The 144,179-nt window shown below is 37.5% G+C and overlaps 1 protein-coding gene across 6 annotated transcripts; it reads right to left on the bottom strand.

Moving 5' to 3' along the window:
• Window positions 1–14,530: 14,530 nt before the first annotated feature.
• Window positions 14,531–93,606, bottom strand: POT1 (protection of telomeres 1). 6 transcript variants are annotated; one of them, XM_082310859.1, is made up of 22 exons: window positions 93,537–93,594; window positions 92,859–93,103; window positions 87,146–87,314; window positions 83,833–83,966; window positions 79,469–79,541; window positions 77,900–77,991; window positions 71,809–71,919; window positions 71,544–71,591; window positions 70,171–70,285; window positions 57,064–57,194; window positions 45,668–45,958; window positions 41,953–42,108; window positions 35,549–35,709; window positions 33,225–33,313; window positions 32,060–32,104; window positions 31,459–31,615; window positions 28,311–28,516; window positions 25,388–25,523; window positions 22,720–22,814; window positions 21,024–21,115; window positions 17,398–17,503; window positions 14,531–16,368 (listed from the first exon to the last, which is right to left on the bottom strand). In XM_082310859.1, the coding sequence occupies exons 4-22, from the start codon at window positions 83,953–83,955 to the stop codon at window positions 16,256–16,258; spliced, it is 2,340 nt and encodes a 779-aa protein (XP_082166985.1). In that variant the 5' UTR covers window positions 83,956–83,966; window positions 87,146–87,314; window positions 92,859–93,103; window positions 93,537–93,594; the 3' UTR covers window positions 14,531–16,255. The 6 variants fall into 6 exon arrangements, with proteins under 6 accessions (XP_082166985.1, XP_082166987.1, XP_082166986.1 ...); XM_082310861.1 differs by having other exon boundaries at window positions 92,859–92,927; window positions 93,537–93,583; XM_082310860.1 differs by lacking the exon at window positions 92,859–93,103 and having other exon boundaries at window positions 93,537–93,606.
• Window positions 93,607–144,179: the final 50,573 nt, after the last annotated feature.

Consider the following 144,179-nt stretch of genomic DNA (forward strand, 5'->3'; position numbering starts at 1 on the left):
ATTGTTTGGAGAGCTGCCATGCTCAAATCCAGAGGAGATGATAAACTTTTGGAGAGGGGATGTAGGAGAACGCAGCTGGGTACAAATATGAATCTGGAAGCGGATTTGCTGCCAAAAAAATAGCAGCTTGTATGGAGAGAAAGCTGCTTCCTCCTAACTAGTATTTCACTGTAATTTAAAAATTGAAAATTCTCAGTTAAGCTCTCTTTTTATCAGGTTTTGATGGGGATATTCTCAAAATTCAGAAAGGATTTGCAGAACAGGACAGTAAGGAAGAGCTGCCGGGCTCTTAATGGCCTCTGGAAGCAAGAAATAATCCAGCAGATTCTGCTGATGAATGAACCCATGACTCATTAAAGATGAAACCTCTTTATCTGCCTATTGTCAGGACAACCCTACCTAAATAAGAGTAGGTAAGGAAAAAAAAGTCACATTTTCTCTTCAAAAATGAAGGAAAGTGCACAGATCTTCTAAATGCTATTTTGTCCTTCACTGTGCAGCAAAGGAGGGAAGAGGAAGAGGTAGGAAGAAAGAAGATTCAATATGAAGAAGCTAGAAGTCAGAGGGTAAGGACTAGGCTCAGTAAAGAACTTCAGCCCCTCAGGATGAGCCCTGTATAAACACTTGCATTCCCACAATCTCAACTCAAAATGACTCGTGGGGGGTGCAGCGCTTGCAGCCAGCTGATGAGAGCCAGATTATATGTGACCTCCTGCTCTCCTAGTGCAGGACCAAGAGGGTCCTAATCTCTGCTCTCTGGACTGTTCTTGGCTTTTATGTAATAGTTGTTCAATATAGATGCATGCATAGTACTAAACTCCTTATTGAACTTAGCTGTAAAATATTTGTTTTCCTGTCTGCAGGTTGACATCTAAATACAAATGTTTTCTCTGACATTCAGTATCAGGATGTTGGGGGAGTCTCTAGCACAGCTTTGCTTTTGGCCTACAAGAGGACTCCCTTTTTGTATTGACCAAATTTTCTCATTATATTGGTGATGATTTTCAGAAGGCTGTTCTTAAGGTATATTATATATATCTTAAGACATTGTAGAAATTAATTCAGCAATTTCAGTGCTGAATCTCTTGTGAACATCTGTCATCATCAGGAGAAACACCTTAGCTGGTTATGATGTCATGAATGAGCAGCTGGGATGGTAGCAAAAGGTTTGCTGTAGGTTAAAACATTCTTTGATTTTGAAAAGCGGCCGTAAAACTGGAATCTTGAAGCTGTCTGTGTACTGGGAGAGGACTTTAGGAGCACAGATGGCTTTGCAGGTAGCTGCTAAAGCCACTCCAGGACATGGAGTTACTGTGCGATAGCAAGGACTATGCAAGCAGAGTATTTTCCTGCCTGTTATCCTCCAACATTTACATTCTTCTCCCTACCCCCAAAATTAGATAGATAGATAGATAGATAGATAGATAACAAAGAAAAGAAAATATCTAAACTCTTGTCGTCGGGAAGCAAAAGCAAGATGAATACAAAGCAGCACAGGAATTGCTCCCTCAGTCTGCAGGGAGACAACCTGAAATAACAGTCCTGAGACACGTGAGCTGCACTCATCTTCACTATGACAAGATAATGAGAGCAATTTGTGGTCATCCTCTTAATGACTTTACTGTTGATCAAATCACAGTAAAAGAAGAAATGTTGCAAAGATTTGCACAGTCCACTGTGAATGGCAAATCTTTCCGGCAGCAAGAGGCGGCAAATCTGAGCTTTTTCAAGGAGCTCTGGAGAGCCAACCATTAGTACTGTTTCTCGTATAATGGCCCCTGGCTTGACACAGTTTCATAGGTGACTTAATTGCTTAAGAACTAAGACAGTAATGCTGCCAAAATGGTGGTTGCTCCCTGCAGCTACATAGATAGTTTCTACATCTTTTCCTTCCTTTTCTCTCTCCCTGCAAAGATTAGTTTTGAGCTACATCAGGGAGCTGATGAGCCAGATCATGCAATTCTAATACTACCAGCACGAAGGAGGGCTTTGGGAACTTATGATCAGAGACAAATGCAGGACTCATCTTTTTGGTGGCATCATGGACTTGCTGGGGTTTAAGTGATTTATGAAGTTGCATCTTCAGAAAGAATTGTATCTATGCGAAGCCTGCTGACGCACAGGGCCTCCCATGGAGATATTAGAGAGGGCAGCAATTGTTTTCAGGATCCAGTGGTGATATTTCAGGATATCAGTGGTGGTGTCTGAGAGCAAAGCAGCAAGCAGGATTCACAGAAACCAGATGAAATTCAGAGGACCTACCATCTAGCATTAAGTATCAACTAAGCGCTATCAGTGTATGATCCGTGAAGCTGCTCTGTCCTTCCCAGACTGGGAAGTGACTGCTACACTTCCACAAAATGAGCTCTTAGAGTACGGCAGCATTTTAGAAGGCAGGCAGGTAAGCCGGACACAGAGGCAGCTCCACAGAGCTTCGTATCAAGCCAGGGCTGTCAGCTCCTCTTGCATTCAGGTGCACCAATCCATCCATGTTCTTTGTTACAGATGAAGCAATTTTAAGTGAATTCCTGGAGGAGCACTAAACCTACTAAATGTATACACACAAGCTCCTTTTTCTCAAAAAGGTAGAATGTAATGGATAGCTTATTTGTTAAAGGGATAAATCTGTTTGTAAGAGGAATTCTTTTCCGTGTACCAAACACGCACATAATAAACTGGAGGGTTTGAGATACAATAATTGCTTCCTCTATTGGAAAGAATTGAGCTCTAGCCTTTTGCCAATGAAATATGTTTCAAAGTTCTTTTGCCTGTACTGGTATAATAACTATACTTACTTTGCCATGATGGTTTTTGTAACTGCGCCGTTCTAACAAGATTAACAATCGTAATCATGAAAGCTTTTCTGTGTGTTCACATAAAGTTTTGTTTTTAAGGCCAAATGTCTAATTAGCAATCAGCTGGAGCAGTCTGAAGCCAACAGTAAATCTTTGCTATGAAGTGCAATGTGTTTAGGTCTTCATTCCGTTATCTAGAAAGAGCCATACACTGGGGAATCTGATTCACATAGTTCAACCTATCTGTAGTATAACTGCTTTGAAATTGCCATAATTACACAAGGGATGAATATGGCTCATTGAGTTTAAGAATGCAACAAGAGGACTCATCTCCATATTTCCAAAGATAAAATGTTAAAGATAGTGATCACTCATCAGCATTCAAAGAAGGGCTATGTCAATCTCAACGCAGACTCTAAGAGTGCTGGCATAAAAAGGTGTTTAACTTGCTTGAAAATGAAAACCAGCACTAGATACACTGGGCAAATTTTCAAAAATTGGTTCCTGCCTCACTTGGATGTGCAAAAAGAATGATCATGAAGTTGTAAAGATTCAGTTCTTAGCTACCTTTCATATCCACACAGCGTTATGCACAATATCAAGACTGGTGTATAATCTCAGAAGGTAGGAGCTTTTTCTCTTTCTTTTAGAAGTATTAAGTGATGAACTTCAATCAGACTTGGTTTTCTCCATATCCAATAGTTTTCCTACTATGGTTTTAACATGGAGGAAAGATCTATTTCATACTTTGTGCATGAGTTGCTTTGAGTCTGTTTCCTTAGGAAAAGGAATAATTCACTAGCGTTTCAGAGCTCTGAATGAAAGTCTAACAAAGTCATTGGGCAAAACCCTTGCCAGCTTTTCAAGATAAGCTGAACAGGTCTCAAAAAAGTGCTTTTGAAAACCTAGTTACTTTCTCAAGTGGGAGATGTGCAGTATTTGAAACCTTGACCTGTAGCAAAGCTAAGAAAGGAAACTACATCTGTTGTACTTGGTGGACTTTAAATGGAATGACACCCCTCTGGGAAAATGGCCATGATGCGCTGCCCTGTAGCTGCTATGCAAGTTTGTAATGATACTGTTATCCTGACATCCTTTCTTTTTACATCCTCCCCATTCATCTGTTTCATTTATGTGTTGCATCTGATCATAAATATGATCTACAATCATAAATATGATCTACAATCTACAACAAGGACTGTCTCTATATGCCGGTCTGTGAGGGGCATAACACACATGATTCCCAACTCTGGCTGTGGTCCCTGGCTTGACTGGCTTAAAAATGGTGTGTATTAGTCAGATGTTTTCTGTCCATGGAGATCAAATAGCAAATACTTCAGATGCATTTCTAACAAGATAACATGATTGCTCAGGCTAAGGTCTTACTCTTTTAAATAAATTACAGTGAAATATGGTTGCTATTGTGATCGCCTAAAGGCAATTTTTCTGACTAATCCTTGTTCCCTTTCAGCTTGTTGTGTCAGAATTTATTTTTTCATTCCTGTTCTGTGTTTGAATCTCACTTGATGGTCTCAGCTAAGTTTGAAGTATGACCACAGTGAATTAAAGCGCTCCTCTATCACTATGCTGATGCTGGTAAAAAAAAAAGGCAAGTAAAAATCTTACTTCCCAAACAGTATTATATCTAACACATTTTTCATTCAGAGCTGTCATTGTTTCTTCAGATACTAGCAATTACTTCAGATACTGGGGAATAGTTTCATCTGGCTGCTTGTTTCATTCATCTGTCCTGAATGAATATCTGAATTTACTGGTACACCTTGAAGCTTCTTCAGTTTCACAATGCTCTTTGTATCTCAAGTGGCTGCAAAAGATAATAGCTGAATAAATGGACTGAACTGTCCAGATGATAGCCACTGCCTCAAGAAATACTGCATAGGTTTTTACTTTGGATTTTGCCTAAGTGGACACATGGCTAGCCAAATGAATGAGCCTATGGCAAAACTTATAAAAAAAAATTGATGTCATAGTCTTGTTGGACAGTACTGCAGGACTCACAAAAGGCTTACTGGGATTGCATCTATGCTTGTCTCTTCTCTACAGCCAGCTTTCAGTCGTCATCCTCAATTTGTGTATCTTTAAAGTGGGTTTCCCTTTGAAAGCATCTTTATGCAACCAGAACAATAAGGGTAAACAAGAAAAGCTTAAACATTCTCCGGATATATGCCAAAGAGATTCCCATTACAGAATAAAAGGAAGAACAAAAGGCTCACGCTAGAGGGTTTGTCATGAAGATCTTATTTACATGAAAAGCATTTATTATACAATATCTGCAAATAAAAATAAAATCCAGATTAAGAGAAATCTGTGGAGACTTTCCCCAATTCCTTCTTTTACATGTTTATAAATGAAACATTTTCTTTCAGTGAGTATGTACACCTTTGGGGCTGCAGTAGTTCCAGTACCATTAAAAGAAGAGATGTGATAATCATTTGCTCAATTATCTGAAGCCCTTTCCATTCACTTGGATGTCGCTTACTACTAGATGAGTTAATAGTGCTACCGCTTGAAGTACAGCTGGGTAGAAGTGGCAACAAATTGTCTGATTTCTAAGGGGTTGATTTAGCCTTAAAAATATCACTCTGGTTCTGCACTGTACAAGACAGATGGGTTATTTGTACAATTAGGCCTTAAGTGTTAAGTTCTTCTCTTGATTAAAATGCCCAAGTCCTCTATTGCCAACTACCATTTAAGTTGTGTGCATCTAGTACAGGGAAGGATATACCCTTAAGTGTTTAATAATGTGTTTTTCAGAGAGCTGGGAACAGAAGGGTAGAACACTGCACATTTCTGTCCCACATTATTTCTGCTCTTAATTTGGGAAATCGAGCCATTTATGGATCATAACCAAGCTTACTCGTGTTTACCAAAACCTCACATCTCATCAAGAGCCTGGCTCTGCTCCATCAGCGAACAGGCCAGAATTTTTGGATTAACAACTTTCCACATTATTTATTATGCTGTCAATTTTCATGCTGTTCTCTAATGAAAATCAGGACACCCCAGCCACCAATGGCAAGACATCAGTGTCCTCGTGTGCGTGAGCCTTGCTCCTGTGCCTGCAGAGCTCGGACGCTGTGCTGGGTGCAGGTGCCCAGCTGCTGGCAGCGGGGCCGCAGGGCGGCCTTGGTGAGGAGAGGCCGGGGCTGCCCCGTGCCGGACACAGCCGGTTCCAGCCGGCTCCAACCGACCCAGGGCAGGGCACGGCTGAGCCCCTTGGCCACGCTGGTGGCACCTCTGGGAAAGTGTAAAATGCCGCAACAGCAATGAGGAGTGAGGGAAAAAAGTGTGAGAAACAGCCCTGCAAGCACCAAGGTGAGAGAAGGAGGGGAAGAAGGTGCTCCAGGCGCTGGAGCAGAGATTCCCATGCAGCCTGTGGAGGAAACCATGGTGGAGCAGTTATCCACGGGAGCAGCCTGTGGTGGACCCCACGCTGCAGCCGGTGGATATTTCCTGAAGGAACTGTGGCCTGTGGAGAGCCCATGCTGGAGCAGGCTCCTGACAGGAACTGCAGCCCATGGGAAGGACCCACACTGCAGCAGGTTTATCCCAAAGGACTGCAGCCACTCTGGAGCAGGGGGTAAGTGTGAGGAGGAAGGAGCAGCAGAGAGGAGCTGTTATGGACTGACCACAACCCCCATTCGCCATCTGCCTGTGCCACTCAGGAGGGGAGGAGGTTGAGGAGCCAGGAATGGAGGAGTGAAGTTGAGCCTGGGAAGAAGAGGATGGGGTGAAGGTGTTTTAGTTTTTGTCTTTGTTTCTCACCATCCAACTCTATTTTTAACTGGCAATAAATTAATTTTCCCCAAGTCAAGTCTGTTTTGCCCATGATAAGTGATCTCCCTGTCTTTGTCTTGATCCATGAGCTTTTCCGTCTTTTTTTTTCCCCTGTCCTGCTGAAGAGGGGGAGAGAGCAGCTGGGTGGGCCTCATGCAGCCAGCCAAAGTCAACCCACTGCAGCCAGGCAGGGAGACGGGATCTCCCGTCCCGTTTCACTGTGACATCAGCACAGGTGTAAAGGTGTGGAAATTCATACAGATGCACATTTGGGTACTGTTGTGGTTTAACCCCAGCCAGCAACTAAGCACCACACAGCCGCTCGCTCACTCCCTCCTGGTGTGATGGGGGAAAGAATTGGAAGGGTAAAAATTAGAAAACTCATGGGTTGAGATAAAAACAGTTTAATAGGTAAAGCAAAAGCTGCGCACGCAAGCAAAGCAAGACAAGGAATTCATTCACTACTTCCCATGGGCAGGCAGGTGTTCAGCCATCTCCAGGAAAGCCGGGCTCCATCACACCTAACAGTTACTTGGGAAGACAAAATGCCATAAGTCCACATGTCCCCTCCTTCCTTCTTTTTCCCCCAGCTTTATATGCTGAGCATGACATCACATGGTATGGAATAGCCCTTTGGTCAGTTGGGGTCAGCTGTCCCAGCCGTGTCCCTTCCCAGTTACTTGTGCACCCCCAGCCTACTCGCTGGTGGGGTGGTGTGAGAAGCGGAAAAGGCCTTGACTCTGTGTAAGCTCTGCTTAGCAATAACAAAAACATCCCTGTGTTATCGACACTGTTTCCACCACAAATCCAAAACATAGCCCCATACTAGCTACTATGAAGAAATTTAACTCTTTTCCAGCCAAAACCAGCACAGGTGCTCTGTATGCAAAGGTGAATAAACTTCTCCCTAATTTGGTTAAAAAAAAGCCTCATGTCTTCAGAGTAGGGAGGCTGGGCCATCAGGAAATTCACTCTGATAAAATCTCACTGTATAAATCAAATAACTCCATCTCTCATTTTCACCCGTCTCTCTAGTCTCCATTGAGCAATAGCACCAGTCAGATTGCTGTCCTGTTTTCAGGTGCCTTTGCATTTGCTGTCAGTACTATGCCTCTATGCATTATGCACATCCACATCCACCACTCCAACTACAAGAAGTCTGAGAAGCTTTGATAATGGTTTTATGTTTGGTTGTTTTTTGGGGGGGGTTAGAGGGTTTTTTTGATTTTATTTTTTTTAAATTTTAACTAAAAAGGGTAACTACAGTGTAGTGTGAGATGGTGGGGAAGTACTTATTCTTTCAGCCAGGACATCACTGTGGGAGACAGGAAGCACTGGTCCATTCCTGGCTTGAAATAAATTTGTTAAGAAAACATGATTAAGTCATAACATTGTTGGGCCTAAGTTTCACTTGTCTGCAGTGAGAACGCTGCATGTAGCCCATCCCCCCACTCCAGTCTGCAATGAAATATGGTGGGATACTCGGTGATCTGATCTGAATTCTCTCAGTGCCAGGAGGCACACAAGGCGCGAACATCATTCTTCCACTTCGATCGGTCTGTGGCTGCGTGCTCTGGAGTCAAGGGCCACAGCGCAGTCTTCCATTGGTTTCCCCCTCAGGACACGACCGATCCAGCTCCATCTCCTCCTCCTCACTTCGTTACCGATTTTCTCCATCTCTGCCATTTCTGATGCTCATCGTTTCTGCAACTTTTTTTTTTTTTTTTTTTTTCCCGGGAGGAGGTAGTTGGCCTCCTGCCCAACCCCCATGACTTGGAGGGCCAGTGGTTTTTCTGTCAGGGTGACCTTCCCTTAGGCTGCGTTGGTTCGCGGCACCTTCTTCCATTTTATCCGGTGCACCCTCCAGAGAGGGATCCCCTATCCACCACCCAGGGGACGCGCCTTCTAGCCGTGCAGCCCCAGCCGAAGGGGGATACTAGGTGGGCTTACTGAAAATGTATCTATTACCACTGATCCCATCTGTTATGGAACCTAGTTCTCTATAGTCTTCTAAAAAAATAGGCTTATCAAGATTCAAACAGTGCCAATTGGCAATTGTTTTCCTCTACTCCCTATGCAAAGATCGGAAATGTTATTTTTTAACCAAGGAAATTGGTTAAAAGTAATTTTTTAACCAAGAAATTTCTTTTACAACCAAAGAAACCCTGGAAGTAAGCACAAATTGAAATGGAGGAATTAAGGGCTGTGTTACCACAGTACCACCTGGCATTACACACGCTTGTCCATGTGTGTTTTGCAACTGTGCAGACACAACTATTGTAAACTGCTATTTAATCTGCTGCTGCTATTTCAAACTTGTCAGTGTTCTCCTTTTGATCATGACCAACTGTTGCATTTTTTAATATTCAGCCTTCGTGAATGAATGTGAGGAAAAACAGGGCAGTACTGGTATGGTCTATGAAAAGCAATGGTGTTTTGCACTGAGGAGGTGCCAATTCGTTTGGGGTCAGTAAGAACGGCACTGACACTCAAAGCTGGTTAGATGATTTATTAAGAATGGCAATTATAGAAAAGGTGACAGCAATCTTATGTCCCTCTTAAAGCTGGGAAGGGCAGCTGTCGCAGAATCAGACGAGCCCCTCCTCGTGGGTCACGGCATGCTGCACGGCGTTCCGGTCCATGGTAGGATTTGCCAGCTCTGTGCTCACTGGCACTTTTAGGTAGAGACTCATCAGTCACTGACAGCTGCCAAGTCTGGAATCTGGATTCAGCTTTGACAAGTCCCTTGAACAGTGCACTCCAATACTCTTATCTCAATAAAGGTATGGTTCCCAAAGAGGTGAATATGTTATTTGAAGTGCACAAGATAAGGCACTATACATAGAATTATGATCGAATACATATTGAATACATGCAAATTGGTTACTTACGCATTTATTACGTATACCTTGATTAATTATGCTATTGTATAAAGCAGTTGCGTGGTATCCATGGTACAGAGGCACACACATGAGTAATCATGGATTACTCTGTTGGTAAGCACTCATAGGCTATTCAGAGTGCACCTGTGTACATGAGAAGGCAGCAAGCACACATATCTCTAACTCCTCATACAATAGTCTTCCAGCTGCCTCACTACAGGTAGGAGAGACTGCATGGAGAAGTTGTTAATGAATATTAGTGACATTTCTTATCACCTGATATGTTCAGGATAGCCTCCTAGATCCCAAAGCAATGACAGTCTCCAAGCAGTGGTGTTTCTATGATGACAAAGATGGTTAGACTTCAGTTCCAGTAAAATAAGCTGGAAAATCCAAAGGTAGCTTGGACTGGATTAGGAACCTAAGTATACCGACTATGAGGAGAAATGCCTAAAGAATGAAACACTCAAGGAAGACAGGTTGGACTTCAATAAAAAAAAAGTGCTTCTCAATACAGTGCCTCTTCTGAGGTCTCTGCTCTATTTGAGCAAGTAGTTTCATTATGCTTTTCATCAGATTAAGTTTTTATTTCTTATTTGGTTTAAGTTTCAGACCAGAATTCTTTACCAAAGCTGAATTACCAAAAGCAGAATATATCACTGTCACATTTTTACTTGTGTCAGTCTCAATTGGAATTGATTTCCAATTCTGATTTGCTTTGCTACACGTGCTCTTCACAGGACTATTTGGTTCAGCTCTATGCTTTCCTGATGCACATTAGCCAATGACCTCAATATTTAAAATGAGGCATGCGTATTTTTGCCATAGCCACAAAGAAATGAGTTAAGAATTCCCTGCCCTATCACATCAGATCAGCCACCTCTTTATCCGGATTGAAAAGTAGGCCCAAGACATTCACATTGTTCCAGGCCTTACCAAAGAGCTAAATGAGCTTTGAAAACTATTGCTATTTTTACAATGCCTTGGTAAGCTTGCTGTGATAAGGTACACTTACAAGGTATCATTGAGTAATATAGTCCTCGCCAGAAAAAATGATCTGATGTGAGCATGCCCTGGCACTTGGTGAAGTGCAAGAATGCATCTAACTAATAATGAATATTGTAATTTTGCCAAGTTTTTTTTCACGCATTCGGTTTTTAAAGGAAAACCAAACTGACCTTTCTCAGTTCAGAGAGAAATAATTTCCAGTAACTGGATCCAGAGGAATTAAACTTGTTTAGAAACATAATTGTGAATTAGTAGCCTAGTTAATCATTTATGTACAGATTGGAATAATATTCAAAAGGTTATTCATTATCAAATCACATAGATCATGGCATTCAACAGATTTGTATCAAGATTTTCAAGTTACGATATCTGATTTTTACAAGTGCACCGTTAGATATTTAAGGGGCACTCCTCGTTCCTAAGTGTCCGTCCATGTGTAACTTCTGACCTTTCCCATCCCTTCAAAGGAAGCTTTTCAAGCTTTTTTTGCTGCTTTTTGTTGGAAGAAGGACCCAAGCATCAGCACATTGCTAAAATGCATTGACTGACCTGTAGGGGAAAAGCAATTCCTCACCTTTCTCCTTACTTTTAATGCTAGTTGGTTTACCCTCAGCAAAATACAGCAAATAGTAAAAGCATAGAGTAGTCGTCTCCCTTGAAGAAAACTGTAGCTTTATGAGCAGTGAGACCTTATGTACGTCACTATACGTACCAGGGTACCTATGCACGATGAGAAACCGAAGGGCGTGTCCCGATGACCTTTGACATCTCTTTATACTGTGGGTTTACGTCAAACTCAGTCACTGCAACTGCTTCATTTTTTTATGGGATTTTGCACCTTTAGCATAGCAAATGGCGATAGGAAAAGAGTATCCTTCAAGATGGAGTATCATATTAATGTATGCCAGAATAACAGCATTAAACACTGCTGTCTGGTACAAGCCCCTTACCCACCCCCCTGTTAAAAACAATAAAACCCCTCTGGTAATACACATCCCACCTGTGACTGATCGTATTTGTCTTTTGAAACATTGCTTCAGAGGAGCTTTGAGTTGCTTAAGGGGTCATTTGTAGACAGAAGAAGAAAGAAATAGTCTGTACTTAAATCTGTCTGATCAGCAGATTTCAGTGTTCAGCTTTGCTGCTCTTTTAGTCATAAAATTCAAGCAGCATTTCTAAACTGCCATCATTCAGACGTTTCCTTTCAGTGAAGTAACACCTCCATAATTCAAAGCTACCTGATAGCCAGTCTTCGAAATGACAGTTAAATACGGACTCAGTTATAAAGATGTAGCTTGTACTTCACAAAACTGTATTTTTTAAATAGTGGTAGTCCACAGGCTGTACACACACAGGAGAAGGTAAAGAACAAATTAATGCTCAAAGCTTTGCATGTAATAGAACAGTTATGAGACAAAAAAAAATCATTTTTTCCCCTCTAGCATGTATTTCCACATTAAGCATATTTCTTCCTAGTTTACTTGCAAAAATTGAAATTAAAACAAGTATCTACTAAATGTAGATTTATTCCTGGACTTTCAATTTGCTCGGTTTATGCAGACAAACGATAACATTGCAGCAATTTTATGGAGGTACCTCTGTATGCACATATCGGAGTTGTAGCAGGAAACAAGAAGGAAAACCACATTATAGCACTGTTCTGGGGTCAAGTCCATCCATAGCTTTACCACAAATATGAATGCATTGATTATAACATAATTCTGCTATACATTTGTCAAGCACTTCGGATCTGGTAATCCTTCATCAGACGGCTGTTTCCACAAACTAAAGTTCTTACTGGGAATTTCATGTGTAGGAAATGCTGTGAACAGGAGCTGCAGCAAACTGTCTCATAAAGACTCTCTACCATTACTTCTTGCCTTTGCTACTGTCCTCTGAAGCTGTTCTTCCCTTCTCTCTCCATCTTCTGCTGAATTTCCTTGTTTCCAATTTTAAATATTCACTGTTCAGTACACTTGGAATAATGCTTATTTGAAGTAAATTCTTATTTGAATTTTTTTCTCCTCCACTGAAGAAAATTTTCTGCACTGCTCCCATTCCATCTGAAGAACTTGAACATATGCATTTGCTTAAGTTTTTCACACCTCCATTTCGATATTTGGTCTTGCCCCTTATTGCAGTGCCCCAGTTTCCTGCCAGTTTCACGAATGAATGCAATGGCTTTGGCCAAATGTGAATAAATTCTTGTGAAATAAAACACCGTGGTACTGAAAAGCTAAGCACTCATTCTTGTTAACACAATAAACTCTCTTCCTTCTGTTGCAAACCTCAGCTTGTTAGCCTGTGGGCTCTACCATCTTTTACAATCCCACTTCCTGCTGCGCAGTAGCCAAAGGACTACTATTAAGCAAAGCGTTTGTCTGTAAATCGCTGGATCCCGTAACGGCAAAAGCTGACGAGAAAGTTCAATCACCACTGAACAGCAGGTCACCTACCAGGAACGCCTCCTTGTTTCTGCAATATATATTATTTGTTTACATGCTGTCTTTCCAATTGGAGTTTCCAGAGAGTGTGAAGCATCCAAGAGCTTACATTCAACTGACTTTAGAGACTTCCAACCATAAGTGTTTAAAACCCCTTAAAACAAGGACTTCAAGGAGCCAAATCATACAGCCATTCCTGAAAATACTATTCCACATTTATTTTGTTTCCTGTTGTTCGTTTTTCTTTCTGAAAACTTTTTTTTTTTTTAATTACAATTTTACCATTTTTATGCACTCACCTGTGAAACTGGAGGGCGGGATGGGCTCATGCTCCCTTATTATTCTTTTATACTTTATTTTCCATCATAGCTCCTCTTTTACAATCAGGTATTCTTTGCCCTTGCCTGTGATGTTGCTGTATGCTATATACTTCACATTCCATGCACACTTACCATTTAGCCCACATTTCTAATAAGATGCTGATGTTTTGATGCAGTTAGCCAGTAGTATGCTGGGATGTATGCGGATGGAGAAGATGAGACACCAGGAAGACATGCCTGGAGTTTCCATTGGTTCCGAGTGTACCAACGTTAAACTGGTCTACTATTGGTTCAACTTTTGAGTGTCTTTAAATACATTACGATCTATTTCAGTAATTTTTGTAAACTATTAAAATAGACATTTGACCTTTTATTACTGTTTTAGAAACTTAAATCACATACTTGGTTAAAAAACTGACCAAGAGAAATGTCACTTTTGTTTCTATTAAGGAGGTTGCTGGTAATGGCTGTCATGGAAGTACACCTAAACTAACCCAAACGGAGGACAAGGTTGGGCAACTTTATTTCACAAAACAGCCAAAACCACACAACAGAAACCAATGAGAAACAGGGGTAAACTGACATCAATCAACACTCCGGTAACATTGAACACATAACAGGCTCGGGGTGTCAGTTGGGGTATTGTTACTGCACGTCAATACACACGACAGTGATGATCCAAAGCCTGCGCACACGCTCACTCACAAGGGGGGGTTCATGGAGGGGGCAGAGTGTACCTGTCACAATGGCTAAAAGTCATTGCTGCCCGAGATGCTCAGCTTTCAGCAACCGGAGTCTGTTGGTGCTCTAAGTTCAGGACACAGCAATCTCAAGATTTCCATCCATCAGTCAGCTATTCACAGGCCTCAGCATTGACCAGGATGAGTAATTAAAGGTCAGAGTCCCATCCCAGTGACTTCCATTGCTCCATATAAACTCCATATAAAGGCTACCAATGAGACACAAACATTCTCAACTGTCTGTGCACTAATTCCTTTCTATACGGTGATCTTTAGTATTGTCAAATACATATTTTTTCACTACTAATTACAATTATTTCTATGAATTATATTTAGAAAGAGAATTAACCATGTATGTTTCAATCTAACAAACTATACAAACATTCATTTGGAGCATTTTCTTGGATGAAGGCTACTGATGACAAAGTTTTCACAGTCTCATGAAAACGGAACTAAAAGTCAAATACAAAAAACCTCAATATGTGGAAAAATCTTTATTAAACATTTTAATACAATATTCAACAGTGGAAAAATCAAGTGATGTATATGCAGAGTTTTCTGGCAGGTATCTCAGACAGGGGATATGGTGAAATTGATTTAGTTTACACCAAAGTTCAAAACATAGTCTTATATATTACATTATGAAGACTTATTTAGAAAAAATACACAATATCAATATCTATCAGAGTTGTTAACAAAAATCTAAAAATAAAAACATTTCCTTCCAGTGTTTTCATACACTATGTACAAGAAAAGTAAAAAAGATTGCCTTCAATTTAACCCCTAACTTCTGAAATCACTCGGATATGGCCAGTGTGTAAAGCTTTATAATATCCATTTAATAACTTGCTATGACTATTTTTCACTTATGTGTTTATTCACAGACTCAGGCAAGCTTTCATAAGCCAGTACTTCTCTTTGGTAAACTGCTTGTTCAATTCCAAAGTGTTTTTTCCCTATTTTTTAAAGGAAATATCCACAAACGACTTCTACTATTGGTTCTTCCTATACACCAATCAATACGGAACATAATTTCCTGGTTTATGACATACAAACTCAGCATAATTTTTTAGAGTACTAGAATATTATCGGACAATATTTAGATGAAATTGTAAATGACAAATTGCATAATCTACTAAACAGCCCTGAAAAATTAAAAAATAAAATGTCATCTACTATCAAAATAATAATCTACTTACAAGTATTCCATCTTGCTTCTGAACTCCCTTAAAAAACAGCTGTTGTAAATATTAAGTAATTTTGCTCTAATAGAAAGCATTTGATTTGACAGGAATTTCTACATTAATTATCACTGGAGAAACATGTCTTGAATTTGTCCTATGGACTTCTGAATGCAAAATAAGACCACCAAGTAATTTTTCTAGTCCAGCAGTATTTTCAAGCCATGATATCACCAGTTCAGTTCTGTATCTCTAAATTAGTCATACAATCTGATTACGTAAGACAGAAAAGGCAGATCGGGGCAGTGTAATCTGACAGTAAATTTAGCCAGATACATGAGAGTCTTTGAAAACACAGACGCAGCTAATAAGCATGCTAACAACTTTTGTACCCAATGGGGCCACCTTATAAATCATTATGATCTAGCAAATGTCAATATTTATTTTACAATTTTACACTACCTTACTTTCATGGCTTGACTTTAACTTTAGTGATAATCATTACATGGTCACATTCAGAACTCCATCAAAATCTATAGTAACTGGTACACATAGCAGTTACCTTAGTATGATTAACAGGAAGAGTTCTGTGTACATGTACATATCAGTGCAAAATCAAAGAAATCTCTCAAAATGGCCAACCTCTATCAAACTGGCTTTCTCAGAAAAGTAATGTATGCTTGCATAAAGTAGTCTGACAAAGTTTACTGACGACCTCCTTTTCCCTATCTCTGCTGAGAAATAGGGAAAGTTATTTTAATACAGAAATTAACAAAGCAGCATAATTCTGACTGTATTTCTAAGCAAAACTCACCAGTTTGGAGTAACCTCATCACTGCCTTTTTGAAGGAGAGATGGATACTAGATTGCTTCCATCAGCCTGGGCCAAGCAGCCTCCAGTGAAAAGCTTAGCACCTCTACTTGCACTCAGACCACAAGGCTGTATGCCAGGAAAGTAGTAAATACATCAAAGCATAATTCACATTAATATACAAACTAAAACTTCATACATATGGGCTGAATTCCTAAGAAAGAAAACCCCCAAAATTAGATTCTTACTGGATTATTTCCTATTAGCAACACATCACTATACAACATCTTCAGCAACTGTAGTGTCAAAAATTTGGTAATAAACTTGATGTTTCATCGCATCTCTGATATTATAGGACTTGATGAAGCATTCCAGCCATGGCAAATCATCTACAAAGAAAACCCAAATTATTGTTTAATATTCATTTCTAACTTTTATAGGAGAGAAGTATAACTTGAGCAGGATCTTAACTAGGATATCTAAATGTATACAATAGTTAATAGGAAGAAAAATGAATTACTAATTTGGAAATTCCAATTTGTATCTTAAAATTTCCCACACTATCTGAAGTGGTGTTCAGTGACAATCTTCCAAGCCTCACCCTCCCTGCCCCAGCACCCCCCCCAAAAGGCTTGGTACCAGTAGCTGTAGCACAGTATAGCACATATAAAGACTTTCCAATAAGAAAAACTCATCTCCATGTGTCTCAATGATACAATTTAATTGGTCTCAAAGGGAACATCCTTTACACCCATTACAATGGGGCCACTTTTTATAATTATGGTAAAGACTCCAGGGTGGTTGTGGTGGTCACTGACTGCCATGTACTTAGAGGGAGTACGCTCCGGAGGTCGGAGCTGCGGCAGAGACATACAGCTACCTTGGACATGTGTAGTTTAGGCAGAGCTACTTTCTGCCACAACAGAAATACTGCACAAAAACCTCTCTGACTGGATTTGGATTAAGGTTTTGCTCAATTTCCATGGACGTTTCCTGTAGCAAGGGATGCTCTAAATCAGCACGTGCATTCAAAAGTAGAATCTCACCCAAAGCATGTGCCATATGTTGAATTCCCTTTCAGTTTTCCCTAATGTGCTGTGACATTCAGTATGAGGTGTTCCGGTTAACTTCCATATGAATACAAATGTTAGTGCCTGCATAGACATGACTGTATTCACACATCACTGCATGCTACATGAGAATTTACTGAACCATTACTTTTGTTTCTCAAAAGGGAGTTCTACTAGTAAAGAAAATTATCAATGCAAATTAATTGGCACTCTCCTTACAGACTCCTGCATTTCTCTGTTCTGAGATTTGCCCATGCATAAGTTGAATTCTAAGACTTTGCATATGCAATAGCAGATTGAAAGACCCTTTCCCTTCCCATTCCCCTTTTAAAATAATGGCAAGCTGACCTAATTTTCTTCCTGGAGGACAGAGCGTATTCATGGTCATCTGCATCTTTTGCTGAAGAAAATTATTAGTTAAGATTTCAGAGGCAGGAATTTGGAAAAACTTTTCCTGGAAGAGAACAGAAAAGTATGAGGCATGGGAAGAGGGGTAAGAAATCATTAGCCAGAACCCTGACTGCATGTTCTTTTATCATTTAAGGAATTTAAAATTATCCAGACAGGTAATACAACAGAAGAACAATATTATTTCTAAAACTGTTCAGATACAGAAAAAAACCAAACTGTCTGAAAAATTAATAGTCTGTATTTCAGTACCCCTGAGTATTCAGGGCCTGCAGCCATCCAGAAAGCACAGATGTAGGTCTGTATATATAACTGGCAGATATTCCTCATAAACCTCCATAACCAGACAATGTTATGGCCGGAGAGGATGGTCAGTCCTCCTCAACAGTCCCTCACTGCAGTGAGCAGAACATTTTGAGAGGAACAAAGTCACTTGAAAACAAGGGGGCACTGCAACCTGGCTTCATACAAGCGGAACTCCCTTACTTTGAGTTTCATTTTTTGACAGTTTTAGAAACTATGGAGAAAGGCTTATACTGTGAAATGTTAAATAAACTTTTTCTGTGTATTTTTAAACCATATACACTAAGCATGACTGACAAAACTCCCATTTTATTCTTTCCAAGTTTGTTACATGATTTTGTATCTCTAAAGGCTCATCATCTTATACCTTCTCAAAATGAGCTAATTTCTCCTTTTTGTTAAAATATACAAATACAGAATAATCTGCCTTTGTATAATTTTTGTATGACACATTTAATGGAAGTGATCAGAAGTTAGCAGATAATCCAGCAGCAAAATTGACATAGATTACTACTTTTTCCTCTCACTCTTCCAATTCTTCTTTTGACTATAAAACTTTTTGACTTTTTCCTTCAGTGACTTTTCCTATAAAGAGGAGAGGAAAGAAAAGAACTGAGAGCATTCCTACAGAAGCGTGACTGGAAGCTAGTGTAAAGTTGCACTTCAGAGTAGCCCAGTTCCTTCTCAGGTGGTGCTGAAGGACCTGAGTTTAGGCTTGGAAGGTATTGGCTTGTCTTTGAAGTACCACCAGCAGGAATGCTAGCAGCTGGCACTTCAGAAGAAATTGCGTTCTTTTTTCCTGCAGCTAAGCTGTAGTACTGAGCAGAATCTGAGCTACCCTGAAGTAGAGATTTTTGGAATTCTGCATCAAGAGATGGTTTAAAATCTTTTCCCCCACCTTCCTTTTGCAGTTTAGTTTCTCAATATAAAATGGAAAAAGGACAGCTGAAGGAAAAGATGACTAGCTGAAATTTACATTTACTTACATTTTCTCCAATATTATTTTTACTTACAGTCTTAAAATTAAACAAGGAAGAGTATCCCCTTCAAAGTCCCATTCAAAGCCTTTTAGTACAATGGTGGAAAATATGCAGATATATACACATTGAATAGCACTGCTGTGGGGAAAAAAATTCCCACTAAATTGTTTCTCTGTCCCATTTTGGACAAAGTTATAACTCTGAAGTGCCACTACACTATTTTCCACTTGGGTAGATAGATTGCTCCAAATGTGTATTGTGAGATCCTGATATTCCCACCTATGAACTGCTGGAATAAAAAAACCCACACAAATGCACTTATAGAAGGACAAAAGGTACAATGTACCTTTATTTTAGATTATATATATTATTATATTATTATATTATTATATTATTATATTATTATATAATAATATAATAAAAATAATATAATATTATAATTATTATAATAATAAAAATAATAATATTATATATAATATAATATTATTATAATATTTTAGATTATAACTCTCTTCATTACCAAGTTCTTCTCACTTTTTTATTATTTTCCCTTTTCAAAATGATTGACATAGCATCTCAAAGTTTAGGGTAGTAACTAAAATGGGTGTGTGCATGTGTATGTAAAAAAACAAAACAAAAGAAAACAAACAAAAAAGCCCAAAAGTTAAAACAAAAGGAAAAAACCCACAAAGTACATAGCAACAGAGATTTCTACTGCACACAAAAATACATGTAAAGGAGTAAGTTAAATAAGGAGGATGCTATACATATACAATTCATCTTCAGCCCTAAATTGGAGATGCAGGAAGCAATGACCAGCTCTTGTCAGTCAGAAATCCTCCACCTTCAGCATCACAAAAAAAATCTTACTCAAACCGTCTTTGTGCATCAAACTGCTGATCTAATAATAAAGCTTATGAATTAGAGTAAAAAGGAAATAAATAAATAAAAAAAAATCCTGAAGAGTAATCAGCAGTTTACTGTCAACATGGGAGACATCTAAAGTGGATTCTGCAGGGGATTGTCCTAAGACTGGTGATTTTGAGATTTTTCATTAGTGACATGCAAATAGGCCCACTATGTTTATAGACAAAACCAAGCTGGGGGAACTGCAAGTATACAGGACTAAAGAATTAGAATTAATTTTTGACAAACTTGAGACCTAGTAGGACAAAAAAATCCCCCCCCCCCCCCCCCCCTTTTTCCACCTGACACGTGTATAAAATACTGCTTTTAAGCAAGCCAAATCAAATGCTCAAACAAAGAATGAGGAATAATTTCTTAAAGCCGAGGTTCTAGTCAGAGATGAAGGGATTATACCATCAATCAGTAAGCAAGAAATTAAGTGATCACCATACTGGCTTATACATATAGAAGCATTATCTGGCAATGCCTCATGTTACGGTACTGTTTCAAGCACTTCGAGGAAGATGTGGGCCACCTGGGAAGAGTCCAGAAGAACAACAGTGAGGATGGTCAGAGTTTTCAAAGACCTCTGATATGGAAGAAAAAAAACCTCTGATATGAAAAAAACCTCTTATATGGAAGAAGATAGAATGAATGATGGTTTCTTAGCCTTCAGAAGGTAAAATTACAGTGGTTAATGACAAGAAAACCATATGTTCTTCAGTGACTCAGGTAGCAGGAATGGTCTTAGGTTGCTTCAGAGAAAACTGAAGATAAGTTAATTCTAAGGTTAGCAAAGTAGTTGAATAAACTGCTTCTGAAATCAAAGACAAATATCTGTATAGCTATAGCTGAGTCCTGCCTAGGTTCAGGGGAAGAAAGGCCTCTTCTACCTCATGGTCATATGAAACAAAAATCAAGAATTACTGAATGGATAGATTCTACTGAGAGTTAAAAAAGGAGGTCATGAGAGTTTGAACTAATCCAGAAGTTACCTGCATAAATCCTGAAACACTCCCATCATTCACACAGAATTCAAGCTGCATAATTTAATGTTGCCCATAAAAGAGAAATTGAGACATGGAAATGTATAAAAGTCTACGGAAATACCAAATAATCTACCTATAAGCTTCAATTTTGTCTTTATGCTTTGATACTCTATACTCTGATATTTTACTGAAAAATTACTAAAAGTTACTTTCTGTGCATCTTCATTGATGGACAGTATTAACAACATTACAGCACTTGTAACTGTCCCCACAAAACACTGCAGGTAACATAGAATGAATACTTCTGTACATATATTTGCTATTTAAAAACAAATAAAATCCAAACCCACATAATGTGTAAAGTCTACCTTTACCTAGATTTACTTACATAATCAAAAAGGTATGCATTTAGTGCTCCTGTTCCATCAACCAGTGTAAACTTCATAATAAAAACATATTGGAGCAGCTCAATACCTAAAACTGAAGAAAAAAAAAAAATCTGTTTCTTAGAGTAAATATGCAAGACAAACCATAACAACTCAAGATGACAATATCCCTCCTTTAATAGTAACTGACTTTGAATACTGTCATTGGAAGTATAAATTGACAGGCCAAAAAATAGAGGCCCTGAATAGCAAAATGTGGTTCATATTTTGAAAATGCATTGCAATTTGCCTAGAAACACTTTAATAGATGTGTCTATAAAAATGCAGAAAGATTTTTAAGTACTTATTCTCATCCTAGCAAAAGAAATCCTAATATTTGCTTAGATCTTAGATACTACCTTGGTAGGATGCTCCTACTCCTATTGTTTTATCCATGGAAGATTAAAGGAGACTTGCTCTTAATTCAGTGATAACATAGCATTCCACCTGAAAACATATCTTCTAAGGAAAACAATTTGTTTCATATAATGTAGTAAAAGCTACCAGGCAAAGTCTTATTCAGAAAAACTTTGCTGGCAGTTCTGAAAATATTCCAGCATAAGTAAATGACTGTAGTCATTCTCTCACTGGCAGCAGTAACTGTTATGCTGCAAAGATAAAATATCTTTTAAACATACAAAGTTACTGCAACTCTGCATCAGTCTTTTCTGGGTACATCTACTTAAATTGGCTCGTCATTTTACGTTCAAGTGATCTGATATACTTGCAGGTTATCATTTAGTCTGACAATACAGATAAAAGAATAATATACATAAAATAGTTTAAATGCCAGAAAGCATTTAATGATTATTGTTTTCATTTTGAGAATTAAATGTCAATCGCAGCTGCTGTAACACTGCCAGTTATGTATTACTTCACATTTATTTAATAGAATATAATTATGACAGGTTATTTACAAGAACCACTGTACTGCTCAAGTAGTTTTTTTTTCTTTTATAAAGTCTTTACCAAGTTTAGATACTGCTAGTTATTCCAACTTCATAAGTTAGAACATGAATTGATAAACATGAAAATATTCTTTTTCCTTAATGTGTTGTGAAGTTTTAAGCTCCATTTTACCTCCAACATTTGAACGTGTTGACTACATAAATTAACACAAGGAACACACAAAGCATGGAACACACATATATGTTATGGTATAATTTCTTTCATTTGAATATTATTTCTTGCAGACTCTCTGGAATATGCTTAGCATTGATAAGGCTTACCGAAGATAAAAGTCTAACTTGTACTAGTCATTAAATAAGACTCTCTTTAGTTCAGGTCAGAAAAACTGTATCTTCAAAAGGAAAAGCAAGACTAACTTCTAGGACTACAAGCATGTACACAGTTTAAAAATGACATCTGCAACCAAAAATTCATCATGTCTATATTATGATAGATGTTAATAGTGGACACCTATGGTAGAAGAAACTATTCAACATATAAAATCCTTTAGTTCATACTGTAATAGTTTCAAAAGTAAATATGTTATTTCAACTGGTGAAAGGTGAATAAATTTTACAGCTTTATACTCAAGCATAACCATAAATTACATGCTTTCTGTACTAAACTGCAACCCAGAAACCAAACTATTTCATACAAACACTTCAGAATCAAGGCACAAAAGTATTTCAGGACAATATCGTGTCAGCTGACCTTGTGCTATTTCAGTTGGTTCCCATGATGGTCGTTGTTCTGCTGCAATGGAACTTAGACTCTTGATAGGCTTTGGAGTTGAACACTGCTTGCACCTAGCATTTAAAACAAGATACTGAGACTAACCAAACACTGATTTATTTATACTAGAAGCTTTCTGCACAGAAAAAAAAAAAATCTGATTTCCTTACTCAGTGGGATTGCAAAAGTATTTATTGCTGTTTAAAATAATTATCTTACTAGACACACAAGCTTTAGACCACATCAAAACCCTTAATGCTGCTTTTGAGTTATCCCTGAGAAGAAATAAATAATTTTGGTCTGGAAAAGACCACCTCGGTGAATAGAAAGGAGGAAAACTCTAATTCAAGGCTGAGACACCTGAAGTTGTTCAGCCTGGAGAAGAGAAGGCTCCAGGGAGACCTTATTGCAGCCTTTCAATATATAAAGGGGGCTTACAAGAAAAACGGAGAGAGATTTTTTTACCAAGGCCTGTAGTGACAGGACAAGGGGCAGTGGTTTTAAACTGAAAGAGGGTCGATTTAGATTGTACAGAAAGAAGAAATTCTATATGATAAGGGTAGTGAAGCACTGGAACACGTTGCCCAGAGAAGCTGTGGATGCCCCATCATTGGAAGTGTTCAAGATCAGGATGGATGGTGCTTTGAGCAACCTGATCTAGTGAAAGATGTCCCTGCTCATGGCAGGGGGCTGGAGTAGATGATCTTTGAAGGTCCCTTCCAGCCCAAACCATTCTATGATTCTAAGATCACTACAGTGCTAAACATATATTCATATATCACTGCTAAACATATTCATATGTCACTACTTTGTTGTTTAGCAATACAAAGAACATCTCACTTTATGAAAGCAGGAATGAATCTGAACTTGTAGCATGCTCTAAAAACACAACAGGGTTAGAAGAGAAATTTGGCTTTACCTCTGTTAAAAAATATTAACTATGAGTTATTAAAACAAATTTTGTTACTGGTGTATTTACACCGGTAATTATAAATTTTACATGTTATATAGTAAGCAAATGCTGCAAGTGGACGAAAATATTGAACAGTTTTGAAAGCTGTTCTCATTTGCCTCAAGCAATAAAATTACAGAACAACTATTTTTTCCAAATTAAGCTTCTGTGCTAGTATATTACAGTTAGAACTTAAAACAGACATTATCTTTTAGAATTACAAGCAAAACATGTAATAAAAATCAATAGCACTAGTTCTGCTCAAGTGATATAAAGCCAAGCTCAATGAAGTTACTTTTTTCCTTTAAAAAACAACCCAAACTCCAATAAAGTAACCTAGCTGTGAATTTTGGTTTTTATATGGAAGTGTGTTTGTGTTTATTTTTATATATATAGATATGAATGTACATGCATATGCACACACATATAAATATTTATACAGGTATTCAAGCTCATTCCTACAGCAAAAATAACTTTGCTTTTCATTCTACTGTACAGAATCTTTAATTTTAGACTTTGCTAAATATATGCTACTGATAAAAACAGTGCATGGAATAAAGCTCTGAAATGTCAACATCCTTGTGAAGTTCCTTCCTAAATATCCTATAAGCAATCATGGAATATCTTACAGAGCGTTGGCTTTTGCAATGCAGCCATTTAAACAGAGAATGATGTCTGAAGGTGAGTTGTGCATAGCTGGGGAAATATATGGATTATGAAAGTGTACAAGGAAATACTTTGTACTGGTGAAGATCCAGTCCCAGTAGGAATACCCATATATTGCCTTTATTTAAAAAAGCTGTGGACAGCCATATCTGGAAAGGTCAAAACAATATATGACAAAGAGAAATCATTTTCTGTATTCATTTTATCAGGTCCTTATGGGAAACTTTAGGGTTCATAAGAAACATGCAATATTTCTGCACAGAATTTTTTTACTGCCTACAGGACGGAAGTAGTGCAACACAGCGCTCTTCTTGAACTTCTTAGGACTGCTGAGAGGGAGGACTCGATAGCTTGTATGAAGTAGACTGGTACTTCTGAGCTCAGTAACTGCATGCTGCTGTGCAGTACTGGGAGAACATACTGCTGCTAGCTCTCATCAAGCAGGAACACGATATTCCATGGCGTAGCACAGATACGAGACCTAGATGTGTGTACTGTATTCCACAGCCTTGGAACTGTGGAATTCAGAAACCCATTGAAGATGTCTCTACAGTGACTGACATCCACAAATAGGTTTAATACCGTTTTAAAGCAACATATGTTTTGACTTTCGTCTAACAAGTAAGACTAGAAAATGGTATTTTTATGGCCAGAAAATGCAAGATCTGGAGTAAAAGAGGAAGATTTAGCCATTTTTGCAACCTAAAGAGTGTCATATGTGCATTTCTGTCTCTGTAGTATACTGTCCTACCCACACACCACAGGCAAGACAGAACCTGGGGTGCGGTGTAATTAAGGGCTTAAGATTTATAGAGCAAGATAAAGCCCAACTGCAGTTGAGTCCTTTGATAGGAGATAGTAGTATGGCATTTCATCTCTGATCTCAGTACTGCTGATCATGTTATGTATTTTGCATCAAAGAATCTTTGGGTAAGTTATCCCTTGAGCACTGTGGTTTGAATTACTGAAGAAAATTATATCTATCTATTACTGCAACTATTAAAATATCAACAAATACTTTTAACCTACCCATAATATTTTATGTTCCCTTGTAAAAGAAAAGGAGCTGAAAGATCTAATAACTCAAGGTCATCTTCTGTGGATCTCACAGGAATAACACATTTAAATCTTTTTGTAAGCTTCCAGACTTCTTTTAGTGTTCCACCTATTAAAAACAGAAAAACATGTTTTTTAAGCAGTAATCAAGAACAAATTGAACAACTTGCATTTTTTGGCTAATTAGGTGTTGATTTCAGGACCTTCAATAAAAACTGAGACCCACTATGGAAAACTGAAAAAGTGGTTCATAACCTTCTCACTCTTACTTAACAACAGACTCAATAAAGAACCGAAGATGGACATTTATCAGAGCAGATGCCTTAATATCTTCCTCACTGTAATCATGACATTATATTTAGTTAGTATCACTTTCATATAATTTCTCCTATGATTTTACTAGCAATTTTCTTGGGGCGAAAAAAAGAATAAACTGACTTTTTGCAATCGCTCCTAAGTAACTGTTTTCTCAGCTTTTAAGTGGCAAAAAAATCTATTAATTTTTAACCAGCAGTTTATGAAAAAGTAGTTATTCAACCACATCATAATTGACATGAAGTAAGAAATGCAGAAACACTAAACTTCATGCTAATTTGAGTGCTACTACATCAGGGCCATGCTAGGAACACAGCAGAAATTTAACATATTACAGCTAAAACCTTGAGATATTCCAATTCCAGTGACAAGAAAAAGTTCTTTGACATTTCTGATAAATCACGGGATAACCTGCCTTCAGTCTCTGTAGGATGGACTGCAGAACTGATTACGGAATCTTTCTGACATTTCACCAATTCAGAGGAAGTGTGGCAAATGTATTAATTTAACACACAGAGAACAGTTATTTGGAAATAGTTCAATAAAAATACATGATTTAATCAGCTTGTGAACAACAATTTAAAAAAGTGAGCAAACTTTTAAAATAAATATATTCTACAACTGTGTGATCTACCACTATAACTAAGATGTTTCAAAGACTTTATGACAAGTAATTACGACACTGGATTGTAAAATATTAATTTCATGTATTTGTTACTTGCATTGCAGAGGTAACTAAAGAAGAAAATAAAATCAATAAAATTGCATTATTACTGGTGATGAAAAAATGCACAACATGTAACCTCCTCAATGAACTTAACTTCTAGTAAAAAAAAAAAACAAAACAGAAGCACAGATATTTGAAATGGCTTCCCAGAAGGTTAGAAAACAAAGGTCCTCCATGTACAGTGACACAGATAAAGCTTCTCATATACATTTGAACTCTCATTTGAAGGATTAACATACAAAATTCAGGGTAGTTTTAACTGACATTGTTAAAAGGTCTCCAGAATTTCAACTTTGCTGTAATATGAAGTTACATTGAGCGAATGTATTTTGGCTTCTAAGAGACTGGCATAAAACACAGGGAATTACCAGGGCTTGACAATGATATGAATCACAGTGATTTCATGTACAAATAATGAGGACACGCAAAGATCTACTTGTTAACCATAGCATTTCACTCTTCAGTTCAACTAATCTGTAGCAACGGTTATGGATTCCCCTCACTCCCTATGGAGGGTCATGTAAAATTCTGTCCATTATCCAACTATTTTCTCAATTCCAGCCCAACAGATGCCAAACACTCAAAAAGAAGTCTCCTTCCTTCAGCATAATGATTATGGGGAAGAATATTGTGTTGTACAAGAGTAAATTGCTTATGTTTACCAAAGAAGTAGAATCTAGACCATGTCTGTCTAATAAACGTCATAATGTGTTTGACCTTTAAGGGTTGTCTGTATCTGGAAAAGTGCTGGGAAGATTTCTAGAGAGACTTCAAAATCTCCACCTCTAAAAAATTAAAGATAAAAATTAAAACATCATGTAGCTTTGGCAAGGTTCATGATCAGTGTTCTGAAAAAAAGTGCTAAGACACTGATTATGCCTTTTCCTTGTGTTCCGACATGAAGTACATATATCCACATACAGGCATACTTAGCTGCTGGCACTTTAATATCTGAAAAAAAGATTTACCAAGTTATATTGTTCAGTTATTTTAGGAAAATAGAATAGAAATAGTTTCTTTTTTCTTTTGTTTTTCACAAAGATAAGGTTAAATTGCAAAAAAAAAAAAAAAAAAAATTCCAGTTTGTAACATGTCAGCAGTAAAGCAGCTATCAGAACTAGTTGAATATAAAACAAAGCAGAAAACAGAAGGGGTTTTGTCATTGACCTTTACACAAAGGACCACCTGACTTACATTTGCTTATTCAGTCCACTACTTGAGCACAATTGAAGACTTTGTTTTAAACTTTGAATGGTACTATATGCAATTATTTATTACTTTTATTCTATTCAAAACATTCCTTATTAGTATTCTTGCTAAATTGCTTTGTTTAAAGTTCAGTGGCTATTTCTCCTCCCTGAGGCAATCTGATAAAAAACAAACCACACTAAAAAAATCTCACACTGCAAGAAGCTCTATTAATCTGAAACAACACTGACATCCAGAGGCTGACAAAGTTAATTGTAGGTTTGTATTAGAAGCCTTCCAAAACTTTTCCACATCAAGACTAAAAATAGGTTTTTTTAGAAGACTCAGCAAGTTTTCAAATCAGAACTGAAAAATCAGTAAGCACAGCTAGAAAAAAACCACATATTCAGATGTTAATTTTAGCAGAACCAACAATAAACTTATTGGTATAGTTTTAAAATAGACAGAAGCACCTTACAAGACCTTCACAGATGACTTGTTCCTGTTTGCACAACAGTAACTTAAAGTTCCAGCTGAGTTTTTCTTTTCTTTGAAGATGCCTTCATTATCATCACTACTGAGTACAACTTCAACATATCTTAACTTTGTAGATACTCAGAGTGGACACTGTGCCATAAGAAGTGGTATATTTGCAGTTTATCTTACCTTCTATCATAAGTAAAGTATCTTCAGGCTGTTGAAGCATTTCATCATGCTTTACAAAATGGATAGCTATCTTCCTTTGTTTCTGGTCTTGTGTAGTCCACATTGCAGAATCATACCAGGATGTATTGTGTAATTCTGGGTTTGGGGCAGTAACGGCAGAGCCTTGTAAAATAAAGTCAAAGTCATCTCCATCTGGAACTTCTTGCCTAAAACCATTTCCAAAATGAGTAAGTAAATTCTAACAGCTTCTCCTTAGGCAATCTAGCAACAAGGACAACAGTACTCTGAATAAATTTTAAAGTATAGTCATGAAAGTTAATGTATATACAGGAAAAATAACTGTTGTTATATCAGTTTAAACATTTAGAGTTGTATAGCAAATTATGACAAGATAATTCATTTCCTTGTTAATAAATATGCAAAGTAATCTAATCTTACCTAGGAGCAGAGGCAGCCTAGCTGCTTCATCCACACATACATAAATCCATGGAAAAATAAATATATCAGCTTTATGTGATTGCAGTTGGGCCTTAAAAGGGCCATACAACTGCATACCACTTCAGCAGAGTGAAAAGATTGTATAAGCTCATACAATTTCAAGTTCTATGTTCTAGCCTATTTTACTTTGCATATTTGGGGGGGGCAAGAAAAAAAGGCAGGAGTAGAATAGCTTCACATATGTACTGTAAATGGAAAATCTTCAACTCTGCACCACACTGTTTCTCTCCTGTCCTGCTGGAGTGCACCATTCATGCATTTCCGGTTGTCATCCACAGAGAAGTAATGCAGGCTATTCAAATTTTACCAACATTACCAACAACAGGCAAAAAGCCAGTGGTTGGCACACAAATTAAAAATGCATTAGAATGTCTTCTCCTAAGCGAGACAGACCTGCTAGCTTCAGGTGGAATATGAACCGTGACAAAAAGGACAATGAAAAAAAAAAAAAAAGGCAAAAGCTTGGGCTGTTTCATAAAACACTGAAAGAAAGTAGGTGCCAAGCTTCAGAGTGCAGTTAAAGAAAAAATACTATCAACTCCTGCAGATTATTCTGACGATTTCACTTTCAAACCCAAGAGCATCTGCTTCCACCAGTGAATAGCACAATCCCTGCCTATGAAACCAAACTTTGCTATTCTTCTGCTATGACTGTAGAACTGGCACACAAGAGGTCTTCCTGAACCTGAACTTTCATTTCATGAACACACTGCTGTTCACATGAACTCTTTCCACCTGTGTTCTTGGATTACTATTTTAAATGCAAAAGCAATGGACATAACATAACAGGTCATCTTTCCAGATATACCCATTAAACTCTTCCAGCCTCTACAGCCTGCCTGTAGATTTCCCGCAAAGGCAGGAATGGAATGAATTGTTTTTGAACCAAGCTACACATGAGGGTTGAAACTTCTGTAATGTGGATACATGAATAAAACTACATCCATGTATATCGATATTTTGCTATTTACAGAGAAGCTTCCAGTCAAAGACTAAAAAACAAAAATACATCTCTCATAAGGATTTTATACCCCAAGCGTTACGTGCATCTTACTGCATAAAGTGTTAAAGGACCAAACTTGCATTGACCTTTGTTCAGCCAGGCTCTTCAGCATACGCTAAAACATGAAACAACAACTTCTGCCACAGCAGAACATGTAGGAGAGAAGGATGCCCCTAAATCATGTTTCCTTCCTGGGCCTCTTAACTCACCCAATCCAGGCTGCAGTACAGTTTCACTATATTTCACTGATTCCTTCCACCTGATTCACACAGTTGAGATAAGAGAAGCTAAATTTCTCAGAAAGCACTGCAAGTAGTCCCATCACTTCAGCAGGATGGTGGTAGTAGTAGTAGGAAATATGCTAACTAAAGCCTCACAAATCTATCTGGTTAAAAGCCTTCACTAATTCTGTGGCAAAGAGCAGGCAGCAATATGTGAAACAGGAGGAGACTCAGATGAACAGAAATGAAGACATTAACAAGTCATGAATATATAAAAAGGCTATAGTAGTCATGGAAAATTGTGGGATAAGGATAAAGTTCATAAGGAACAAACAAAATTCTATCAATTGTAGCTGCTTATTACTATACAGAGTTGGCAAATATATCAAAAAAGTGACAAAAGTGGCAGAGAGAGTTGGTAATTATCTCCTTTTTACACCTGGCAATAAAGACCATGTACTTATATGTTGTGAAGATGATGAAGCACTTCCTCTCACATTAGCAACCAAGAGAATGTTATAACAACATCTGATAAGGACGAATATTGTTAAAGCTGCAAGCATGCTACTTTGCATCCAAAAGCTGTAAGAGAAGGATAGTAGGGGCATTTTTTTGTCTCAGTGGCGTTTGTATCTAATAAGTCTTGATTGTGCAAAAAATTTCAAAATGCTAACATGCCATCATTTAATAAAAAGCAATAGTTTACACCAGTAACAGTAAAGCTGTTTGCTTGAGACTGATGGTAGGCTAAGTCAGGCAAAAAAAAGCAATACAGGATTCAGATGATCATGAATAGCACTGTAATGCATGTCACTCAGTAGTTTAATCAAAAATAGGCCCTTTCAAACAGAATTTCTTTCGTTTTTAGATGAATATACACCAGAAATGGCGTATGATTATTTGATACAATGACAAATGGCATTAAAGGCAAAATAAAAATGATAAAGTGGTCAGTGAACTGATTGAGGTAAAAAAAAAAAAAGACAAAAATACCAAGGTGAATGGTGTTTCCCTGATATTTTTGGATCCAGAAAAGATGACTTCTCTGGAAGATACACTTTAGTCAAAGATATTTTATTCATTCACTTGGAGATTATCATACCTTTTTGCATATCCTATTTTAAAACCACAATACAGAAATGAGTACTTAAATACAACTTCGGTATGGGAAAAACTGCACTGCTAATTTGAAAATAAAGAAAAGTTATTGTTTTGAAAGCACTCAAAGGATTCTGTAAATGGAACTCATCTGATGATTACATTTTTCCTACCTATTACCAGTGAGTTTCAAATCTTTGCTCAAAATGAAATACATTTAGATTCAGCTCATTTTACACAAAAAAGAGGATGAAAATACACTGAAAATCTAAGCATCCCAACACATATAGAACAATTCCTAATTACTTTTATTGTGTGAAACACTTACAAAGAGTTGCATTTGGAGCAATGAAGTTTAATACACTGATAGAGCTTCTGGGGTTTGTAAGTTCTCAGCTTTGCTCTAATGCGATACTGTTGAGGAGCCGTGCTGTTCAGAATGGTTTTCAGTTCTGTGTTATGCAAATCCTGGTGATCTGTTAATACTGCAAAATAACAACACACAGACACACACAAAAAGCCATGGATACCTATTAAACACCATAATATTTGGAATACAGGAGATGGCCATTGCAGGTATGCATTTTCCCTTAATTCCCAGCTTCTCTTCCCCTCCCAGTTGCAGCCTCAGTTTTATCACGTTACTACAGCCTTTAAGATAAATCACAACAGGCTGTGGGTGCATGGTATACTTCAGGGTACACAAATTCAACATGTAGAAAAATACAAATGGAAGTAGAATACATAAATATGTTCTATTCCTTTAAATACGGAATAAAACCAATGTAACATTCATAAACTTAGACTCTTAAAATAGCTCTTCCTATAATAAGTAAAAGATATTATTTCAGCCTTTGAGCTGATGTCTCAAAAACGGTTTTGTTCTTTAGTAAAAATAAAATTCCCCTTGAGGTCAAAATGTTTCCTACCTGTAACAGATAACTGCTGACATCTCTGTAAGTGTGATTCAAGATCTAAAATCAAGAAGAATTTCCTAATTATTTTCCTTCCTTCTGTTCTTCTTTATCATGTGGACACACAAAAACGGATAGATAGGCAAACAGATACACATACAAAAGCAAAAGCTGAAAAAAGGAAAATGGAAATCCTAATAATGTATGAAAACAATATAGAAAAAGGAAAAAGCAAAGTAAGCAGGAGACAAACATTAGATTTCAAGAGTTAATGTATTTGAGGAGAAATTAGCGTATACATTAAATAGCAATGCTCATCAAAATGAACACTTTTCAAATGTATACTGTGAATGATACTGCTGACATAAACTGTATTCATCCCCCTGTAATCTTTCTGGACAAGAGCATAGACACATTATTCTAAAAACAACATAGACTGCCTGGTCCCTCCTCTGAACAACCTCTACTACGCAAACACAGTGCAGAAAATACGTGCAAAATTCTTTCTAAATTTGCAGTGTTATGGTCTAGACATGAAGTATTTATTCTTGACTTTTGCACCCTTTTAGAAATATCCTGTCACAGTATGTTAATAATGGCTAAGTAACATAGGATTTTAAAAGCTAGAAACAAAGATGAAGACTACATCCAACCAGCTTTAGAGTTTAATTCATTTTTAGTTATTCTTATTCTGGGCTAAAAATACCATTCAAAGAATAATATAGGATCTGTAGAACCATCTATAAGATACTCCTTTTCCATGGCGCTGCACCGTGCAACTCTGCCACTGACACAACTTTCCATCCAACAGCTTTAGAAGGGTTCCTCAGCAAGCAGCTGTTTAGTAGTGTTTTCAGTGCCTGTCTCTGAGGAATCCCCCTTCAGAGGGAGGGAGTTATGTCACTTTGCTTTCTGATCTAATATAGTATGATTAAGAACACCATCTGTGTTTAATAATTTATTCACTACCTCCTATGAAAGTATTTTTCCATGTATATGAAAGCCTTCTGCTGTGAGACAGAAGGATAGGGTAATGGCAATTTCCAGTCTAATAATCCAAAATAATTCTCTAAGGCTTTGTATGTGAAAGTAACATTATACACTTAGAGAAGCAGTAACTGACCTTATCTTGACCAGATATATGTTAGAAGAAAGGGCAAATCAGCTTTCAATTGCTTACCTGTAACATTGTTAAAAGTGCCATCTAATTCCATTGAAGACATGCTTTCTATATTCTGACTGTCTGCCAGATCCACAGATTCTAAGAAACTAAAAAAAAAAGACTAAATATTTTATAACCTAGAGAAGTCTTTCATATGTATACATACACACACACACATATATATATGGGACTATACATACACTTCTATGAAACTTACTGTTTATACCTGTTTATACACAGATATAATGTTCAGACATAAATTTTCCAGCAGAGACATAAAACTCAGTTGAGACAGAAGTTGCAGGAGTGTGTATTAATGATGCAGATGAGACACTCCAAAAGAAATCTGTACTATGGGAAACAGAATTCCTGATAAAGGAACATGGTCTTTGGTTACTTAACCTTTCCCAAGGGAAAAAAAAAGAGAGTTTATAACCTTTGGAAGAAGTGGCAGGCCACTCAGGAGGACTACAAGGATGTTGTGAGGTTATGCAGGGAGAAGATTAGAAGGGCCAAAGCCCAACTAGAACTTAATCTGGCTACTGCTGTACAAGGCAAGTAAAAATGTTTCTATAAATACATTAACAACAAAAGGAGGGCTAAGGACAACCTCCATCCTTTATTGGATGTGGGGGGAAACACAGTGACAAAGGATGAGGAAAAGGCTGAAGTACCTAATGCCTTCTTTGCCTCAGTCTTTAATAGTCAGACCAGTTGTTCTTGGGGTACCCAGCCCCTGAGCTGGAAGACAGGGACAGGGAGCAGAATGAAGCCCCCATAATCCAAGGGGAAAAGGTCAGCAGCCTGCTACACCATGTAGACACACACACAAGTCTATGGGGACGGATGGGAGCCACCCAAGGGTACTGAAGCAGTTGGTGGAAGTGCTCACCAAGCCACTTTCCATCATCTGTCAGCAGTCCTGGCTAACCAGGGAGGTCCCAGCTGACTGGAGGTTAGCAAATGTGATGCCCATCTACAAGAAGGGCCGGAAGGAGGATCCAGGGAACTACAGGCCTGTCAGCCTGACCTCGGTGCCCGGGAAGGTTATGGAGCAGATAATCTTGAGTGCCATCACGCAGCACATATGGGACAACCAGGAGATCAGGCCACATCAGCATGGGTTTATGAAAGGCACATCCTGCTTGACTAACCTGATCTGCTTCTATGACAAGGTGACCTACTTAGTAGATCTTAGTACTTAGAAAGGCTGTGGATGTTGTCTACCTGGACTTCAGTAAAGCCTTTGACACAGTTTCCCACAGCATTCTCCTGAAGAAACTGGCTACTCATGGCTTGGATGGGCGTATGCTTCGCTGGGTAAAAAACTGGCTGGATGGCCAGGCCCAAAGAGTGGTGGTGAATGGAGTTAAATCCAGTTGGCGGCTGGTCACAAGTAGTGTTCCCCAGGGCCCCTCACTACAAGAAGGACACTGAGATGCTGGAGCGTGTCCAAAGAAGGACAACGAAGCTGGTGAAGGGTCTAGAGAACAAGTCTTATGAGGAGCAGCTGAAGAAACTGGGGTTGTTTAGTCTGGAGAAAAGGAGGCTGAGGGGAGACCTTATCATTCTCTACAACTACCTGAAAGCAGGTTATAGTGAGGTGGGTGTTGGTCTCTTCCCCCAAGTAACAAGTGATAGGGCAAGAGGAAATGGCCTCAAGTTGTTCCAGGGGAGGTTTAGGCTGGATAGTAGGAAAAAATAGGAAAACCCTTCACAGAAAGGGTAGTCAGGCACTGGGACAGGCTTCCCAGGGCAGTGGTTGAGTCCCCATCCCTGGAGGTATTTGAAAGATGTGTAGATATGGTGCTTAGGGACATGGTTTAGTGGTGGACTTGGTAGTGTTAGGTTAACGGTTGGACTCAATGATCTTAAAGGTCCTTTCAAACCTAAATGATTCTATGAATCCTTATGTATATAACGCAGGTCAGAAAAGCATTTATATTATATGCTTCATTTTGAAAATCTTTAGGTCTGACCATTTCCAAGTAACACATATGCACATGCTTAAAATGTGCTCAATGTATTTGCTTACCTATAGCTTTTATCTTTACAGGATTATATGCCATTATAAAACAGAATAAGTATGTTAATGTGGCCAGGCCTTATTATTACATCACTATAAAATAGAAATCTTAATCCCCACTGTATCTTAAGTTTGAAAAATTAGCCTTTATTTACCTATCCCCCCAAATACTTACTCTTCATCTTAGTGGTGCTAAAGACATATTCTGTCCCAGAGTTTCTGGTTCTTACACACATTTACAATTCTAAACTGTACCGTTGTTACATTAGCCTAGAGTTTTCCAGAATCATCTAGGAAAAAAAAATATGGAACTTACGCTTTTAGTTCCTTAACATCCGGGTTACTTTCTGGTAAGACTCCTATTCCTCGACCATAACATGTGCCACCATGAAGATGAAATTCTATATGTGAGACATCTTCATTGTCAGCATTTGCTTGTTTCGTATGAATACTGTAAATTCTCAGAAAACTTCCAATCTTAAAGAAAGAAAACATTGATAACACAAAGTTAGCTATTTACTTGGAAAATTGTAGGCCTTATAAAGCTTCTTGCCTGTTTTCACTGAATCACAGAATAGCTGAAGTTGTCAGGGGCATCTGGAGATTGCATAGTGCAACCCCCGTGCCCAACTAGTCAACCAGAGCAGGTTTCTTAGGGCTGTCTCCAGCTGGGTTCTGAATATTTTCAAAGGTGGAGACTCCAAAACATCTCTGGGTGACCTGTTTGTTCTGCTTTATCAGACAACATTACTGGCAGCAAAGGCTGATTCAGAACCAGCATAAGCCTTCTTACTAAATCTGATTCTCAAGCAGACTTCAGAAGACAGATCAAACGAGCCAATATATTCTTTTCCTGAGGGCACAATTTGTCTTCTGTATTCACAACACAGCCCTCCAGAGACTGATGTGCTGTTATTTGTCCATGTATGATCGCACTCAGCAATTGACCTCATGTCCATCATCATGCATGGCATATTATCTATTTATGTATACACGCAAACACATCTGCTTACCCACATTTCTTTTCCTATCTTGCTCTTACATTACAGATAACATTTTTTCAGCACCAGGACAAAAGGCAACACATGTTAGAAATTCAAAGATTTTGGCACTGTTCCTTACTCTGTTAGATTTTCTCCTCAGGTACATGGACAATATCCTTCTTGTTTTGCTTAGAAATATTTTGTGTTCTCTGAAACAGTTTTGTCAAGTTACATAAATAGACTGATTAGGTATTTGTATAAGCCTAAGAAAGAAGTTATGGAGTGCTGAACATTGAACACATCTTTATAACTTTGCTTTTATTTCAAAATCCCACTCCCATTATCCCTCCTCCCCACCTCCCAAAAAAACCCAAACCAAAACCAAGGTTCTAAAGGTAGATAATCTAGAGACTTAATTATATAGTTAATTTCCCTTTGATGTGTTTTAAAGGCCTTTGAATCAAATTAACTAGCACCCAAATATTTTTTTAAAGTATAACCTAAGATCCAGCTGATAGCTGGCAAGCTACACACATTCAATAACCTGGATTTATGTTCACTCTAAGTATCTTTTAAATGGCCCTATATAAATGATAAATTATTTTAAATTGACTTCAATTAACAGTAATATTAGAGCAGCCAGTCTGTTAAGTCTTATTTCAGCTTCAGCACCTGCTTTAATCAGTAGAAACCTAAAAAGTATTCCCACTAGACTGGATTGGCCAGATCTTAGTATGACACCTATAAATGTATGTATATATGCATAAAAGCAGATAGAGTAGCATCTTGATTCAGGAATCCTCCTCTGTATCAAGGAACAGACAATGACTATATAATGCTGGTATCAAACTGCTCTTTTAAACAATAATCACACATGAAAAAGGCAGCATATTTTCAAATTCAGGCACCAGGGACATAAAAAGTGCACTTCAGCCTGCACCTATTTTGCTTCTGGCATGGAGCTCTTACCAAGGTTTTAATTGATCTGCCCTATTAGGGGATTGCTCATTTTGTTCATTCAAAGCATATCAACAGGACAGCTTGTGCATTTAGATGGTAGCTAAGAGGCTTATCTGAAGGCTTTTTTTTTTTTCTTTCCAGATGCTAAATTTCACTTAATTATGTTGAATATCCAAAAATGCAAGGGACAGTCATATTATAAAACTAAGCTAATAACTACGACAAATGCCTTTGGAGAAAGTTTTTTACAAGTTCTTAGCTAAGTTCTGCTTATCAAATAACCTTATGTCAACATAATAGTGCCAAACTATTTTTTTTTCCCCCAAGAGTAATTTGTATATAAGCAGGAAAAAGTCAATTATAACTGAAGATTTTTTTTCATTCAAAACCATGTATGAAAAAACTAAGTATTTACTATATGTACAAACATAAAACATTAAACATAGGAGAGGAGAGCTCAGAAGCCAAGAATACAAAATGCTGGTTTTGCCTTCTAGTGTGCTGAAATTCATGCAAAAGTCAACCAAATTACATGTTTTACTGCAACACTCAACTACCCAAGATTTATGATCACTATAAAAATATATATTCCTATATATGCATTTTATTAGATCACTTTTCTAAAAACGTTATTGTTCTATATATTTTAATATAACTTAGAACTATACTAAAGAGATGCATTATAATCAGCATTGCCAAATACTGAAAAAGTCCAGAAGGTTATGAATGTCAACACAGACCACCAGACCTGACTGTGCAAGCCAACGTGCAATTTCCATGAATTCCTTTGGGAGGCAGCATTGCTTACTGTTAACAGTGGCGAGCAAATATGGTTGTTATGGCTAAAAATGTTACTGTATTTTTGTTGTTTACAGAATACCTGCAGACCAAACACACTTTATATACTTGACTGATAAGGAACTATAATCTACATTTAAGTAAACAACATGATTTACAGAGCCATCACTAAAAGCAAGTACAAAACCAACTCCTTACTTGACTTCACAGCAGTTCTGTTTATGAGCTACCTATCTCATTTAGAGCAAGTTCATTTAAAATTAAATTAAAGCAATAAGAACAGATTTCTTGCAGTAATATAAAATATACTAATACTCTACTTGCAGTCCAATTCAAACATGACTATTTTAAAAAAACGTATTAAGGCTAAAAAGAATTAAAACTAAGAAGTCACATATGCAGTTCCCTGTAACTAGCCAACTAAACCAACTTTTTAGCGTAGCAAATTCTTATAATTATTTGAAAACATATAGGATTGTATTCACATTTAAGACACTGATGAATTTGGAACGGTCATTTATCATGGCAGTTAAATGTTCACATTTGGCCAGAAAGACACTCATGAAAAGATGCTGTCTTTATCTACAGGAACCGCTTAACAAAATCACCTGTACTACTTTTTATGCCTATTTTATGGCTGATGCCATTCAATGAGATTTCTTTAGCATCATTTTATCATATCGACAGTCTAATTTTACTGAGTAAACTGTTCACAACTTTTTGCAAATGAGAGGAGGCATATCACAGCATTTGGGTGTGGTCCTTTGCAATAAAAAATACCAACTTAAATCCATTAAAGGATTTGAAGGACTTGGGGGTGGGATGGGGGAGGGTGTTGTAGTTTGGTTTTTTTTTCCCTTTTAATGAGTACAAAGACAGAAGTGGGGAAAATACCACTGACAGGTCAAAGGAATGCTACCCAGGCCTGAAAAACATGAAGCTAGATATTACAGCCATGTAACTTAAATAAGTTGCAGGTTGGAAATGTGACTCAGACGTTAGAAAAACAAGCAAGACTTCTTAACCCAAACTACTATCAAAAAAGACATGACATTGTATACAGCAGGAGGAACAGCTGAAAATATTCAAATTCCGCATCTGAAGATACAGAACACGAAGGAAACACTTGTGAAACTATGGACTAGGACTTGTATGCATGCTCAAGGTTAATTGTTTTAATTGTACTATCCAGAAAATGCATGGCAACACAAAATTGATGGTATCAAGCCATAAGAGGAGTGGACAGTACCACATATGCAATGAATGTACATAAGGAAATCTCCAGTCAGTTGTGGACAGCTGGACCCCTACTGTGCACTGCCTGACCAGTGATGCTGTCTCACCTTGATGCTTACCATCTAGCAAAATGGCCCAGATGGAGAAACCCATGTCATAGACCTATTCCTGAGTTGTATGGCAAGGTCAGTGAATCCTGAGAACCTCTGGAAAAACTGGAATAAGAAAGGCTGAAGAATAACGAACTACAACCTATGGGGAGCAACTGCGCTCTGGAGAGTTAGTTGCAGGCTGGGGTTCCTAGAGTAACGAGAAAGCCTTATGCACCCCAGGTAGCCAGAGGAAGAGGGAAATTTGGGAAAAAGCAGTGAGCACCATTGCTTAGTTGTAGCTCTTGCTTGTGTCTTTATGCCCCAGGAAATAATCTGCTTCAGAGATGAGATTTCTGAAAATTCTGTTTGTGCTCTGCTAAGGCAGCAAATGCTGAAAAGCCACAGTCCTACCCAGCAGGAAAGGGAGACCAGTAAATAGAGAGGACAAAAAGTCTACTTATGGTATCAACTGTAGCTTACCTTCAGTATTACTAAAGTTCTCTCCATTGAAAATTGTAAATATTATTTGACTGTCTCAGAAAACGGGATAAAATGCTCATATCTTCAGTGTTCTCTGGACAGACAATCCAAACAAGGAGCTTTTAACAAACTCTTGCAGCAATATCCCTGACACTGTGCCCCAGGATTTGCTAAAAATTCACTGTAATACATTACCCACTTTCTCTAGACTGTAGTGCTTAGAGCTTCCTTGTCTGAACATGTGTCTACAGATACAATTTTAAAATAAGAACCAATATTTCAGGTTTTTTTTTTTTACATCTGCCCTTCTTGGTATCGAGGCTGCGTAAAACAGATTGCTCCTACATAAAACATCATTTCAGAGCTGCAACTGTCATTGCAAATGGTACACGACAACATGGGAGAGTGTAACCTAACAATTCCATAACAATTTACATTAAAAAAGGCAATTCTAAGCTACTGTCAAATGCAGAAGAGATGGCTGAAAAATAGTGCACTTTTATTGTTTCTGAAACCATAAACTGGCAAAACATCTAGTACAGTTTCTGTCCACACTGTTCTCATGTTCACACTCAGGAAGGTGCACATGCACACATTAAACACTCTCCAGTTTTCTACTTCTACATAAATAATTTTAAAAAAAAAATAAATCTTTGTGTAACAAGACCCTGAACTAAATAAAATAATATAGAGTATTTCAATTATACTTTCTTACGATATGACATGATTTCCACTAGTATTTAAAAACAAACCTTTTATTAAATCTTCCATTTTAGGAAAAGTCCCCAAATTTTTTATTATCTTTAAATTATTCTGTGTAATAAAACTAATTACACATTAATAACCTGAACTTAATAAATCTTCCTAAAGTTTAATTGTTAGGATATCAGCACTTGTTCTTCAATAACTCCACTAAGACAATACACTAAAAAGCAGTGTTCAAAAATGATCTAACTTAAAACTTCTACAGCTTGCATGAGGGAAACTACTGCAACTTTGGACATAGCCAGAAGGAGAAAAACAGGCCGTGTTGCTCAGTAGGTCAAACCAGGTTTCTTAACAGTGTCCTTAGACATTAGAGCTTCTGCTACACAGTACAGTATCCAGCAAAGGCACAGATGCTTTAGAGAGAAGAAAGAAAGGGCTTATACGATGGAAAAAGAAAAAAAGAGAGAACTGATGAAGACATCACACGTACTACATATTCAATAGGAATTCCTGAATATAAATAGGAGAGACTAATAAAGGGAGTATCATCAGCTACTCAAGAAAATACATTTTATTAAAATATTTTTTTCCCTTAATTTTCAAAACATATTGCTTCACTGGAACATCAGCAGTTAGTTATATCAATAGATTACACCAGTTAGCAAGAGGAAAATTCTGGAAGAGAACCTGTAAGTAATGAAAAACTTCTGTGAGTAAGTTTTGTTATGAGTTCTTACACAAAAGCAAGTTATTTTGCTATCTGTCATTTACTTATGAACAGGAATTAATATATCAAATTGATTTCATGTCTGCTGATAGCCCCAGCCTAACAAATGGCTATCACTTATCTTTATTTTCTGGTAAACATTTTCTTAAATATGATGCCTGGGTATAGAGGGCAAGGCTTAAAATGAAAGATGTATTTTTTGCTAACACTGTATTCAGAAGCAAGATGGCAGTATTGCTGAAGATCAAATGTTTAATTATGTTTTTGCTTTCTCTGTCTAAGCATAATCAACATTACTGACCCACTAAATGAAGATTGCACGGCAAATTGCAGAAGTTTATAGAACAGAAAATCTTTTATTGACTTTAGAATTACAGGCCTATAATGGGACTACAAGTTTACCCCCACTTTATATCATTTAAAAAATAATTCTAAGGGATAGAATACATTTTCTGAGTGCATTATTTTCACAGGATTATATATGATATTACAGTGTCTGAAAAGAACTGCTTAATTGGAAGAATTTTTTCATGGCAATTTTAGGGTAATGAGGCTGTTTTACACATGTTGAAGGAGTTCTGCATTCAAATAAAAGGTATGGGAAATACAGCGAAAAATAGAGAGGAACATTTGAAACTCATTAACAGCAGAACTGAACTGATACATTCTCTGAAGGGAATTCTAAGCAGAAAATAGGCCACAAAACAAGAGTTAGAAATATCAAACTGCGCATTACCTTAAGTGATTTTGCCAGTTGTACATGGTTATCATAGACTAGAACGTCCACCGTTAGATTTCGCAGCTGATGAAGAAGAACTTTTTCTCCCTCCAGGTCTCTTGCTTCCACAGGCACCTTCCATGTTGGGTAGGGACATTTTGTGCCATCCCATACCTGCAGTGCAAATGAACTATTTCAATATGCTCAGAATAATTTAGATTGATATTTTAAATAACTTTTATTTTTTTAAAACAAATTTGTTGTTTGATTAAAAATTTATGACAATAAGAAATCTTAATTGGACTCTCAGTCTTAAAGTCCTTTAATTACTTTAATTAGATATTATGGGTTTTTTTTAAATTATTATTCCTTACAGAGTATAAAATAGAGAATATGATCAAGTGTTCAGAACTGGGATTTTTTAATATTAAAAAAAAAAAAAATCAGCGCTAGCAAAACCTCAACTGCTTATCCAGCAGTTACAGCTATTAGAATTCACCACATGCAGAACTGTCTATATTTAATATTTTAATCCTGCTATAGGTTTTTTTAACCACTCCAGCTACAGTATGTGAAGATTGAGTACACAGCATATACTCCCTTAATTACTGATGATCTCCTACATCAGTATGCACTGCCAGTTATCCAGTACATATTAGAAAAACATCAGTATTTAACATATACTTAATAACAACTATTCTAAAAATTGTTTGCCTAAAACTAAGTTCTTGATACACTTAAGTATTGAAATAGTAATAGAGTTATTTTTGAGCTATCAAAGTTATTGTGAAAAAGTAAGATTACCAACAGACTTAGCACTTCGGAACCAAAATCTTCCTACTTAAACCAAACATTAAAATTTCAGTGATAGCTGCTTATGATATATTCTGTAAACTATGGTTTCCTGAATTCCTGAAGATACACTCTTCTCAAAGACAACAGAAATAACGGTCTGAAATACTGACATACAAAAAGAAAAATCTAGAGGCATTTAGACTACAAGACTGAAATGCTGCATTTCACATGATTTCATGCATGTAGGTTCAACAGAAGCTAATTTTCAGACAGTCTGTGATACCAAGGCATTTTTTTCCCAGGAGTTAGGCACTGCAGAGGGGGAGAAAATAGGACACCAAAGCTTAATTTTTAAAGGGTTTCTACCCCTTATGCTTAACTCCTGTGGATCAAAGGACCCACAGGAAAAGATCTAAGAAGCAGCAAAGCCATGTGTAAATACTCTGAGAATAACTCATAGTTGAAATACTCATCCCAAATCAAGAGATAAAAGGGAAAACTGTTCACAGTGAAAACGATCCATAACATCAAATTAATGTTCCCAAATAAGAGTGTACTCTGAAGGACCCGGATAATGAGGTGGTACATGCTGCCACAGATTAAAAAAAAAAAAAAAAAAAAAGCCTATTATCTTCTGATCCTGTACCATGAAATACTTAAAACCACCTTTGAAAGAGAGGTTGCCTGTTGCTTGAATTATCCAGCTTTGCCATCTTCACTTTACTCAAATTATGGATGAAAACACAGAAGCCCTGGTTTCAAAAACCAACACTGGTCTAAAAACCAACACTGATTAAATTAATTCTGGATAAGAAACAGCAAATGGTTCCAGTACTAGTCATCAACAGACTGGTGCTAAGGAATAGTTAGTGACAACCTTTGATCACCATGGTCGGCAAAACACTGAAATGGGAGAGACACAAATGAAACCTGTTTCTCTCTTCAGCAGAGAATGCTAATTGTATGACATAGCTTAACGTAGACAATTTAACTGACAGACAGAAGGAAAGAAAAGAGTAATAGTAAAACTCTTATAAAAGGCATAAATGACAGAATAATTTCTAGTGTGAGTTTTTTAGTCTCCACCAGTTTGAACAACAAAATTCTCAGAGAAAGGTAAGCACTAACAAGTTAGCAATACCGTCTTTATGCCGTGTCAGCCTGAGGTGTTGTGCATATCCCAATTAATTTATCAAGTGTAATACTAAGAGCTATGTTATGGGTGATGCACAAAATCACTGAAATTCTTTTGAGTTGTCTTTGAAGCAATCCCCACTAGTTACATGAGCTCAATGCTTAAAATAATATTTATATTTTATAATACAATCAACCATTAATGTAATTGATATGCTTGGAAAGACATAATAAATTTAAATCATTACTATAAACATATAACCACAATAATATAACAATAATATTTAATGATCACTCCATTTGAGCTGATATTGAATTTGTTTTTGTTTTTTGTTTTTGTTGTGGTGGTGTTGTTTAGCGAATCAACAAAATAATCAGAGACCTGCCTACAATTTTTTTAAAAGGCTTTTCTTCTATCATGACCAACATTTGATATGAGAAAGGGATTTTGCCATGCTTGAAAAATGGAGGAAATTAGCAACAGCATACCGATGTTAATCTACCATTTTTAAGCTTGTCTGATGTATTTTAATACAGATTTAAGTATTTAGTATTTTATACTACTAAAAGAAATATACTGTCAAAGGAATTACGCATCAGAAAAATTTGATATATCGTTATTTGATTTCAAACTTTTATCCTCCTAAGCCTATCCTAAGTCATTATATTTATTATACAAAACTGACAAAATCAACTTCAGATCTTACAACATAGAAAAGAGTGTAAAGAAATATTAATAATTTAAGAAAACACTTGTCTCTGTCCTTGCAAAGGGTCCTTCAATGCTGAACATATACTTATTAATGAACAACTTAATTACAGTCCACAAAGTTCTGAAATTTTACTGGGTCTCATTTGACATCTGTTTCACAAGGGATAATTAAACAGAAATATTTGTAACAGCTGCAAAGCATATTATAGGATGACACAAGGTTTGTTTCTGTGTAGTGCATGCATTGTTCTGCACGAGAAAAATCTTTGCTGCTTTAATGAAGGAATAATGCAGTGTGCCATTTCTAAAAATGGTGTAACAATACAGCTTAATACAGTAGAACCAATAAATAATTTTATGAAGTCATAAAATGGAAAATAACAGGCTGTTTATCACTCACATTTTAACAATAAACTTATAAAAGAAAGAAAAAAGAAATACAGAGGAGTTTCAGAATAACACCAGACTGATACATCTGGAGCTAAAACCAGGAAAATTAATGCAGACCTCCTTTTTTATTTAGCTGATGTTAAGGATCACCCTTGGAAAGCACTCTCCTGTTGTATGGCACTTTGCATTTTGTACTTTCAGTGAGCACTGATCCCCAAAGCACTTAAGTGTAACTAAAAGAAGCTACCTAAAATCCATCAAGATAGACAACACAATACATTCATTCATTTTCTAGCTAGTGCTACTTACTGCATTAATTATATCCAGCAGATCTAGAAAAACGAGCAATAATTGCTGCTAACTAAAAAACAACGTTAAAATTTAGAACCAACAATATTTTTCAACTTTAAGAAAGCTTGCAATATTTATCTACAAATGTTTGTGAAACGATGATCCATACCAATGCCATCTTACAAAACCTCTCTAAAGAAATAAGTCTGATGAACAACTTCAAAGAGAACTGGGATTTCTGTTTTGTTTCCATAGAAATAAAATGGTCAAGGATCATAAATTTGCTTAACCTCGAAATATTTATCTACATAACATTATTTAAATCAATGAATATGTCTGTTTTATCAAAAACTGAACCATAATGTCTTAATAAATAAATCTAACAAATTCTTCTAAAAAAAATAAATCTACCTTTAGAAGAAAAGAAGATCCATCCACTTTTGCTTTTCCTACCAGCTGGCAAGTGAGATCAAAGAACAGCATTGGTTGAACACCAGCCAATTTTGCTGCTGGTCCAGAGATGGAAAGATTACTGGCTGCCCAAACACGTAATTCTTCTATTGTTTTTTGTTCTTCATCCATGAAAGTGTACACTTTGCTAGAGGTTCGAGGAACTATTGGTGCTCCTACAGTTCCATCAAATGTCAAGGATGCAAATCCCACACTGGTAATTCCCTGCATCTGTCCATTGTATTCCCTGATCTATAACAAAATATGAAGAAAAATAAATAAATGGTTGCACTGCATCGAAATATACATACAGTTCTGTTTTATCATGTGCATGAAGAACGGGCCATTGATCATTTTTTGTTCTTGGTGCTATTAGGAGAACGGAGTCAAAACAAAAACAAAACAAAAAAAGGAAATTAACATTAACAAGAAAACAAAGTGAATAAGCAGAAAATATAATCTAACACAAAAAATTTCTTAAAGAGGCAGACTAATACCTACCTGTACATATACAGCATCAGTGCAAAGTATTTTATTCACAAATCTCAAAATGTTTGTGTGGGGAACACATCAGGATTGCTTTTACAGATGGGAAAACTGAGGTGCAAGAGAAATTAAATTTTAGGGGTCACACAGCAGAGTGCTGGCAGAGCAAAGTTATTACGGATTCTTGTTTTCTGCCTCTCACAATAGCCTCATTTCCTGATATTATGGAACTGAAAAAGAACATATCAGTTCTAGGAGCTATTTTTTTTTCTATAAAGCAAACAGTGACCAGCTTTCATCCCTTGAATTATGAATACAGCTTTCACAATTACTCTTATGTCTACTGCTCTACACATGGCAGGTTCCCTGTATCCTGCTGATTTAGCTATGTATCTGCTACCATACAAAACACAGTGTTCAAAGTGTGAAACATTCCTTCAAGGATCTAGTCTAGTCTTCTTGTTCCCTGCACTTTATATCTATATCTATATCTATATCTATATCTATATCTATATCTATATCTATATCTATATCTATATCTATCAAAGCACTGTGTGACTCATTATCCAGAAATCTCAAACCAGCTGTTTTGATCCATCCTTTTTTAATCAAAACTTGCTTACCAAAAAAGCAACAAGACTTCAGAATATAGCATTTGTGAGACGATCTAGTTCAGGATTCCCAGTGCTCAATTTTCAAATGGTTCAAAATCCTACTGATTTAAAAGTGCAGAATCTGGAGAATGTGACAGAAGTTCTAAACAGCAACATTTTTTACCAAAACATTAGCATGATTTAGGCCTATATTTTATAAGCTCACTGAAATTTAAAAAACACACAAATCAAGTATTCCTTGGAAATTCATAAACAATGCAGTTCAATCTTGGTGACAGGAACTCCTTTAATCCCTGCTACTTTGACATAATGCATAAATGCATTAAGGATCATCTCTAGGATAAACTTTCATTTACTTAAGCATTCTCCAGACCTGACCAATGGAACACATCCATTCATGATGTAGTTTTTCTTCATTGTAACACTGAAAAGCTTTAGTCTTTTAACCTTTACGTTTAAATATTGAAAATACAAGAAAAGCCAATGGACAAATCAGGAAAATACATAGTTTCATAATCAATTCATGCCCATTACCCATGACCTGGAAAAAGATGTTCCACTATAACACTAAGACATTATCTAATATAAATACACAGATTTACTTTAGTTGCTTCCACTGTCATTATATTCCATAGCTTCTCAAAATAGGTTACATCCAGAAGGGAGGAAAACTCTTTTTCATCATTTTTTCCTCATTCATCCGCTATCAAAAGGTACTTCAAGCATATTTTTAAGTATCTTGTCTGACATGTCAAATGATTCTCAAAGTGTTTTAACTTCCAATTTACCTACTTATTTATTTTTTCACTAATTCTTTTAAATCGTGATCAAAATATCTTTACTTCTTTCTTACTAAAAATTCTGTCCTAGACCTCTAGCCTATTTATGAGGGCTCTAAACCTTTCAGGAAACCAGTTCAAGAAACTACTTTGTCTCCCTGGGCTTCCACTAATATTTGACCACAGACTATTTTCCCCATTTCCCAAATCCTTTATGTCATGTTTTGAGCATTCATGAGGCTGTGCTTGAATATCCTGTACTTCTGACATCTCCTAGTACCCTCATTTAGTGGATTTGAAATCAGACTTAATGTAGGGAAAGGCAGTTATAAAATAACGAAAGAAATAAGATATTTAATAAGGTAAACCTGAAGTGTCATGGTGAGAAAATTACCAGTGATCTTGAAGCAAAACCAAATGTCCTTTAGGCATAGGTATGTGAAGAAGCCACTGAGTGGTCTCAAAGGTAAAAGCGTTCAACAACATTATTTAGTGAACAACAGAACAAACAGGAAAAGTAAATGTAGAATGGGTTACAGAACAAAACATTTCATATCTGGAAAATTACATATGCCAGACCCACAGAACAGATGACGGTCAACAGAAATTCTCTGGGCTTGTCCTTTAAAAACAAATCATTGCTAAAGTGATGAGGAATCACTGGAGTGTAAAATGAACAAAATCCATGGGCAAATGTTGTTTCGTTATGGCACTCTAAGTAGATCTCAGATCAAGTTAAGCAGTGGTACTGTAAACTAGTTATATTTTCCACACACAAATGATTTTGAAATTGAATTAACCTTAGGGAAAAGAGCTAATCTGAGACTTTTGTATACAATGACAATTCCCCCTCAGTAGATTTTATGTTATTTCTAGAGGCCTTGGGGATTTTTTAAAAAATAAGGGGAGGAGGGGAGAACAGGGAAGGGAGGCAGATGGCTATCGCTTTAAAAATTCCCTGAGAATTTTAAATAAATTCAATAAATAATGGTTGCTAAACACAAATACATTCTGGGACAAAACCAAAGCAGATACAATGTATTTAGCTTGTTCTAAGGAGGTAAGTAAACTCCAATACATATTCTGGGAGTCTTTGGCATAGTTTTTATAAACTAAAGAACAAAAGGTGAAATGTCACCTCAACAAACTGCATGAACAATAAACTCTAGTGATTTCTATGGGTTACAACTCTATCCTGAATATGCTCATTGAAAAGAAGCTAATCTTGAAATATTTATAAATAGATTTCCAGCAACATAAACCACCTGAATTTTTTTTTTTTTTTAACTGAAGCTGGTGTTATTCACCTCACTCAATGGAAGAGAAAAGCGTGATAGTAAGCAGTCTATAAAGCTGGAATAATAGCATCTCCATGGTAGTTTTCCATCAAAACTGATTGTTAAATTGCAGAAGCAAAGGACTATTATGAAACTACTGCAGTCACAGATCATCTTAGAATATAAAAAATATGCCCTGTAAAACAACATATACTAAGCTAATGTACATGTTCTTACACTGAGAAGGAAGATTTCCTAAAATGAATTCCACTATTGATTTGTGGAAGGATCAGGAAATCAAGATAATATTTTGAAACATGAGTACATTAAGCTTAAAACTTGATTATGATTTATACATACAAAATTATTTCAAGACATTAAGTTGTGTTGTGGTTTGGGTTTGTTTTTTTTTTTTTGTTTGGTGTTTTTTTTTTTTTTTTTTTTTTTTACTTAAATTATTGCATTGTCTGAAACACACTGTCCAAACTCCTATTCCAATTTGAGTGTACATTCAGCTGAAGACCTCATTGTAAGGTATCTTTTACCTAAGCGGAAGTAAAAAACTTATGATCCCTGTGATTCATGGTTGACAACAAAATAATAGAAGATCAGTGTTCACATGCTGCTACCCAGTCTTCTCTTAACTGCAGAAATGGAGTATATATGAGATGCTAGTGAAAAGGAAAGAAAGAGTGCAAAATTGGCTACAGGCAATATATCCGCAAGAATGATAGTTACTGTGGTGAGCAATGTATTCCCCTCAGTTAAACACATGTATACAAGCACATGCCATTCTGTGTGACACAAACAGGATTCAGTTGACACAGAAGCAAGATATCTTATGCAAATAAGCAGTGACAAAAAAACCCTACATATGGATTATATTTCAAGTGAAACTCCATCCCAAAACCTATACAGGAGCTTGGGATAGTGCAAATAAAAGAACACAATATACTAGGTGCCACACACTCTTCTAATTTGTTATTATAAATGATGGCTATGAAAAAGGATTTCTTTCTAGTAGGTGGATAAAAAAATTTACCTTATGCTAGGGGATGGGAGTTCCAAGTCAACAAGGGATGCCCTTCGATTCTTCCCATTCACTCACCACCTTACACAAAGTTTTAGAGACAGATCACTGCACTTTAACTTGAAAAATGGTCTAGAATAGCTGAAGCAGATACTTGATGGAAAAACATAAACAAATAAAACATAGGTTTTCCATTGTGTCAAGACAAAAAATAGGTCACTTAGACAGGTATTTAGCTTATTTCCTTGGGATCTTTGTTTTCTATTTTTGGCTGCACAGGTAGCCAACACAGAACTGAATGGCATCTAAGAGCCACTGGTCCAAGATAGCATGGGTTTCAGACCTGTCTGAACTGAACAACAAAGCCTTTGAAACTTGGAAACACCCCATAAGTATTGCTTACCATTTGAGCAGTGATGGGTTATAAACAAAGGTTGCTTTCTCCTGTTAAATGCTATTACTTTATCAGCGGTTCTGACATTTTAAATAAGAAACAAAGCAGAAGCAGGTTGACAAGATGCCTTGTTAAAAAATTATGTTTATATACCTCAAACTAGCTGAAAAAAAAATCCCAAAATAATTGTCCTGAAGTCTTTTAGGGTATGAATGGCCCCAACAATTTCTTTCCTAAATGGCCTTTCTGTTAAATGGAAGTTGATCCTAAGTACTTAGAGAAAAATCAAAGTCCTGTATTTATTATGATTTGTCCATCTCATACACTGTAGCCGCTGAATACAATACAGTGTATGTCCAGCATCACCTACAAGGATATTAATAACTAATCCCCTTAATTTGTCCCTGTTCCACTGCTGCTGAAAGTCTTGAGCTTTATTAAGAATTGCACAGGGGTAAGAAGAGGCTAGAAGTTAGAGTAGGACCTTTGGGGATGTTTCTCACTAGCTGTCTCCAGACTTGGCAACATGAGAATGACTTCAGTCCTACAATCTGGAAACCTACATTTTTACAACTAATCTGGAAACAGGAAATGCTTGCTTTCCATTCTGAGTGTCATGCAGTGCGTGATGGGATGGAAGGCTAAAAAAAAAAAAAACCAACAACCAAAAAACCAATCACAAACACTGAAGACATACTTCCAAGCTAAAACAAAGTTGCAGATCAAGCATTTGAATGATATACACATACTATAACAGAACATGCAAGCTGACATATGCTCCAATACCAAAAAAACCTACGATTTGTTAAAATTGTTACTAATTTAATAACTTACTGCTCAAAAATATGCTAGACAACTGAATCTGAGCCTTAACAGCACATCAGATCCAGAGATTAATTTCTTTGTAAAAGTTTGATGATTGTCATTGATGCTGTTTATATGAAAAAAGTTTCCTGTCAAAAAAACCACCCAAATGCATTTGGTATATTTCCTTATATTTTGTAAATATTTTCTCACATTATGTAAACTACAGGCTAAATATGTTTGGATAATATGGTATACTGATTATGTTTTCTTGTATTTTAATAATGTAATCCTAGTATATGTGTACCTCCAGCTGTATGAACAGAGAGGTATAATGAAACAGAGAAGAAATTTGAAGTAACTTAGTAAATAATCTCTGTCCTTATATAAATTAAATGACTTTGAACATGTTTAAATATAACAAGAAAACTGAACTACAAAAGCTATCTGCAGGCACCTTCCGAAAGAAAGTTAACAAGGCTAGTCATATGAAGCAAAATGAATTTTTATGAAGACATGAAAAATATACCTAGATATTAAGAACATGAATTATAGCTTATGCTTTACTATTCCTGAGAATTGCTGTCTGCAAAATAATCTTACCAGAAACATCTGCAGCAATGGAAATACAATTAAAGAAGAAAATGATCAATACATTGTACATTTCATTTACCAGTTCACCTGAATATATTATAACTATTCTGTGGAAAAAAAATTGTATGCAAAAAGTATACATACTTAAACTAGCTGAAATAATTTCTGTTTTGATAATAATTAAAAAAAACAGCAGGCATTGCGATACTGCTTTAGCAATACTCCTCAGAGAAAGTGGCATAGTACATTTGAGAAAAATTCTAGTATAGTAAAAAATGACTGTTTTGGAATATTTCCTACATATTTAAGACATGATCAGGTAACTTGACCAGAAGTACACAGTTGAAAATTTCAGAAAACATATGTGCAAAGTTCTAAGACTTCAAATTATGGAGAAACGTACAGTCAATATTTCCTGAAATTATTTACTATAGGACAAATACTTGTTATTAATTTAAATTCCATCAAAACTTCAGTGATCTGCATGCCTTACACAATTTTTGAAGGGAAGCCAAAAGCAATAGTAATACTAGTATTTCTGAGAAAAATGGTGGTTTCTCTGTGTTAAAAAGAATCTCATAATTGTTTACTAAAAAAAATTGAATTGCTTCCACTTTTCAGAGCAAGAACTTGAAAACAGGGTTGCAGTGCTGCAGACAACATGTTCTTTGATATCCTTTTTGGCAAGTCTCAAACCTAACTTTGGCCAAGTTTATATATTTGGACCACATTTACTCAGAGGACACTAAGAGTCTGGCAGCTAAATTCTGCCAAAGTTTAATGTTCACTCAGTATGTTCTATATCTAAGCTCCAGACTTTCCTCTCTCATCCTTATCAACCTGACAGCTATGTCTAGAGCTGCCTAGGAATAAGAAGTGAGCAGATACTTCTCCCATGTCTCTCTCTCAGTGCCTTCCATATTGCATCAAGTAGAAAGAAAGAGCAGGAAATCAACTTTCATGGGACAAATTGGATTAAACTAAAGGAGGGAATACACAGAGACATGGAAACCATTAGCAAAGTGCATAAGTAAGACTGCTCCTAGAAATAATGGCACACTGGTTTAAAGATCAGAGTAGGTAACCTAGTGCAACAAATGCTATGTTAAGTATTACTAGGTTAAGGAGAGTGATACACAAGAAGACAGACAGGACAGAACTAGTAAGGATAACAAAAAAGGGAGTGTGATCAATCCGTCTATGTTTTTACGAAGCCACACTTCATATACTTGATATTCAGATTCCCTCTCCTCTATGGACAGACAGCTCAGAAACTCACTAGCAAAACATACATCTTATACTTGTCAACTGACTGACCTATGGAGGGAATAACTATCTATATCATGGCTATAAAGTACTTTTGCTCAAAAAATCAATGTGTTTATATTGTAAATCTAAAGAGTTTGAACCAAATGGATATGCAATTGATGGTATGCAAGAATTTGTTTTTTCTTGCTGTTTTGCTCCATTTTGTTATTCTAAAGATCTAGGATGCCACATCTAACTGCAAAGCTAAACCACTAGAATTATAAACCATAATTATTCCAAAGTTAGTAGATGACACAGTTTCTGTTGTATGTGCAAACACAGTTCAGCTCATGGTGCATTTATATCATGATACCCCATTCCATCACCCTATTTTTCTACAGGACATTTTCCTATGCAGTGCATAACTTGAGAAGTGCAGTGGTGATGAATTAGTGCTGTGTAACAAAGAAGCTGTCATCTTTAAGACTCCTACTTCATTTGTTACAGCAACTGGAGCCTATGTACGTAAGAAGTTAAGGCACGAAAGTAAGAGAGGAGAATAGTATCAAGATTACTACAACAAAAAGCTAGAGAATTAAGACTTTGTAATTCCTACAGGAATTGCATTATGCTGAGGAAGTCATATAAGTAAAGTTTATAATAAGAGGTCACTCCTTTGGTCTTCATTCTGCAAGTGCTCCACGAGTCACACAGCTCTATAATGTTGTATATTTGGGAAAAAGACCCACCAAAACACATCCTAGACAGTTACTGTATCAGACAACTAGAGTACACTGAACAAGATGAACACCTAAATAAGAATGTGCTTCACTTTTCTCCAATTCTCAAACATTAAAATGGAAATCAAATACCAATTCACTTCACTGGGAGTGAGGAAATAAATTCTTGTTTGTGAATCACTTGGAGGTAATAAGGAATACTAGAGAAAAGCCAATGAGGAAATTACTCAAACCCTGCCTTGATGATAGAATTGTTAATACAAGAAAGGCAGAATACAAGCCAAAACTCCCAAGTCAAGTGAGGATAAAATATTGCAGATTTAGTCAGTACCAGCAGGTTGCCTCTTCCCTCTCTTTAACAGCTTAAACATTAGGCATTAAGTCTAAGATATTAAGAGCACCCACAGTGAACCATAAAAAAAAGTTCCAAGAAAACTCCACTTGAGAGAACTCCTTTGCTGTGAAGATAGAGGGAGGCTAGACTATTAGATCACAGGCCTAGCTTTTATATTGAGGGGTGGGGCAACTCCCCCCACTGTCATCTCTGCAGAGAAGGCCCAAATTCAATTCTGCAAATCATGAAGTACTATAATTCATGAGAAATCACCATAAGAAGTCATAAAAATGCACTTCAAGAAATATTAACAGAAATGTAATTAAAACTGGGTAATCTTCCAGTTCAGTTACTAAGACACTTAAAATTTTCATTCTCTGCAACAAATACTGAGCAAATAAAATTATTCTCTACGCAGAGTAATCCCAACAGAATCCTCTCTGTTAAGTTCTTATTAGCTGTGAACCATCGGACCTTGCCAACACCTGTGTTACTATGAGGAGAAGTTATTCATTAGCAGCTGAGAGTATAGCTGGGAGCAGTCATTTTTAAAATGTGTTTACTATCAATGTCAGCTTCTTGGAAGTCTCTCAAAAGCATATCTGGGGCAGGGAAACGTGAATACATGCTGTAAGGACTATGTATATCTGGCCTCATTGGTAAGCACAGCTCTGACAGACTGTGGCCCCTGCTACCCTCAGTTGCTTTCCATTCAGCAAGCTAAGAGAAGGTGATAAGGCCTGAAGACAAAAGGAGAAGAGACTGAAGGAGGAACTGCAGACAGCATAATTAGAACTCTAATTAGAGTTGATTTCTTTTTTTAATTGACAACTGTGTTGCACAACAGTCACACATACTATGCTGGTTGTAGGTGAAAGAGAGGAAGAGTTCACCCCCCTCCTAGTTCACTCCCAGCAGCTGGCACCAAGCTTCTATGCCAGATTTTTACCTGCTCAGATCAGATAGAAAACTTCCAAAGTAACTGTTTGTTAGCCTGGGATAGTAAAAACATTCCTATCCAGAAAAAGACAACTTAGTGACTTAGTGATTATAGAATGCTTTGGGTTGGAAGGGACCTTAAAGATCATCTGGATCCAACCCCCTTGCCATGGGCAGAAACTCCTTCCACTAGACCAGGTTGCTCAAAGCTAAGTTAGATCATTCTAACTTAGAAAGTAATTAAACAAGCTGTCAGCTTACACATCTGAGGAGATATGGATTGTGAGCAGCTGGAGGTCAGTTAGGGCTGGAAACGACTTAGAACAGCTCAGCTGTGATTAAAAAAAAAAAGTGTATGTGGGGAGGGAATTAACAGACCCTATCTGTAAATACTGAAACATCATCTTGGAGAATGATGAAGTACCAATTGATAAGGATTTTAGAATGATCTCCTCAAAAATTTGATGCCCAATCAGGAGAATGGTGAGGTTCCTTACATGTGCTATATTAATAGGTTTCCTTAATAAGTTTATATTAAAGATAAATAGTGGAGCTGAGACACTATTACATTTGCATAAAAGAGGGTGCATACATAACTTCCCTGACAGTGGTCTTGTTTGTTTTTTTAAAGTGTACTTCCCACATCCCAAAAAAATCCAATATTAACCTATCACAGACATGCAACTTTACAATTCTTTTATTTTAACCAGGCTTCCTTCTACTTTCTCCTTTTTCACACACACATTATAAAATATGTATTTTGATTTCAGAAGCAATAAATATGTTTCTACCTCCACTGAATTTCAGAGATAAGTATATCTGTGTAACACTCACCCTGCTGGATTCAGAGAGAATTTAAAATTTAGCATAAGACTTTCCCATCTGAAGTCAAATCAATGAACTTCCAAGACTAACAACACATCTCAGGTACTGATTAGCAACACAAGATTCAAAATCTAAATCTAGTTTCATGCCACTCTAATTATACATAAAGATGACCTTAAGGAAGATTTATACTAACCCAGAATAGGTTAGTTAATTTCTCTCTCAACTGTAAATATTTGTAATATACATGAATAACTGAAGACTGTTTCTGAATCTTAACAAGTTCTTTCTTAATAATCTCAGTGGTACAAATCTCAATTGCTGGATAAATCTTACCAGTTTTTACATTTATTGTCACGGGTTTTTTTCTTTGTTCTCCTGCTACAGCATATCAAAACGTACATGCTTAGTACTACTGATCTTTATCCCTTTCATCATCCTTTTGTACAATCCTAGATTGCCTCTAGAGTGTTCAAATATGCAAATTGTTTTTTTAACTGGCCTCTTTCAGGACATTTACTCATTTCTGCTCTAATTATTTTAAGCAAAAATAAAATATATAATTATGTATAGTTATCTTGCAAATTAATATGTAACATGGTAAAATCATGTCTTTGGTACTATTCTGCACCTCTTTAAGTATGGTCCAGCATTACAAGACTTCCATTCAGTCTCTGTAGTGTGATTCCTCTTCCCTATACAGTTGCAGCAGGCATAAGAAAAACATCCAGCAGAAGCAGTACCAAAGCTATAAACACTGTTTCCTTCATGGCCTTTGATACAGGTAAATACAGGGTAAGGCAGGAAAGCACCAAAGAAGCAGCTAGAGCATATTGCACACTAACAATCCCAGACAGATTATATTTACTTGAGTAACTCTCCAGCTGATCTAAACTGCTCTACAACAGAAGCGCTAAAGTAATCCCTCAATTCTATTAGTTCGAAGAGGAATAAATTGTGCACGTCAGTTAAATTCTGTTCATCTAGTACTACCATGTGATTTTTGTCAACTAGTTCAACAAATATTCGAAAAAATAATGCTGTTCTGGAGTTGTCATAACCACTTCTAACATTTTTTTAAAGAGAGATATCAGCTTAGTGCTCTGTTGTTTAAAAAATTTGATAGTTTATTTCCAGTTTTGGTCCACACCATAACCATAGCTGTTCTATCAATCAGCTGCTTTATCCAATGTCTCCACATGTTAATTTTGGTATGTGAAGAATTAAATTATTCCTACAGTCCTCTCACTAAAACAAAGCAAGCACATAAACCCCCCACATCCTAGTACATACCTTTATTCTATGAAATCGAACAATATCTCCAACTTTGTAAATTTTTGGTAGGGAATCTAGATTTCCATTAAAAAGAGTGCACGTTAACTTCACATTTGATGGGTCCACAAGTGTTACAACTGAGCAATAATCTGTAAAATATAAAAGCGTTTGAATGAATAATAGGCACTATGGAGTTATTAATACACAGATATTAAACTTGGGATGAACAACCATATGGCCAATTTTTTTCTGCTATGATCTGTGTAACTCTTCCAAAGTCAATTTAGTTACAGTAGCATAACAACTGAAGTGTGGCCCATCTTGCCAATAATTAGCCCAAATAACTGAAAATGAAATGGGTAATTAAGCCCAAGCCTGTGAGCCAGGAACACACAAAACTTTTTCTTCTGTCTGCAACGGGATGCTATTTTTTCACGTTTCAATAACTTCCTCTACAAAATGGGGAACATACGTATAATCTTGTACAACCCTTTTCTAAGATTTATTTTTGCACTATCTTCTGAAGAGGTAATGAGTTCTACAAGTTCTTAAAGCAAATTAAAGCATAAAGTGCTTATTTTTCCACTTCAACAAAATATGCAAGATGTATACTGCAAGACTACAGTCACACAGTGGTAGTTGAAAGTATAGTAAAAATGTGAAATGTGCCCTTTTGAAGTTAAACTTCATTAATAGAATTTCACTTCTATTAATGATCTAAAAAGTAAACTCAAAACAAGACACATATAACAGAGCAAAACAGCTCAGAGTAGTGCAGTATTTGCAGATGACATAAATGAAACCTTTGTTTTCCATTTGAGCTTACAGCAGCGTGTGTGCTCAGGTATCGTACAAACGTAAAATGGAGCAAGAGTACACTTGCTCTTTCACAGCATGGTAGCTGGTTAACCTGCCTGAGAACTTTTCAAATACCCAATATCAACTTGGCTGTATGTTTAGAACCTCAAACACCCACACACCTTGTCCTAGTTACTTTTAGTCAAGAAGACAGAGTGCTTTTGTTTTGGATACTTATTATGCTAGCATTTACCAAAACTTACAGTTCAGGGCTGAATTACAACTTCTTCAGCACATCAGTAGAGCAATGACATCATAACCTATTATTTTTACCTTGATGACAACCTTGATATACTTATGTACACAAAATTTTGGCTTTTAGAAAGAGTTAGCAAGATCCTCAAGCAAAAAGCACAATTTTTAGGCATTAAATTAACAGTACTCAATGATTTACAATTCAAAATTTCTAAAGTTTGAACTCTTGCAATGGTGAACTCTCCATTGGTTTTCCATTTGTGCATACCATTCTTAAATGTCAGAATGAGGAAGCAAAAAACCAGTATTAGTAAGAGTGGAAAAAAATTTTAAATCAAATAATTTTGTACTTTTCCACACTGGTATAACACTGATTTACTATTTCTCATAGCATTTTTCTGTAGTCTGAAAAGAGTGGATATATCTGAACTGTTTGCAGTGCGCACAGTGCTTTCAGACTGGAATCATGAATGAAATGATTTTGCTATTATTCGTTCTGACTAAAAAAGTAGAAATCACTAGATCTGAATTACCCAAAATGTCTGGGCACCTCTCCAATTTTCTAACGCCATCTGCTTTAACTCACATTTTTGTTTTCACAATCCTATTTTAAGAATGTACGTTTTCATTGTAAAAGTCAGTTTATTCATACTGCAGACCTGCATATAAAATGCAGACATACCGTCTAGAAGCAGGAACAGTTCCTCTATGTAGAGAACCCCTTTACTTCTGCTATAATCTCACTATTGTGGACCCCCATTTAAACTAAAAGTTCTTTACCAATTTTTATGTTGCATTTTGATAACAGCCAACAACAGAATCTCAACAGTGTAAAAAGAAAGTAGTTGTAACTCTTAGAAACAGACTTGCATGAAGACTTACATCCATTCTCTTGAGGTACCAACAATGGGAACACTGTTCAAGATATAAAATTCTCTAAACAAAGTAACACACAAAGACATGATCATAATTCAGCAAGCATCAAATCAACAGTAAAGAAGCAAAATTAACAAACAAGGAATAAACCTGTTTATGAATTCTATTGCTGATATTCGAACAAACTACAGAAACTGACTATATAAAACTCCAATTTGAAACAACTGACCAGAAGCTTCTTGTTTGACAGTGTGAGCTTTCTCAACTTCTAAGGTTTAATTTCAACGGTGAAATTAAACACCAGACGACTGTAAATGAAGTTCAAGGTCAAAGTGATTGTGGCTTGTGGGTAAGCCCACGCCACAGCAGATAGGCTCACAAAAGGACTGGGGAACCCACACTGGAGCAGAGGACACCATTAAGATGGAAGGTATGGGGGGAGGCAGTTGTGGGGAACAGAAAGGAACAAGTAGCAGCAGAAAGAAACTGCTCTGTACTAACCCCAATCTCCTGTGCCACCCTTTGCCCAAGAGACCCAGTGTAACCTGCAACAATAGCAAGGGGAGTGGAGACTAGGAAGGGGGAAGGAGAGGTGTCTGGAGGGAAGCTGAGCCTGGGAAAGGTGGAGAAAAGGTGTTTTCCCTAAACATTTAAATGCTTCTCTTCTTTGTTTCTCAACACCTGAATCATAGAATTGTTTAGGTTGGAAAAGACCTTTAAGATCATCAAGTCCAACCGTTAACCTAGCACTGCCAAGTCCACCACTAAACCATGTCCCCAAGCACCACATCTACCCGTCTTTTAAATACCTCCAGGGATGCAGACTCAACCACTTCCCTGGGCAGCCTGTTCCAATGCCTGAGAACCCTTTCAGTGAAGAAGTTTTTCCTAAGATCCAATCTAAACCTGCCCTGGTGCAACTTCAGGCCATTTCCTCTTGTCCTGTCGCTTGTTTGTTTCAGGTATTAAATGTTTATGTAAACTGGCAATGAATTAAATTCTGCAAGTCAAATTTGTTTTGCCTGTGACACACACCTTTTCAACTCTCAAAAATAAAACCCCAAATAAAAAAGCAAAAAACCCAAACAAATCAAAACCCCCAACTTCCCTTAGCTACAATTCTACGAGGCAGTTAGTGATAATGACACTAAACCAGAGTTTGCATATCTGGGAACTGAACAAAGGTGTCACTACGCTAAAACAAAGTCAATAAAATCTCCATCATGCACTTTATAAAGATACAGACACATAAATTGTTGCTAGACAGCTTTGAATGAGAATACTATCAGTTTACTAAAACTGACAGATTTGCCTTATATAAAAACTATAGGAAAGCAGTCAAGAGAAGACAATTGTCGTATGTAAACTCTGTGAACAGATTTCCCAAACACGAAGACAGATACGTTAGACTGGATTAAAATACATGCTCATACGTGTGCTGCCTATGCCTTCAAGAGAAATATTCTGCCGTTTCCAGCAAATACGCTCAAATTTTACTATCAATTTAAACTTGAAAGTTTAAATTCTCTAATGATTTGAGTGAGTGAAGTGTTGAAAGAAGAAAAATAAAACTACTTTTCCTACGGATATAAAACCTATAGTATTTCTATAAAACCACTACTCTTCTTCCTCCCTGAGATTTTTACACAGACTCAATAACGATAAGTTCTCATCTATTGCACTCAGAAGTTGCTAAGCATCATTCTTTTGCACGCTCCCACCAAAGGCACAAGGACAAGCGTCATATAGCAGCTATTCTGACATTCTGTGCTGCGGTAAGCAGACGTGAATAAAGTCTAGTCAGTGGCTGACAAAACTGCAAGTGTTTACCACTGTACTCCAAAGACGGATTGTTGTATTTCTTTGGGTATGAATTCTAGAGGTTAACTTAACAGGTCAGCTGCAAAGTGATATGAGCAAAATGAGCAATTAAGAATTAAAAACCCATATGATTCGTTGATTTACAGTCCTTTGAGGATAACATGCTACGGTGCATTGATATAATCCAACATAGGAATCAAGAGTGAAATAACAAAAACATTTTGCATGAAAATTGTGGTTACTCTTTAATGCTGTGATTATATACCCTAGTCAGCTTCAGCTGCCTATTTAAGGGGGAAAACGTTAACACGCTCTCTCCATTTTTTGTGCAATTAGCATACTCAAAAGACTAATAATCATCATACTCAAGTAGTATAAAATATTATACTTGCTTTATATAGTCAGGGAATACCTTATACATAATATAGGTTCTCTGTCTCTGTGAATTTAGAGTTCCATTCTTAACTATCACCTCAAAACATCACTTAATTACAATAGAGCGCTTCAAGAACAAAGCATAAAGACTGATTTTGTTTTAAAGAAATCTTCATCCAGCAAGTCCTTCTTGAAGGTTAAAAATAAAAAGCCACCTGTCTTCCCTTCTCCAGCTGGAATGTGAAAATTGCTTTCTACTTTCCATAGCAGCATTATAGTTCAGTGATTGAATTCACTTTTCTGCACAAATAATGAGTCAAACTCTAAACAGAATTGCTGAATTTAAACAATGTCCCAGTGTTATAGGAAGCAATATAATAAATGTCATTGCTCAGACTTTTGATTTTTTCACAATATACTTTCCAATAAAGCAAAATCTTTCCGTTACCAAGCTAAAAAAAAAAAAAGTTTACATATTGAAGTCAATTTTCCTTTACTAGATAAATTTACTCCACTCTCCACTGATTAACTTTTCTTAAAGAAGGGAAATTTTACCACTGGTAATTTTTACTTGTAATAATCTGGCTTAAAATTATGACACAATGGATGCACAGTTCAGCAAATTTATAGACTATAAAAGAAAGTTTTTACTTTCATACTAGATTGACTCAGTAAAAGCACTGGTTTTAGCCTGATACTACACAGAACTCCAAACTGCATCTTATGTTTTTTTTTAAATATACTGAATTATTATGAAGTTATTAATATAAATTATTATTATTACTTAATTATTCCCACTCAGGCTTAACATCATGTGAGGGGCCACCAGCAATGGACAGCTATCTGTAAGGATGCTTGTAACACCTCAAAATTGGTGTTTATGAAAACAACAAGGAGAAAGAAGTGATGTTTGGTTTAAATGGAAGTAGAGAGTGATGCATCTGTCTTACATGCTTCTTAGATCCTTTCAGACTAGTCGTTACTGTTCTTTAAAACTACAATTACTCTAACTTGTTACTTAGGTTTTTTATTTCATCTCATAAAAACCCCACAACTATTTCGTGAAGCAGCTTTTTAGAAAAGAAATTTATGCAACAAAAGTAATTCATTATTATTGCAAGGACTATCTTAAAATCAAGAAAATTCCAAGGCAAGATCAGTAGAAGGTTACATTAACTATATGGAGAACACTGACTTCCAATCTTCTGGGTCCTGACTTTAAACAGTTTGGAATACGTATGTTTTGTAGCCCTGTAACAGTCATTGAAAATCTAAAGTTTCCTTCACTGTGATGATGGTTTAGGTTCATTCTTCGCATTATAGCTTTCTTTTTATAAATGCCATAGCATTTTCACTCTTTTATGGACTGTTACGTCAGTCATTAGCATGCTCAGAGAGTCAGCATCTGTCCACAGTGTACAGACATATAAAAAAAAAAGGCAACAAAAGCCCCAAACCCCACAGCTTCACTTACAAATTTATTTTTCAGTCATCGTAAGAAAACCAGAATTGCTACAAAAGCTTTCCAGATTAGCAGTTACTGATGTTGTAGGAAGCATTTAGTACTTAGTGATTAAACATTTAGTTTAGTTTTACAGAGGACTTCAGCAGTTCCTAACAAATATGCTTGTATAAATTTTTAAGGTAGAAAGCGTCAATCTAACTACAAATCCCCTTTTGGGCAATCATATATGTATTCCTGACTAACATTTAAGTGGAAAACCCACTATCCTGAATCAATAACTTCTCCCTGCAAAGAGATAAAAAGGTTTTTGGCAACGTTGTTGGCAATGAGGGACTCATTAGATTGCCTTCTGTTTCTTATATTTCAATACACACAAAAAAAAGAGAGAGAGATTATTGTAGCAAATTATTCTCTCTTCAAAACTACACCAAACATTAATACTGTTTTCAAGAATTACTGAGGCCATTCAATACACAAGTGTCTTTGTACTAAAACCAAGCAGTTGAACCAGCTAACTTACCAAATATGTTCAACAAAACACAGGACGAAAAGTAATACAAATCTACACACACTCCTATATGTGTGTGTGTGTATATATATATGTACATACAAACACAGATATTGCAGAAGCCCAAAACAAAACCTCTAAAGAATCAGACTGAAGATGTTTTACTACAGCTTGTTATTCCTAACATGGCGATACACTTAAGAGATACAAATATTCAGTAGCTACCAGAAGCATCTGGCTAAACAGATGCTTTAATGCCATCATTTGTAAATTGTAGATCAAAGTAACTGTCTTGAGATTTCTTTCTATTAACTATTTATTCAACTGTTTTATTTTTAATTTCCTTTTTATTTTTTTTTTTTAACTTTTATTTATCTTCAATATTAGATGACAGGAAACAGTGATTATTTAAAAAAGAATAAAACATAAAAACCACTGTGAACAGAAGGGAAAAGAACATTACTCCCATCTTTAGGTTCCAGAAATGAAATCACCATCTTTACCTCTGCAACAGTTTTTATTCTGTTCTGCAAAATTTAAATACATCCTCAATATTTTGATTTTGAAAAAAAAAAAAAAAGGAACACAAGAATAAAACTACTGCAGGTTTAACTCTGAGTCTGCTTCCTCACAAATAGACCATCACATACCACAACAGTCTGTAAGTGGTTTGTTTTTCACTCTAAAGTTGGTTTGCTATTAGTTACTAAAAATGACTATTTTAATTAAAGTTGCCCACATGTTATAGTTTAAAGTAATGTTTTTTAAGCTGCATAGTTTTAAACAAATTCTGGGCTAAGAATGTTGATGAATTTGGCTCAAGATCAAATAAAACTTGAAAATAAAAATAAAACTTAGAGCTTCAAAATACCTTTAAGAATCTGATTTATGGTTCTTAAGGTATATTTTGGTCAGTAGAACTGCTGACCTGGAACCATTCAAGGTTTTTAGAAGCATACTTTCTGAAACTGCTACCCTTTATTAATTTTGATTCTAAAAAATATTTCGTAAAAATAAAATAGTTACTGTCCACATGCATGTCTATGTAGGCTAAAATGAAATTTTCATTCAACACATGACATATGAACATACTAAAAATATCTAAGAGAGGAAGCTAGGTGGAGGTTTCCCAGGAAAACAGGACATTACTCTTATGACTTATTGTTAACCAGCAGCAAGGATTCTTCTTGCCATAATTCTTCCCTGCATTATGGAAAACACTGACTAGTATCTGCAGGAAAAAAAAGAGAAAGAGTTGGGGAAGCAGTAGCGTCACATTGTAATGTCCCAAAAGTTTCATGGTCAAGCACATAATCTCTGTAATTGGAAACTACAAAGACAGCGGCTCTTTTTCTTTTCTATTTACTGTTTTTACTGAGGCTAAATATTTGAGATGTCCTTGGGTTTAAGGGAGGGGACAGAGGAGAGAATCACCTTTGTTAAAAAAATTAAAATATCTAAGACTTAAACTATTCGGGAAGGAAAGCTAAAATATAATTTTGAACACTTCTAACAGACCTTCCAGCAGACAGAAACTCATCTGCCTGTTGTACCAAGCAGTACTTGAAGTACTTCCTTGGACAGTTTTCAGAACACATAAAATTCTCATATATAGACATTCCAAACTACACACCCTGAGCTGAAGCATGCTCAGTTAAAACAACCTTCTCTGGAATAGATAATAATTTATGATTATAATGAAAAATCATTTCATTCATCAGTGTTTTAACATTAATCTAATGCAATAATGGTAATCAAAATGATGAACATTTAATTATAGATTATATGAAGTGACAAGGCTAAATTAGGTACTGTTTGCTTTCAGTAAGAACACAGTGCAAAGATTCAGCCTCAAGCTGTAAGATATGTAAGAAGGAGCAATATCTTATATCTAGGGGCATATTTATACAGTGAATAAAGACTCATATGGATTAAGTACAGTGGCTCCACCGCCCATGCTTCCAGCAGATACCAGCTTAAAGCTATATGATTCTATTAACACAGTGTCAGAAAGAGAATGTATTAGTGCAGGATTGTGCCAAATCTAAAGCAGCTAAAGAATTTTCTGACAAAAGCCATTTCACGCCCTGGCAATTCAGAGCAATCATTGAGCATTTTGCACCCTCTCAAGCAGACATAACTCTGGATTGTGCAAAAAAAACAGAAACGAACATTGAAATATTTAACTGTGTAGTGAATATTTTTACACTAAGCCCCAAATCAATTAAAACTGTTTTAGACATTTTCATGATAAAGTAGCAAGTGAATCACAACTATCTTCATAAATAAGAAACTTTTCAAATTGTGTCCCTGATCTCCACTGATATTGTTGTGGTGGGTTTTTCTTATAGTATTACCAACAGAAAATAAACAGGCAAGATATACTAGGAAGTTATTAATGACATCTAGGCAAGGACTAGTTGTTAAGTAAATAATCATTTTCCCTATTAAATTTCTACTACTTATGAAACTGAAGTGATTAACTTGTCAAATAACTCAGTTGCAAAAATCTGTGCTAGTTGTTTCAGAGACATGTTACCTTGATAGTCAGTGCATTTAACTTTATTGTTTTTACATATCTGGAAAGAATAGCTGTCTTAACAATTTCCAGCAATCAGTACTTGTCTAAGTAAGATGTTCAAAGTCCTCAGGTCCCCAAAGTCTTGTTAAAACAGCTGGACAAATGACAAATCTAGACCATGTGATCCTTCAAGAACTGCCCTTCCATGATTTACTGAAAGAATAAAAGTAGTAATTTCTACATTTGATTGATTTCCTTCTTACCCTTTTTGTTGTCAGCAATGTGAACAAAGGAAACAAAGCCTTTAAAAGATTTGTGGGGTTTATTTTGTTTGTTTCTTTGCTTTAAGCCTGAGTTCTAAACCTACAGTATTTTTCAAGAGGAAAGTACCTCCATTCACCACGGCCAATATCTAGAATTATTACAGATAAAGCTAATCTTTTTGGTTCCTTATAAACACACCTAAGAAATCTATCACAATTGCAGGCTGAGAGTATCAGTGAGAGACCAACTTTTCAAATAAATAGATACGTATATATATATGTATTCTATATATCTATATACTATATAGGTATTTTAAGACTGATAACATTTGAACAATCTAGCATAAGCAAGCAATCACCAGGCACACCAGAAAATGAAGATTTTGAGATGCTCACTACATTAACAGACAGATTTTGTTTGGCAGCCTCTGCAGAATACGCCAAACAGCAAATCGATATTGAAATAATTTATCAATCTTTTACATTAAAAACAAAATACTGTGCTCTGCTCTGTACACGTCTAGATTATACTTGCACCTTTACAATGAAGGCTTTTACAGATTTTAGTGGCACGTCAAGCAGGAAAGAATACCAGTGATGAGATTTCCCACTCAAAGGAAGCGTTTTGTAGACTTTTTAATTTGGTCCTTCCATTTGAGAAAGCATAAAGACCATGTGTTACTATTGTTCTTCTTTTTAAGTTAATGAGATTTTTCATTCCCCTGAGATTCTTATCTTCAAAGTAAACTTGTTTCTGAAGATCCCTTCTCCAGATTTATCCACATTTCATTATAATAGGAAAGTCTGAAAAACCTGGAGAGTCCCAGCATCTGCTGGGTTGACCTTGGGTGGCTGCCAGACGCCCACCCAGCTGCTCTCTAACTCCCACTCCTCAAGAGGACAAGGGAGAAAATAAGGTGGAAAAGCTCGTGGGTTGAGATAAAAACAGGGAGATCACTTGTCATGGGCAAAACAGACTTGACTTGGGGAAGACTAATTTAATTTATTACCAATAAAAACAGGGTAGGATGGTGAGAAACACAGACTAAAACACCTCCCCCCCCTCCTCCTTTTTCCCAGGCTCAACTTCACTTCTTCATTCCCAACATATCTACCGCCCCTCTTCTTCCCTCAAGCAGCATGGAGGGGATGGGGAATGAGGGGTCGCAGTCAGTCCATAACAGCTCCTCTTCTCTCCTGTTCCTTCCTTCTCACGCTTTTTTCCTGCTCCAGCAAAGGTCCTTTCACAGACTGCAGTCCTTTGGGATAACCCTGGCTCAAGTGTGAGTCCTCCATGGGTTGCAATGTAGATCAATCTGCTCAGCTGAGGTTGCTTCCCCAGGCTACAGGGGAATCACTGCTCCAGCGCCTGGAGCACCTCCTTCCCTCCTCCTTCTCTGACCTTGGTGTCACAGGGCTGTTTCTCTCACTTTTTTTCCTCACTCCTCACTGCCATCCAGCATTTTGCTGTTTCTTAAATACGCTTTCCCAGAGGCGCCATCACCTTGGCCGAGGGGCTCAGCCGTGCCCTGCCCTGGGTCGGTTGGAGCCGGCTGGAACCGGCTGTGTCTGGCACGGGGCAGCCCCGGCCTCTCCTCACCGAGGCCGCCCTGCAGCCCCCCGGCTGCCGGCACCTGGGCACCTGCACCCAGCACAGTTTGCCTTCCCATTTTCAATCGTTTTTCATGCCTGGCAGCCCCAAATCCTTCTCCTTAAGCCCCCAGCAACCTAATACCATCCATTCGCTACTACCTGGGAATCTATCTCCAAGCTTTGAAGAGCTCCCTCTGGAGTCTTTCTTTGAATTAATACTTTTAAAATATTAAGTATTATTTAAGTATTCACTGTAGCTAAATCACACGACAGTTCCATAAGTATTCATCTCTAGGGGAAGAATAATTTCTATTACTATTACTTCTAAACTAGCAGTATAACATGATTTGCTATACACACAAACACACACATACTTAATTTAGTATTTTATGAATGTTTGCATTTCTAATTAGATGCCAGAACACTCTTCTGCTTCCAGTCTAAATGCATTGAGTTCCTGCAGATACTTTCACCTACTATTACTCCTCATTAACATCTAGGAATATCTGTTGTGTTGTAACATACATAATGTAAAACAACTGGAAATTGTACTTCTCCACTTTTACTGGGCTACAGTATTACCAAAAACCAATTATTTTCTGAAACAATGGTGACATCCAACTTTTCCACAACTTTCTTTACCAACTACCATTTGCTTTCTCCTATATAAAACAATCAAAACAATACTTCATCTTAAAGATTTGCAATTTATTGTTTAGCAAAATAGTGTATCAATGACTATGTAGAAAATTATAATATTCATTTTAATTTAGTCTCAAGAGGCAAAAAACCAAACATGCACTATATTTGCTATAAAAACAGATGGACCAGTACTGGCTGAGTTTCCAATTTAATGACTACAGCTATTTTTAAATGTTAACATTTAAATTAGATTATCCCATATTCTTCAGACTTGTTTCTTGTTTATGTTTCAGAGTTATTTTGGGGAACACAACTGCCTTCTCAACACTGAGTAAGAATGTAGAGCGGTAAGATTTTCTGGGAGCAAGCCTTGTCACTGCTACAATAAACACCAATGGGAACACATTTCGACAGGTAACTGAATGGGAAGCACAGGAACTGCTCTCCTATAGGCACCAGGGCACTGAGCCCTAGCGCTGCAGATAGATTGTTTCTCCTGTTGACACGGTCAACAGCATGTAAAAATGCTGCTGAATTCCCAGAAGTTATTCATTAGCTTGTGGACCCAGTTAGTCTAACACATTCTTGAAAAATCCTGTGTTGCTCTGCATAACTTAACTATGAATGCTGACTGGGCCAGTGGCTGCCTTTAGTACAGCAAAGCCACACTTAAGCTACTAGTGAGAGCAAAAATTGTCTGTCAATAGGGTCTCTCATACCAGTATATCTGTTTATATAGAAGAATACTACATGCACCAAATGGAAGTAATTAAGCATGCCCACAATACAGATTATATCAGTATAGTGCAGTTGAACATACTGAAGCTAGTGTACACACATTTGCACAGACCTCCCAAACGTTCCTCCCACTTATACACTCTAAACTGATTCAAACCAAGGCTGAAGATTGCTTAGCCTTCAAAAACTGAAGCCATTAGTTGAACCTTAGTTGGACTTGGAACTTTTTTTGGGTGTGCCACCATGTTTGCACAGCTTTCAGCTATTTCATTTATGTTTCAAGCTACTTAGTTGTAAGCACACCTCATTCTGGAAGCCATGGTACTTCAGGTATAGCACTGTGCTCTCGAAAGGCATGTGCTGCCTTATCTTCAGTGCATCACCTTCAGACTGCTGTTGGCAGTTTCTGAGCAAGTAAGATCACACAGATCTGTTTGCAAAAGGTTTTGCAGACAAGCCACCACCAATTAGTTCTGATCTAATGCTCACTTCTTAAATTTCTATATTTAGAAGCCAAATTCATGCCTATTGACATTATTCAAGAAACTTGCATGCATAATTAAGACCATAAAAAAAGAAACAATGGTCACCATTCAAAATCTATTATTTTTTCTTCAATTCGAAATACATTAGAAGGGAAAAAACCCTCCAACTTTAAAATGAACAGTAAATTTATAATACACAGAAAATGCTTCGATTAATTCTGAATCAAATAAGAAATTATATTGCTTAATTTAATTCAGCAGGGATATCATCTAGCTGTGTACTTACTGAGCTCCTAGTCCAATGGTACAATCTTGTAGCAAAACTAGCACAATAAGTAAGTGTTCACCTCACAGAGAGAAAAAGCGATTCAGTTGTTGCACAGCTTCTACCTGTAACAAGTATGCTGGCACCACATTTATAGAATATCATAACACTTATTGTCAAAATCTCAAGGAAGAACTGCACATAGTTACACAACAATCCTTTCCCACAAGGACAGGTGCAGGGCTTTTGTATTTTTTTTTTTTTATACAGACCCTTTTCCCTGTTTTGTACTGATACTACTAGCTTGATAAATACTTTCTTCATTTGCTATCTCCACCAGTCTGCCTAAAACGACTCTGATATCCTTTACCTATTTGTTGGTCTGTTTCTTTGATGTTAGATGAGAAACATTGGTCAAAGGATCACCTGAATTTGTTGTACTGGTTAATTTTTAACAAACATAGTAAGAACAGTTCTGTTTGGAGGAGGAGATTTTAAATCTCTTGAATATAGTACATACCAGTTCCTTTGCTTACATATGGAGGCTTGAAGAATTTCACAACGCCATACAAATTCACTATAGTTCCATCTTTAAGACAATTCAGAGGAGTATACACATATTTTGGTGCAACAGACTGGAAAGGCACGATAAAATTGGGGAACAGAAGAAAAAAATTATTCCAACATTCACCCAGAATTTTGTCTTTTAACACCACCCACCCTCAGATATGATTTCATCTTAAAAAAAAAATAAAAGGTTATCTATTTTTATCTTATTCACTTTAGACTCTCCAAAGATAAATATATATATATATTTATCTGCAATAAAGCACACAAGACTTATTTCCCTTTCTTTTTGTGATTGCATCTTCCTTACAATAAACTAACCAGTCAGTTCAAGTAAGTTTCAATACATGGAACAGGTGAATAGAAGTCATTATAATAAAAAATTATGGGAAGTAATTTTTTACTGATTGATTTTAACATGTCCATCCAAAGGGCTTTTTAAAGCACATCCATAAATAATTTTGTAATTCTTATTAGCAGTGTCACTGTACAGAATTACTGTCTTGGGGGGGGCACGGTTTGGGGGGGCTGTCTTGGGGGGGGGCACCTCTCACAGCCATTGTGTAAGTCTTCCTATTAAAATAGCACACGCTGCAGGATTAAAGAAATTAAGGACTATTTCTACTATTTAAGGACTACTCTCCTCTCATCTTAAGGTTACATTATATGCTGATTAGCCTCTTTTAAAGAATACAAGTTCTGCCAAACTGACTGAAAACCATGTTTTTCAATTACTATATCAGAGGGAAAAAATGAAAATCTTCATAAAATTAACATGAAGTCAAGCTTATTGTCTTTGGTACTAAATCTTTAACCTTATGCTAAAGAACAACAAAATTTCATACACCAATTTCTATGGTGTTTTATCTACTATTTCTATGGCGTTTAATATACTATTTCCTGGAGAATTTTAATTTAGACACATAAAGACTTGTTTGAAACAGTAACCAAAACACATGTTAAGACCAGTACATGAAGTCTGATTTTAAATCAAAGGAAGATTCATATTTCCATTTTTTTTAAAGCACAAGCATACGATCTTCTTTAGAACGGAAGTTACCTTTCTAGTCCATATTTCCTAAACCAACATGCAGCCTATTTTGAGATTGAGATGGGAACTATACTGCAAGTATAGAAAAAGTACTACTTTTTCATATTTTATTCTGTTTTCCAGGCATAGTATTTGCAAAATTAAAAGCTAAACAAATGACTGCTGGGATGAGAGTATGGAATTAAAACAAACAGGAAAGAAAAAGAATTCCACACAATCTTATTTACATGCAGTTAGTCTCACGTGGTTTAAAAACATCCCAAATATAAGCTCACCACAGATGCAGTTTCTGAAGTAGTAGGTTTTTTTGGTATAGTATAAATCTGAGGAGAAAAAAAACAGCAAACTCTGATTACAAAACTGGAGGCATTGCAAATATAACAAGATTTGATAATGCTAAAGCAAATATAACGCTATAAGCAAATATAAAACAGCACTACAGACACTTTTGCTATGTGAATCACCTCTGAAACTAGCAAAATTTTATCGTACAGAAAAAATATTTACTCCAATTACACTCAAAGTTGGGTACCCACGTACATAAATGGCTGATCCAGCTTCTTCAGACATCTCCAGGTGGCAACCATGTCTACCATCCTCTCTCGCTGTAGGCGATTTTGCCAGCTTAAATCCTGCAACTACGACGGTGTCCTGTGGGTACAGGGTAATAAACAGATGATTACATAGGCTGTATCACGTACTCTATTTATGTGACATTCCACCCTAAAGTCTCAAGGCATTCAAGAAACAGAAATCCTGAACAAATTCTAAACATTGCCTTTAAGTTTCTATATTTAGTTCCTCTACCCATGGAATTCATATCTACAACCAATGTCAGCAAGCATTTTTTTTCAAATTCTGCTAAAATCGACACTACTGTGACTAAGTGCTAATTTTGAAAAGGGCTAGAGGAGAAGAGTCACACTGAATAAAGCAAAAGAATCATTCCCCTTCAAATATACTGAAGACCAACTACTTTCTGGGTAAGCTTAACTAAGCTAGAAAAGGAATCATACATCGGATCACCAGTGACAAAACACTCTTTTCTCACAGCTTATTTCTTATTGAGTTACAGCTACACTTTGAAGAGACTCTCCTTGTAGATATTTTCTGTTTTGGTTGGATTGACATCTTCCTTAAGGGCCAAATAGGTAGGTCAATCAATAGGTAGGTTTCTGGTAGCAAGAGACTTTACAAACTTCTCTGCCATCACTCTTGAGATTCTGGCACAGGAAGAAATTGCATTTGCAACTGCACTTTCACTTTGGTATAAAGTTTCTCAGACACCACAAAGTGAACAAGAACAGGATGACTTAAGGGGTAAATGATTTAAGCCCCTGCAGCAGCTCACCTTTTTAGTAGCAACCTTACAAAAAAAAAAAAAAAAAAAAAAAAGGGTGGGTGGGGGAAGATGATAGAAAATACATTTAGGAGACAAGAGATAAGAAAGGTATCTGAACAAACAAAGACAATGCTGGGAACTCTGATACAATGTAAAGCTCCTTTATAGTCAGCTCCTTCGGTACCAGAACTCTATAGCAGTGTGATCTATTCCAATAAACATATTAGACTCAGAACCCTATTTCTATCCGACCTTCTACCAAAAGCACTTCCATAAACTTTTACTGAATGGCTTTTGTTCATGTGTTTATCTGATTACAACAAATAAAAGAATTTTCTCATTAAAGTTCACAGTTTTAGCCAAATATTTCACTATGATGGCTCTTTTTTGCTATTTCAGCAATCTGACAATGCTACTCTAAATGATTTGTGATCCAAAACCTTAATGTTTTGTGCAAGAAAAAGAAAGGCTGCTAGCTTACATGACAGTGACATATTTAGTTATTAAAGGATTTGAAAATAAAAATTACTGCAGAAAACATAAGTTTAATCAGACAGTTTATTACACAACAAGACTACTTAGGGCACGGTGATTTTCAGGTAGTGTCATAAATGGAAATATAATGTATATTTTGACTAAAAGATAATATACAAGTCACCTAAGTGTAAGCCATACTCAGAGCTAAGTAAGTTAAAATGGATCAAAACAACTAGACAGCTCAATATTCCTTGCATCTGGAACACACTGCCCCTGCTAACATACGTTAAAGTTGTTTCATTCTTTCCCGATACAAACATACACTTCAGGAAACTCAGCTATTTTGCAGAAACCGGGTGTTAGCACGTGTCTTTCCTTTCACTGTTGCTGATGCTACTCATGGTGTTCCTTCAACAGTGGAATCATCCTTCAGCTAAAAAGCTATGCCCCGCTATACATTATTCCCACTGCAGCACTTTATTAGATTGCAGGCTGCATAACATTTTGGGACTTGGTTGCTGAGTCAGGATTGGAGCTCTGTACAGCTGACTTGACTTGTCTTGTTCTCCTGTGTCAGAAGGAACTTTAGAATTACACAGAGTCAAGCCAGGTTGATGATAAATAGAAACTTTTTTTGTGGATAATGTTAGATCACTGGAGATTACTCCATGTAATATGCAATGCGTAACATGACGTTCTAAAAACATGTGAAAGGTCTGTGCAATTTCAATGAGGAAAACAGACAGCACTAACCTCAAAATCTAGTTTTACAGGTAGAAAGAACAGGTATATTCTCAGATTTGTTACAAATTCACAATCAACTTTGGCAGGTTATGACTTGCAGTTTCTAAACATGCAAAAAATTTACATAAGGTTTGCACAGTGCTTTGAAATGTAACGTTATATTTGTTTTCAAAATAGGTAAGTTTCCATTTCACCTTTAGCTAAGAGTAATTATTAGAAGTTCTCTTATAATTGGCTTGGGAATCAAAGCCAATTATCATAAATTGGTGAATTTTCATGTCAACAGAAGAGAATTATATTGCGTATACATACAAACTATAAGATTTGACCAACATTTTTAAACAGCAAAAAGAAATCCTACTCCCCTCATACAAAAGAAGTGAGAAATAAAGCAAAGACAGTATTTTCCCTGATGGTTATTCCGTTACAGAACCAGAAGACTCTCAGGAGACAAGAACAACATGGTTATTCATGTTTTTGGGAATAGCCTGTTCCTCCCTCCCAGCTAATTAGCTAAAGCTGTTAAAGTACGGGAAGTACGATACGGAAATCTACAAAACTGTAAAGCTTGAAATTGTGAGCAGCAAACAAAAAGTATTGGACCTTACCGAAGTAATTCTTTAATGGCTAAAACTTTGGTTTTTAAAAAATTACATCTATTTCATAACTGCTGAATTGCAACTCTGCTAGTTTCAGAAACCATTCTGTTCCCTCAGATTCGGATTATTCCAAAATTAAAATCTCGGTTGAGACATGTGGAAAGTACCATGAAGGTTGAGTTCACTGGGGAAGACCGAACAGTGGTTTTAGCACACTCTGGCTGTCTAAGGGTTGTTGTCTGTGGGTTGTGGTTTCCTACTCAGCTCCTTAGTACTGAACTTTCTGTCTTCTAATTGCTGCTCAGGGCCTTGTTTAAAATTTGTATTTTTATCAGGACAATAAAACTGATTTGTTCTTTAAATTTAAAATGATTCTGCAGCTTGTATATTTAGCAAAATAGTTCAGGAACTTCCCATCCTGGGCTCACTGTCAAAATTCTGTGGAATAAAGAAATTTGTATAAAGACTGTCACTTCTTATTTTATACATATCTGACGGTTGTAAAAGATTCTTCTGCCATAAACAGACTGAACTGATTTTGCTGATCTTCAAGGCATGTTGCTCTCGTTAGCATGGCATATGACAAACATTAAAACAAGGCTTTGATTGACAGCAGAATCCAATGTAAAACTGAATATTCTCTCACCTGCATACCTTCCTACCCAGCCCAAAGCCCCTCCGTGTTGTTCCCTCAAGCTCACGCATAACAAGAGGCTGAAAAGGGCCATGCACCAATTTCAAGGTCAAATTAATAGCAGTCTCTAAATGGCTTCTACTAAAGGGATCTAGGTAAGTTTATTCCTTATGGCTAAACTAATTTGAAAGAATTTTGTGAAATCCTTCACCCACAATCACTACGTGTTATTGACTTTTCCTTCACATAACCTATGCTGGTTGGAGGAGAGATACTAGATGTAAATAGAGGAAGATATCCTATATAATTTTTTTTGCTCTCACCCAGACTTTTATTTAGTAGACTACACACTACAGATAATGTATACTTCCCAAGACCTACCACCATACTCTGTCAGAGCAAGGACCTTTTGCTGGAAAAAGTTTCTTAGACTCAGTGATTTCTTCAAAAACAAAGTTTTAACCCATTCAGTTCATGACAAAAGCTCAACTATTTGCTGATGGAAGGCATATGGTAAATGATGCCAGAAAAAAGTCCCCAAAGTACAAGGAATCACATTGCTAAGCAAGACTCAGGAAGGAATTTACACATCCATTAAAAATACAGTAAGCATTTTAAATATTTAATTATTATTGTTAATATTATTTATTATTAATATTAATATTTAAGAAAACAAATTATGTGACTGGAAATAAGGCAAGGTAAGAGTGACAAAAAGAGAAAAGGGTATACAAAGATATATCCCAGCATCTTTCATTTCCACAGGAAGTTTTCACCTATACATGATCCTGCAATTATCTTTTTTTATATGCTGCACTAGGTCACAACTATAACTTCAAATAAATTGCTTCAACTATTTACTAAACATTTATAAAACTGGTATTTTTTTTTAAGCCTTGCTTTTTACAGAGATAAATTTCACTGTCATGTCAGTCTGTCTTACATGTTCTATAACTTCCAAATCTCTTTACTGACTTCAACTAAAATTTGAAAAGTGATAAAAATCTCAAAATGGTTACATGTCTGTTGAAAAAAAGACAAACACTAAACTTTTTATTGGGCAAGATACTTTTTTACCGATCTGAAGAGGCAGCCAGTGTATGTCACCTGCTGTTTGAGGATTGTCTACATTATAAAAGCAATAATTAAACATTCGGTTCCTTCTCTCTAATCTATAAGTATTCATCAAGTCTGTATTAAATTAGTCAGACTAACAATGTTGAAAACACAGGGATTCAAAAATTTTCAGTGTCTGAATATTTACGAGCACATAATTATATAAAAACTATAATATAGGTCACTATACATTTTATAAACACCTCAGCTCTAATTATTGTTCTAATTCTTGAAATTAGCAGCTTTGGTCCCATATATCTCATGAAGCGATGCATGCATCTTTGAAGTTGATACAATTCAGGCTGTAAACTACTATCCAGAAACAGCAAGATCACTCTCAAGGAATACAAATAGATCTTTCCCTCTCTCTCTCTCTCAAAAAAAAAAAAAAAAAAAAAAGAAGCTGGGAACTAAGCAAAAGTAATTTTTTAACCTTAGGTAGAATTCCATGAAAAGAATATTCATGTCTCTGAACTGAAATTAAAATGTTCCATAAGCAACTTGGACTTTAAGTGATATTTTGACATCATGCACTAAGGTATGCTATAATTTTTACCCTTTTTCCACATACAGATCACCGGAGCTCAGGTGTACTACTCCATTTGAGCCGAAAAACCCTGACGGAATTCTAACCAAGCCATTGCTATTTCCATATTTGAGAAAGCCCTTAACATTTGTGCATAACAAATATTTCTAAGAACATGAAAACAAAGCCCTATTTTTTTCACTAAATAACTTTCCATCTTTTTGGAGAAAGACTTCTTACCAAGGCCGGTAGTGACAGGACAAGGGGCAATGGTTTTAAACTGAAAGAGGGTAGGTTTAGATTGGACATAAGGAAGAAATTCTTTATGTTGAGGGTTGTGAGACACTGCAATAACTTGTCCAGAGAAGCTGTGGATGCCCCATCATTGGAAGTGTTCAAAGTCAGGCTGGATGGGGCTTTGGAGCAACCTGGGGTAGTGAAAGATGTCCCTGCCCATGGCAGGGGGGTTGGAACTGGATGATCTTTAAAGGTCCCTTCTAGCCCAAACCATTCTACCATTTAGTGTGAATTTATATCGTAAAGGAAAAAGCACTAACATGAGCTCATAACGTATTGTACACCAATTTTAATTTGATATCTGGCTACTATTGAAATGCCAGCAAACTGACAGGCAATCTAATAAAAAATATTAAGTTGAGGTAATTGTTTTCAGCTTGTTTTCCTTCTTTAGTTGCAACACTCTGTCTCACAAATTCACAGGCTGACTTGCCAATGTCCTTTATCCTGGAGCTAAGCAAACCAAGCTTGTACCTCTGACGAAGCAAGACACCAGCACCCAGCCACTAAAGAAAACTGTGTACATAGTTTTGAATTAGTTTTTTTTTTAAAGCTTTCAGTTGAACTGCCTTTTAAATCAATTTACGTCTAAAATCTATCTTATCAAATGGCAATAGACATTCAAATTATGAACATAAATGGACGACTTCTCTATCATCTATATTCATGAACCTTTACTTGCTAGGTAAACAGCACTGACAAAAAGAATTGCTTTATTTCAATATTATTGTTAGAATTTACATAAGCAAATGCTTTTTTTTTTCCTAGTTCATATTTATAGATTTGAACTAACTGAATAGACTATTTCTAATCTTGGTGATAGCTATACAAAGACAAGAAGTCAACATGCATCTGTGGAAAACAATTCCTAAAATAAGAAGAAAAAAATATATTACCCCATGGCGTATAACTTTTGCACAATCCTCTGCCATTTTTCCATATATTAAAATATTGATGCTGTTGATCCGTGAACATGAGTTATCCAAATCTAGAAGAAAAAAAACCAAAAGCGATTGAAATCACCATACCTTCTCCAAAACAAAACAGCAATGGGAAGAGATTTCCAAAATAAGTTAATCTACAGCCTAACACTTTATATTCCAATTAATCTACAAACAGAAAATCCTTTCAAATAGTTATACAACTGTTTCTATGTGCTAACTATAGGTATATCAAGCAGAATATTCTTTATAAAAGGACTATTCAAAATGTGCAAATGTTGTACATCAGTGCACATTAAAGAGAAATGACAAAGATTTCCACTTGGATAATTCAGTCTATAGTGTTAGAGAGGAAATATTATCCAGTCACATTTGATTTTTTTACATTAACACAGACCATACTGTAGAACTTTATAACCTGGAGATATTCCAGGACATAGACAAATCAATAAATAGCCTTACAGGAAGACTGAAGCAGAAATTATGTTGTTGTTTTAAAAGAGTTTTCTACCTTTTACTGTTTCAAAAACAATGCTAATGATTTAGATGTGCAAACCTATTTTTTGAGGCTGTGGAGAATGTGCAGAAGCTCTTGGCCCTCCTGAACAGCCACGTGGAATTAGCAAGACTCAAGGAAGTTTTGCATCCCTCTTTGGGAGCCCTGAAGCCAGCAAGGAAACTGACTCAGGTCCTACCAACTTCATTCACCTCTGCTAACACCAGTCACAAGCAGTATCACCAGGTAGCATCTGCACCCCCCAGCCTGCTGTTTGGTCACAGTCACAAAATTTATAGAATCAGGAAGACTCAGAGGGAGCAAGTGATGATTCTCTAACCAGCATAAGGAAGGAGCTGAGAAGAAAATGCAAAGAAATGGGAAGTTCCTTGAATCCAACATAGACTCCTGACTAATAACATCCTCCTTCTTCCTGGCTGGAGAGGGTGATGAGCTTCGATTTATTACATGAGCATGATTTATTACACGATGAACAACTTACGTCTTTCAATGTGTTAATGTGTCTACTCAGGTATTCGAATAGCTGAGTAATCAGGTGAAATTCCATTTTTAACTACTTAGATTAAAACAGAATGAAATACAAATACTTTGCTGCTAATCAACATACTGAACTATATTAAATGTGCACTTACATAGTTACCGTATAATATACATAGTATATGCTATTAAGTGTGCATTTTTCTTAGTCCTTCTTCATGATAAGCAGTTTAAAAATACACTATTAAAGCTGTACATATAGCTAATGCATTTCCAGGACAGTATTTTAAAAGATTCTGCAACAAGGAGTCTACTGAAATATAAAGACTGTATTATTTCCATTAACTTACCTGGCATAAGTTTAAAATAATCTATTTTTGTAGAGAACAAACACTTTTAGAGAGTATTTTAAATATAACATTTTACTGAACACTAGAAAAGCAAGTACTAGTGATGTAATAGCATGATGTCAAAAAAAGTGCCAAGAAGTTCAATAAAATAAGTATACATTTTATACTTAAATGTAGTACCTTGAAGAACGACCTTGAAAAAGTCTGTCCCATCTCTGAGTTTTGTTAATGGGTAGGAAAGAATAACTATTCCCTAAAAAGTAAAAAAAAAAATGTACTGTGAACTAAGACAATATGCCTCTAAGTTACTGAAACACTGATAACAGCTGAAACATCTGTAAGCTAAAAAAAGATAGAATTGAACTGATAAGTGCAAATTACCATCTGAATTGTTAAAAAAAAGTTAATAAAAACTGCTAAAGACAGCATTGAAGAGCAATATTCTTGGGATATAACACAGGAAACATTACATGTCAATACTACTTAGATGCTACTGACTAGATGATAAGCTATGACTAAACAATGAAATAGTAGCTATGGGAGTACCTTTTACTAGTTACAGTAACAGCACAAAGGCTACTGTTTTAGCACAAAACCTGAAAGGCAGCTAAAAAGGTAGGGTGATCAAAATCTTAAAAGATACAGAAATTTCTCCAAAAATATTGTCAAAGGATTACAACATAAATATCAAAACAAAATCACAGTCAAGAGACAAAAGATGTATATGAAGATAAATAATCTGTGAAAAATAAAAAAACTGTACAGCTGGGAGAACAGTATTACAAAGTTTTGAAACTGTAGTGACCTATTAATTAGTGAATAATACAAATGCTCTAAAAGATGCAAAGGTTCTATTAATTATGTAAAAATACTCTCTTTATAGTGAAGTTGAAGTTACAATGAAGCAAAAATCACAGACCAGCAACTTCAGTAATGTTAACATCTCTTTGGAACAAGTGTGTTTTGTTAGAAAGATGATATCTCATGAGAAAAGGTTCTCCTTCAACAGTAGCAAAAATGCCAGTCAAATGTATTCTTCCACAGTATGGCAGGTAAAGCACTGTATCCTTCTGAAGGATAAAAATACAGAATTTGGTTCAATAAAGAAAAATACAAAAATTTGAAAAAAGACTCTAGAAAGCGTTTAAGAGAACTACACAAACAGCATAGGAAATAAATGTAAGGAGACAGCAGGATCAATCTGTCTATAAATGCACAAAAGCAACATTAAGAGGATAGGTAAATCATAATAATTTTACAGTACACATATTCAATAGGAAGCTTGACTTAAATGTTAGTAAACAATTCTTAAACCAAATTAGGATAAAGTACACAGCAGTGAATTGTTACTGTAGAGGTTTTTCAGCATAAAATTAGTCCCACAACATGTTAACTGAGGAGGAATCCAAATCAAATTCAACAATTTATTTTAGTATCTGTTTTACAAAGAAATACTAAGACTCCACAAATCATCCTTTTCTAACCCAAAGTATATTTTAATTTTATTACACTAAAAAAATAGCCATATTGAATTAGATTTAACATGTACCATATTGCTTTATTGCTTTCGAGACAGTAGTAATGCTTCATTTAAGACCAAAATGGAGGTCAAAAATCTGTGACCATATGTTTTCAATAGGCAAGTTCCTACTTTTCACAGGGAAGACTAATGAGTTTTGTAAGGAGAATTAAGTATTAAATACTTATTTTAACAATCAGCATCTGCAAAATAATGTTCTGAGATTTGTCCATGAATATTTACAGAAAGGTTTGCTGCTTGTTTTCAAAATTACAACTTTGTTTAAAGTTTCAAGTATTATATATAATTGCTCTTGCTGAGATTGTTTGTCTCGAACTGTACTCACAAGTAAATAAAATACTACAGAATTTTTCTTGTAATAAAGTCTTTGCAATGAAACAAAGTAACCTCAGGAACACTCTGTATTTACATACATATTTTTTTCTTACTAAAGAAATTTCAATCCGCACAAGCATGCTATTTAAAAGCAGAATACATTGATGAGATAGAGACTGCTTTCTGACCATTTTTACTTTTTATTTTTCCTTTTACATTCGGTATCTTCCAATGAGTTTTCAAATTCTGGGACCGCATTCTTCTCTATAATAGTCTGGCTCCACCACTTTCCTTTGTATCACAAAACCTACAGTCTAGTTCTCTTCCTCAGCAGAAATACTACCCACTGCTTTCTCAACATGCCTGAAATTCTTGGGCTCCAAACTTCAAAAAAAAAAAACTGCCTTAGCAAAACCTGCTCAAATTCACTCCTCCCCCACAAATCCTGCACTGCTTATTGAACCCACGGACAAACTTTTCCCAAAACTCTCCCCTGTCCATATACCACTAGACTCAGTCTGAAAATGACTATGTGCAATTCCTCTGGTGAATCTGTCTCCTTCCTTGCCACAGCCTTGTTCCTCAGTCTGGTCCAAAAGCTGATTTGGCAGCTGATGTTCACGTTTGGTTCAACTTTGCCACAGCAAAATCCAGAGGATGATGAATTAACAGCAGAAGGCATCAGGTTCAGTTAACGGACATCATGACTGAGTATGTATGGACATTGCTTGTGCTGTGTTCCCACAAATTTAAATTAAAATTTGTATTGTTCAAAGGGATGCCAGAAAGCAAAAACCTTCAGAAGAATGAAAAGACTGAGGTACACAAGCCAGACAGAAGCATCCTGGATGTTTTTTGTTGCTTTTTCCCAGAACACACGTCAAAAAGCCTCCTTTCCCCTTCCTCCATCCTCAAAGCAGGTCCTGATCCCTATTTTGGCAGGTCTAGAGTGACAGTGTGCTGTGCCACTGCTAAGATAACCTAACATCCGTGCATTCCAAGGTTCGCTTCAAGCTCAGCCTGCAGAACTGGATTTTCCTACATATTTAATGCTGCATTAACACCAGCTTTATCAGCTCTCCAGTTGCACTGTTTTTATGCCAAGCTGTTTTAGTCACCTACTAATCCAAGTCGACAGCAGCATGAAGTTCTCTTAACATAAGACAGAAGTCTGAGAAAGAGATTCTATACACTTTCTCTTTCAGCAATCAGCTGCATGTATGCTTTAAATCACAGTCTGGTAATAATTGTTCTGCTTTCCTAATGGAAACGTTTATTTTGGCAGAGACATTTTCTAATTTAGAATCCATTTTTGTCTGCTTCAACATTTCCTTTGTGAAGAAGAATCCCTGTTCTTCCATGTCAGAGGTGCTTGCAGACATAGCTTTTAAAAGCAGGAAAACCTATATGCCCTGCAGGTGAATGGGGACAGAAAACTACACCCTGAAGAATAAAACCCCTGTTTACTAGCAGCACTGGTTATTGATGTTTCCATTTGTTCCTTTACAAGACCTAAGGGAGGCTAGATCATTCTCAATCAAATCACCTCCTTTCATACTCTACTGCTGCCTGCTTCCAAAAAGGGCAGTTTTGCTCCTTTGCTTTACCTAATTGCACTACTCCTGGCATCTCTTTGACACCATAATGAACCAGTCCAGAGAGTGAGAGCAGCAGAAAACTACCCTCTTTCCATCAATATGTATAGTCTTCTGCCAGTTTATTTCTCATGAATGGACTCAATCACAGGGTCAGATAAGCACTTAAGCTGGGAAAGCAAAAATGCTTTTTGGATACAGAAAATCATTAGGCCAGTTCAGCTCATATTTGTTCAAATATTTGTGCCATTTTTTAAGGATTCAAGCCACCTAAGGTTTTCTACAGAATTAGCTTGCTTTTTTTTTTTTTTTTTTTTTTTCTGGTAAGACACTGAAGGCAAGCCTGGAATGATGTTGATTTCCTGCAACTTTAGCGTCAGGGATGATTAAAAGGATTTTCAGAACCATTAACAAAAAAAGTCAAACAGGTTAAAAAAGAAAACCCTCAAAATTGACACTGCATTTTACAGAGTATACTTGTTTTAGGAATGAAAAAAAAAAATCTGCATTTCACTAGTACACTATGATTGTACTTCCAATCTGAAATATATTTGGAACTACCATGAAATATAAATGCACACTTGGTAATGATAAAAAACCTAATTGTATCTTGATGCCGGTAGTTGCTACGGAGTCCTCTTTTCATAAAACTGGATATTGCATTGCTTCATACAAGAAAGGAAAACTGCTTTAGAAGTCATTACTCTGAAATCTGATCTTCAACAGGATGGTGGTGTTTATTACTATGTTTTTTAAAACAAAACACCACTTAACCTCGCCCAATCCCTCCATTTTCAGCACAGCCTTCTGCATATTAATGTGTTTTTAAATGGGTCCGAAGTTTAGAAACTAAGACAACCTCTTATAAAATTTAAGTCTGACAATGTAAGAGGAAGGGACAGAACTGTGAATCAATGAAGTTAGTAGCAACACGCAACGAAGTTCAACAGGGTCATAATTTTGCGTTGCTTAAAGACGCACACAAAGACACACAGCTGCAGCAAGTCACCAACTGAGCTGGAATATGAAGGTCTCTTATAAATATGCCAGGAGCTATTTCAAAGTAAGCCAAAATTCTTTTATTAGTAAGTTACCTGAAAGTATTTGTTGGTATGATCAAAGCCTTCTTGCAAATGTTTCAAATCCTCCTTCTGCAAATGGCTTGGTAGCGGAGTCTCAGATTTTCCTTTAATGATCTTCAGCAATTGAACAGGCATAGCTGCTTTATCTAAACAAAAATGATAAACAGACTCCTGAAGCTACTCATCTTGTTCAAATGAAGAGTTACTAGAAGTTGCAATTTACTCAGAAGGGGAGTATTTATCTATTTCATAATAATAAAGTTTAATTACATAAGACTAAAAATCTTCAGAGGGATTGGCCTCATCTTTTAGCACCATCAACATCAGGAAGAGAGAAACTAACATTTCCTTGGCAATAGATAGCCATCCAAATGACTTTATTTTGCAAACATTCCAAAACACTGCAAATGGCAACAAAGTATTACTTTATATATGAATGCAAAGGGTAATGTAAACAACATGACTATTTTATGTACAGAAATGCACACCAAAAATGAAGCAGAGACTTTGAATGACTCCTTCCCCAGCATAGGTCATGGAAAAATCGTCTCTATATTCAGCTGTTTCCCTAGAAGACAATTTAACTGCATGAAAGTAAAATATCTGTCATTTTAACTTATAATGAACAAGAAATGCTTATGTACAGATTAAAAAAATTTGATTGATGTACCAAGTAAAGAAAAAGTAATAAAAAAAATAAGATGGGCATCTACAAATACTAAATACTGAATGCACTGGAAAAGAGGTAAGAAACGTATGACCATGTTGTCTATCGTTTGTTCTCACTGTGCTAAAGTCAATGAAATAAATTCTTGGTGACATCACTTATATCGAGAATGAGGGAGAGGAAGAGTAGTCTATTATAGTGAAGTTACACATATGAGAAATATAAGAAAGTGATCTAGCAATAAGTAGTTATATATTTTGTCATTAGATGGTCATCTCATTCTTCATGAGGCATCTTTGGTTTTTTGCTGTACTATTTTTATTTAAAGCAGGTATCTACATAAAAGTCACAACATTATCAATCTTCTGTTTTCAGTAAGTTTTAATAAACTAAGCAAAAAATGCTTTTCTATTTTCTAAAAACCCAGCTGGCAGTATTATAGCCACAGTCCTAATTTTAGACAGAGTTTTAGCAATTTTCATAGGACAGTGAGGAACAAAAAAAAAGAAAAAAAAAGATTTCCTATACTTTTGGATGGATATAAAAACTTGGTATTCTGCTAAACAAAAGCTTAAACTACCTTTTTCATTTCAGTTCAGAAGTGCTTTTTCAGTGCTAGGCAGACTGAATTCTTACAAAATATTCACTGACAATTAAATGGAAACAGGGAGGCATTGCGAAATGGAAAGACCACTGGATCATAAGTTACAAACATAAGTCAATGCATATAGGTGCAGACACTCAGCAATATTATAGATATTCTTTAAAAAAAACTGTTATGCTTCAGAAAAATCAAAATTCCACCTTACTGTCACTCCAGTATCCAAAGATATCCGACTTCACTTATTACTCATGACTATTTCTCTAGTTGTGAATAACCATCCTTCCTCCTTCCTCATTTTCCAGGAAACTCCCCAGCAATGTTATTCTTGTCTAATAGATATTATCAAGAATTCACATTCACTAATGAGAACTCTATAAAATAAAATACTTTGGTTCAAGGATCTCTCTTCTCCCAGCTTCCAATTTACATACCTCTCTCTTGTTGCTTGTCCCAGACTGTACCTTTAACTTTGTCAAATACAGTAACAAGTGAAAAGTTGGCCATAATATACATTAATTTTAAATCTGCAATTCTTAGAAGACTAGTTAACCTTTCACTAGCAATATCAGCTTTTTTCCCCTAACTTTTAAGAGTTAAAAAGCAGTAATAGCAAAAGAACCTCTGGTTTCTTAAGCTATTGTATCTAGGCTAGAAGATACGCATTTAAAAGCAAAATACATTCTAGCAAGTCTGATAAATATCATATCTCAAATAGGAAAAACATTAGTGCCTGACTTGAGGGTCTTATTTTAAATTGTAGCTTAGACTTTGAAAACCAGTCCTTATCTACTCCAAAATACTACGCAGCCCCAAGAACTCTGGAGGCTCAGGAGCAGGAGAATAACAAGGCCACACTGCCATGCATCTTCCCTGCTTACAATATATATTCCCTGACTTCACAACGTAAGTCAACAAGCAACTTGTTTCTCTGTAACTTCCTCCCCACTGTGCAAGAAATAAGGAGGTCTTACAACATTCAGAAGACACAGAGGCTCCAGGAGGCACCATTACTCAAAATGCCATAGACTTTGAGCAACAGACATAGCTTACCAAATACTGATAAATAAATTTAAGAGCTTGACTACTAAGAAGAGACAACTTAAAAAGTTTATTACCTGGGATACATGCAGAAAGAATTTATATAGGGACAGGTAATTGGACAAGAATGAGCTACAGTTACAAATGACCAACCTTCACCTCAGTAATTATCTGTGTACGTTAACCTGTCCCATTTGCAAACATGTTAGCTTACATCTCAAATGAACAACCGACAAATTTCAGCCTAATCACTTAAGCTTTTGAGAGTCTTTTGCCTCATAGAGAATTTAATTCTTCTGAAAGGAACCCAGAAGACACAAACAAAATCAACAACTACCTGGAACAGACAGCAGGGCAGGGAGCTTCAACACATCATAAAAAGAAAGAAAATCTCATCTTTTACTGGGGTAATACTGAAGTATTACCAAATGTCAGTTACTTGATATGAAACAGTAGATACTAAATTCTTTCACAAATCTGTAATTGGAATCTCAATAGCCTTCTCCTTCATAACATCTGATGGCCAAGGAGTTAGAAAGACATAATATCATCCACAAAACTCACCAGTAATTGTGTTGACCAATTTTGGTTTCAATGCTGGTGCTTTTTTTTTCGGGACACACACACACACACGGACAGACGACAGATGATGGACGGGACGACACTGGGGACACAACACGGCCCACAACACATTAATCAAGGGTGAAGTGTCAACATGCATGACACGTTTTTCAGTCCTGCTGTAGCCTCACCAGTGAGCTGTAGGAAGCATTGGACAAGAGTTCTACCTTCTGACTGTCTGTGCTATTGTTGTTGGTTGACCCTGGCCAGCCCATAGGCACCCACAGAGCCACTCACTCATCTCTCCACAGCGGGACAGGGGATACAATAGGAACGGCAAAAGCAAAAAAATTCATGGGTCAAGATAAAGACAGTTTAGTAAGTAAAGGAAAGAGGAGGGGAAAAATAATATCCCCAGAAAACACAAAACAAGTGATGCAAAGGCAATCACTCACCACCTCCCACAAGCAGACCAGTGCCCTGAAGGTCTCTGTCCAACAGCTTCCTTGGAAGACCTAGGCTTTGTTGTTCAGCATGACTCTATAGGGTATGGAATGTCCTTTTGGTCAATTCATGTCAGCTGTCCCAGCTGTGTCGCCTCCAAACTTCTTGTCCAACCTCAGCCTACTCACAGGGGGAAGCAGATGGAGAAAGACAGAAAGCCTCAGGCCCGCGCAAGCACTGCTCAGCCACAGCTGAAATACTGGTGTGTTATCAACTCTGGTTTAGTCACAAATCCAAAACAAAGCACCATGCATGCTGCTATGAAGACAGTTAACTCCATCTCAGACAGACCCAGTATATATCTCTAAAATGCATCCAATAGGATACAGTGACTTCCACACTGGAGCAGTTCATGAAGAACTGCAGCCCATGGGAAGAACCCACGTTGGAGAAGTTCGTGAAAGACTGTCTCTCGTGGGTGGGACCCCACATAGGAGCAGGGAGAGAGCATGAGGAGGAAGGAGCGGCAGAGCCAACGTGTGATGAACTGACAACAACCTCCATTCCCCATCCCCCTGTGCCACTCGGGGGGAGAAGGTAGAGAAGTTGGGAGTGAAGCTAAGCCCAGGAAGATGGGAGGGGTGGGGGGAGGGGGGTTTAGATTTGTTTTTATTTCTCATTATGCTACTCTGATTTGATGAGCAACAAATTAAATTAATTTCCCCAAGTCCGAGTCTCTTTTGCCCATGATGGTAACTGGTGAGTAATCTCAATCCACGAGCTTTTTGTTGTATTTTCTCCCCCTGTCCTGTTGAGGAGGGGGAGTGATAGAGCAGCTTGGTGGGCACCTGGGAGCCAGCCAAGGTCAACCCAGCACAGCACAGAGCTGGGAGGTACAACACCAAACAGGTTCCAATTTCTACTCGAGCTGAAGAAGAGGCAAAAGCCTGGTGCAGAGATGCAGATGCTGTTCCATCTCTGTTAACTGCTTTAACTAGTGACATATTAGGAGTTAGAATTTCTATAAAATATCACTCACTGATGCTAAAAATGATGCCTTTATCTGCATGTTTTCAAACATGAACCAGGATAGCATTGTCATTAGCTTACTAGGATTTCAAGCTTCTAGTGAAAAGAGCAACTAGAAGTCTTAAAAAGCTTTTCAGTTCAAAGTATCTACTTCACACTATAATCTAGCAGGCTGAGAAGCTGATCTATTCCACCTAGAAACAGCCAACTTCAAAGTTAATCAGCAATATTATCTTCATCCAGCAACACTATAATGAGCTAGGGAGATGTACAACATAATGGATTAACACCTTTTTTTTTTTTTTTTTTTAATATGTCTCTCTGTTACGGTACTTGAGCAATTAAATAGACTTTTCTGGGTTTTTTTTCCCCACAAAGATGTCTAACAGCAAGATGCATTTTGTTACAATTCAAACATCATTGTTAAAAGAAAACAAAGAAAGGAACTGAGGTTTAAAAACTCCTCTCTCTCTAATAACTACCCTCAAATTCTGCAGCTCCCTTGCTTTCATTTAAAAAGAGCCTTTGCCATTTATTTCAATGGGACAAATATTCCACTTGTGCCTTCAAGGTTACAAAGGAAAATTTCTAAAAAGGAGCCATATGTAGGCTGATGCAGTGGGACCTGCCCATATTATTTACTTACTGTATACTCCTATAATCTAGGACATTTATGTAAATAACATCAAGTAGAAAACACTTTTTTTTTTTTTTTAATATCTTAAACTTCTGTACGTATAAAACTAAGGTCATGTATTGTAACTGCTAACCACTGAAGCTCCCAGATTCTTGTTCTCTGCAATTAAAAAACAAAGACATGAGTATCCAGCTCTAAGAGCTATAAAAGTAAATTTTCAAAACAAAACTGATACAGCACTGGCTTCCCAAATCTATATGAAGATATTTTTAGTGCTGTCCTTGGTGTTCACAGCTCTCCTGAAGAGCAACTAAGTGAAAATAAGTCTGTCGAGTATCTTTGTTGTTCTCAAAAGGCTGACTTCATAACACTAACAATAATCATTTCAACTTGAGTCTGCTGCTCAAAAAGTCTGTAAGTGGCATAAACAGAGCTATTCATAAGGATGGTTGGTTAAAAAAAAAAAGGGGGGGGGGGGCTGCAAGAAAGGTAGACAGCATCATGGGACACTCCTGGAACAGGATGGATGCCCAACACACACACAGAGAGAAGAAGGAAGAAGGCAGTGAACTACAAACACCTTTTGCCTTCCAGTAGCTGAAAGTGACAAAAATACGGAGAGAAAGCTACCAAAAAGCTTAATAATTTTAACAAGCAAAGAATTATATGAAAGGATGTACACTGTATGAGAACCCACAAGTAACACCCTGGAAGAAAGAGTGATGTATATCACTTGCTTAAGCACCGAGGATGGCTATGGGCTGAACTTTTATTTGCTGCTCTGCCGTATCCTTGATTTTCTAGACCTTAAATTTCTGAGAGTGGAACAACCTACTACAACCCACTAGTTCTGTCTTAAGTGCCTACAGAATATTAATACATATTCCAAAAGCATAAAAGCCATCTTAAACCACAGTACACCAGAAAACAATTGCCCAGTAGAAATGGCTTTGAGCAAGGGCTAACCTTCAAGAGAAATAAGCAGTCATTTTAGACTTTTTTTTCCTTCTGGAATGAGGACATTATTCCATCAAAATACTGCAGTCACAGAATGCCTCTATCTCTAGGTCCAGAAGCAAGAGAAGAATACCTATAATATATCTGAAGGACTTTACCTCATCCTTCTCATTTGCAGCTTGAGAGTTTAAACATCCACAGACCTGAATCAGGCAGCTAGGTATGGTCTATGGTGCATGCACAAGAAACAAGAAAAGCTTTCAGGCTCACACAGTCTTTTTATCAGTTCACAAAGAAAACAAAATAATTAGCATTTCATTTTAGGTGCAGCACATGCCAGATACAAGCTCTAAGAGCCTGGTAACTTCAGTGTTTAAGACAAAGTATACACCCATTATAGAATCAGACAGTGGCTCTACAGGAGGTTTAAAGACTGTAATTTTTGAGCTTTGCACTGCAAAATAGGGTGGTAGGAAGAACCCGACCATTTAAGTCTTTTTGTGAAAGCCTTGCATCTTTTTTCTCTAGGCTTTTAAAACTTTCATTATAATTAAAAAAAAAAAATCTTAAATTATGTTTGGAAAAACACCAGAATTTAAACTCTCAGATTAGTTATATCACCCTTCAGTGCACACTGAAAAGCATTAAGAAAACACAAGCTGCAGTTGCAAGTGAAGTTAACACCACACAGCCACAAACAATACAGAACTGTTGACATGAACACCAGCGCAACAGGACTGAAAGACAGGAACAAAAGAAAAATAAGCCACATAGGAAATGCAAAGTTGTTCTTATCATCAAGATAATTCATCATCATTTCTCCCCTTCCTCCGTGCTTCTCTAAGCAACATGAAATAGCCAAATTTTGTATGGCAATTAACACAGTAAAGCCGTACAAAGTTTCTGAAAGGTTTCAGTACAAAAAGCAAGCTCAGTATACAAAAATGTTCTTATACATTGTCAATGTTAAACTAAAGGTACCAACATACTTTATAATAGTCTAAAGCCCCAGGGAACATTCTTAGCAGTGGAAAACATCTTACTAGCCATGACAGACAGATCAAGTCGACCTCCTGTTAGAAACAGGAATCACTCCATGTACATTCTGAATATCCAAGTTCCTGAATTCTTTTGAGCGAGGAGAATCTCTAGGATTCAGTGAAGATCAATTGAACTTTCACAGATGATATCAAATGAGAAGAAAACTCATTTCATTAGTAATGGAATGATGTCCCATAGAACTCATATCTGAGGACATGAGAGGAACAAGTAATATAAGGAAAACAGAGTAATGACAGTCAGAGTTAATGCCTTGGTTTTTTCCTTCCAGATTAAGAGAAACAAGCATTTTCTGGAAGAGGACAAAGAGATCACAAAGCAAGACTTTTTCCCATTGTCTTTATTTGATGAATAAGTCCATCATACTTGTCTTCCACATCTAGTTCTCTAGAACATTATAATTCTGCTATTTCCTTCAGTAAAAATTCATCAATACATATTTAAAAGAAGGAAAAATAGACCATCAAACTGAGCCCCTAATAGCACCCCAAATTATTTATAAAATGCAAGACAAGCTTTACCACTTTTAGTTCATACTGCCAAGAACTCAAAATATAAATGAAATATTATAGACAATGGAACTCCACTGCAAAAACTGCAAGCCCTTAATCCTGAAAAAAGACAAGACTGAAAAATAAGCATATTAATATTCTCCATCTTGACTCCAGAACTAACTTCATGGAGGAGGAAGTCAAAGTTGGATCTGTTCTTCTGTTATGGTTTATCATCATAGTACATCAATCCAGTGCACAGGATAGCAAGTAATTAACACCTCTTTGCCTGGATTACTCAGATCCACCCAACATTTTAGCCTTTGCTCAAGCCAAATATACACACTACTGGGTCCTGATGCTAGCTCTCACTACAACAAATGGCCTGTTCCTCTGTAGCCTCCTCTAGAACACAAATTCTTCAAGAACTAATGAGAGATTAGCTTTGGAGCAGAAAAGCAAAGAAAACACAAGAAGTGAGAGGTAAATTGGAAAGATTACTCCCTTCTCTACAACCAAAAAATACTTCAGTGATACCTGAAAATGACATAACGGGGATTAATGTCATTTTGGGAAAAGGAAGCTGTAGTAATCAGCGGTATGAGGAGATTCCTTATCTATCAAAGCAGATGCTACTTGCAGAGAGACACGTAAACTCATTCTCCAAATCAGGGAGATTGTCTTGAGGGAACCCGAGCAACCTGGTCTAGTGAAAGGTTTCTCTGCCCAAGACAGGGGGGTTGGAACCAGATGATCTTTAAGGTCCCTTCCAACCCAAAGCATTCTATGACTCTATGATTCAAAGTTTCATGAAGAATGAAGTAATAGCCAAGAGCATCAGCATCTTATTGATGTGTTCAGTCAAAACGGTTGATATCTGAAGCCCCTGTAAACACAAATACAGTGCAAGATTTGGGCTAATTGTGCAGAAGTTAAAACAATTATGAAATAGGTAATGCCTCACTTTAAATGTGCACACATATGTAGACACAGACATACCCTCTTTACACAGTTTATGCAAAATTTTCTCATAAAAATGAACATTTACACCATTGAACAAAGCAGGCTACAGAACTACCATAAACTCAACCTGCAATCAGTCACAAGAGAAAACTTTGCTCATATAGCAGTCTTCATGAAATCAAGAGGACCATTCATGAAGAACAAAGTCTGTAGTCTAGAATTTTTGTAATAGTCTAATCTTGTAACTTGTGATTTTTCTTGAGAATTCTCAGGAGAAAACACCACATCAACTAACTAAAACAGAAGGAGAAACTAAGTCAGCAGTGTGACACATCTTATTTCCTTAGCTGCAAGGCTTCAGCTTGCTGTTGCTGCAGATCTTCAAGCACTTATCTTCTGGAAATAAATCCTAGGCTATTCTTACTCTTAGTAACACAGCTGGTACTTACTTTCACTAGAATACAACTAGAATTCCACCCCCCACCCCCCAAAAAAAAAACCCAACCCAAACCAAAATCTCCTTTATTAATTTCATATTAAAATTTACTAATCTGATATTATGCAAGAGAGGCCATAATCAAATGTTACCTGCAGAAAATGGATTCTTACACTGCCATTTCTCTCAACAATATTTCAGCTCTAGAAAGCAGCCACCCACTGCAAAACAAACAGACCTCAGCAAGGCAAGGCTGTAAAGCAGATCCTTTCACGATGTGAACTGTAATTGCTTGAGTCAATTCAGTAATTGCAAGAAGCTGAGACCTTTAAAACCAAGAGCTTAGTTGTGTTAGCATAGGCGTATTAACAAAAACTTTTTTGAGTACACTCAGTGCCTACGAAGAGAGAACAGAACAGAACAGAACTTTTAATTCCTAAAGCACTGTGTTTGTCAAAGCAGGGACTCAATTCCCGGTGTGCAGGGTAGCTCGGGGAGGGAAGGATGGTGCAAGGCAACTGTAGGTCTCACAGTGGAAAGCAAAGGGCCAGAGCAGCACAAGGCAACGGCACGGGCTCTCTCCCGCCGGCCCAGAGGCCACGTCGAGGCGGCGGGGTCTCCGGGCGATGAGAGACCCCTGTTCCACAGCCGAGGCGCCGCCCGCTCCCCTCAGCCCTCCGGAGGGGACAGAGCACCCCGCCACGCCTGGCTCCGGCACGGCACGGCACGGCACGGCACGGCACGGCACGGCACGGCACGGCACGGCACCGCCGGGGTCGGGGTCAGGGTCGGGGTGGGGTGGGGAGGGCGGCCCGCAGGCCGGCCGGTACCTGTCTCCCAGCGCGGGGCGCCGAGCCCCCGCCGCAGCAGCCGCCAGCCCCACTTCCGCCCGCACCGCCCGCCTGCCGCCCACCGAGCATGCCCGGGCGGGCGGCGCATGCGCAGCGGCGGCTCTGGCCGGCCCCCCCCCCTCCCCCCGGCAGAGGGCGTGCGAGCATGCGCTGTGCGGAGGGTGGAGGGCGCTGCCCTCACCGGCTGCGCGGGCAGGGGCCGGGCAGGGGGCGGAGGGAGGCGGGAGCGCGCAGCGCGGGCAAGGCTGGCGGAGGGGGCGGGGGCGGCAGAGGAAAGTCGGGGTAAACAAGGTGTCCGCTCGGCCGGGGCCCGCCGGCGTGGTCCTGTGCCCCGCGGTGGTGGGGCGAGGCCCACCCGCGGCCGTGTCGGTGCAGGCCCGCCTGCAGGAGCTGCGCCGGCCCTGAGGGCGGCCTTCCCCCACCTCCGCTCGGCGGTGCTGCGGCATTGCCCGGCCCGCTGGGGGGGGCGTGCCCCGTGCCGGCAGGGACTGGCCCAGCGGCGGGTGGCCGGTGAAGCGTGGGTCCCGCGACCCGGTTCAGGTGCGCTTAAAAGCTGTCACCTGCAGAAGGTTAAAAAATAGGGGGGGAAAAAACCCCTGCCGCCTGCTGATGGTTGGTTGTTTAACTGCTAGGAGGCATCAGGGCAGGCTTTGAAAACCAGTGTTCATCGGTGTCAGAGACGCAGGGTCCCTCAGGCCTGCTGATGTTTGGATGCTGCAAGTTGGCACGTGCCAGGATCCTATTTGCATTGCTTGCCAATTCAAAATTGGAGCATACATGGCTCAACATCGCAACAGCAAGGCTTCTTCCTTTAGAGATTTCAGCTTTCCCTCTCCGGTACCTCAGAGATACCTCTTCTGCCAGCCTGCGCTCGCTCACTCCCTTTTCTCATCTCTGCAGTCCTGGATATCTGGGACAGCTTTCCTTTTCTTGTTTCCCATCACTTAGTGACTTTAAAAAAGTCCCACTGGAAATCATTTTCTCCTCTCTCTACCTTTAAATCTTTGCCTTCACAACCCTCCCCTTATTTTGGAACTGTTTTAGTTAACTGAAGTGTTTCAGTTACACTTTGAATTGAAATTCAATTCAAAAATTGGAACTTAAATCCATCCATGTTCAGGAAGCCTCTGGAGGGGGATTCACTAACATTTTATGTTTTGTACTCATTTTCATTGTTGACAACCTTTTCTAGAACAGTTTTTGTTTCTTTGTTCTAAATAAATTTTAGTCCTATACCTTCCACTGGGTATTAATGTTTCGTGCTTGATTATAAGCAAAAATATTATTAGGACCTTGTTATACAGGCATGATAAAAATAGTCCACAGTCAGAGCTAAGATGGAGCTGGAAATTTAAGCACACCCGGTTACCTGGAGGACTAATGATCTGGCCATCTGAAGAGCCAACTACAGCAGAGTAGATAGGCTTAGAAAATTGGTGTCACTTGCCCATGTCCTTTGTTTCCATCAATAGATTTGGAGAAATCAACCTTATTTTTAGACTGTTAAGTTCTGTCAAGTGAGCATTTCTGGTGGAATATTGTCTGCCCTCACTTATGACCACTATTTTTAAATCTACATTTTGAAAACAACAGTTTTGATCACAAAAATTTATCAGCAAAAAAGTTGATAAAGCGGTAACAGATACAATCAGGAATGAAACATTTTTAGAGCCCCTTATCATTGAGTAAAAAAACCTCTGGAAAATTTGAAAGAGTGCAAAGTGAGGAAATTCTGCTTTAACCTGCTGATGTGCTACTGTTTTTTGTTCTGTTTCTTTCATGTCTGTAAAGGATCTGCTTAGCAATTATAATTATGGTGAAGTGAAATCATGGAAAGCTTATACATTATAGATGAATTAAATGAAAATCATTTGGAAACAGCAAGTTGCACTCCTGAGTAATTTAAATGGTTACTTGATCTTCTCATCTTACTTCTCTCATCTTTTGCTGCTTCTGTTCCCAGCTACCTTTTCTAAATTTACTATTAAATTCTTTTATAAAGTCATCTCAAACCTAGAGTAATTTGAGTTTTGCATGTGCTGTCCTGTATATAATCAAAAGAGAAAAATGAAGCAGAAGCTATATATAAGCAGAATTTTGATAAAAGAAGATAGATCCCAGTTTTAGGTGTCGACAGAACATAAAATGTTGGGTCTGTCATAAATTTAGACTGAAATCTGATGTTCTTTAATTTCTAATACTGTTTTTTAATGATAGTCATCTTCCTCTTTGGTTATTAATTTTTCTTCAAGAAATTATCCAGTTTCTGCCCATAGAATATTACAGTCAATATGAGAAGTTAGATGAACAATATATTGAATTACATTACATCAGAAGGTGATTGTTAATGTTCCAGTAAATATGTACTGTATGTTCTCATGCTACTTGCAGTAACCTTGAAATGTGCTGCAATTTATATATATTTATATATATTATTTATACATAGTAGAAATTTATATATGGTAGAAAGTAATACCTTTGCAGAGGAGAAAAAAACAAAACAAAACACCCAAAACCAGAATTCTGATCTTGACATTGGTGTGCTGTGTGACTTTCAATAAATCATGTTTAAAGCTTTCACTACTAAATGAAAGTTCATAAATAAATAACAACATCATAGCCTTATTTCTTGAACTTGTGTTTTGAAATGGGGGGCTGCAAAGAGAGTCTACAGGTAACTGTTGAAAGCCCCATATACAACTGAAATTCTGATCCCCCTGAAAATAATGAAAACTTTCCATTCACTTCAGCAAGACCAAAACTTCCCCCTGTGCATCAAAAATATATGTAACGTAAGACACTGAATCAAAGCTTTCAGAAATGGAGGCCTTATGCATTAAATCAATACCCTTACACATTAAATCAGTACCTAGTCACAGGAGCTCCTGAAGACTGTTCTCATAATGAGGCAGGTAACTAAATAGGGGTTTGGGAAACTAGCCTCAAGCTCATGTGTTTTTCAAATTTTTGGAGCCATTTGAAAATACTGGGCAAGATTTTCAAATGTGTTTTGAAAAACACACATTGCAATGCAAGTCAAGTCCAAGAGCAATATTGAAAATTCTATCTGTTCGACCTCTTCCAAGAGAATCATCTTCTAGGAATACAGGCTATCGCCATTAGCAGTTGTCTTGGTATAAAGTTTTCTAAGGTCAGCATGAGACATTTCATAGGCTGCTGATACAGTGCTAAGTGTGAAGTATATACTCAGATTCTAAATAATGCAGGTCTCAAAAAGGATCAGCTTTTATTTCATTTGAGACCAATTGTAAAACTATTTCCAAATACCTCCACAGCTAGAGGCAGCCCTTTTCTACTCCTTTAACTTTGCTTTGATGACAGCACTTGATTTTTTAGTAGACTTTTATGGATACAGGCCAAATTCAGTCAGTTATGGGGCAGAGATGCTTTGCAGTACATCTGAAATGATGTGTTGCTTGTTAGAGTTGATAGGCTAATAGAAGTTAAAAATCCAGATTTGTTAAAATTAGTGGAATGATTACAGTATAAATGTTTAATAATTTCTAGATGATTTCCAAGAATGCATTTTGACTAATTGCATCTTTATAAATATAGTTCATGTGCAATGAATCGGTAAGAAACCACATGATTACAGCATGCTTCTCACTACAGAGTGCTGTGCTGAAATGATTTTCCTTCTGTAAAGGACAGTCAGATCCATGAGGTTTTGTTATCACTGCTGGCAAACCTCAAATACAGAGGCCAGAATTAGTCTTTTGAAGTAAGTATATATGAAGTACTGAAATAAGTAATTCTTCATTATTTGCATTATATTAGTGTTCTATGTAATTGAAGCTCACTTACATGGATATAGCTTATGTGGGTGTAAAAATAAATAGAGCATACATTTAATAGGTATTTAATGGGTGCATTATGATAATTTAAGAAGCAAGATTTGCAGAGAAGGATAAACCTTTTATTAGACCAAATTGTATAGGTTATAGATTGTGTATGTAATATGATAGCAAGCAATGGAACACTTTCACAGACTATTGCTGGTCTCTCACTCACAGAGCAGATTCATGACTGGCTCCCTCACCAGAAGAAGCCAGCTTTAAATAACTCACTAAAGGTGTGGTGGGTGAAGAAAGACTCATTCTGGGCAGGAGAAAATTTTCTCTAAGGAAAAGAAATGGGAGAGGATCCACGGAAAAGCAAGAGACTGAATGTAGGTAGGGGTATGAAGGTCTCCACTATTGTGATTCTGGAGACATCTCTGCTTGTAGCAATTCTGTGGTTCAGCAAGTCTAAAATACATCTGAAAATCTCATTTTCTTGTAAAAGAAGGTGATATATGATACGTGGGGTCTCTCACAAAGGAATAGTTCTTGTGCCTACTGGCTACTTCAAAACTTACTGGTGTTTTGAGCATTAATAAGACAGATGTTAATAGAATACAAAGAGTTATTGCAGTCAGTGTAAATTTTGGAACCTGACCCAAAGCTGTTTGAAGTCAATGTTAGTCTTTCCATTGGTTTCAAGGGTTCCTATTCATCGAATCATCACAGATACTGCAGATTAGTTTGTTGTTTGCCAGTATTAAGTCTGCTTCTTTGTTTAAAATGAGACATTTTTCTTGTCTAAATTTAATACACTCATTAAGTATGCTTGCTCTGTGGTTGTGTTCTTAGCTTATTTGCTTAGCAATAGGATTTTATTTTCTAATGAGGCAGCTACCCAAAAGCCTTCTGTAGAAATGAACAATAATGGATATTTGTTGTCTTTTTGTATAGTAGTTTTTCTATATTTTAAATTAAATACTCCCTAGTTCTAAGAATGTTGAAATATTGTTCTTTATTCTGAAAACTCAGCTGTCTGACTAGCTATAGAAATTTGTGCTTCCTTCACTGATGCTTATAAGCTTATACTGGCTAAGAGGGCTACTGCAAAAATAAATCTTAATTTATATAATTTCCCAAGGAGCTGATGTGTTAGTGTGACACATATCCTGGGAGTAAGATAATGAAAAGAAACCCCAACACTTCAGAAGCACTGAGTCTTTTCTTTGGTTGCAAACACAGGAATAAAAACAGGAATATCTTAAGATATTTCTGCAAGAAAAGTACAACATTACAAGGTAATTAAAACCAAAATGGTATCACTGAGGTGTTTAATCTTTTAAGTGCTTGTACTTAATCCTGGAGCATTTGTTTGTATGTCCGTTCATTGCATGTGAATTTTGGTAAGTGTGCGTCAGTTGTAGACAACAGAGGACAGGAACCTAGGCATATATTTTCAAGAAAGTCATTAAAAGAGCTTATTAAAGGATGCAATTGTGTGAGCACAGATAAACAGAACTATTTCTATAAGAGCTACTTAAGTATTACTTGGAGAACAGTAAAGTGTTTCTTGCTCTGTTATTTTCATTAACTGAAGCAATTGCTTTTCTATGATATATACTAAAGCCTGAGAATTTTTTTTTCTGATTTTTTAAATAGACTTCTTTATGAACCAGTTTATTTGGAAAATTCAAGTTCTTCAGTTTCAGGAATGAAAGTCTAACTATGGCTATTATCACAGGCATCATTGTCCTCCCTGTGGAAGTCTATAGATGCCATCATGAACTGGAATCCTTTTGTGTTTAACAATCCCATGGCAAACAAAAAAGCCAGTCTCCACCCTGCTAGGTCTGCAGTCAAAATACACTGAGACAGTTAGAACTGGGGTTAATTTATGATGCAGTGAAATACTTTGAAACCAAAAAATATATCAGGAAGCAAGAGGAGACTGGGAAAGAGGTTACTGAGAAGCCTATTTCTATTAAGTTACTTAGCTTTCACTAGTGTGACAATGGTGCCTGTTTTCTAGACATCATTGCATTCTCTAACCTGGAGAGAACTTCAATACATAACATGAATTATAATTTAAGAAAACCCAGGCTTTTTATTAGTATATATCAAATACCCCAAAGGCGCAAAAAGCATTTGTTCTGTTTCTTGAAAAATCTTTATCTCTTAGGGCTCAATTCTGATAATTCTATCTTCATGGACTGTAGTGGGATTATTCAAAATATATTTATGTCTATTTTTTTCCTGCTTTTTTACATTTAATTCTCACTTTGGCCTTGCACCAATATATTTTTTTTTTAATTATATATTTCTTTTGGCTTTCCGTAAGATAAAAGTAAAAAGGAAATTAAATGAAAATCAAAACTAAGTAAAAAAAGGAGAGGAAAGACCTATGGCTTAAATAGAATGACTTTCTCACTAGTCATGTTCACCTCCTATCCTGAGATATCCTGAATGTTTTCTAAGAGGTCCTTCATTCAGGTTTAAACTCAAAGGGCCTTAAGTGGTTTGGGGTACGCTGAAGCTACAGCATCACGCATCCAGTGCTCTTAACCCCTTTAGCTTCAGTGTTCTGTGAAAAAGTGAGCAGAAGTTGTTCTACCATGAATAACAGGCCACCTTATTTTAAAACTTTTATAACTTTGAAGATGTTTGTCTTTAATCTTCCAAACATTTTCATCTGTTTATTTTCTTAGGCTAGATGATGATTTTTTGAAGCTTCTGTGTTACAGAAAAACAGAACCAGCATTTTCCAAAACATGGTAAACACAAACTTTTTTTTACATTTGGAAACAACCAAAATATTCAAACTGAGGCAAAATATGCCATTTGTTTTTTGACCATTACTGAAATGAAAAAGTGTCCCTCAGCAAATGAATAATGGGAAAGCACAGGAAAAACTTCTGACCACTGTGATAGTATCTGATATAACAGTTTAGTGATGATTTTGCACTTACCTTTACTTCTGGAGTTTGCTTAACTCAAGAGTGCTTGTGATTTCATCCATTACTGGCCACATTTTTTGAGTGCACCCGTGTGGTACTCGATGTCTTACATTCTTGTGGACTTCAATGGGACTTAGAGACACATGGAATTTTGCGGAAATAAGGATTCTTCAGCTGTGTTAAAACCTTATTTAACAGACTACTGAGGTTTTGGGAGGTGCTGCATGAGCTTTATTTCCATAAAAGTGTCAGAACAGATATTCAGGACCTCCAGAATTATGAGAATATGCTGGTATGTTCTTACAACCTTGACCATGGAGTTGTTGCCGTGGTCTTTAAAATATATCACACCTGGGAAGCAAGGTAATCTGAAGAAAGACTCTTAAATAATATCAGATACTGAGGATGTTGATTCTTTGTTGTAGTACAAGAGCATTTTGTCAAATTGAAGAAAATTATTTTAGAAAGTAAGATGTAGTCAACAGGGACAAGCAAAAGGTACTGCACTTTAGCAAAAATAGTCAACTGCATAAATACATGAGGGTAAACAACAGGCTAAGTGGCAGTTCTTTAGAGAAAAAAGGAATGAATCACAAGCTGATTGTGAGTCAGCCATGTCATTCTGTTCTGAAAAAGAACAAATGACATAAATAACCTCTAAGATACATAAAATAACCTTTATGTTCAAGAGCTCTGATAAGCTGAAGTAATGTGTTCAGTTTCTGTCATAAAACTTCAAGAAAAACATAGGTCAGTTGGAGGGGTTCTGAAGGACATCAGCAAGAATGATGAAACGCTTAGGAAACATGACCTCCAAAGATGGATGGAAAGACCTGGGTTTATTTAGCCTAAAGTGAAGAGTGTTTTTCTCATGTGGAGTCACGTGGTATAAAAAATAGAAACAAAGCAGAAATAATTGTTTCTCTGTGTCCATGGTACATAGGCGAAGAAGTAATACACTTAAATTCTGAAATGAATTATTCATATTAGACAATAGAGCAGACTTTCTGGCAAAGAAAAAAAAATGTTGACGCATGGAATAATTTTCCTGAAATCTGCATTACTGAATGGATTTTTTTGGACCAGGTTAATAAAATATTTAATTTAGCCAGCTGATCTGTCTCAGAGTAGATGGATGGATAAGATACATTCTGAAGGTCATTTCAACTGTTTTATTCTATGGTGCTATAGGATTCGGTATGAAACTTTTACTTACTTTAAATTTATTCACTTCTTAAAGCTGCATTTTTCTCAGTTAGATGACATTATTCTAAGTTGTTTACGTGAACCCAAAGCAATCACTAGCCAAGGATGGAAGTCTGTTCATATGCAGACTGTGAAATAAATATTTACAATTTGTTGCTTTTTCGTGGCTTAGTATGTGTTCATTGTATTTGATTGGATGTGGTTAATACATGCTTAAAAGCTGTCATTTAGTTTTATTTTACACAATCTCGCATGACTGTTCATTGCCACATTTTCATGCCGCATTAGTTCTTTGTTCTTCTTTGTGTCATTCAGTTTTGTGGTTTGTGTGTTTTAATGTTATTGGTTTAATTGTTGTCTTCTAGATAACTCATAAAAATCTAACAAGAAGGGCTAAGTGGTTTCAAAAATAAATTTTTGAATTTATTTGATAATTTGATTAGTAGCAAAAAGGAGTAAACACTCTAAACAGTGTTTTCTGATATATCATAATTACACATGCGTTCAACTGAATTGACTAAAACTAGGTGCTCAACCAAGCATCTAATTATTTTGAAAAACTGCAGTTGGATGCTGCATTTGCACTGAATATAGACAAGGGTTCCTGATACTGATTTCTCCATCTTTAAGAAAGCAGTCAGGCATGAAGAAGCACAATAGCACACCAAATTTGGAGCTTGCAACTCTTGCTAATGTAAATAGACTTTTCTTAGAGGAGAAGGTAAATTTATTTACATATGATTATTAACGTTGATATAACTTATAGCTGTAGAGAGGATGTTCAAGATGGCATTTTCTAAGAAAACAGGACATTTTTCCAAGAAGACACATTAGGAAGAGTCATGTAGATCACGTTTGTCTCAACCTTGGTGAATATGAGTATTTCTTTGCTATTTTCATGTGAATCTTTTGTGTGATTCTGTTCACAGGACAACATTACAATTGATCAAACACTACATATCTGAATATGTCTCCTCAAATGTGAAGCTATCTCTGAGGTATTTACAACAGTGAGGACTGCAGGAGTTTTAGCTTCCCTGTGGCTTAGACAGGTGGGTTCTTCTAAACAAGGTTCATTTCTTTTTAAGAACAGGGAATTCCGAAGAGGTCAGCAACATTACCAAAAAGACCAAAAAAGTCTGCGGTGGGCTGTCCCTGGCTGGCAGCCAAGCACCCACCCAGCTGCTCACTCACTCTCCCCACCCTCAGCATGACGGGATAAAACAGAACAGGATCAAGACAGCTCGTAGGTTGAGATAAAGACAAGGAGGTCACTTACCAACTACTGTGGCAGGCAGAATAGACTCAACTTGGGGAAATTAATTTATTGCAAATTAATATAAATATTTAACTACTCTTTCAGGTATGAAGAAACAAAAACCAAAACAAGAAAAAAAGTATTAAAACATTTAGGGAAAACACGCTACTCCTTTTCCCAGCCTCGACTTCACATCAGACACCTCCCACCTTGTTATGGCCGCAGGTTACACTTACGGCCTTCAGTGAAGCAAGGAATAGCAATGGCAGAGCGGAGGTGGTGTTTGCAGTCAAGACTTAGTGGTTTCTGTTTGTTGCTCCTTCTTTACTCTTTTCCTCTGCTCTGGTGCGGGTCTTCCACAGGCTCTGTCCCTTCGGGAATGTGTGCTCTGCCATGGAGCCCCTCCTGCCCCTCTGACCTTGGTGATCGTTTGCTGTTTGCCTCTGATTCCCTCCTTCTACCTCTGTTGCCTCATTCTCTCCATGTTCCCTCCTCCTCTCTCTGGAGTTTTCTGTCCTTTCTTAACTACATTTTCACAGAGGCAACACTGACTTTACTGATGGGCTCAGCTTTGGCCTGTGATGGGTGCAGAGCGATCTGGAATTGACTGTGTCCAGCACAGGACAGCCCCTGACCTTCTTACACAGAGGCCACCCCTGCAGCTCCCCACTACCAAAACCTTGCCACACCAACACAGAGACTTTTATCCACATTGCTTTTTCAGGCAGAAAATCCATAGCCCATCATCACTCTTTAAGAACTGAATAGAATCATCAGAAATCCGAAGTTCTGTATGCTCTCATCACCCTTCATCATTCCTTTCTTCTCAGCCTGCCTCACGGCTTTTAATTTAAACAAGTAACATATAAAATGTGTATTTTATAGCTATTAGTCTGACTTATGTGATATTCAACAGATATTGGTATGCGTTGACAAAGATAATTTGTCATTTGTTTTGACATCCAGCTCTAAATTTCTCTCCGGATGGGCAAATTTTATTCTTCTTATTAGGTTTATTATTGTAGCAAGTAGGAGCTTTATGAGGAGCTAACACCACATTGTCGTGAAGAGAACAACAACCACTGACAGTAAGTGCTTTCAACCAGTAGAAGACAAGAGAAGGCCAGCGAGGTAATAAGGTCAGCCTGATAAGAGGTAGTTTTAGCACAGCAGCAAATTAAGCGTTGCCAAGGTCAGCAGTCCAATTTCTTAGTGAGTCATCTGTCCATTTTCCTGTTGGTCTGACAGAAGCCAGTCTCCACATGTGAGAAAAAGTCAAGAGGGAAAAAAAGCCAGAAGGCATGAACTGTGGTGGACAAGATTTTAAAAGAAGGATCATAATGAATAGTGTAGGTCATTACCTTCATTGGAGAAACATCCAATAACCATTCCAGAGGATTCAGATATCCCACAGCTAATATATTTGGCTAAGTGACAGTAGAAATCACAGAGATAATGTAAAAAAAAAAAAAAAGGCGAAAAAGGACTGCAGTAGCGATTAAAGGTAATTACTTTGTACATCTCAAATTCTGAAAATGCCATCACTACCTATTAACTGCCTTTTTTCTCACCTACTGTTCTTCATAGTAGTTTCATTAAACTCTTGGAATCAGAAGAAGAAAACAAGGAGAGTGTTTCTGTATTCTGTGGGTCAGCACCTCTGGCCTCTATGGAGAAGGCTTCCTACAGAGTTTCCTTAGGACAGCGGTACTGCAGTTTGGCGCATCTCACAAGTGGGAAGATGCCAGCGATGACAATCATGAAGTTCATAGGCAAGATACTAGTAAGACATTGATTAATTGGTAGTCTGTTTACTAACATAATCTCACGCTAAACTTAATAATCACTGAAATATATAGTGATTTCCCACATGATGTGCTTGCAAAACAAAGTATCCCACACTGTTCAGAATATTAAAAACCTTCCTGTCAGGTATCAGATTATTCTGGAAATGTTTATCAGGTGGTACTGGTAAAATGGAAATTTTATCAGGACCACCTCAAATGATAACGTATGACAGAGCACAGCTTCCACTGATACCAACAGGTGTTGCATTTAACCATCTGAGAATTGATGTGGACTCTGTAGAGTGACATTCCAGAAGTTAATGGATATTTATGGAAAGTCATGAACAATCCTTATATGAATTATTTAACTGTCATAGGTGTAACTACGTAGAAAAACAGAGAAAGGTGATATGAAGAACTGAAATGAAAAACAAGATAGAAAAGGAACAGGACAAGAAAAAAGAAGGCTATAAAAACAATAAAAGATATATTTAACATTTTACTATCTGTCCAGACATCTGTAACTTACTGTAAATCTATACCATCTCCATTAGGGCATAAACTAGGATAATTAAGAACTGCAAGAAAAGGGAGACTAACAATTAGGTCTTAGGTTTATTAAGAACTAAAGAGGAATATCCCTACAGTAGACTAAAATTTTATAAGGCTCTTACAAAAGCCAAAGGATGTCAGCTGTTAGTGGATCTTGTGAAACATCAGAGCTCATCAGGTGGGGCTATGAGTCTGACATAATGCTTTTCCTTTAAATCAATGCAGTAATTATTACTCTTTAAATACTGCTGAAAATTGTTCACAATTTTCCACAAAAAGGGGAAACATCCTCAGAAAGTAAGAATCAGTAACTGCCATTAGCTGTTCTAACTGTAAGAACAGGAAAAAAGTCTGGAAAAATAACAATTGGTCTGAGAGAATAGAAAGCATAATAATCTGTTAGCTGTTCCAGGTGAAAAATAAAAATGAACTGCACCTATTGGCTGCTCAAAGTGGTGGTGTCCTATGCTCTCTTACGTCTCTACGACATAAAAATGAGTTAATGTTTACCCAAAGTAGAGCCTCTGTCTGTGAACTTCCAATGCTGCACGTACTTTTACTTTCCTAAACAGGTTGAATTTTCCACACAAACTTTCTACAAGGTCTTGGGCTCTCACTGGGGATGCCTGGCTGACTCCAGACTTTGTGACATGGATCATCTCTGCAGTGAGACTCTGTCTGTTATTCTGTTGGTCCCCCTCTGGGCCCACACTTTTGCGGTCAGTTTGGTTTGTCCTTCCACCTCTGGGACGGTTGGTTCCCCCTCTGGTTTGCCCCCTTCTGAAATCTGCCTAATTTGCTCGATACAGGTATTATATATCCATATAAGTAATCTTTCATAAGTATATGAACATGAATGTTACATTGTTGATAAGTTTGCTTCACTAATGATGTTTCTAGTAGCCTGTAATAGTATATACCTACTTGGTTGTTGCTATTGTATTTTCTGAGGATGAGGGGAGAGCAGTTTATCTCAACTTTAGTAAGGCTGTCAACTCTATTTCTTATAACAGCTTGTCTCTGAGGACAAGCTGACTAAGTACAGGCTAGATAAGTGGATAGTGAAGTAGACTAAAGACTGGCTGAAGAACTGGGCTCAAAGGGTTGCAATCATCAGGACCAAGTCCTGCTGGAGGACAGTTGCTAGTGGTGTGCCCCAGAAGTTGATACTGGGGCCAGTACATCTTCATTAATGGCCTGGACAATGGGACAGAATGCACCCTCAGTGAGTTTGAATATGATGCAAAAGTGGGAGGAGAGGCTGATGGTTGTGCTACCTACCCTTCGGAGAGACCTCAACATGGTAGAGAAGTGGGCCAACAAGAACCAAGGATACAAGCCATTTTAGAGTGAATTCATGAAAGGAGATTCACCTCTGATCTCTGAAGGAGTCTGTGGAAGACCCTGTCTCTCACCCCTTGGCTGAGAACGGAGGAACCTGCATAGTTTAGGCTCTTGTGCCTGAAATTACACTTTGTGAATGTTCACCTTTTAAGCGGCCATCTTGCAGAGCCCTAGCACATAAAATCAATCTGTCAGGAAGGATATTTTCTGTTGTATTACAACTGGTTTTCAAGAAGTGGAATACAGAGCTGAAATGACATGAATTTCCCCACCATTGTCACTGTTTCACTCCTGAGTAGCGCAACGTGGTGCTTGTCCAACCAATGTCCTGACAGCTTGTCAAAATGCTCCTTGGAAATAGCTGTCACATGATTTACTGCATCAAACAATCTGTCTTTACATTCCAGTTCAGGCTTGACAAATTTGTCAGTTTTTCCAATCTTTTCACAGATCATAAAGTCAACATTTCTGTGAAGTAACCAATTCTGAGAGACCTGCAAGGAAACCCCTGGTGATTGCTTCAAGTGTGACTAATTTAGAAATACTGTAAGGTATTTTTAAATCTCAACAAAAGAAAGGAGCTCAGAAGGTAGCAGGAGGGCTTCATTAAAAATTATCTAACAACATCTGAGAGTTTGCCATGCAGCAAAGATTTATTTCAGAAAAATCTCACTGGTCTAGGAAAACTCAGTGCTTCCCTTGAGGATGTATTTGGTCCATATTTGTAAGCTCTTAGAGCATGTGTTATAAAAATGATGAGGATACAACCTTTAAGCGCTTGGACGAGCAAATACCCCACTTATTTTGCTGCCTGGATAAACAACTTGAGTCCTACATTCCTCAAATATTATCATTTTGAAGTTGTGTTTGCAAAGAAGGTTTCCACTTAATAGTTTTTGCTATTTTTATTTCCCTATTGCACAGAAGAGCAGGGTATTAAGCTGTTACAATACATATGGCAGTAAAACAAGAAAAGGTAGGTTGGATCTTAATAGTTCTCTCTCCTACTTCCTTTTCACACATGTGATTTGTGTTATTTTAGTGAAATTGATTTTTGCCATGTTTTAACAGGTGCCACAAGTTGTGGTGGCGCATTGCCCCCCCCCCCCCCTTTTCTTCTTGTGCACCTGGCAGAGCATGGGAAGTGAAGCTGCTGTGCAATCTGAGTAACTCCTGTCAAAACTTGGCCTTTGTGTAATGAGTTTGGTGGTTAAGTGTCCCTTGACTGTATCAAAACTCTTACATGGCTGAGGTGGGAGCAGCACTGTCTGTACGAGGGAGGCAGCCTTGACACCCTTGGCACTATATTTTTCGTCTGTACTGGTCGCCATCTGGCAGCCTTGGGGCCTGTCTTATCTAGGCTGTAACTCAGGAGGATCTGTACCAGCACCACTGGAATTTTTGAGAACTTTAGCAATCTTCAGCACGGGCTGTGAAAGTAGAAGGGAAATTTACTGATGCCTAAAGTCAATCGTCTCATGACCCTATAAACAGCGGTGCCAAGTTGAGACCCTTTGAGCTCTCCTGGACCGCAGCGGGCTGCACCAGAATCTCCCTCTGCGTGGGATGCCTCTCAGAGCAGCAAACCAGAGCAGCGAACTCTGGCGCTCCTTGCTCCTTGAGGTTCGACCCTCACCTGATCTCTGGTGCTCCTTGCTCCTCGAGGTTCGACCCTCACCTGATCTCTGGCGCTCCTTGCTCCTCGGGGTTTGACCCTCACCTGGTCTCTGGCGCTCCTTGCTCCTTGAGGTTCGACCGTTGCCCGTTGAGGCAGTAATTTAAAGTGAGTATTTTGCTAAACCCAGGGGAATTTTTATTGGTACCTTTAACTGCTCATATAATGAGTACTTAGGCCTATTGTGCATGTGTGATATAAATATTGTAGTAAACCTCATTTAATCACTTTTTAGATGCTAGATTAATGAAAGATTAGTTATTGCTAAATTTTTGTGATTCCCTCCTTGCTGCAAACAAACCTTAAACTGCTGCTAAACGTATAATTCTTAGACATAAACCGTCGACCAAGTCTGAGACTAGGATTGGATCCAGCTGCACCTACGCTCCTCTCTGAGAATGAGTTTAGAAAGCAAGAAGGTCCATTCTGAACCTTGTGGCTCAATGGGAGGGCTCCCCTTTTCCTCTGTGTATTTTCTTCGGGCTCGATTTCCTCTTTATATATATATTCCATTCATTTAATAAGTAATAGAGTGAACCTTGCCATCGAATTCTGTTACATCAGACTTTTATAGATTTCTATTAAAATCACTATTTGCAAATATCTTTGACGGTCATTTTTTAAGCGGCTTAACCACTCATCTGTGACACAAGTTAAAAGAAGCAAAACTATCTAATTACTAGGGGAAAAAAGAGTGAAGAGGAAAAATAAAAATGCAGACATAAAACAATTCTGTCTGTATGGAGCTCTGAGCTGGAATAAAGTTTCATTCACATTATTGTACTTCAACATGAACTCAACTCCTCTACGAGGAGCGGCTGAGGGAGCTGGGGTTGTTTAGTCTGGAGAAGAGGAGGCTGAGGGGAGACCTTCTTGCTCTCTACAACTACCTGAAAGGAGGTTGTAGCGAAGTGGGGGTCGGTCTCTTCTCCCTAGTAACAAGTGATAGGACAAGAGGAAACGGCCTCAAGCTGCGCCAGGGGAAGTTCAGGTTGGATATTAGGACAAACTTCTTCACTGAAAGGGTAGTGAGGCACTGGAACAGGCTGCCCAGGGAAGTGGTTGAGTCCCCATCCCTGGAGGTATTTAAAAGACGGGTAGACGTGGTGCTTGAGGACATGGTTTGGTGGTGGACTTGGCAGTGCTTGGTTTACGGTTGGACTTGATGATCTTAAGGGTTAACCTTAATGATTCTATGATTCTATGATTCTATCAAATGATATAGCCTACTCACAGTAGCATTGCATGATGCGATGTAGAAATTTTGAGGAATTAAATTTTTTTACTGTTCCCTGTACTGATTTAATCTCTTGCATGAATTGGAGAGATTAGTTCAGCTTTTTGAAAACTGCATTGGCTTTTTCTGAATAACAGTAGCAGGCTCTGAACAAAGACAAAGCAGATTTGTTGCTTAGCAGAGCAACGTATATAAGGTTGCTTCAGAGGACAAGAAGTGGTCTTTCAGTTGTGTCCAAAGCAGCAGGACTCTTTCAGTTGTTGACAGAAGTATAAGCTCGAGATTACTTGAATGTGTGGGCAGAGACGTGTAATTGATACTCACAAAATCACAAAAGTCCTTGGAGGATTTATGGCACAAACAGGACTGGAAATGTGACTTTCAGTCTTTTATACAACTGCTTCTGCTTCACAGTCTCAGCACTAACCAGCGTGCTTGGCTTGGCTGTGGCAGTTGTATGTCAGAGAGCCCAGGGTAATAACAAAATCCTTTTGTTCTTGCTACATGCATGCAAACATTGCTTGAGGTAGTTTGATTTCTGCTACCACACCTGACATTTTTTCTGTCAGCAGAGAGAACTACGAAATTTGACAAATCGAACCACTCTTGCTCAAAACACTTCTCTGGAAATCAATTTGACTGTTTCACCTGGCAGGTTTGTAAATTCCCCAGACCTGATGTTCTGTCCTTGAGATGAAAAAATGCTTCAAAATATGAGGATAGTTTTGACTTTCTTTGGGTCCAAGACATTTGTCCGAGCCTGCAATTTGTCAAGCAGTTTGTTCACAAAGCTTTCAACAATTTCTTGTGCCTTGAGATAGTGTTAATCATCTAGAAACATTTGTAGGAGATGACCATGGCTGGTTTTGGCCAACAAGAGCCATAGTGATCTCCTTTGTATTTTCTGTTACCAAGAAGGAGTGTTTGGTAGTCTCCTGCCATAAGTTTCCTCAGCTTGAGGTCATGATCTGTGCACTCAAAATAGCTTCCGGAGGCTGGACATAATAGTACAGGTCAGCTGCAAGTAGCCAGTGCAGCTACATAGCTCAAGGCAGTTCGGATTTGGTTGGAGCTGCATGGGAACAGTTTTCTTTGTCTAGTCCAGCTGTGCTCCTTGCATCCATGTTTTTGCTCACTTTACACCAACAGACTTTACCTAGACAGGAGAAATTCCCTGTTGCTGTGTGTTATTGTAGCTTATACTTATTGTGGAGCCTGTTCATAGCTAAGGGTCATCAGCTCCGCATACTCCAGCCTCGTCCGTGTAAGGTGCTGTTCCACTGAATGGTGGAAGGGTCAGCTGAACCAGCTTGAGAGTGCTCTGTGATCATGACACAGCGAGTCAGAGGATTTTCTTGCAGAATGGCAGAGCTATAAAGAATGTCAGAAAATATGTGACAAAAGGAACATGTGCACTTCAGACATCTTGTGTTTTGCCTCCGTGCTGTGCTCTGTGGGTTGTTTCAGTGAAAATGTAGCAGGTTCCCTTGCCAGGGGACTGTTAGCTGTAACTTAGGGCAGAAGAGCAATGTGTGAGATCAATACTGAATAAGTAAATGTAGCATTAGATTAACCCAGTGTAAGGACATGATGTAAAATTGGATCAGTATGAACCTGTCCTTAGAGGGTAGATATAGTGTTTGAGACTGGAATGCACATAGGAAGCCACAGGAGCTGTTGCCACATTATGTGACCATTACAGTGTCTCTTTTTTGTGTGTTTATTTTATGTATATATAAAAATTTATATATATATTTCATCCAAACCTATTAGTGGACACAAACTATTAGCTCTTTATTCAATAGGTAGTGCTGTTTATGAGCGCTGGAACACAACTGCCTATGCTAATAAGCTTTTAGCTTTTTAGCTAGTGTTTTTGTCATGATTTTTTCATGTGCCACGAGTAACCCAAAGAACTCTTGGGCATGATTCTGGAGTTGGAAAGTTCCAGTGAGGGCTGCCTATAGGTAGTTTGCATGCAACCACTGGATTTCTCAGGATAACAGCGATTACTAGCGTGGAAACAAGCTTTTTCTGTGCCAGCTCGTTTCAAGACCCAGGAATACCCTCAGTAAATTTAATCTACTAGCATAATTCTCAGGACAGATACTGGTAATTGCAACAGCATCACATATAGGTAAAGTAAAACACATTTTTTTGAAAACTTTCCATAGTCAGATGGAGCAGACAGTAAAAAATTCAGAAATTTTCATGACCACAAAATAAAAAGAAAAGTAAGGGTCAACTCTCTTAAAAGGAAGTTGAGAGTTTGCTTTCTCTCTTCCAGTGAAAGTTCATATAATAAAGAAAAAAATATCCCCTCAGAATTTTACCTCAGGTTTTAAAATGCAATTTATAGATTCTCATAATGTCAAATTGTGATTTCCCTCAAGGGGAAACATCAGGATTTTATTGAGGAGCAGAGGTAAGTTACTACAAGCCCTTCTGGCTAGCCTAGTGGTTTTTTTCTCTTTTTTTTTTTTTTGACTATACCAGATTTCCTGACAGAAAAGTAATTGGCAGGTGTTCGGAGAGATATGGATCAAGCTCACAACATCCAAAGTTAAAGCTGGCAAGTGAAATAGAAGAACCTATCCTTTCTCCTTGGGATGTTTACTTTTTAAAAAAATCTGTATAGCTGTATTAAATAATACTCAGACACTTAGCTAAGACCAATGAGTAACCATATGAGCCCAAACAGCTTCCCTTGAGTTCTGGTGAACTATGCTCAAAGCCAAATTTCTGTTTCTATGATCCTAGTAAGCCAGGAGGCAGTTCAGCTTTTCTTATGAATAAGAGTAGCTTGAGGTTATCCAAATTTACACAGCAAATCCGCTGTTGCAGTACTCAGAGTGTTTTGCCAATACTAAGACTGATCTAGTGACCTTCTTTCACCGTTGGTAGTACTGTTGTATCCATGGTAGTATAAAGATAAATGAAATATAAAATAAATAGAGAGTGGCAATAGTCAGATAGTTGAAAAAACTGGCAGAGCTGGAGGAAAGAGTATTCTTTTAAATGTTATTCCATTATTGGGCAAGTGTTAGCATGTCTCTACCACAGACTGGAGAAAAATTGGCGGAAGGGAGAGAGAATGAAGCAAAACTGATAAGCAGAGAAATCTCACCACATAGCTTGGACTATTTTGAGTTTTTGTCAGGTGGACATTCCCTCTACCACAACTATTTGCAACACTTCAGTCCTATATGGATGTCAAGTGAAGCTGGTAATTCTGATCAGATGATTCATTCAACTTGTTTGATAAACACCTTTGAGAGGCTCAATGATATTTCTGAGAAAACTGCAATGATCCATCCCTGCCCTGCAGGATGGGACCTTGCTTATTTCTCAGTTGTGTAATAGTCTTTCTTCTTCCATTCACGGATTCAGTGAAGAATAAGAATTGCTCAATTTTTATTGATAAAATAAATAACTTGATGCTGCCATAAAATTAGCCATTTCTTTTTAAAATCCATCAGGAACATTGGATTCTAAGACCCACTAGTGTTGACAAGTGCACATCCTGACTACAGGGTATGCAAAGAAATAGCTTGGAGTAGCCTTCAAAAAAAAACCAGTGATGGCAAACCCACCAATTACTTCAAACGCCAAGCTTAGTCATTTATGAATTGTATTATAGAACAGAAAGCAAGGGGCTAGAATCAAAGAACAAGAAGGTCTCTTTTAATTTATACTAGGTTTTTATTCATTTTAAATTTAACTAACACTAATCATGGGTGAAACAGGCAGGATGAGCAATGTTGTTGCATCAGGAGGGAAATGTGAAATATACGGTTTGTGTGCTTTCTACCTTCCCAGGAACCAGTTGGCATCATAATCCAAGCACTATTTTTTACGATACCAGGATCAATACTGAAAATGGGAGAAGTAATAAGCAGCTTTAATTCTTCCCATAAAGTCAGAACACCATCTACCAAATAATAAATAGGCTCAACCGTTGCTGTTTTCTGGAATGCTACTTAGCCACAAGGACCTATTTAATTATTTCTTTGGTTTTATGGGTCTGTCTACAATCATTTACTTTTCCTTCACAGTCGGTTACCCAAGGTAATTCTAACTCTAATGAGACTGGGATGTTTTGCTACAGAAGTAGGAGGACAGCTTAGAGGCCCTGCTGAGAGCATTTTCCTCCTGCTAACAGTGAAAACCTCTTCTGCTGAGGCTCCTGAATCCCTTTGTGAAATAGCCTTAGTGCCCTGACAAGCCTCACCTGGGACCCCCACCCACTCACTCTGTCCATGGACAGGAGCCCCGTTTCAGCTCAAGCCTGGGCCCCTAGTTTTTGCCTCATCTGCCTCTGTCCAGACGTGTCCACTGCCATTCCTGAGCTGTTGATTAGATTTCCTGGACTGATATTAGACATGACTTGTTACCTCAGCTTTGTCTGGACTGTGAGTGGGACCCACTGTGATGGGCATCCCTGCTGTCCTCACCCTGCTCAGATACTGTGGGTCTGTGCCCTGCTGGTGAGGACATGGTGGTGGCTGTGCTGTGCGTAACCTCAGCTGTGGTTTGCCCTCCCTGTGGAGCAGCCTGCCTCTTGCTGCCCTTCAGCAATAGTTTTGGCAAGGAATGGGGCTTAGCCTTGGGGACCTTTGTCAATTTAGTGGCTGTTCCAGTCTTGCAAAGCTAAATTCAACAGGTTGTGTGGCTTGCAGCACCCTGGAAAATCTGCTCATACCCCTAGAGCATCTGGGTTCCCAGTGCACAGTCAGCCACATCGTAAGGGCTGAGGGATCTGGACTGGGACACCTCCGAAATCCCACTTCTGTCATTTCATTTTAAGATGAAAACCCTGCTGAATTCTGTTCCAATGGCCTATTATTCCTGTGATTTATCATATTACAAAATTATTTGTCTTAACCACCAAATGGCTCAAAAAAGACATCTATGTCAAGTTAGCACCCACTAATATCTGTGATAAATACCTGTTGTTTCAATGGGAACATAAACTAGAGTTCTGTGTGCTTTTGAAGATTTCATCTGTACTAGCAGTCATGTAACCTGTTAGTTTAAATGATCAATTAGATGGTAGTGGTAGCACAGAGGGGGCTGAAATAGAGTTTTCTGAATAATCTGCCCTGGATCTGCAGAAGAACCTTAATTTGGATAAGTGCAAGGGTGAATGTGTCTGTGTATCCTTTAACCAGACTGTCTATGTGCAACAATTTCTGTAGCATGACAAACAAAAAAATTTTCTCTGCATAAAAGCTAAGCAGGGAATCATCCTTCAACAGACCTATTTTTAAAAGATAAAATCAAACAGACAAAGCTAATGGAAGGAGCAAGCAGACTTTAAGGCAGGTGTTACATTGAATTTCTTTGTGGAAGGGTGAGAACAAATATGTAAATTTTGCACATTGTCCTTTTGCTTTGATTATATTCTTGTGTTTCAGCCCTTTCAATTTAAATATTTCAACATCACTTCCATCTCAGCATCACTCCTGTTTGCTGTTAGCTTAAATATCCTCTCCTTTGAGTATCCTTTGAGACAATAAACTGAAAAGTTCTGAAGTGAATCAATGATCCTAGCCAGGCTTTATGGGAGAATGATTAATCATAACTAATAATTAAATTTTGAGAGAAGTAGCTCTCCTCAGACTAGGGGCTGGAAATGTTGCGTGGTACTAATGTTGTTTGATTGTTGCTTTGTTTCTTAATTACCTCTGAAAAAACAGGCAAATCTTTCTTGTCAGGAAGCTCTCTCATCATAAGCATATTGCACATAGGGGCCCACTTCACACAAAGCATGAGAATACAAAATTATCATTTTAAACTCATTTCTTTAACCATTTTATTATAGTCTCTGCCTATTACACCTTAAAATAGTGCAGCTCCTGTTTGGAAATGTAGTAGTAACATGTCAGAAGAAAATATGTAAAAGCTTCCATCATCTGGCTTATGAGGGCTAGCTAAAGCTTTAAATGTTATTTAAACTTATATTTTTATGACTTAATTTGATTTTTATTGTTACACTTTAGAACATTATCAATAATGCTGTCAGCCATTTTTATATGAGTAAATGACATGTTTGGTTTTTTCTTTCCTTTATTTTGTTCCTGATTCTTTTCTGTGAGTTTCAGCAATCAGCCTAAAGTTTTCAGTCCAAATTTTCAGAGGGATCATGTTAAAAGAAGGCTGTGTTAGATTATTGGGTTTTTTTTGTGGAGAGAAGTAGAAACTCTGACTCTGAACCCTATAGCATTGACTGAAAGCATCTTGCAAAATCAAATCACTACAGTTCATTCCTTTCTTCTTTGGCTGTTGGAAAGGAAAGAATAAACAAAACAGATGCACAAGAATTTCACAGTTGGACAAGGCGGAAAGGATGTTTGAACAAGGAGAATGTCTCAGCCTTGCCCTAATCCCATTAACAAGTTTCAGTCTCCTATGTCTGTTGTTCCAGTTTCCTATTTCTGTTTTTCCTTAAATATCCTTCCCAGCCTATCTCATTGCAGGCCTATGCAGATGAGGATGGCTAGCTAGAAGGATTAGATTGTTTAAATTTGTGTTGTTCTATGTCAGCATAGTTTTTCCTTTAGTAATGTCAGGAGTTATTTTCTTTAATTAAAAGAACTACTCTGAAGAGGAGAAAATTTTGAACATGGCCATCATTTTAGGTGTTTTGTTATTAGCCAGTTATAATTGCCCAGTTTGGGTACCTGAGTACAAGAGAAACATCAACGAACTGGAGAGAGTCCAGTGGAGGGCCATGAAGTTGTTTATGGGCATATAACATAGGAAGAGGAGCTGTGAACCTGGATTTTTTTTAGGCTAAGGAGGTCTGCCCCTACTGAAAAGGGGTTAGAAAAGATAGAGCTAGACTATTCTTGGAGGTGCACAAAAATGTCTTCACAGTGAGAGCAGTTAACTACAGAACAGGTTGCACAGAGAGGCTGCAGAATCTCAACCGGGCAAGTGCTTGAGCAGCCTGCTCCAACCTTGGAAGTTAGCTCTGTGCCAGGGAGCAGCATGAGCCAGCTGCTTTGCAAGAGTTGCTGTCTGATCATGCAGGGATGGGATTAAGAAAGCCCAGGCTGACCTGGAATTGAATCTGACAAGGGATACGAAGCATAGAAAGAAAGGCTTATGCAAGTACATAAACAGCAAAAGGAAGACTAGGGACAACGTGGCCCCAATGCTGAATAGCGAAGAGGAACTACTGACAAAGGGCATGCAAAAGACCAAGGTACTCAGTGCCTTCTTTGCTTCGGTCTTTACTGGTAAGATCAGCCTTCAGGAATCACAAGCTCTTTAGACAAGAGGAAAGTCTGGAGCAAGGAAGAATTACCCTTGGTGGAGGAGGACCATGTTAGGGAGAACTTAAGCAAACTGAACATTCAGAAGTCCATGCAGCCTGATGGGTTGCAGCCAGAAGTGCTGAGTCACTAGAAGAACGAGAAGGTAAAGCATAAGAAGGTGATCAGGAGTAGTCAGCATGGATTTATGAAAGGGAAATCATGCTTAACCAACCTGATAGCGTTATACAGTGAGGTGACTAGATTGGTGGATGAGGGGGTGTTGTTTAACTTGACTTTAGTAAGGCTTTTGACACTATCTTCCATAACATCCTCATAGATTAACTGACAAAATATGGTTTACATAAATGGACAGTGAGGTGGATTAAAAACTAGCTGAACAACGAGGCCCAGAGGGTTGTGATCAGTGGCACAAAGTCGATTTGGAGGAAAGTCACTAGTGGTGTACTAGGGGCTGATACTGGGGACAATATTATTTGATCTCTTCATTAATGACTTGGATGATGGGACAGAGTTAGCAAGTTTGAATATAACACAAAACTGGGAGGAATGGCTGATACACCCGGTGGTTGTGCTGCTGTTCAGAGGGACCTGGACTTACTGGAGGATTGGGCTGAGAGATATCTCATAAAGTTCAACAAAGGGAAGCACAAGACTTGCATCTGAAGAGGAATAACCTCATGTACCAACCAGTACAAACAGGGGCTGGCCAGCTGGAAAAGAGCTCTGCAGAGAAAGACATTAGGGTCCTGGTGAAAAACAAGCTGACCGTGAGCAAGCAGTGCACTCTTGTAACAAAGGCGGCCAACAGCATCCTGTGGTGGGTTGGCCCCAGCTAGCAGCCAAGTTCCTCGCTCACTCCTCCCATGCACACACACAGTGAGAAGTGGGAGAAAACCAGGAAAAAACAGAGCAAGAAAACTCACAGATCAAAATAAAGGCAGGGAAATCACTCACCCATTACTGTCATGGACAAAACAGACTTGATGTGGGAAATTTAACTCAATTTAAAACATTTAATTACTGATCCAGTATTGGGAAGCAAAGAAGACAAACATTTAAACACCTTTTCTCCCCCTTTCCTATGCTTAACTTCACTCCAGACACCTCTCCTTCCCTTTTCCTAGTCTCCATTCCCCTCAGTCCCTTTGTTGAGGCAATGGGCATTGCAGGAGGTTGGGGTCACTACATAGTGGTTTCTTTCTGCAGCTGCTTGTTCCTTACTCTTTTTTTCCACTGTGCCTTCCTTCTTAATGGTTTCCTCTACTCTGGCAGTGGTCCTCAACAGGCTGCAGTCCCTTCAGTGATGTACCTTCTTTGCCATGGGTCCTTCGTGGTCCACAGGCTCCTCATGCTTGTACTTGCTCGATCATGAGCTTATCTACAAGCTCCATTCCCTCTGGGGTGTTACCATCTCCGCTGTGGAGCACCTTCTACTGCTCTAGCCTTGTTGTTCCTTTGTCTTGGTGTTTACTGCCCTTTCTTAAATATATTGGCACAGAGGTGCCAGCAGCTTCACTGATGGCCTCAGCTGTGTCCTGTGGGGAGTCTGGTTCGGAGCCAGCTGGAACCAGCTGCAAGCGGCACAGAGGAGCCTCTTACCTCCTCCCACAGAGACTACCCATGGAGCCCTTCCTGCTCCCAAAACCTTGGCATTTATACCCAATACAGTTAGGAAGAGTGCTGCCAGCAGGTCAAGGGAGGTGATCCTTCCCCTCCACTCAGCACTAGTAAAGCCACACCTGGAGTATTGTGTCTAGTTCTGGGCTCCCCAGTATAAGACAGAGATGGACATACTGCAGCAAGTCCAGCCCAGGGCCATGAAGGCGATTAAGGAACTGGAGCAGCTCTTATATGAAGGAAGGCTGAGAGAACTGGGACTATTCAGCCTGAAGAAGTCACAGGGGGAATCTTATCAATGTTTGTAAATACCTGATGGGAGAGAACAAAAGACAGAGCCAGACTCTTCTCAGTGGTGCCCACTGACAGGACAAAAGGCAATGCACAGAAATTGCCTCTGGCAGACAAATTGTTCCCTTGCGGACAGGGGGCATATTTCCACAGAACCCAAATGAGAAGAGGAGAGCAGATCTGGTGATGGTAACCAGGTTCATCGAGTGACCACGAGACAAGTCTGTAATGACAAAACATGTTTGAGGTCAAGCCAGAAAGTCAAGCCAAAAAGGCCCGGATCAACAAGATACAAGGCCATGCACAGCATGTATGCATTATAGCTCAAGGAAGGATGAAAAGCAAGGGCCTGAGGTTAAATGCAGCTTATGAGCCAATGCGCATGGAGTGCATGGTTAGAAAAGTCAGATGAGGCTTCTCACTGCTCTTTTTCACAGCTTAGTTGCCTTCATAGAAGTCTGAACCAGGGTTTCACAGCTGTGCTATATTGGGCAAAGAGATTACAGAGAATGACAGTTACAGAGTGGTCAGGGCAATTAGAGCCTTCTGGTGCACATGTTTACCTGCTTGGAGGAGACGATTGGACTAGATGATATCCGGAGGTCCTTTCCAACCTGAATTATGTTATGATTCCATGACTGATAAGTCAAATCCTGTTTCTTCTTCTTCAAATAGATTACTTATTTTTGTTAAAGTACATTCACATTCTGTTCTCGTTGATGACAGTTTAATTACTGGAAGATCAGAAGGTGGAAAACAATGCACCATATCTGAGTGGTAAATTCTCCTCGATTCTGGGAAGCAGAATTTGGGGTCTAGCAGATATGCCTAATAGACAATATACCTGAAAGGACCGAGGCCATGTAATCCATCTGCTGCTATCTTCAATGCAAGATCAATTAGAGCTAAAGCATTTCTGAGAGTGGCTTGATTGACCACTTAAAAACCTCTAGTGACAAAGACACCTGAGCTTACACTGGCAGTACTTCATTGTCTTTATTGTTATGAAGTGTTTCCTTACTGTCTACCCCAAATGTGTCTTGCTGCAACTGAAGCCTATTATTCCTATCCACTGTAGAAATGGAAAACAAATTACTTTCTTTCTCTTCTCAATAGTGTTTTGTGTATTTAAAGATTGCAAGTTTGTCTGTTCCTTTTTTTTTTTTTTAGTTATTTTTAATCTAAGCAATCCCATGTCCTTCAGACTTTTTACACATGTGGCATGTTTCTAGATATTCTTATTATTCTCCTCTCATTTCTTTGTCTGGTCTGCCTCTTTTTTTGAAGTGCAGTGCTCAAACCAGAACATCACACTATGGCGGAATTCTTTTCATGACTGAACAAATTGGAAGGCTTAATTCACATATTTTGGAAGTTATGCTTCTGTTTACTTAAAAAAGAGGTGGTAGAAATTGACAGTGAAGTAGCAGAAGCTTTTAAAAAATACATTCATACTAATGGAATTGCAGAAAATCAGTCACTCAGCATGAACTGGTGTTCATGTGGTGAAAGTGTGTGCTTCCTAAAATAGGTATGTTTTCTATTTCTTGCTTTCTCACACACATATATGTGCACATATCACTCATTTCTGTTGTATTTGGAGTTAGAATTCATCACGTTCTCTTTAGGTACATTTATAATATAGATATCCGCGGCAGGTATCCCATTACCATCAAGGGAAAACACAAGAATTATTCATCTGATTTATTTTAAGATACCTTCTCTAACATGAGACATACCGCAATCTAGAATTCCTACTTTGTCACCACTGATTATAAAATGAGTCTAAATTACGAGCTTACTTATAGACAGTGAAGGAATTTACACATGCTCAGATGCATCCCATCTCCTATGCTTCTGATTATTTCCCGTACACCGGTAACTAACAATAATACTTGTCCGTAAAGGTCAAGGTAATCAATAAGCTTGTTTTCCCTAAAGGAAGTGTTTATTTGACTCGCGGGCCATTTAGTAGTCATGCTGCAATGCTGTTACTAGATACTGTTTATTTTGAATAGCTTGTGTAAGCTAGTATTATTGCTGCTGTCCTCTTTCTCATATCTACAGTTGAAAAGATTTTTATGTATACTGATTGCTAGTTTCCTATTGACATTGTAGTATATTTCATGTATCCAAAAAGATGCAGGTCAAATTCTCTTTACATCCATATATTGCACAACACCATTCAGTCCTAAGACTTCTCCATAAGATGTAAATAAGCAGTCCTAAGAAGATGAAACAGCGTTCTGCTTTAAATCCTTTTCCCCTGGTGTTAGAAATGTCTGGCTAATTAGTGAAATGTGTCTTTCAGCTTATACTAGTTATTTCATGCTTCTTCATTGGACAAAGAGGTATGTTTTGAAATGATAGACAGCTTTTCTGTTCACATTTCTATCTCTATCGTTGCAATTCCAAAATGAAGAGGCTTTTAATCGATAGCTTGCATCCTCTCACCATCAGCATAGCTGTTGCCGGTTTGCCAGCTTGCTGCCTTTCTCAGTAGTTTTGTCAATACCTTTCCTACCAAGTCTGTTAACAGCCAACTGACTCTAAACAGCACAAAGTCAGAGGGGTTAATATTCTCTCTTGCATTCAGTAACAACAAGTACCTTACCATCTAATAAAACTGAAAGGCATAGAAACTGAACTATAAAGCATGAGCTGTCAATAAAATACTGTCACCTTACACTTACTAGTTTGTAAGAGCCCAAGTTTCTAAAAAATCACTCTACGTGGAGGGTTTTTTTCCAAACATAATATCATTTCTATCTTCTTAATTTAGTCCTCTTCAGTAACTACTGTATTTTATCATTTAACTCAGAAATTGGATGCCTTAGGGCTTGACTTTATCATGCACTAATAAAACGAAGAGAAACAGACCTTTAAAAATAATTGCCAAAATAGAGTCTGTCAGCACGCATTAGACTCAGCTGTGGCACTGGCTTGAAAAGGTTATTTTGCTTTAGAATACATTAAACATTTATTAGCTTCACCTCAGGTAAACATGAGTTGTTTACATATCTGCAAATTTGTATAGACACACTTGTAAATGAATTTAGAAAGGAGCACCATATTCATAAATGTATACCTTCCTTATCTATGGTTTGAAAAATAAATAATCAAAGTGTTCCATTAGCAATGGGCCAGGGGTAGAAAGCTAGGGTATCTGGGGAGCAGGACCCATTCCCTTAATCTGTCTTTGGCTTTTCTGATAAAATGTGCTACTACTATTTGATTTGTTTTGTCTTCCTTCTGCCTCAAACTCTTCCTCTCCACAAGCAGTGCAGATTGGCTTAGGGGAACAGTATATGAAAGTAAAGTGAATTCTGACTTCCTTCATACTTGCCAGTAAGAGAAGACAACCTAAACCCATAAAAAATGTCTCTGCTGTGATCAAGAGATTTGTGAAACTGAAGGTCTCAACAAACTCTGTTTTTAAAATCTTGCTGAGGCCAGGTAACATTCAGAGGGTTTTCTTTGGCACCTAGTATGGGTTTTTGGTGACATGTGGACATGTTGCTGGAACATGCAACGCAGTTATTAAGCAAGCTGATTCCCCAGGTCTCATCACTTAATTCAGTGTCAACATTTTGAACTTCAGAGTTCCTCAGGTTTGTGAACTACTCCTGCTTATGCACAGAAGCAGTCCAGTCTGGGAAAACCAGCACCTAGCTCCTGGCCAGAGTCCCTGGATTAACCAGTGGACAGAGAGCCTCAGAGCATAGCAAATGCACAAAAAAGTGCATGAAAAAAAAATTGCTCAAATGCAGTATAAGAAACCTGGGTTCCAGCCTGAGTTCTCAGGACTATCTCAATATCTTCTGCATAATGTAAATGGATAAATAGTCATAGGATTTGAGACAGCATCAGTTTTTAAAGTTGATTCTGGACCTTGAAACAAATTCCTCCATACTATTTTCCAGTGCTTGACTCAGTTTTATCTGCTCTATCATTTCTCCCTGTAACATTATTTACTTAGTGTTTCCTCAGCACTTTTATTTCTAGCTTTCTTTAATAATAGATATCTTTCAGAAACTGTTTTATTATTCTTGCCTGTCTGCCGCTTGTAAAATATGTTTTTTATGTCCGATGGCAGTAATTCAGATTCTTCTGTTTTGTTCCTTGCAACAGTGCACAAGCTTTCTGAGTTTTTACTGCCCTCACCAAATTTTCCAAGTAGATTAGGTTTCATTCTATCAATGAATGTGTTCCTAGCACCTTTTTCCTATAAATCTTACAATTTTCCTCCGCTTACAGTCCTTCTCTTTCCTGTGTCTTTGATTGCCTGATTTTCCTTTTCCTTTGTACCGAAATCAGGCATGGACACTATATGATTTTTTACAACTTTCTTCAGTAATTTAGCAATTGAAATCTTGTCTCATCTGTGTACTTCCCAGCTACTTACATAGATTTCATCAGCTGAGAGAATTAATCCTTAACTAAATTCTCCCAGTGCTAAGACATCCCCAGCTTTTCACATGATTGAACCATCTTTTCATTTGCATTATCCTATTCTTACTTCTCTAGAAAAAAAACTCCTTGGCCTGCACTTCTGTAAGCCTCTTCTGCAGACCTGTGTAATCCTCCATGCACCCTTCCCGTGGGACGCTGGCAGTCATTCACCGCAGTGTAAAGGACAGTCAGGACACCTGTTGTAGTTACCTTTCTCTTCAGCCCCTTCATCTGCAACTCATAGCCTTGGTCATGGCAAGCAACAAGTAATTTTGGAAACATTACAGTGACAGGCTGATCAATTATTTCTAAATAGGAAGTTTCACTCACATAAATATCCTTCTGCCAAGTGCCACTGTTCTTCCTGATCTTCTCCTATCCAGATTTCTTTCCATCTACAGATCTCCAACACAAAATCCTTTTGGTTCTTTTACCTTATTGAATGATTTTTTTTTACCTTTTTTTCTTTACCTTTTCCATAGATTAGTATAACTGTCATTTAGGGTTGACAAGCTGACCTTCAGCTGTGGTGAAATGAAGGAAGTTTCATACACATTCTCAGCTTTCAAGACACAGCCTCCCCTCCCCACTGCCCGCAAAGTCCAGGTTCTTGTTCTCACTGGCACTCATTTAAGTAATGTTTCATTTAAGTACTTTAATATATTTAAGGAATGTTCAAATTAATATGAATAATAATTAAAATATTAATAATATTTTACATCCACATCTGCATTTGTATCTTCTAAGTAGTGTGTTATTCTTTAAATAAAAAATATCTGAAAGGTAGCTAAAGCTTACCTGAATTTCTTGAAACCAAATAGAAAATAATACATTTCTCTGTTTTAACATTAAGGCACATAGTGAAAATGTCTCAGTGTTCCCCAGAGGTCATAGCTTTGCCTTTTCTTTGGGTTCTGTTACAGTGATCAGTTTCTCTGTTTGCTGCAAAAGACTGGAACGCACATCACATTATAAATGTACCTGATCTGATACAATGACGAAACCCCTTCATATTGAGATGCTTATCATGTCTATGGACTAAAACTTATGGAGCATGTAAACATTGCGAAAAAGCATGCTTCTATCCTGTAAATAATAATCTGTATTAAACTCATTGGCGCCTGCATCACATGGGTACAAAAAACAATGCAACTTTGTAGAAAATACTACTGCCGTAACACTATAATAAGCAGAGTCTCCTCTGCTAAAGCAGTTTAAAATGGTTGCATTGTTCTAATTGCAGGACACTTTAGCCATTAAAAGACTTACGAAGTGTGCTCAGCCACCTCTGACCACTGTCGAGAAGGACTGCCACTGGGGTGTCTTTCTGTTCGTATTTGTTAATACATAGGTGTGCCATATCCATCGAAACTGAATTAAGACCTCTCATTCCTCAGCAGGTATAAGTTGAAGTTGATATCACTTTGTTCATGTCAGTTGTATCTCTTTTCAAACTGTTGTGAATATGACCTACGATAGGATTTTAAGTCAAACTCTGCGGGATTTTATTTTGTTAAAGTGATTTACCCTATGCACACATAATTTGAGCAAATTAATGTTTTTGAAAGTGTGCTTTGAGGAAAACCTATTAATATAAGTATTCACACTGTGCTCATCGGTGTGGTATGTCTGCTCCTTGCATAACAAGCAGGAGATAAAAGAAAAAGGAAAGAACTGATTGAAGAAGCTTCTTTCAGCTTCAACAGTGTCCATGCACTGTTGTCAGTCTTTATGCCATCTAGTTTGCTCCCACTACCCCAAGTCAACAGAAAAACATTCACTGTGTATGATTTTTCTGTGAAAGGGAAGAATATATGAAATACGGTGCATGCCAGTTCTGCACTCTATAGTATTATACCCTTTGACACACCTCAGACAAACTAAATGGATATTGCACTTTTGTATCGCAGGGCAGATACAATTTCAGAAGATAGGAGGCACCTCTGGACAGTGTGAGGCTTGAAATATGCGTGAGCATTCTTTTGAGAGTCTTCAGCCTTCTGGAATTACACAGTAAGTATTTTAGTAGGTACATCAGATTAAAAGAGTAGTAAAAGATTTTCAGCCCTTGGTTTAGTGTCTCACAGCAGTAAGCCTTTTACGCATAGTGTGCAAGTAGGCATAGAAGGAGACAATAATGCTCTAACCAGTGGGTTTTGCAGTTCCAAACCATTAACAAACACCCTCTTTTTGCAAAATCTCATCCCAAGCATTTCAAAGCCTCAGTTCTTGGTCCTCTCCTTCCTCAGTGTTGCCATAGGCCTGACTCTGTGATACACTAAAAACCAAACTGGGGATTTCCAGACATGTGATCGTGAATTAATACAACTTGATCTTAACTGTCTGCTGTAACAACTCTAAATACTATGTAGATCAAGCACAGAAAGCAATACCTAACATACATTGCCCACTGGGTAACAAGAAAACATAACAGAAAACTAAGTTATTCATAGCATGTGTCATCATCTTTGCAAAACTGTGTTGACTGGTGCGTTCATGCCAATAACATGACAAACATTTCACATTTCATAGCTAAGAAGCAGGTTTGTGACGTGGCTGTCACGTACAAAAAAGTACTGTATCTGCTGCGTTCCTTTTTGGCAGCAAATCTCATAGTGGCAGAGCAAATGATTTGACAGAGGGACTGGCATAAAAATAGCATCATGATCTCTCTGGGATGGTTTTGGAAAACACTGTCTGAGATAATTTCAAAAAATCTTTTGGCTTACAAATTGCATCTTTAATCTTCTGGTATAAATGTAAATATATCTCAGATAGTGTTAGTCCCGTTTAAGAGGATATTCTGTATAAAACCAGGTTAGAGAAAATGTAAGAAGCTTGTTCTGTATTTGGCAGTAAGAACAAAGTACCTTGAACTACCATTACATGCTGCTTGCATATAGAAATGCATGACACTTGAGAAAGATATCTCTGGATTTTCTTAACAGCTAGAAATTACTGTATGCTACTTGGAGGATTTAGTGGCAGAATAAATTAATTTTCTTTAATAGACAGTCAATAGATTTGTATTATACTTTGTACTTCTACAAATACTAAAGTGAACTAAAGGGCAAATTCAGAGTTTAATTTTTCGTGCCTTACATTTCTGAAAGCACATATTTTAGCCTTTGTCTGTAATGACTGTACAAAAGGAGGTATGAGAAGGTAATTAAGGTCCACCTTTAACAACAAAATATGTCACCTGTCCTCTTTCAAGAATTCAGTTGTTGTTCAGTAGAATTTCTCACCGTATAAGTTACATTTTAAGAATCCAGAGCAGTAATTTTTTTATAAATTTGCTATAGCCACAAAGCAATGGCTATTGTTGATGGAGGACTGCACACTACCAAAAGGGATGCTTGCATGAAAGTAAGTGGCTGGATATTTCCTCAACAACTAGCGAAAACATTAGTTAAAGGCATGCTATTTGTTGATAACACAGATTTGTGCATGTGAATTTTGTGGATAACCATTTTCTATTAGCCTGGAAAATGGTATGAAGCTAACTTCATTGACACTTTAATAGGATGTGTCTTACCTAACTTTAGATATGAAAATTACATGTTTAGCCTAAGGTGGTTGTCTAGATGGCTCTTTAGTCAGTGGAGATATTTTCAGAGTGCAAGTCATTATAGCCAGAAATAGATTTCTAATACAGAATGGAATTAATTTCTCTCTGGATATTCTCGTTTCTCTCCACAGGTTAGAGAACAATGACAAGCCCAGACTAGGCACATAGTTAAGTGAAATAAATCCTACCACTAAATGAATGAAGCTCACATTTGGTTAAATTAGAGGATGAAATTTTAACTTAATGTCCTGGTTTCAGCTGGGATGGAGGTACCTAGTAGCTGGTATAGTGCTGTGTTTTGGATTTAGTATAGGAATAATGTTGATAACCCACTGATGTTTTAGTTGTTGCTAAGTAGTGCTTACACTGGTCAAGGACTTTTCAGCTTCCAGTGCTCTGCCAGGTGCACAAGAAGCTGGGAGGGAGCACAGCCAGGGCAGCTGACCCAGACTGGCCAAAGGGCTATGCCATACCATATGACGTCATGGCCAGTATATAAACTAGGGGGAACTGGCCAGGGGGGACTGCTGCTCGGGGACTGGCTGGGCATCAGTCAGTGGGTGGTGAGCAATTGCATTGTGCATCACTTATTTGTATATTCTTTTATCATTATTCTTATTCTTATTCTTATTCTTATTCTTTCCTCTTCTGTCCTACTAAACTATCTTTATCTCAACCCACGAATTTAACTTTTTATTTTGCCTTTTTTTTCTGATTCTTTCCCCCATCCCACTCTGGGGGGCAGAGTGAGTGAATGGCTGTGTGGTGTTTAACTGCCTGCCGGGTTAAACTGCAACATTTAATTAACTGACCTTTCAAAATTATTTTGTATATATATTGTCCTGAGATATTTGTTCACCACAACCCCTTATTTAAATTATTTCATGAATATGTATTTAATGACCACTGAAAATGAAATTCTGCCCTGTGTTAAACAGAAAGTAAGATCTGCAACTGCTGTAAACTGAAACTGCTTAATGATGGAGAAGAGATGCAAAACTTCTGCACTAGCACATGCTGAGCAGTGTGTTCCCACTTACAGTCAGGTGGTGAAATCCATCCCGTTAACTTCAAAGCAGGTAACATTTTAGCCACAGAGACCATTCCATTATCCCCACTTTCCACCACAGAAGAAAAAAGCCCATCAAAATATATCCTAAATGATGTCAAATTATACTCAGTCCTTTCCCAGCGAGAAGCAGAAGCTGAAAGCTGAAAGAGCAGCAATGCTTTGAAACAGATGAGAACAGAGAAGAAAACTTGGCTAATGACACATCACTTTTTGTTTCAGGTCTCTTGATCCTTTCTCTCCATTGTATCCAGAAGGAGATAAAGAAGGAAGACTGAAGGATTCCATTTTACCTCCCTGATTCCTCAGCCTGCTCTGTACCAGGGTTTGCGTAGCATAGTTTAACCTTGGGCCTGAAATGATCTGTGCTAGTTGATAATAGGCCTTAAGAGACTGTTAACCAGTCAGAAATTGCATTAGCACTGTAGCCTTCCAACATCTCTTCATGTAAAGCAGGTAGCCTGCAGAAAAATTAACTAACAGATGGCTATATAGTCATATATCTGCATGATACTGACAAAATAGATGGAATAGAACAGAGAATATGGTCTTTTATATCCACATCTGTTGCAATTTCCCTTAAACTGAAACACTTTAAAGTACATTTATAATACACACTTGCTCCTGTATGGGTTCTTTTATTCAAAATAACAACATGGAGTAGGAATGGCTGATCACACTCGTGATATATCATAGAACATTAGCAGTTGTGACTTCATTCAGATAATAAGGGATATTTTTTTTATCCTATTACAAATGTTATATTCAGTCATGCAGTTGCCTTTTCCTCTAGATGAAAATAAATTGACCTCATCAGGTGGAGGAAAGGATAAAACAAAGAGACAGCAACAAGGCATTTGCCCCCTGTTAGCACCTCAAATCCAAAGGAAGAGCACTCAGTGGCCCCTGGCTCCTTGCTCTAATTGTTCTCCCACAGAGAAACACTGCAAGTAATTTTTATGTTGTCCTCCAAATCTGTATTTTGATTTTATGATGAAAATTACATAACTCAGCATTTAGACAACTCCTTCTTAGAAACTTTACTAAACCTGGATTTGGCACCCAGCATTTACTGATTGCACTACAGGTCATGAAGCTGAGTCACTTGGGGGCACTGATCCATCCGTATGTATAGAATCAGCTCTGCAGGATTGCTCTAATTCTATCTGCGTTTTCTTTTGTTTTGTTCTTTTTTATGTGTGTGTTTTTTGGTTTTGTTTTTTTTTTTCCTCAGTAGACCATATTTTACAGACTCTTCTGCCTCTGCCTGATGTGTCAAAATCCAGACACTATGTACTAATTGCTGTGATTATGACATTAAAAATCAAATTTCTGACTCCTCAGCTGCAGTAAGGTCAGCTCAGCAATCTCTAGTGGATGAAGGATACATAAAAGGTTGGAATATAGTGTCATATTTATTCCATAAGTGTCACAGTCGTTCCTCATAATTAAATCCGTTGGGTATTCCTTTGTAAAAAATAAGCTTTACTTACAGTTAATTTTTATGCATTTTTGGAACAAAAAGTAACATTGGTTGATTTCCTTTGACTGGCAGAGGAGGAGCTTTAAAAGTAAAATGTGGTGCTAATACCACCCCTTCCCTTCCCTTCCTGATCTTTTAAGTGGAATTTCTTGATCCTCATTACAACACTGCCCCACAGGGATGTTGATGTTTGCACATAATAATGAGTTGCAAGCAGTACTGTAGATAAATCTTGGCATAGAAAGAAAACAGGCTATAAATGAAAAAGAGAAAACTCTACTAGAAATGTAAGATAACATAGTGGGCTGATTTTGCTGCTGTTTGAAACCAATGTATTTAAACAGGTAGTCTTAGGCTGAATAATTAAAAATTATAGGAGAGAAAATGTAGAGACACATGGACACCCTATAAATGAGATTTTTACTAAGAAAGAACTTTCGTGTTTATTTCTTTATGTCTCATATGGTGCCAAAAATGAATGAACAGAGGAAAGAACTTTCAAGAGAGATCAGAGCTAAAAGCAGTGTTGCTGGGAGTGATCCAGACTCTGGCCTGCAGCTTTCTTCTTTCGACCCACTTTCTTTTATACAACAACTATACAATAATTTTGTTCCTACTTCAGCTTCCATAGTAAGACTGGGAATGTAAAACCAGACTAAAGTCAGTGAAATAAGGAGAGAAACATTTGATAGCCTTTAACATAAGAACATAACAGATAACAGGGAGAGTTCAGGCTGGCTTCGTGTAGGACTCTTGTCATGGACTTCAGTAGGTACTGGAGCTGGCCTAACGACTGAAGATGTGAGCGTTCTCTTAAATATTTTCAGAGAAACATTAAGTATGTATCTACTGAAGAGAGATGCTCTGCTCAATGATTACATTGTGTCCTGCTGCATGTTGGAATTTTGTGGCAACACCCTTTACTCTCTGATTTCAAAGTCAGTGGAGTTATTTTGAGGGTTCCTCCTGTGTAGCAGAGCATCATTTGACCCCTCACCATCATTCTTCTTCTGGCTGTCAGCTCTCCCAGCAGCACGCCACATGGGTTGCAAATGGAGTCTGGCTAATAACTGCCCTAGCGAGTTAATCAGTGGATGGCAGTGTGGAAATGTGTTTCCTCTGTCTTGTTTCATACTCCAGTGGTGAAAAAAAAGAAAAAAGAAAAAAGGCATGCACTGTTTGTATTACTGAAATGACAAGCATGGAATGGAATTGTGTAAGTAACTATGATTCTGTTCTTTTCTTCTAGTTATTAGAATTGAAATATATATATTTCTCTCTATATATACACATATATTACATACTGAGGAGAGTCAGAAAAGACTTAGAGAAAGGTCAGTGTAATTCAGTTCCAATAAGTTAAATTTAAGAAAACACCAGAGGTGAACAAACATACATACACACACACTGCTGAATGTCATCCTCTTCTGCACAGGGCTGTATGGTTTTACTATATAATCTGACCTTCATATTTCTCCTTCCCCCAGAAAATCCACCCTTGATAGGGCGCACACACACAAAGCTTACAGAAAGATGATCAGCTTAATCTTTTATTCTGTTTACACAAATCCACATGATTTCTGTGTTAGCTGTGTTAACCCCTTACCAACTGATTATACAAAAAGAAAAAGAAAAAAATAAGGAAAGGTAGTGAGGAGGTGGGGAAGGTTCTGTGATTGTGCCACTGGCACTGTATGGCTATACCGACGTGGGCACTGGGCTCCCTGTCACTGCATTAATGCCCAGCATATGACCACTAATCTAAACCTCTTTTGGAAAAGAGACCCATATTTGGAAAATGGCCCTTGGTAGCTAATGAGCTAGGTGGGTTTACTAAAGTGATTTTGCCAAGCGAAAGCAAATCCCTTGTCCTCAATATCCTGATTTATCTGGTAAATTGAGTTCAGTAAAGGAATTCTATTTATCGGTTGTAGAATATCATATTGTATGATGTATACCAGCTGGACCAAAATACTGTAGCATGAATTTGATGTCTATCAGAGAAACAGCAAAGTGAAGAATCTAACGGGGTTAGGAAGGGGAATAGGATTACTGAAGTAAAGGGAATTGCACTTTTGTAGAATGAAGCGTAACTTAAATCATGATCATGTTTGCAGATAGCATCTGTTGTGGTACAAAGATAACACAATGCTCAGAAACATGCCCACTTCTTGCTTACCTTCATTATTAATTTCCTGTTGCTGGCTTGCTTCTTTGTATGGATATTTTTTTTCTTCAAATTAGTTTAGATGACCATAGCGTGCAGTAGTCCTAACAATGATGACATCGGAGATACCTAGCCAACCATAATTGTTAAGGGTTTATTTTATAGGTATGCAAGAGTTGCTGCATCTTTTTTTCTACCAGTTCACTACTCTTAAGCAGAACAAATAAATTTTTCTCAGTGAATATGTTTTTCCTTGGAAGAAGATAATTTGATAGAAGTGGAGCTTTTGTAAAAAGTGATTTTTTTGATGTATCTGTCCAATGATATATTTTAATCTGATATATCATTCCTATTTACAACATTCATATTAATGTTTTTGGAAGTACTTCTTTTGATTTGAGAGACTGAGGTTTCCAGCTCAACGCAATTCAGTACTTCATTTGAGTCTTGTGTCCCCTCCCCAAGTCGTCTGTCTTGTTTCCAGCAAAATGGAAGGATTCTCTGAAAACCAATACCAATTTGGTAGGAAAGCCACTGAGACACAAGAGTTAATTGCAAAATGACCTGACCATACCAAAAGAGTAAAAGTTGTATGAAATGCACTGCCAAAAATTATAAACAAGTTAATTCTAAGGCAAGAAAGTAAGAATCACACAGCTTGTCACGGCCAGTCCCTGTCCCCAGGGAGGTGCCTGATGCATCGGTCTGGGGCTGCTGCTTTCTGTCCCCCTGGTTTGCCCTGCTGCTGGCTGGGGGCAGACAGGACAGGACCCCACCAGCAGAGCCCATCCTACTGCCAAATGGACCCTGGCTTCCAGGTCCTGCCCTGCCCGTCCCAGGGGCAGCAAATGAGAATACAATCAAGCATTATAAACTCCTGTAGATTCAATTTTTTTTTTTTTTTTTTTTTTTTTTTTTTAACAAAACAAAAAGCTCATGCATCATTATGATGCACCAGAACCACGTGAAGGAACTTGACGTGCTGGGCATGTTGCTTGACAAACTGTAGGCACCTAGTGATAGTGAGGAGTGGGAGGATGCGGGGAGGGAGTCAGAAAATGCAATGAGATTCAAGAAGAATAAGCCAGTCCAAGGATAAGCATAGGGGAAATAACAACATTTTATAGTCTAAGAAAGAGAAGGCTCAAGAGGAACATGATCACAGTCTATAAACACCATCAAGGTAACAATAAAAATGAAAGAAGGGAATTACACTGTCTCAGAAGATGGCATGACAAGAAGTGATGGCCTGAAGATAGGAAAGGAAAAGCTTAAGTTAGACCTTAAGAAAAAGTTTTTACAGCTAGAACAATTGGACAGTGTGGGAAATCACTGAGGGTGTCAGTCAAGTCACCAACACCATGGGATGTATTTGAGAAAAAAGATTACTTTTAATGCTTCTGATAAAGAAGTGCAGCAGAAAGTGGGGTGACAGACCAGAAAACAAATTCACTTTTTTGTAACTGAATTTGTGAGATTATGATTTTTTATAGGTATGGCTCTGTATATTTAGAGGAACTAGATTTTGATTTTGAAAAAGAAATATCCTCTTTTTATTTGCTATTGATTGAAGTCAACTTTCATTTAGGACAAAGAATCTGATTTTATTTTTTTAAAATGCTTTTGGAGGAAAATATCTTTATATTAAGATTTCTGGCTCTAAATTTTTTGAGGTAAGTAGCCAATTTCTTTAATAAGACATAGACTATACTATTAAATAGGAACAAATTAGATGTGCTAATAAATGCCTGCATTCTGTTTCTGCTGATGTGAGACATTAAAATACAGATTGTAATCATCTAGAGTAAACTGGAGGATTGCAAGTTAAGGGAACGAACTGATTTTTTAATAAAGAAAAGTTGATGACTGTTCATGATTCTGGAGATACATAAAATAAATCTGTTGGTGAATCTGGAAAAGCATAAAGTGAAATTGCGTATGCTTCTCAGAAATAGCAGCTGAGGACTTGATGGATTAGAAAAAAAAAAAGACTGGAAAAATTTTTTACAGAGCAGCTCACGATTCCCACAACATGGTGGTGTCTGTAGCTGTTACAGTGTCAGTATTGCCAAAAATACACCTCAGTGTCCTAGCTTCTTTCCATGCAGGGAGTTCTAGTGATACACAGCATTATTTTCTTTTGATGACAATGCACGTCCTTCTCATAGTCCCAGGAAGTATGAGGTTTTTTTTTTTTTTCTCTTTCCTTCCACTCTTTCTCCAGCACCCCAGTAGAAATCTTGGAAATTATTCATAACCATTTCAGTGGCCTATGAGATCTAGTGTTAGAGTACTGGTAAAGCTTTAGACCCAAAATCTAATCTTGGATTTCTTTGTACTTCACTTGAGGTAATTTAGGATTTTCTTTTTGGAGTCCCAGCTGCAGAGGTGTTTCACTATGCAAAAGGAAAAAAAAATAATACAAATGCCTGTCTCCAATTTGTCAAGAGGCAAACTACAGTGACTCTTAAGTGCTTCTAAAGTCCATATGTAGACTTTATACAGAATACATGTTTTCTGTCAAAGACCTGTTTTGATCTTGGTAACAGGCTGGTATTATGAGGAACTGAATTTGTGCTCTAAGGATGACCGAATGCTCTGTGTGGAAGATAATGGTTCTGGAGTGTTACAATGTGTTTGGAGTTGGCCTGATACATTTTACTACAATGGTTGAATTGACTGATCTGGATGGTAAAAAAAAATTAAAAAAGCAAACACAATAACTTTTTCTTTTGCGGCTCTATCCAGAGAAAATGTACTACAGGACTTTTAAATTGAAGATATTATTAGGACCACTGTATTATGATTCTTGGGATGGCTGAAGGGTTTTTTTTTTAAATCAATGATCTCAGAGAGCTTTTCAAGCAGTAATTAGGTATCACAAATCCATGGAGATATAGGTAAATAGGATTTATTCACCCGCCACAGGAATACAACCATATTCAGACTGACAGAGAGCAGCTAAGAACAGACAGCAGAGTGACATGCATTTTTTCTCTGAATCAAGTAGCAGTCACCAGGGGGACTAGACAGTATGAAAACTGAAATCAGACTCCTGTGAAATGAATAATGGGATCTATGTTTGAAACATTTAGGTAGACAGACTGTAAGCACCGGTAGATTCCAGCTAACTGAAAATCAATAAAACCCCTTTTCTATTCCAGTTCAAATACATTACTCTTTCCTCCCCGAGTTCCCTTTTTTATCTCGTGCTTTTTTTTTAATTTGGGGAATAAATAATGTACGTTGAATACAAGCAGGTTTTCTCCAATATTCAGCCTTTCTGGAATTCTGTCATTTAATGGTGACCCTGATTAACTTGTGACATTTTAAAGTATCACCGTACAATCTGGTAAGCATGCAATATCAAACAATAAAACTAGCAGAAGGGCTCAGAGCAGAGGCTGCTTAAAAACTACTCCTGAGACCAATAAACACGATTAGTGCCCTGCAAGGGAATTTTAAATGAATGAAAGAAGATCAGTGCAAGATTTGGTGCACCAATGAATGAAGACTGGAAGCATTTTATATGAACAGAAGTTTGGCAATGACTGGATGAAAATGTTAAACATGAGTAAGCTGGGATGTTGATGAATCATGTGGGAAGGACAGGGGACACCAGAGACACTTGGAAGGGAAGGCTCTATGCTATCTATCAGTGCACCTGTAGATGAGAAGTCTATTTATAGAAAATACTTTAGGGGCAGAACTTAGTCCTTTTATTTTTCATGTGTTATAAACATAGAAAATTGCAAGCCAGATTCAGACACTGGCAGGTTGGTGGCAGTAAGAAGCCAGCCTGTGGGTCCCAGAAGGGAAAGAGGTGCTACAAAGAAGGACATTGCCCATACTGCCAGGAATAAACTGGCTCAGAGCTTCTGAGGATATTTCATACCGCTAGGGAGGCCAGCCTAGCAGAGGATCAAAGATGCCCTTGTTCAACACATCTCTCAAGCAGCCTCTGCACCTCAGGGCTGGAAGTGAAAGCTAATGTCTGGCCAGAATTGTTGCAGGAAGGGCACTGGAGCTTGCTTCTCCCAAAGTGTAAATCCTGTATCTGTAGTTTGTATGATGAGTAGGTTGTAATGTCTTCACTGGGGCAAACTGCCTCATCTTGTTTTTATAGAGAGACAAACCATGTTTCAGTCAATAGTTTGATCCCCCCCATTGACTATGTCTCAAGACCTGCCTGATGCTTGCAGACTCTGGAGAGGATGCTCTGGGCATACTAGAAGGATTTGAAAAAAGTACACTAATACTTGCACAAATTTCAGTGTAAATATATTTTGCATATAACTTTACTCAAAGTAAAAAACTAAAACAGTTATACAGATAATAAAGGGAACTTAAAGGAAGAGGATGTCATCAAAGTTGCTAGGTATTACTTCCAGTTAAGCAAATGACAAATACTTCTGATACCTTTACTCCATTTTCTTTATCATCCTTGTACTGAAAAGGGTTTATCCGAGGAAGAGTTGCTTGTATTGGGTTCATTTATCAGGAGGATATTGGTGTAAAATAGCCTTCTCAAATGTGCAGTGGTAATCTAAGAAGGAAAAAAATGAAAGAACTGAACCAAGGTAACCACTATGAGGACGGCAGATCTACGCCTACTCTTAACTCACAAAGCTAATAAGACCTTTATTTAAAGTTAGCATAGGCTAACATACAGAAGACAATAGTGGTCTTTTGTTTGACTAATAATAGCCATGATGCAATTTTTTCTTATTAGGCACTGCAGAAGACTGTGCTACTTTTAATGGATTATTAATGTTGAAAGTTTGGTGGTGAAAAAAAATGAAATCTTGTATGGTTCCCTAAATTTAGAGTTAGTACAACATGAAGGTATATTATAACTTTGTCCTCAGTTCTACAGTGAAATATGCAAGCTGCAATAGTTTCACTGCAGGATTAACAACTTCAGTTATGGATTTTTTTTCTTTAATGAAATCTTTTTCCAACAAATTGAATCACTAACCTGGCCTAGCTCAAATATTTGCCATGTAGCATGTTATACTTACTGTAAATTTACTTTTTGTTGTGTCTGAGGGAGCTGCAAAATGTATTAAAAATTTATAGAAGTTCATTTTAATTTCATCTGTAGACAAATCATCTGGGCGTTCTCTACTGGTACAGAGTAATGATAATTTGGCTTCTGATAACTCCTCATGGTACCTAGGCTTCCTGTCCTGCTCAGCTGTGTTCAGCATATATTACAGCGCACAGAAGCGTGTGCGTCCTGATAGGAGCCAGTAGACCCCTGGTGTTTGATAGTGGCTTTCTCTCTTTTCTGCTGTGGCCATCATAGTCACAAATCAGAAATAATGCATGCAGAGATGTCCAGACAAAAATAGTATTGATACACCATACATACAGTTTTACTTTTTCTGACCTTCATTGTCATTGATATTTCTGGTGAAAATGTAAACTATGAATAAAATCAGTGAGTTTTTGCAAACACAGCAACACTATATAAGATAAAATAGTAGCATGGGGATCAGTGCTAGTCTCGTTATCTGACTCAAATACTGTATTACTAATCAAAATATAGAATTTTGCATGGAGACAGAGTGAGTAGAGGAAGTAAGTCCTTTTCTACTCTCTGCTGCATGGCTTTGCTAATACAACAGTAGCAGAAGTTAACTCTACATTACCAGCCAAAGTTAACACAGCATCTTTATCTAAATTAACTCATATTCTAGTACTGTGTATTACTCATCACACTGAAAAAGGAGAACATTCATTACTGGTCTTTCAGTGGACTGATCCATAAAAAAAAATCTGGAGGCATCCTTTTGGTAGTTACAATGCATGGCAGCAAGGTCAACCGTAAGTTCCTAGACTGCTGTTAGAGAAAATAAAATTCATGTAAGGAACATCCCAGCATTTCACAGTGTTCCTGAGTCTAATATTACATGGGAGCTTAGAAGGTAGTGCAGGGCTCCACATCACACTTTATTTCCCTCAGAAACTCACGTAATGCTCCCATATAGCTGGGGTTCAGTAGTTTACTGTTTACAGTTTACTCTTTTGATCTTTTTTTCTTTTTTGTTCTGTTAACCTTATGGATGTGCATGGCACAAAACCCAGCTTAGTCCCATACAGAAAGAGATGAGTAGCTATGTATGAGTAAAAATAGATTAGATTACCACAAAGAAAACAGAAAATGCCTGTGTGGTTTTAGGAGTAACCTTGTCATCAGCAGTAGAGAAGGAGAGTAAATGGAAGACATCCATACTTAAGAGAAGCTTGGGTATCCTGTAGTTATATTTTGTGTTTCCTGCAAAACTCTGGTCTCAACACCGAGAGCTGATTATGTGCTTACTTCTTGGGCCATGATCCCTAATCTCTGAGGTGAGGGTAACAACTGTGTTCCTACTGGGTGCTGTCTGGATTTTGAAAGCAGCTCCCTCTGTCTCTGCGAGCTTGAAATCTTACACCACAGCAGCAGTCAGTAGGTGAACAGCAGTACCATCCTCCCCTGTGCCTCCTGTGTGCAGATGTCGATAGGAGGCAGTGTAGCTGCAATTTTGCCATTATAAATAAGTAATATCTTTTTTCCTTGAAATTGTTTGGTATTCAAAGCATTATAAAGATCTGTCAAGGTCATGCAAGACAGCTGCCGGTCTGTCTTCTGCTGAGCACATTTTACAAATCCAGAGTAAAGTTACTCTTTTTAACAAAATGCCAGCGCTTTGTTTTCTGACTGTAACTCTAATACGTACATTTATTTATTTATTTGCTGTATTCTGATTTCTTTGAGGGATGTGCCATTGTCAAAAATAGAACAAATCTGTGGTCTGGCCCTGAGTTTCTACTAGCTGGAGAGCACAAGATGATGCTACAGCTGGCCAGCTTGTTGATGGGGTGCAATTTATCTTCTTCAGTTTAGTTTCTTTATTTTCTGGCATGGAATTCCTCTGTGTGAATGTTTTTTGTCTCCTTGCCAAATCTGTGGCCAGTTGCAATTACACGTTTACTGACAAATTAATATTTTCTCTTGGCATCAACCTTATGTTTATATTGTTCAGATATGCAACATTTTATTTGCAGCATCTGTGTATTTCTAATCAGTTTATCTTCAGTATACAGCCCCTCTCTCAGAGGGACAGGAAGAGAATGGAAAGCTAAAATGACTTAAATTATGTTATACATGTATATTTTAACATGCAGAATGAACACTAGGGTTAATCCTTTATAAGGCTTTCCTGTTTAATAAAAATGATAACCCTCTCCCCCTCATTCCCCCTTTCTGACTGATCTTTGTTAGTTTTTTTCGAACAGTTTGAATCTCTTAAGAATGCAAAGAAAAGAACATTAAGGCAATGTAGTCTTGGGTATTCCCTTATAATTATTTTTCTCCCTTATTTTCTTCTCTTTTTTATTTTCTAGGATCTAGTGGTTTCTTTTGCAGGTCCTAGGTGGGAAGTTACATCAAAGATGCTATTATTTCATCATCTTCAATATGTAATTGCTTGATACGCTGTGAAATAAGTCCCTGAAGCTTCTATGATTAATTTGTCCTTATTATGTTGCTTCAGTAATATGAATGAAATAAATAATATGGAAAAGAGATGCTGAATCTCAGTAGGTGGCCCTGTCATATTGTTTCTGAAGCACGCAGGAGAGTATCTGTGATTCCAGACATGCATAGAGGTGTTGCTCTTTAATGACTATGCAGGACAACAGTATATTTCTCTTTTTTGCTGGGATGATGTTTTCAGAGCAGGTTTTATATATTGTATGATTTTTCTGAGGGGCTTCCATCTACTGCACAGTTTCTTTACAGTTTTCCCATCCTTTTTACCATTATCTTGTCCTCTTCCAGCTTTGGTCCTGAATGTTGAGAGCTCTAAACATCCTCTTGGCGGCCCCTTGGAAAAGGAGGTGGGACATGGTGATAGAAAACTTCAGAGAAGTAGTGTAAAACACAGCCAAATCAGTCCCTCTCTAGGATTTCATACTGATTTAATCAAAGATACACAAATCAGTTGTCTGTTACTGTAGGAAGACATAGTACTGCAGCTCTACAAAATATGATAGTTTCTTAAACTCCTAGTTTTTAATCCTTCATGCCAGTTTTTTGCATCTGCAGAGGAAAATCATATACCTGCTTTTAAGACTCTAAGTAGCCAGAGTTACACCTAAAAGTGCCACAGAAGAATCTGGGAAAGCCTGTTATGTGTGAATCTTTAAAAAACAATCCTGTTTGCCAATTTAGCCTGTTTATTCTATAGAGGAGCATGCTCTACATTGGGTACAGTAGGCTTGTGAAAGTACCTGTAGAGTCATGGAAGGATTGTATGTCACTTCATGTGTATTTTTTTCATTTATTATTCCTTGTGGATTGTATCTGAGGGATATATAATCCCAGCTGCTTAATACCTATGCGTGATGGGCCGATGGTTCCCAGGTTCTGGCTGGGGCACAGCACTGGAGCAGAGCTTCACCTTCACAAGGTTGCCTCGGGAGAGGTCTCCTCTATCCTGGCACAGCATCAGCTCCACCCTGGCACCTTAACAGCTCCATAAAGAGGAATCAGGAGTGGTAATGGATTAAACAACCACATTATGGGAAAATGAGGAGAACAGACATTTCCACAGTCATTTTCAAATTTAGAAGCAAAGATGATTTAGAACCGATATGAGGTGTTAAGACATAGCACAATATTTTGTGGAGATAATTTGTGTGAAAAATGGATGTATTTAATAGATTGAGAGCTTGCTGTTCTCTCTTTCTCTGAAGATATTTTTATATATAGCTAAAAACACAACTAATGAAATGTGATTTGTGACAAAATTTTGTATCGTTATATCTTTCTTCTTTATGTTGTAGCAACATCATTTGCTCTGAAACTAGGTTCCTCATGCATTTGGCATTTTTTAGGTATCCCATAAGATGACATCTTTCCTGATTTTTAGCCGTGTGAATACCTGAACTCCCCCACTCTTCTGACTGTATATACAACCATATGATTGAAATTTCATGGGAGATTTATTTGTCATGATCCATTATTTGCATTACAATTAATATAAAGCAGCCCACTCCAGACCCAGGTGACTCCATTAGTAGTAGGCACCATTCAAGCCATATTACAAGAGAGAATGCCTGCGTCCAGGACAATATAAATGGGCTAGAGGACGGCAGATAGAAACCCTACAGCAGGGGAGCTTCAAGTAAGGAATGATGGCCAGATTTCAGAGGGTCTGCCGACTATTCTAGTTATCGAGTCAGGCTGACGTCTCTGATGCGTCTCCTGCAGACTTGGTTTTCCGTTAGTAGTGATACGTTCTAACATGTTTTTTTAAGCAGAACTCTCTTTAGAGGGGGAAGTTATGTTATCACCATTTTTCAGGGGGAGAAACTGAAGTAGGGAAAATTAAATACATGCATGTTATCACCCAACAGAGACAAGACTGGTATCTAGTTTTCCTGAATGTGATCTTTCTTATATGCTGTAGGTACTTTGGGCCTAAGTTTTTATTAGAACAATATGTCTTTTCTTCATTACACCGGTATTTTCCAGATGATTACATACTTCACTGATATTCAGTTTTCTGACCTTCATAACCTCCTGAAGGCAAAACAAATTTCTTTTGGAAAAGAACACGGCCAATATCTGACAGATATACCCCTACATAATATCCCTTTACTTTAAACACACTTGTTTTGCCTGAAAGACTTTAAATACATAAAAGAATGTGTGTATTTTTCTCTCCATCTTCAATGTACACAGGAATAACCAAGTCACTTTTACACAAATTAATTTTCATGAAGCTTACTGGGGGGTGAAAAGAGAAGAAAATTTTCAGTACAAAGAGTGAGAAGAACAGATAACTAGCTACTAAAGAATGCTACAATGAATAATTTGCAACTTCAATAGTGTTTGCTACTTTTTTCTTCTATGCAGTAGACACAGTACATCTGGAAATGGACTTAAGCCAAGCCCTGGATGAGGATAACTGATCAGAATAAATGGGGACTTCTGAAGGCAGCCGCAATCCCAAACGAAATTGAGGTCAGAATTTCACCACTTCTGATTTCTCCAGTATTCTCGGTAAAACCCAGGATGATGAGAGCTCCTTCAGTCTTCAGAGAGCTTTTCATGAATATTATATACGTAGTCAGAAAAGCTCTGCACAGATAATAATAGTGACAAGGATGTACCTTGATTATTCATAATTCAAAAGAGTATGATTTTTAGGCAATCTACTATGATCAATCCCTTCAGGTTTGAGTAATAACATGTCACATTTTACATGCACATTCTGGGTCAAGCCATGAGGAGATGACCTCTGCAGAAAGACCATGGGGGCTTCAGATGTTACAGTTCTTTGGATGGACTTGTTACAAACAGTGTAAAAGGAGAGTACTTCTCAGCAGTAGAAATGAGTGCACTTTTTACTAAATCTAATGCAGTTTCAGCAAGACTACTTTAAAAAACCTTCATTACCAGCATGTGGGTCTGCAAATATAATCATGCAGAAGTTAGAAATGGTGAGATATTTTAACTACAGCACCGACTGAAAGACTTTGCTGCTTGGATTTTTAAAAACCTTCCTGTGAATTCCAACCTAGTTTTGTTTATGGCCAGTTTATCTGTAATTAAGTAATATGTCTAAATATGATTTTAGAGGTGTCACTGGGCAGTGGCTGATTTTTTAAAGTAAATCTTCTAAGTACAGCTTCAGAGACAAATTAATGTAAAATTAAGAAAAATATAAACCAGAAAATCTGATGGATTATATAGATTACATTTTTGCCCTCGCTGTTTTTCTAATATTATTGCAGGGTGAGTATTCAATAATTATTTCACTGAAACACACTTTTCATACTATTTGTCAGAAAGTACAATTCATTACTAATGATGAAATGGCTACAAAACATAGGGCATTCCCATTTCATTGCTTGCTTTTGCATTTCCCTGCAAGAGGAAATATCCCAGATATTCCATTTCAAGCTTTAAAATTTTTAACCTTTCATTTGAAAGTTGTTATGCAGTATCAGTGTTTCAGAGATCTCTGAAGAACTGATCCTGCAGTCAGATCTCTCCATTTCCAGGTGATCTCTTTTCACACAGGGCTTATTAAAAAATGGAAGTTGGTATTTTAGTTACCATTTCAGTTATTCTTTATGTGAAGAATTTTCAGTGTAGCAAACCTTCAACCTGTTAATGCAACGGAGTCTTACTATTCTGTTTATGAATACGCTAAAGAGGGGTGATGAATCTCCTAAGTTGCTTTCTCCTCAGATCTGTGGTGCTGTAACACCAAGCAGATGTGCCATCATTGGCAGAACATGGGAGAAGAGCCTGGGGATTCAGCTTACTTTTCCGCCAACACTCCCCTTTAAAAAAAGCAAAACAAGTGAAGCTAAGCCCCTTAGTAATAAAATCAAGGGTGAGACAAGTGCTAAAAACAATAAAACACAGGATGCCATCTTCCTTCTTTGGCATTGACTATCTTTTTTAAATATTGAGGTACTGGGAAGGCAGGCAGACAAAATGTGGAAGAATGTACTTCTCATGTTTATTCTGCTCTTTCTGAAAAGCTGAACTAAATTTTCAGTGTTTTGCCTTTTTCTTTTTTTTTTTGAAAGACCACAACCAGGAGCCTGACCTGACACAAAATGAGGTAGCATGTTGTCTTTCTGTTATTATGTTTCTATCAGCATATACATTTACTTCCCTTCTTCAGGATTGTTCTAATATGTCACCTTTTTATTTTAATTCGATAACCACTAAGATTCCTGACAAAAGATTAGAAATCAAGGTTAACAAGTAACAAATTACTCTCAAATAAAAATGTCACAAAGTCTCTGTGGAATGCAGCTGCAGACATTGGTTACTCAGGATCAATTTTTCATTAAATTCTGCAAATGATTTTAAGCCTTTCTTCTACATCTATGAAGGATCTGTTCATTATCAGCTGCCAGAAGATGGAGCTCTTTTAATAAACCATGATGCTGGCATTTGAAAAAATGCAGAAAAAAAATTACATAGAAAAGCTTTAGAAAAACATTAAGAATGATTTCGATTTGTTTTTTACTAAGGCTTAGTAAATACCTTTTAAAGCGGGTAAAGATTATAGTCTGCTGCTGTAAATCTGAAAACCAGCTTAGTATATTAACTATATTTTCAGATTTTGTTAGTTTTAGTCTTATATTTTAAACTCTCTTCTTCCTCCATCTTCTAAATTTTCCATACATTCCTGAATAGGCCAGAACTTGCCCTTTAGTTGGGCTATATGGAGTTGCAAGAGTGCAAAGTAAGTAAAAAATCCTTTTTCTGTGCTCCTGGTTTTGGTGGTGTAAGGCTGGAGTGGAAGGTGGCATAGCTGGGCTCTGCAGAGCTGCATGGCTGTCAGACGGAACGTGTTTCACTGACGTCTCTGACAACTGCTAAGCAGGTGGGCTTCACTTCTCCTGACACAAGCCACCTCAGACAGGCGACGGTGGAAAGTGAGATAAATGTGCCTGTGAAGGTATCCCTTTGTCTCTTCTGCTGTATTGACCATGGGGGAAAGATAGATAATGAGGTTAGACTAGACATCTAACTTTAAGACAGGTAAAGTTAGGCAGAATGAATCCACAAATCTTATTAACAGAGTTTGCGAAGAAAAGATTGAATCTCTGTGCACAGCATTGATTCACACCTCTTTAGTATAAGCTGCGACCACAACAGAGTATAAGCATGAAGTTCAAATTTTCGGGAGACAGCTATGTAGCTTAGAAAGTGTTTGTAAAAAATTGTTATTATTTTATATCCAATGCCATATCTTAGTTTTCTACTTAAAATTGAAATAATCTTTCCATGAGAGTCAAGCCTAGATGGAGAAATCATAAAATACAGATTATGTTACTTTATATCGTTCATCA

The sequence above is a fragment of the Platalea leucorodia genome (assembly GCF_965183815.1).
Source record: "Platalea leucorodia genome assembly, chromosome: 4".
Lineage (NCBI taxonomy): Eukaryota > Metazoa > Chordata > Aves > Pelecaniformes > Threskiornithidae > Platalea > Platalea leucorodia.

Bases quoted from the DNA above. Each gene is read 5' to 3' on its own strand.
- POT1 (XM_082310860.1), bottom strand. From the start codon at position 83,955: ATGCCTGTTCAATTGCTGAAGATCATTAAAGGAAAATCTGAGACTCCG. The intron at 77,992-79,468 runs GTACTACATTTA...TTTTTCTTCTAG, and splicing joins TTTCAAGGTCGTTCTTCAAG to ATTTGGATAACTCATGTTCA. The intron at 70,286-71,543 runs GTGAGCTTATAT...GTGCCTTTCCAG, and splicing joins CTTCAGAAACTGCATCTGTG to TCTGTTGCACCAAAATATGT.